Source organism: Cryptomeria japonica, chromosome 11 (genome assembly GCF_030272615.1).
Source record: "Cryptomeria japonica chromosome 11, Sugi_1.0, whole genome shotgun sequence".
Lineage (NCBI taxonomy): Eukaryota > Viridiplantae > Streptophyta > Pinopsida > Cupressales > Cupressaceae > Cryptomeria > Cryptomeria japonica.
The window spans coordinates 679,567,874-679,712,052 of record NC_081415.1 but is presented as its reverse complement, the minus strand read 5'-3'; the positions used below and the strand labels follow the sequence as shown (position 1 = coordinate 679,712,052).

The window sequence follows — 144,179 nt, the reverse complement described above, 5'->3', positions numbered from 1 at the left end:
ATCCATGGTGAAAAGTGTATCATAGATATTAGATATGCATTGTCTAGTAAGGTGGCAAATGCATGCAGGGCAAAATTTATTGTTTTCAACCCAATGTTACAACAAAGAACATATAAAATCGCATCGTGGGATGCTAGATTGGGAAGCATGGTGTTACCTAAAGTATTCCCTTGCCCTAATTTTCTCATGGTCTGTGCTGAAAATTATGATGAAGATAAAAAAGCAATTGTCCATAAAAATACAAAAGAGGAAATTCTATCCATAAACAAGGGAGAATTTGCTCATTTGTTGAACCTAGGATTTGAAGCCCAAAACTCAAACGTCCAAATTGACCTTGGAAAGCTGGCAGGGAATTATGAGAGTCTCGATCCAAGTCATAGAGATTGATTTATCAAAGCTCTAATAAAGAGTGGTACTGGTATTGTGTTGGATCATAATCATAAGCCTCCTTATGATTCTAACATTTTTGTTCCATGGGTTGGGGATACTGTTTCCTTGCTATTGTTTTGCCTGGGATTGGAAAATAATAGGGAAGTGGGTGCAAGCCTTCTTGAAATGATTTATAATATCCATTGTGTAGGTCAACCAGTAAGATATAATTTTATTGAACACATTGTTCAATCCATGCAAAAACAATTACTAATGATAAAAAAAGGTTCCTGTAAGACATTTAGGTTCTCATCCTACTTGTGCTATCTCCTTCTATCCAAGTATCATGCAATATTCGAGACCAACAAGATTCAAATTGTGAACTATAAGATTGATGAGAAGACTGGGAAGAGAACAGAGTGTCCAATATATGAATGGACACCAAAGATAAGGATGCATGGTAACAGAAAGAACTACAACCATTTTGTAGACTTCTTTTTGGCACCAATGTATGATGAAATTACAAGCACTCCAATGCCTAGGTTCCCCGTATCTTGTAGAGAATGCATTCAACTTGGAAGTCAAATAGAATTGGCTGATTGGTTCTTCATGGAAGAATTCATTGTGTTAAGGTTTTACGGATCAGCAGTAAAACCATACAGACTTCCAATACATGTGACAGAGAGGGTATTTGCATTGGAGTATGTATGACAATTGGAGAGCACAGATAGGCACTTCCATGGTCGGCAAAAGAAGAGCATATTTCCTTCCTTGCCTTTCTCATTTGGAGGGTTCACATTTGAGAGAAAATCATTCAATGTGGCACATGATTTTTTGACAGTTTTTAACTTTGGTGATGAGGGTCTCTAACAGTATGATCCAATCGGTGTAGTTCAAGCAAGGCTTAAGAAAAATGGGAACTCTTCAGCGTTATGTCAACATGAAAGTATACCATTGCTAGAAAATCTTAGAAACATGGACTCCTGGGATGAGGTTAAAAAAGAGATGGAGAAAATTGCAATTGACAATAGCATTTCAACAGAAGAAATTTCATCACAAATTATGGCATTGCACACACAAAGGACAACAGAGGAGGGCCAGGGCATCCAAAATAGGAGGTCCTACAATTTCTACCTAAAATCTGCTAATCCATCTAAGAAATCTATTCCCAAATCAATTCTGCAAGAATGTAAAGAGAGTTTTTGGACTCGAACCAAAATAAATGATATTTGGACTATGAGGAAGAATCTCGGCAAACCAAAGACCAATGCAAAATTTGAGACCATCGATGAGGATGGAGAGTTTAGCAAATTGTGGAATATTAAGCATCCCACAATAGCACATGACAAGAGAGAAGATGATGATGAGTATGAGGTTGAGCCCACTCCAACAACTACTATAGTCCCTAAAATATTAGGTGCAGTTAATGAGTCCATGAAAGAAAAATATAGCAAAGGGGCAAGCATTGTGGAAAAAATGGGTTTTGAAGGTGGTGGTCTAGGTGCCAGAGGAGAGGGCATTTGGTATCCACTTCAGGTACAACTTCCATCAGGGTCAAAATCAAAAGCTCCTGTTAAACCAGTCATTGGACTTGATTCTTCAAATTCATCATAGATAGGTACTACTCATTACCCTCAGGGTCCACCTACATTTGTTTCACGTTCAAATCCACAACCACCACCATATCATGGTATTCCCATTGGTGGTGAATCAAGTGCCACTGCCACAGGTGGGGAATCTGGGGATAGTATTCCCATTATTGTTCAGTCAAGTGACGCTGTGATTGGTGGGGTTGGCATGGGTACTACTAGTACTACTGATACTAGTTGTCTTGTTGTTGGACAAGGGCTAAAACAAAATATCTCTCGCAAGAGGCCACTAGTGGTAGATACTAATACTATTCAAAATCCTATATCAAGTGCCACTGACACTACAAAACAATCATTTGCAGCTTTAGATCACACACCTAAAAAGATTATGAAAACTACACATGAAAGTGTCAATGGGAGTGGGACAGGATCAGGAATTGTTGTTGGTAATCCTAGTCAAGCATTAGTTAAAACCATAGAAATAAGTGGAACTAGAGCCTTTGGTATTCCCATGTCACCTTTCAAACATTCAATTGCTTCAACAAGCCCAGATTTTCAATATCGTGATTACTATGAAAAATATGAACACACAACAAAATCAAATAAAGAAAAAAAGAAAGCATTTCATAGGGTTTCCCTGACTGAAGTTTTAAATGAAGAGCCTGCAAGGAACAAGGTATTTCCAACATATGACCCACAGTAAGATATGATGGAGTTCATGGTTGTTATGCCCCTGTCCCCAACTAAAGATAAAAATCCACCACACAGTCAGATAGATCCCTCTGAATTTCAAGTTAGCACCCTCCAAATGGATTTTTCCAAAGTACATAATGTGGACAAAATTAGTGTGTCAAAAAGGACTAATGAAGTGGTCTACACTTCACTGCTAAAGGTGGAGAGAGAAAAAATAAACTGGAGAAACAAATAGAAAAGTTACAGGCAGACCTGGCAAATGAAAAAATCAAGGAGGAAAGTAGCAGATAGCAAGTGCAATGATTTGCAGAAAAGGATAAAAAATTCGGGCTCTACAGTAGAAATTGCATAGCAGGAGAAGATGGATGCAGAATTGAAGGACCTAACATAAAAACTGGCTAAAAGCAGTAAAAAAAATGATGAGGAAAGAGCCAGTTTTCAAAAATTATACAAAAGTTATGAGTCTGCTATTGCCAAAATGAGAAAATTACAGAACATATTGGATCATGGGAAGGAAAAAGAAAAACATTTGCAAGAGGAAGTAGAGGAAGAAAGAAAAAATGTGCACAAATGAAAGAAGACCTGCACAATGCAAATGATAAAATAAAAACTTTGGAGGATAGATTGAAAGATAATATGAAAAATACAATGAAGTATATACAAGAAAAAAATTGATGGTAAATAATGTAGAGGACTGACAAGTTGTGTGAATGGTTTGAATTGAATGAAAGTCTGAGAGTAATTTCTATGAAAATCAAAGGGCACTTTGAGAAGAGCATAAATGTTTATTCAAAAGAGGATATGGAAAAAAAGATTCTGCAAGTAGTCTACAATTCCAGTGACAACTACTTGGCATCCAAGGGAATTAAGAGCCGCATTGATGCCACAGTTAAGACATCATCTATCATTCAAAAATACCAGAAACTAAGGGAAACATCAGAAGTTATGAAAAATTGTGGAAAAAAGATATTGAAGCTACAAGAAAAGAAAAATAATTTGATTAAGCTTGGTTTGCCTAAGAACGTTGACCCATCAAATAAATTCATTGGAAAAGAAGCTTACAAAAAAAAATGGAGATAAAAATGAAGTCTGATTTAGACTTGCTTCCTAAGGACACAACTCCCCAAAGCTTTCTGGAATTCATCCAACCATTTACAACTCTAAATTTGGTATTGGATGAAACAGTGATGTCAAGTCAATCTTCTAAATATGGAATGTTGACGAAGTTGCAGTTGACTTTCCGTAGTTTATAGAATATTGACCTTCCATCAAACGAAGAGTGGAGCACCCTACAAAAACTAACACAAAAATCTTAAGAATCATAGTATGTATTGCACAACTTTCTTCGTTTACTCTTAATTACAAGGTTTTATGTTTTTTCTTGTTTGGAATTTGGCATCGCTTGTGTAGTCACATAAATCTGTCCACTTAATTAAATGAATACTTAGTATTTATTTGATTATTTAACCATCAATCAATAATTAATTAAATTAATATTTAATTAATTCATCTTAACCCTCTTCTCCTATTAATTAAATAAATTATTCAATTTATTTGATTTAATTCACTTAACCAAATTTAGACCATTAATTAAATAAATAAATCATATTTATTTAATTAAATATTCTCTCACATTTAAATAAATTAATATTTATTTAAATCCCCCAAAATCCCACCTCTCACATTTAAATAAATTAACATTTATTTAAATCACCTTTATCCTCCACCCACTTGTATTTTCCTACAAAAGCAAGTTGCACAACTATTTTAAATAAATTATTTATTTAAAATCCTATTTATCCTCACCCACTTGAAACCTTTAATGGTTTCCCTTAAAGTAGTCAAACTTGATGGCTTTAAAGTCTTCAAACTTGATGGCTTCCTTCTATAGTCTTCTTAAAGACTTTAATGGTTTTCCTTAAAGTCTTCAAGCCTTTAATGGTTTCCCTCAAAGTCTTCAAGCATTTTAAATGCTTTATCTTCTTTTTCTCATTTAAATAAATTAATATTTATTTAAATATTTATCCAAATTCAACTTACACCATTTAATTGAAATAAATGATTTTATTTTAATTGAAAATACCAAAATTTCTCCCACTTGCATTTTCCTACAAAATCCACTTGTATGCCTAAACCCCTTCTAGATTCTTCTAAACCCTTCCTAATTAGCCTAATCCATCCCCTAAATATTGTCACATTCCTAAGCAAATTGGAGTCACTTCTCAAAGACTCCAAAGTCTTTGAAAATCAATTAATGCTTTGTGTGTTCAACAAATTAACCCTCAAAGTCTTGGATAACCTTTGAAAGCTTCCAACCTTCAACCACTTAATCCCCAAAGTCTCCAATAACCATTAATGGTTAATTCAACCCTCCCACATGGTTAAAACATTTGTTTTGACTCAACCTCTACCCAACCCAAAGGTCTCATCAGGCCATTAATGCTTTGACCATGATTATCTCTTAAACATTTGCACAAAGGTTTATCCTTGGATTAACTCTTAATCCAATGGGTAATCTTAATTTAGACTTGACCCTTGCCTTCTAGATAACCATGAGGTCTTCTCAGGCCTTTAATGCCTCCAACCTCTTCTCTCAACCCAATCCTATGTTGAAACTTGTCACCATTTTATTGGTGCCAATTGTGCACATGGATCCCCAACTTTCAATCCTAACCCTTGTTAAGATTGCTCAATCTTAACCCTTCATTTCCCTATTTCTTCTATAAATAGAACCCTTCTCCTCAAGCAAAAGGAGAAGCATTTAGAGTATTGTTGTTATACTGGCATTAGCATAGAGCTTTCTCATAGCATCACTATCTACTCTTGCATAGTATTTGCTTATCATATTCAACCATCTTGAATCTCCATATGGCATCCATGGCTAGTGCTAAAAGCTGAGAGCTACACTCATTTGGGACTTGGAGAGGAGAGGAACAAGGGAGGAGCAACTATGAGCATCTTGATTAGCTATTTCATTCTATGTTTATATGCTTTCTATTTCATGCTTAATATCTCTCTTGATATGCCTGTTTAGGATAATCTTTTGTTGCTAACACTAATGTTTGTTTCTTGTGCTCTTGTGTGTGTTGCCATCAAACAGATTTTCTAATCCTTTTTGCAGAGCATCAGCTTGAAATAACTTTGTTTTGTGAATATGAAAAAACCAACACTCGCACAACTATGATGCACAGTGCAAAACTTCAGCCAATAAATTTGTATTCTCAAATTCTCCCTTGCTTTAACATTCATGCATTTCTCTATTTCTGATTACTAGGTTTTAGGCATTGCTATTATCTATATTTAATTTGTCATGGTGTGAATTAATATTTAATTTTGAACTCTATTTTTTGAACAGGAGACATCAGACATGTAGCAGATGTTAAATTGCTAATATGGCCTATGATGGCCATATAAATCTTCGCCGAGTTTGTGATTTTGATGTTGAGTCTTCACATGTTGCAAACTTGCAATTCGACCCGAAGCTGTTGTTGCTCCCTTGTTTCTATAAAAGGGAATTCAGGGTCATTTGCAAAGGGTTTTGAAACTTTGTATTCAATTTTGCATGGACATTGGAGAATCACACAGGAGCCGTTGTTGCTCTCTTGTTTCTATAAAAGGGAATTCAGGGTCATTTGCAAAGGGTTCTGAAACTTTGTATTCACTTTTGCAATTTGCATGGAGAATCACACAGATTGGTGTATTCAATATTACTATTGAATAAATTGTATCATATGGTTATATTTTGAAAGAATTAATGAAAATCTAAGTTCTCGACATGTGTATTACTATTGAATGAATTGTATCATATGGTTTTAAAATGTATCACACACATTTGAGACTCAAACATGTCTAAATAAGCAATAAACATCTCTGTATCAATAAACACATTATGGTTTTTTTTATGCTATTTTAAATCTGGAAATAGATAGTTGAAAAATACAATTACAAATCAATATTAAATTCTAATTGCAAAAAGTATTATGCTTTTGTAATATGAATGATGAGATATAGTAATAAGATTAATAAATACCAATCTCTTATAGTTTCCATTCGTCCTCATCAAATTAAAAGCTTTCTTGATTCTTGTCTATGGTTTCTTCACTCTAAGTCTGCATACCTTCACTGAACTACATCTCATTGCTACCAATAGGTCCAATACATGAGTCAATAGTCCCACTAGCACTTTGGTTTGAAGTGTTTCCCACACCTCTTCTTTCACATTTGGACCTCCAGATTTGCAGTGCCCTATCGTAAGGAAAAGTGTGGACATCATACCTAGATGTATAGAGCCTCAAGCAATTTTCCAAATTTTTGTCTAGTTTGTTTCTTAGCTTTGATTTTAGGAACCCCAAAGCACTAAAAACTCTCTCATCTTCCACCGAACCCAATATCATGGTAAGACATAAATCAGCAAGCTTCACATATTCTGGCATTAAATCACGCAACGCTGAGTTCTTAGTTATAGTTTTCCAAAGCCTTGTTATTGATCCCTCTTCGCAGGGGTTCTCCATTTTACCATATTGTTCTCTCATAGTGTATGCAAAACACGATGATTTCACTTGAAGATGAGTTTCATCTAATATTCCATTTATAGTTACTCTAAATTCTCTGGATGTGCGAAATTGTTTTATCAAAATTAGTAGCTTACTTCAAAAATCAGATGCAATGTTCAGGCTCCAATAATGAGGAAACACAATAGACATGGCTTCGAGAAGGTTGTTAAGAGGGAATATACTTCTAATTTGTGAGGAAAGATCATTCACATTTTTCTTCACAGAAGTAGTTACAGTTTCAACAATCTTGTTGAAATCTTCCCTTGTAACTCTTGCTAGTTTCTTCCTGGGGTGCTTTCCTGGTTCCTCGGGGTCGACCGTGGCATAGAAGTGCATTGGTATCTCAACTCCCCATACATTGGCACATACCTCCTTGTCTGTACCAATTTGTAAAAAATTATAAGGATTGTTCAAATCTGTGAGTGTCCACCACTTAACAAATTTTTCATCAGATAGTGTTGGTTGATTTCGATAGAGATTGTCGAGGGTCATGCATGTCATCTTATGTAGTGTAGCATATTCTGTAATATACAGAGCTCTTTTTTGGGAAGCCTTCATAATATTCCTCATTTCCTCTAGCATGGGCAGAAGAGCTGCTAAAGTTAAGAGTGTCTCTAAATTACTTAACCTCTGAAGAAGGTAAAGAAATTTCGGTTGATTTGATTCGTCGCGACTTGTGTGAAATAGTCCAATCAAGGATGGATATTCTGAAAACACTCGATGCGCTGAACCATCGAAAGAGATCCATCGGGTATCATTATCATTGAGAAGCTTGTTCACATTAGTTATTCCATCAGCAAAGTGTTGAAATTTAAAAAATCGCTTGGGACTTCGACAAAAGTGTGAGTAGAGCTCTCTGATTAAAATTTCATTTTTTTAACTGAAGAAAACTTGCTCACAATTCCAAAAGCTAGATTCATTTTGTGAGCCATGTAGTGAATTGCAGTAATGTACGTTGCAAATGAAGTTTCAATCTTTGTACAAAGACCATTCCTGTGACCTTGCATTACTGAAGCTCCATCTGCTCCAACACAAACCAATTTTTTGGCTACCGTCATGTCATCCATACCTCCATATTCAATTAATCTTCTCTTTACTAGTTGAAATAAATTTTCCGTTGTCGCACTCTCCTTCATTTTAGCAACAAATAGTAGATGAGGTTGGCGGGTATGATTCTCTACAGTATAAACATGCATGCATACCTATGAAGTATTGTCTATTGTTGTAACTTCATCTAAAGAAAATGCAATAAAGTTTGACTCTCTTATTTTTTCCTTTACATCTTCTTTTTCAACCTCAGCAAGACAACTTGCCCATTCCCATCCACTGTTTACTGACCAGTGTCTATTAGGATAGTTAGGAACTTTCAAAAAGTGTAATAAAACACTAATTGATGGGAAATCTGTCATAGAACGCCCTCTGCTCAAAATATAAAAAACAACGCTTAACTAAACAACTTTTCCCAGTTGTTCTATTCGCATTGCTTTTCCAAAACTAGCTTCAATAGAACCTTTAACTTCAACAGGCTTCGTCTGTATTTTCTCATGAAAATAATACTCTTCGGCATTCCTCACATGCTTAAATTCCTCCTTTTTCCATCTTATCACTGATTTTTCAACCCCGTCTATCATTTGTTTTTCATAAACTTTACCCATATGCTTTTCTATGGTGTCAAATTTTAGCTGCAACCTAATTTCCTTGTTAGGTTTCCAAGTGTAAATCTTACACTTGCATTCTATTGGAGGCTCTCCTTCAATTGGATTCTCCACTGGTTCAATGAATGGGTACTTTGATACCCAATTAATTTGAAAATTCCTCACTGACATATCCCACTCTCGATCCTTTTTTGATTGTGGTTCACCCTTTTTTGATTTGGCTTTTCTTTTCCCCTTCTGTGCATTATCATCAATGGCATTATCACCCAAGTCAATTATATCATTCCGGCTAACTTGGGCATCTACTAGATAATCTTCTTCAAGATCATCCTGATATGAGATATCAGGTTTGCCGCTATCTTCAACATGCGGTGTAGGTGGCGAATTTTGAACTTGTATTTGTGATGATGTACCTTCCTGATTTTCACCACAATCTTTTCCAATGCCAAAGTATGAAGACAACGTTCTACTTTTTGTTGGCCTCTCATGGCCTTCCCCACATTCAGGTTTCCTACCCCTCTTCCTGTTCGACATCTCCAACGAAATAAAGGCTAGCAAAAAAATATCAATTTGTTGAAGAAGCAATAATAGACTATAATGTATAATATATGTTTCATTAGCCCTACGACCTACAATCTAGATGTCTGAGGTCTGAATGTCGCTCCTGAGTCCTAACTACTTGGCACTGATGGGTTGCCACTAAATAAAAATGAACTCAACAATGCAAACAGATATAGATAAATTTAGAATAATATTATAACACTTCAAAAGTATGATTGCTTACCTTTAGGTCACTAGCAGTCGCCAATGAAGTCAACAACAATGATTTTCCTTGGTCTGAAATTTCGCTATTGATCAAAATTCAGAGCATAGAACCCACCAGATTGTGTTGAGCTAGATCTGATCTTTGCATGTATTTATACCAATCCTTATATGGCGAATTTCGTGGGAATTTCATATGGTATACAAATATTTGGCGAATCTCGCGTAACTATAACACGACCTATGTAATTTTTGAGGCAATTATAGGTCGTCGAAATACGACTTATGTAATTTTCTAGGTGATTATAGGTCATCCAAATAATTGGCAAATACAATATAGTTGGTGAAAGTTGGGGTGAATGGAGACACACATCGACAAAATGTCAGGCGAATTGGGTCCTCTTGGCTAACAAATCTTCACATGCCTATAGGTGAATTATGGTCGTCTATTAAGGCAACCTCGGAGAGTGTAGGTGAAAAAATTAAATTTATCATGTGTCCACCGTATATTGTATTAGCGAAATCATTGCATAGAAACATTTAATTGCCTAAAACATATGGCGATTGGGTCGTGACTTTGACGGAAATTGATAATGTTCTGGCGACATGGCCACCCCCAGTCGGTATAAAATATTTGCCATTTCTCAGGTCACCGACGTGAAAAATTTGCCATTAGTGAATATTCACCACTAAAGTAATCTATGCTTCAATGTAAGGGCATAACTAGTTGTAGCGTCCTAAAATTGTGACACTTGCAATTTCGACTGCATTTGGGTCTTCACGATGGCGGCGCAACGTTGAACCTGAATGGAGACCCCGAAACCTGCTTGCGACATCAAAACTGCATCTTTCTGCACCTTGGCCTGATCCTCCTTGCACCCTGCTGTCCCGGGAGGTGGGACCATGGCGCCCAGTGCCCTGGTCCCCCAGGACCATGGCACCCAACGCCCTGGTCCCTGGCCCTATTTTGGGCCCGGTCTCTTGTTGGGCATCGGGTCTTTAAGTTTGCAAATTGGAAAATAATGTTCCTAGGTCGGCCTAAGGTCGGAAAAATCAGTCTCCTAACCCTAATTGACAAGTATATAAACTACTTTTCCTCTCCTAGAAAGAGAGGAGAAAAATAAGCAAGAGCAAGACGCGGAAGCGATATTCAAACATTCAAACATTCAAGCATTCAAGTATTCCTTCAAGCAATTGAGTATTCTAAGTCTCCATTCAAGGCTAGGTGTTGCATTCAAAGACAAGGATTCAACCATTGAAGAGGAGATCACCTACAACATACAAATATACAACATTATTACACCTTCGCATGTAAGAATACAAACATTCTTACAACAAGGTATTAGTACTTGATTACATTACAAACACTTACATTTACAGCATTCTCATTTCTTGGTTAATTCCAAAACCGGGGTTTGACCTAAAGGCAAACCCCTAATCCCTAACCCCCCAATCGTCCTCTCTTTTCTGTGTGTAGGTTGCAGGTACGCGACTGTAATTGAAGATCTGGAATCCTTGTGCAGAGACGAATAGATCCCCCTTCGTTTCGCGGATTTTTCGGAGGACCGTGTGCACTCCGGGCGCCATCGTCCCGTCGACTTTCGCTCAAATTTGCAGGATAGCATCGTCTCGACATTTTACTGCTAATTTCAGGTCCGCAGCTTCATCTCGTATCCCTATCTCGGTTTATAAGAGAATCTTTCCTACTTTACATGCATTCCTAGTTCAATCATTCTATCTACATTCTTTACAAAAGAGGGTATCCTTGATGTCTTAACCCTTGAAACTCATTTAGAATCCAGTCTTGCGTTGTGTGGGATTGGATCTTGTGGGTTTCAACCCCTCTTTTGAATGTAAAGTCTCTCCTAAGTGAAAACCGTCAACCCTAGCGACCTCCCTTCTCTCTCCTTGGAGTGGAGGTGGGAACCCTTAGGGTTCGATTTTTCCGCTTTACACTAGTATTTTCCCCAAGATACTCACCTTATGGCTCCCTCGAGATGAGAGAGAAATCCCCAACTTAGCATAATCTATGCGTAGATTTCTAGGGAGAGGGTGATTGGGTCATCCTTCTAGTCCTTGAGGCCCCTACCTCTCCTCTCTCACAAAGATGAGTGAATAAACCCCTTTAGGCATCCCTACACTTGCATCAATGAAGATTCCAAGTTGTGGGTTGAGATCATCGCAGTGAACCCTTGTCCACAGGAATAGGCATTGTCTAAAGTGTTTTCGAATGTGTAAAGACCAATTAAAATTTAGGGCTGAATTTGGCCCTTGAACATACACAATAACGATAGTTAGAATTAGGGAGTTCATCAGCCATACTATCTCTATTATTTTTTGACTCTTTGATCAACAAAACTTATCCAGATTTCCCTAAAACAAACCAAGAATTTTTAGATTCCCTAGAAGAACACAAATTTTTGAATTAGAGTCCAATCATTTTTGCATCTATACAAAACAAATTTTGCATTTGTCTTTAATCAATGTCGCATTTGTATTGTCTTTATTCTACAATTATCCAAAATCAGTCCCACAATCATCTAAAATCAGTCATGCAATCGTCCAAAATCAGTCCCGCATTCGCCCAAAATCTGTTTTGCATTCGTCAAGATACAACTTCACATTTAAATAATAGATTAGTGCTTCTTAGGGTCATTCAAAACTTAATGATTGATATCCAAATTGCTCTAAACCTTTGCAATTAGTAGTGTCTTCTAGTGTCCATAAATGCATATAGGCTGCTTGTCCATAAGAATTCCCTTAGCCTTTGCAATAAATCTTTCCTTAGATTCATTGACATCATCAACTTAGATGCATTAAGAAAAACCCAAACAATGTAGTCTTAAGATCAAGCCAAATAAACTATTGAGGAACTAAGACCTTTATCAATTATACAATCATCATGATCCAATTCCCTTGCTCATAAGTCTAGCATAGGGTACAAACCTTTTCTCAAAAAAAGTAATCATCCATTTTGAGGTCAAGGTAATCTTTGTTATCCTAGGCTGAGAATGTGAGTCTTTTTGTCCTTGGGTTTCTTAGGAATTAGTGTCATTAACCTACATAATCATCAATAATACTTGGAAATTCCTTTAGGATCATCACTTTGCATAGTCATCTAAAAATAAAAAAATAATAGGTATCATTTAGCTTTGTCACAAGAATCTTGCTTTTGCACTCTTAGTGCATCTTAGAAGTCCTTAATCCCCATTCCTCAATCGCAAAAGGGTAAGAGTCAAATGGATCCAAACAATGACCACAATTTCAAACCCACAAGCACTATGAACTTGTAAGCCTATTCGTAGAGACATACCCAAAGGGGTGCAACCTTGCCATCAGACTCCAATAACCCATTCTCAGTAGAAACCTTCCAACATAGTTTAACTCCTAAAGAACTTGAGGTTGCACAACAAGATCCTCATGTTGTCACACTTCTTAGCGACCTTTTGAATCATGATCTAAATAGATACCTTCTATTGCTAGCATAGAAATGCCACTGGATTTTTATATCATTACTACTATGCTGCCTAGGGTTTTACTTCCTTTGAACATAGGAAAAACATAAGGGTCATCCTCTTACCAACCTCACACTAGCAATATGTCCTTAAACACATAAAGTGCCCATTCAACGTCAACTCAAGACACTATGGATTCTAGCCAAAGTGCAAATCTTAGTACATCATTTGCAAACACTCAAACAAATGCTAATGTTCCATCTAAAATGAGTGCTAGAGTTTCATCTCAAACACCCTCTACTGCTTCACAAATTCCTACTCCAACTCTTGGGGGATCAATGACCACCACATCACAACCTTCTGCATCTGTCTCTATGGGGTCGACATATAGTTATCAAAACATTTCACAACCCACGCAAGGCCCACATAAGACATTTCTTGGCACTCAACCTAATATTAGCATGTATTTCACCTATTTCACTCCACCAGGTAGGTCTAATAGTTCTCAAGTTTTCAATCACTTAACCTTTCAAAAATTGCCTGTGCATACCAATGCCTATCCTTTCATCAATTATGTTGTCTAGATGCCTTCGGTTCAAATAAACATCCTTGCACAAAAAATTCAAAATTTACAATGATAGATGTCTAACCTTCAAACAGGGACCACAAAGAGTTATACCATGGAAGATCTATGTTCTTATCCTTTCGACCACACAATGTATATGCTACCCATTCCCCCAAATTTTGAAACTCCCAAATTCAAGAAGTATAAGGGGAAGGGTGAACCTAGAGATAAATCCAAGAATTATTCACCATATGTATAAAGGTTGCAGATAAAGATACCTTACGTGCCTCTTTCCCCAAAGCTTAAGCAATCAAGCTGTAGATTAGTTCTCTCACCTCCGACTAGGGATATGATCATGGGGAGAACTAGCGGAATAATTTATCGTACAATTTTCCCATAACATTGATAATTGAGTAACCTTAGTGGACCCATGTGACTAAATGGGAGGAAGGGGATTCTTTTGCTTCCTTCCTACAACATTGGCGATCACTTGATCGGAGAACTCCTTGTCACATACCTGAAAAAGAGCAAGTAGACATGTTTACTAAAAATCTAGTCCCACAAATGAAATATCCTCTTCAAATGCAATACCTCGATTTATTCCATTAGGTGGTGGAAAAGAGACTTAGATGCGAAAAGGGACTTATTGCACAAGGCATTTTGAAGACCTCCAAGGAGTGTGACTCAAAAAACACTACATCTAAAAAAACCTAAATTTTGGTCCAAAACAAAGAATGTTACTAATGACAGGGTGGTAGATTCTAGAGTTGTCAATAGGGCCCAACCTATCATCTCCATTCAAGGCCCTAGTAATGCAACCACACCTAATAAGAACCAATCTAATAATAACACCGTCTCAAAAAATGTGACTCGGTCTAATAAGTAATGTGTGTCAACGAACAACAATCCAAAGTGAAACTATACCCCCTATGAGAACCCATTGAATTTGCCCTTAAGAAATTAATTCAATCAAATGTAATAATACTCCTTGAAATAAAAGCATACGACCCTGACCCATTCAAACTAGCTTGGTGGAATGATAATGACTTTTGTGAATACCACCGAGTTAAAGGTCATAAGACATCAAACTATTATAAACATAAGAATCTCATTCAAGATCTCATTGATGAGATAGATATTAATATTGAAAATCCTAAAGAAACATCTGTAATGATGAAAATTAGGGTTTAACTATAAAATATAATAAAACAACTAATTTTACTCAATTAACCATTACTTTGAAAGAAGGATGGACCTAATAGATCTAAGCTCACTCCCTTTAGGGAAAAAGCTCTCAAATATTGATTAGGTTCCACTTGGGGTTTGTTAAATATCTGAGAAACTTAGAGCGGGGGGGGGGGGGGGTGTGTGAATCAGTTGACAATAAAATTTTTCTTCAATACTTTCATAGACCTAGAATAACCAACATAAATAATTATAATAGATATAACATGAAAGAACTTACACAAAATATATCACACAATGAACAACAAATATGACGTGGAAAACCCAAGAAGGGCAAATCCACGAAGAATGTTAGTTCTCAATATATAACACCAGTTAAGGTGACATTGGTTAAGCTGATTTTTAGAAAATGTGGCTCATTGCCAGGAATGTTCAATACAGTAGGGCTCACTGCCCCAAAAAAGGCTCACTGCCAAAGGAAGAAGAAAGATAAAAAGGAATCCACCACTATGACACAATCTGCAATATCAAACTGCTTCTAGTGCCTCTCAACAACAACACACTTCACATATCAACATCAATCTGATTTTACCTTTCCAATCTCGTACATCTTCCATATATTCATATATTCAGATCATTCTCTTATTTATACTATCTCCAAGAAACATAATCTTCTAAGTCAACCAAGACAAATATTTGAAATAGGTCAACACTAAACATTTTAGCGGTGGAAAGAAATGAGAAGTGGACCAAACCATGACACACTTCATCGAGAAAATCAACACATTACATCCATCACAAATATCGAACCCAAATCATGACTCATATACTACACAAGTGTCGTTACTCATTCTCCAATTCTAGATCAAACCAGACCCAAAAAGTATTACCCAAGAATGGAACCAAGATACTCATGAATATGATTGATCAATACCATATCTGATAAAAAGACAAATTTGGATCACCATCAACACAAACAAACAAAATATCAATTGTAACACATCTTTTGGAGCACAAAAACATTCTGGGAACACATCTTCCGGATCACTAACTTAAGAGCCAATCTTAAAACAATATGTTGATGTCAATGACAACCATTAACATCATACCTACAACAGGGTTAGGATTTTATTCCCTCTTTCTAAGTTGAATTGGGAAAATGATGAAATTAGGGTAAATGGGTGAATATTGAAGAGATCAAGCATAAAAAGTGAGCAACAATCATCGTATGGAGACACTGACCTAGATCTGGTAAAAAAATGAAGATTTGGATCTGCTCCCCAAATTCAACCTGATTTTCCATGACCATGGTGGTGGTCACCCTGGTCTTCCAAATTCAGAGCACCTCCAAAAGGGGAACTTATTCATTTTTGTGAATCTTGTCAATCCTCCCAAACACAACCCTGTACCTATTTTCTTGCACATAGAAAGAAGGGGGAAATTTTGGGGAATAGGGGTTTGCCTAAGTCAAACCCTAGTTTAGGAATTAACCTTGAATGAAATAATGCAAATACTGAAATAAATGCTAGATAGATATACCTCAAAACTGCAATTGTTGATGATGATGCTTTTTTCTTTGAATGTAATCACATATGTTGTATGAAATGGCATGAACGTGATAAAACCATAATCATATAAACATGCTTGCATATGAATGATGCAATTTGTATCCATAATGGTTGAATGATGAATATGCAACCTTGAAGATATTTGATAATTCTTGATAATGAATGCTTCATAGATGCAAGAGTGATTTTGGGAGATAATGGATGGAGACTTAGAATTGATAGATGAAATTAGGTTAATCAAATGTTCTTCTAAAGGGGTAATTAGGTAATCATCGATTAGACTGACCTCCAATGGTCATGCAGAGCCACATGGATCAATTCCCGTCGAGAAAATACAACACCTTCCCCAATTCAAAATTGGGCCCCATTGAGAGGGACCATGGCATTGGGCATCGAGGTCCTAACCAGGGCACTGGGTGCCATGGTCCTTCTACAAAAGGGACCAAGATAAGGCTCAAGGGAAAGGGGTATTTCACTAGGGAACCCACCAATGTGTTCATAGCCTCAAAGATGGAGAATATGCACAAAAAGAACCTAGAAAGGTGATGAGGATAGGACACACTAAAGTATGGGCACAAACATGAGGTGTAAATTGGCCTGGTGATAATTTACGACATTACATGTAGCCCCCACTTTAACATGAGTATGAGCCTATGCATATACTCGTGATAAAGTAGATGAAGAGATGAGGGAGAGGAGCAATTAGGAGCACAATCACAAGGAGTATAAGACATCACTAATTTTGAGGAACCAAGCCCCTAATATTAGGATCTTAACTCCCTCATTTGCATGCAAGGGCACACAAAACAAGAAAAAAACCAAAAAAGCAAACAATTTCAAACAATGACAAAAAGATAAAAGTCATACAACACGCAAAAGATAAAAACCCAAAACAAGACCTCAAGTCAATTTGTTGAAGAGACCTCGATATCAAAATATATCAACCACTAATATCACTCTTGAAAACACCATCTTAGGAACACAAGTGATCACATAAAAAGAACAATAGCATGCGTTATCCATGAACTACAAATAGAAAAGCTACGAGCTCATGAGAAGAAAGGAGGAAGCATGGATACACATTCTAGATGTGTTTTTCTAGGTGATCCACAAGAAGAAGAATGAGAGAAGAAATGAATACACATTCTAGTTGTGTTTTTTCTAGGTGATTAATGTTGGGGAGGAGAGTAGGAATAGTCTAGCTGTTTTTTGCTAGTTCCACTCATCTTGTTGTGTGCACAAGTGATGTTTGGTTTCAGTTGTTAAGCATCCCATATAAGAGTTTGTTTTCTCTATTTTCGAGAATGCAATAACTTGTGTAAGACATCAAATGAAAATGCAAATATGTGTCAGGTATTGGGAACATCTCATGTAAGAGTTTGTTTGCTCTACTTTCGAGAATGTGTAACATCGTGTATGATAACTACATGCTTGGTTTCAAGGACATCTCATATAAGATTTTGTTTGCTCTGGTTTCAAGAATGAGCACCCCATTTAAGATATATATTAATGTTGGGTTTGGTTTTAGGAATGAATCATCTCGTGTAAGAGTTTGTTTGCTTTGGTTTTGAGAATGAACATCTCGTTTAAGACATTCAAAAATATAATTCAAAGAGGGCAATATGTATGCCCCCCTTAATATTTAAACATAGGCCTATGTTGATGTCTTAAGGAAGCTATAAACAAGGATACCCACCTTCAACACCAAGGAGATATCCTTTAGGCAACAATGTCCATAAATCCAAGCTAAAGAGATAATACTCTTACAAGAAAGGATAAGATAGTTGAAAAAGAGATGTCTTGCAACAAGTGTAAAGAGTAGTTGAAAAAGAGATGTCTTGCAATAAGTGTAAAGAGGATCCTTGGAGAAGAAGAGATATTTTCTCAAAATACATCTACCTCCAAGAGGAGTTTTTTGAACAAAAATATCATCTTCTACCATAAGAAGAGGAAGGAGAATAAGAATGCCTACCTTTCTCCTCTTGCTAGGTGAAAGGGATTATTGATGAAGGATGACACACTTTTGACTCAAAGTGAAGGGTTTGTTTATAATAGATATACATTTCCAAGTGTAAAAGAGGTTGCAATCAAGGATACAAAACTCTGGCATATGAGAGAATCCCTGAGAAACAACTTCACACAAGGAATGACATCAAATCACAAGAAAACACTACTCAATAAAGGAAAATAAGATCCTTAGAAAGGATAAGAGAGATAAATGCCCCCAAGTATAGGAACAATGAGATGAATTACACAATCTCTAAGGAGAGATAAGAAATAAGCAAACACACAATGTACCTACATGAAGGAATATTTAATGCAAGAAAATACATTAAGATATATGAAAAATGCAACTCCAAAGAAGAGGTAATCTTCAAAGAGAGAATGAAAGAATTATACGAAGGATCACAAACTCCCCTAAGGAGAAAATAATCATAAGAGGTGTGCCATTCCATGTAAGAAAGGACATCAAAGTATCAAAAATGCAACTCCTAAAGGGAATAGTGAAACCTTAGATAAAGAGAAGAAATAGGATAATGTTCTTGCCCCCCCAAGTATAGAGGCAAGGATGAATTATGTTGCTGCCCCAAGATGTTTGTAATTGAAAAAGCATCACCACTTATGACAAAGAGCCCCCAGTTAAGTTAACTACTAGTGTCATATGGTGAGGAGCAATATGAAGGGTGAATGAAGTGCTAAGGCACTACCTCTTCACCAAGAAAGAGTGCAAGATAGATTGTAAGAGCTATTTGAGCTCTATCACATTGGTCTTGAACAAATGTTTTGAGTGCTTTACATTTTCCATTAGAAAGAGAATAATAACGGTGAAAAATACAATGTGCATCACCTTCCTTATGCTTATAATTGTAATTAAGTCTAATGAAAGGAAAAATAGTATTCTTATCATACTTCAATATCCAAAAGATTCTAGTAGCTAATTTCTCTTGGTCATCAATTGGATTAGGTCTTGTCTCTTGAGATGTAGGACAAGGATTGTTAGAAGAAGATATATTGTCACCTATGATTTTAATAGTTTCGTTATCAACTAGTTCTTGCATACTTTTTTGAAAATCAAAACAATCATTAGCATGATGCTCATGAGTTTGATGATATGAACAAAAAGGAGTGTTTGACAAAGAATCACCCATAGATAGATGATAAGTTCTATGTCTTGCAAGATACTCAAATTTTTAAATTCTAAGGAGATCATCCATAGGTGGATGGTGAGAATGTCCTAGACCTTCGATAATATTTTGTGTAGGAGATTTTATAGGAACTTTGATTCCTTCAAACTTTCAAAGTCCTTGTCCTCTAAAACCTTGTTTTGATATTATGTTATAGCCACTCCTATAAGAATTTTTTAATTGAGACGAAGGAGTATTATAATGAATTTCTTTAAAATTTGGAGTGTAAGTATATCTAGAAGGAACAAAGGGAGAAGTAGATGAAGAAGGGATATCCTTTGTAGGGAGATTTTCCTTTCTATCATCATGCATATAATCTTTGATAGGTTGGTAAGGAAGATCCTTATCATCTAAGGCCTCATATTTACTTAATGTTATGTGGGGAGATAGATCATGAATGAAATGCATAACATCATTTGCTCTACAATGTTTTGATGGCTAAGATAGGCTCTAGGAGAATAAGGGGCATCTAGAGATATTGAAACACCAATATTTTGACCTTGGCCCCCTTGCGCTAGGGTATGTGTGTGAGAAGAAGACGGTGCCATGTTTCTCTTCAATGCTTGCTCTCCATTATAGAGATAGTTGATACGAGCATTAGCTCTTTCTTCATTCACATGAAATACCCTAGGAGAGGTACAAGTATTAGGTTTTTAATTAACATCTCTAGGAGTATTATCTACAAAAGCTTGTATGTGATCCACACATGTAATGCATTTTCCTAAAAATATCACCATAAAACAACTTGGAAATTCTAAAAATGCAATATGCCAAAGTGCTATGAATGAAAAAAGCAAGGTAAAGTGAAACAAAACCATTATCCAACACATGATTATGATAGATATAAGTGAAAAGAATATAATCATATATCAAATGCCAAATAAATCATACCTATTAAGTACCATTATGAATGTCTAAGATCACACCTAAAAAATAAAAAGTACAAATTATGCAACCTACTAATCAAATTAACCAGAATAAATTAATGTTGTTATCAATGTAAACTTTAAATTTATGTAATTTGATTAAACATATAATCTACGAGTGCAAATTTGAAAATTAAAATGCTCACTGTAAACACCTAAAATTGTCATGTCTAATTAAATAAATATTTTTATTTATTTAATTATTTTAGCCTAATTCTTCTATTAATTAAATAAATCTTTATTTATTTAATTAATTCATTTATCCTCTTCTAGCCTTATTTCTCATTTGAATAAATACATTTATTTATTTAAATTACCCTTTTCTTAAATTAAATAAATATTTTATTTATTTAATTGATCCCACTCCCTCTATTAATTAAATAAATCTTTATTTATTTAATTAATTCATTAACCTTTTCTACCCATGACATGTGTCATTCATCTCTTAATTCATACACTACCTACCCCTCTCATTATTTTATTATTTCTTTTACCTACCCTCTAATCATAGCCGACCTCTTTTACACCTCTCAATCTTATCCGTCCATTTCATATAGTGTCTTCTATATAAGGAGATGCTTCCTTCATTATCAAACCCTGACTAACTCACTATGCATTCAGCCCCAACTACGCTTTCGAACTTGCATATGCAATCAAGCCTATTTGCAACCACATTTCCGTTCTTTGTTGAGCTCTTGTGTACATATAAAATTTGTGAGCAAATATATCAAGCAAGATCACTGGAGATAGGAAGAATGGAGATCCAAACCCTATTGGACATGTGATGGTATAATCTTTGTGATTTCATTTGATTTGCATTGTCTTGGGTAATCTTCATATGTTATGGTGGATCTTTGTTGTTGTTAGGCTAGGGTTTTGTGGTTGAATTCATTTAGTCTTTCAATATTGTTAATCCACTTTCACCATATACATTTTGGCACGCCCCATGGTACATGGATTTTTGTTAGATCTGTGTTTTTTGCAGATTTTTCTAACCCTATATTGTTGTTTTGTAAAACAATTTGGAGAATAACCTTGTGCAGCTAGGGTTTTGGACACAAAATCAAGATCTTGGAGAGATTTGATTACATCTCACAAACGGCTTGGAAATTTTGCACCAATTTTTTTTTTCAAGTTTAAAAAAGCATTAGAAGATCTCAATCCAAAATTCAAAATTTTTGGAGCAAATTTTCATTTTCTATGATTTTTTTATGATTTTTCATAAAAAATTAATTTTGAGAGCAAATGAGAGATTTTTTTGGATTTTCTTACATTTTTGGAATTCTCTCATAATTATACATAGGATCTGTTCTTTGTGATTTTAATTTTGATGCAAAATATTTCCATAAAAATTGGATCTTTAAAAATTAGGGTGTTTCCTTATTTTGATTAGATCTCACCAACGGCTTCAAATTTTGGTATCAAATTTTTTGTGAAGGTCAGGAAATGTATCAGAAGGATTGAGTAAACATTTCAGATTTTTTGGATCAAATTTTCATTTTATATGATTTTTTTATGATTTTTCATAAAAAAATAATTTTGAGAGAAAATTAGTGAAGTTTTTGGATTTTCTTACATTTTTGGAAATCTCTCAGAATTATACATAGGATCTATTCTTTGTAATTTTAAATTTTATGCAAAATAATTCCTCAAAAATTGGATCTTTGAAAATTAGGATTTTGCATTAGTTTACTCATATCTCACAAATTGCTTGGATTTGTTGCAGAAATTTTTTTATGCAGGTTTGGAAGACCATCAAGATTCTCCAGTAAAAATTTTATATTTTTTGGATTGATTTTTCATTTTATATGAAGTTTTTATGATTTTTCATAAAAAATTAATTTTTGGAGCAAATTAGCAATTTTTTTGGATTTTCTTACATTTCTGGAAATCTCTTGAAATTTTATAGGTGGTATTTTTTTATGATGAATTAGATCTTTGAATTGGTCAACAAAATGCATTATTGAAGGCCCCTATTTCATAAAGTCTTTTGGATCTAAAATTTACCTAACTTGTGTGCTTGCAGGAAGGGGTGATCATTTGAAACAATCCAAACTACTAATAGATCTTTGTTGCAGGAGCTTGGAAAGGGTTTTTGATATCTATTGTGTGCTTTGTTTTCATAGACTAGCAAATACTTCCATTGGTGCACTAAAATTGAACCATTGTCTTTTGTGTCTTGAGCAATAGGCTCTTTTTGTTTAATCTTTAGAGGGCCTGTCTCCCCGTGTGGTCATTAGGACTACTAGTGAGGAGAGAACGATCCAAGTGGTAGCAAAAGAAAAGCCATCTTCTTCCAAACCACTATAAATAACTGTATCCATGGCGAAAACTATGGATAACGTGTGCTGATTAGTTCATACCGACACTATGTCCCCCCATAAACCCGTTTGACCAAATTTATTTGATCAGTTGTAGGGTGTAACCCCTACCGGCTGGGAGCCTTCTATATTTACAAAGCTGAAAGTGCTGCATGTATGGCCACACGAGCGGATGCCCTTACTAGCACCTTTTTGTTTTAGAAGCCAAAATCCTTCTAGTTGTTGGGGTAGGAGGTAGGACCTCTGGTAGCGGCCCACACACATACGGTTCTTAGTAGAGATATAAAGTTCACCACAGGGAGTTTTCATGGGGACTGATGCTTGGCTGCCACGAGAAGTGAGTGCCGAGGGTGGAGCCAGTGGGGTCAAGCATCTAAGTATCCGCTCTGAATAGCGTAGCCTTGGGGGAAACTCCATGTGGGATCAACAACTATTGTCCTGGCCAACCATAAGAATTGTACTTGTCTTATTTTGAACTATCAAACATTCAAGACCAAACAACAAAACATTGTGTCTTTTGTGTCTTCAAGTGTATGCAAAACAATTTTACATCAAACAACACATTTTTCTTTGAGTCATTTTGAGTCTAGACACTTGCAAACATTGAGTCTTCATCAACATTGTGTCCTCTTGTCACGAAAAATAGTCAAAAATTTCAGATTGGGTCAAAACAAAACAACTTCACAAATTGGAAAAATTTATAGTCCAACAAACAAGAGCAATTAGTTTCAGAATTCTTGAGCTTCCTAAGCTATCTCTTCAGGTTTTCATCTAGCATTCAACCTATCTTTGGGTCTCACAAAGTCCATCATTGCTTTACACCTTACATTACATTCACATTTGTCTAAACCTGAGTCAAAAGGTCACTTGCTTGTCCTCATCATACTTTGTCAACACACTACATACAACAACATTTTGCTAAGTGGTCCCTCATCAAGGTCTATCACCTTTGGGTCTCATTTGGTCTTACTTAGAGTCAAGGTCAACTTACCTCATCAAGATAAACTATCCTCTCTTTGGAAGTCACACCTACTCTACTACATACATACTTGGTCTTACATTTTGGACATTGCAAGTAAACCTCAGATTCATTTACATTCCATCCAACTCTTGGTCTTCCATACTCTTTTCCATTTTCATCTAGTCTCACACATCTTGGTCAAGACCTAGTTCATGGTTGAAACTCGTTTCCAAAAATCTAGGAGAGAAGCTAAAGAGGCTCAAGAATCTGCAAACATGAGTTCCTATGAGTATGATAATGATATCTTTTTCAATTTTGATCATACTACATTACCTAACATGGATGCCTATAGAAACATTCCAAATGTTGAGAACATGGACACTACAAACAACAATGATACACACAATGACAATATGGACAACTTTTCCGTACATTCAATAGAAGTGGAAGACACCATTATGAATCCTCATTTCAATCGATTGGTTGAGGAAATAATGAGGAGAGGAGAGATAGACAATACTTTCTACAAGTGATGGCACAAAGTGGAACCAAGATCCCTCATGATTTTAACATGTCTCAAATAATGGAAAATCAACCATTGCAACAATCTCACTCCAACATGGATCAAAGGAGACCTAATAGTGGAGGCAATAGAGGACCACATCTTGTACCTGAATCACCATCATCTTTGTTTCAAAAACCAGAGGTCCCATACACACATGGTCAAGCATATGATACTCACCTTCACAGACCATTATGGAAGTCTTATGTAGAAAAATATACTCAATCACATACCAATGCTAAGGATCAACCACCAACGCAATTGGATATCCAAAGGCATGTTCAAAATTTGGACACAAGGAAACCCCACGTCAAATTTGGGGGCAACACACTAGAACAAACTCATGACATGCCCATAGAGTATGGTATACAGGGACAAAGCAGATATTTCTTTCCTCAACATGACTCTATACCAAGTGGTCCATATATGCAACATCATTATAGACCTCCTCCATATGAACATGTGTATGATCAATACCATCCATATATGCAACATGCTCCTCCTCCAATTGGTACCTCAAGCATGGGGTATGGTCCAAGAAGTTGATCTCCACCTAAGAGCAACTTGGAACAGCAAATCAATGATTTACAAAAGAAAATAGAGGACATAAATACACCGAAGCCAACTTACACAATGAGAGACATATGTCCTTATCCATTTGACAAGAGCATTCCAATGCCTCCTTTTCGTACACACTTTGTGACACCTAAGTTTGATAAGTACAGAGGAAAAGGGGATCCTAAGGCACATATAAGACAATTTTTCACAACTTGCATTGAGGTAGCAACATAAGAGACATATTTGATGAGATTATTCCCACAAAGCTTAGGAGATCAAGCTATGGAATGGTTCTCCCAACTTCCACCTGGAATTAAGTCATGGGGTGACTTAGCAGAGGCATTTATCCAACATTTTTCCTACAACATAGAGACAGACATATCAGTCACTACTTTGTGCAACACCAAGCAAAAAGAGGGAGAGTATTTTGCATCATTTTTACAAAGATGGAGGAATCTAGCCAATAGATGCTCTTGTGAAATTCCACAAAAACAAATGGTAGAGATGTTCACCCAAAATGTTAACAAAGACATTGGTTATGACCTAAGAAAAACTTGTTTGCCCACCTTCAAGGACGTCATTGAAAAAGGCTTAGCGATAGAGAAAGTCCTAATTGAGCAAGGCATTGTCAAAATATTAAAAGAAAACAAAGAGGAATATAAAGGAATAGACAAGCCAAGATTTTGGAATAAAAACAAGAACACAATCAATGATGGTGTTGTGGATGCCAATACAGTATGACCCAAAATCATTTTTCGGGATCAAGCTCTACAAACAATCAAGTGAATACTCAAACAACTTCTAGATCATGAAGGAAGTACACCCCATTGGGAGAACCACTTGAGTCCGTTTTCAAAAAGCTAGTGGCAAACAAGATAATAACAATTCGAGATTTGCCTCCATATGAACCAAAGGTTAAACCAAATTGGTGGAATGATGATGAGTATTGTGAATTTCATAAGAGCAAGGGTCATAAAATAGGAAATTGTCATCGACTGAAGAACATCATACAAGATCTCATTGATAGAGGTGACATTGAGATTGAAGGACACTCATCCAATCAAGAAGATGAGATGTTTAAGGAACCATTCCCAAAACATGACAAAGGAAAAGCTAAAGCCACAGATGACCAAACCAACTATACAAGAGCATCCTATAACTATGATTCAACTATCAATCACATTTCAATGGATAATTATGTCTCTACTATTATCATCAAGGACAAAACCCCTGAGAATTCTACCCAGAGACCCAAGATCGTTCTGAAAGGCATTGGATCTTCTTCCGAACCTACCTCTAAATGTCATGTTACAACCCGTCAAGGTAAATTCACTTTGCAAGGTGCTCCAACTAAAAATACCGCTTCCTCATCAACCAAGCTTGAGTATGACCTTGTAGAATAGTTAGGGAAGACACTCGTGCTCATCTCCATCCTTGAGCTCTTACACATATCCCCCACACATAAAGCCATTCTTGACAAAACTTTGAGAGACACTTCCGTCCCTATCGATCTGAACATGGACCAGTTTCAAGCCATGGTGGGATAACTTTCCATTCCACACTCCCTTACATTCACAGAAGCCGATGATGCCTCTGTAAGTCACCCACATAATGCACCACTACACATTGAAGCCTTCATACACAAACATCGAATAAAACGAGTCCTGATAGATGGAGGAGTAGGTATAAACATTTGTACATTGAGCACTATTAAACAATTGGGATATTCTAATAAAGCTGTGAATTCTACAAACAAAATTACCATCAAGGCATATGATGACGAAGAGAACTCATCTAAAGGCACAGTCACATTACCTCTCAAAGTTGGGCCAGTTACAAAGGATGTGGTTTGTCAAGTCCTAGACCTAGATCTCACATACAATATATTACTAGGACATCCTTGGATTCATGAAATGAGGGCAGTCTCATCTACATATCATCGGTGTATCAAGTTTCCACACAATGGAGTTGAAGTGACTGTCAAAGCTAACCCAAATCCATTCATATATTGCAACAATCTGTGACTTAGATCAGAAATAACAATCCCAGTCAATCGAGAAGCTATTCCTTCATCGACATATGTGGATCCAGAATCCTTGAAAGCTTCTACATCAAAACAAAAGAGCTAAAAGAAAAATTCAAGATTAAAGACATGGGATGTGGTGAGTATATCTTTCATGTTGATCAACTCCCATTAAGACATTCAGTCAACAGGAATAGTCTACAAAAAAATTGCAATACCAAGGAATTGGGTATGAACCACCTAGTGTTGTGTCTACTAAGTTTGAATGCAAATCTCCTCTAGTGGTGCAAGCATCTCTTGATATCAACAATCCTAAGAGTGGTTCCAACAAAGAATCTATTGAGTGTATCACCAGCCCTCTTGAAAAATCACATAGCCTTACCATATCATCCATTCATTCCATTTCCACTCCGCTCCTAGACTTGGATCAACAAGAATCAGAAAAGCCCTTACTAATTGGGGATCAAGAATCAAGCTTTGAAAAGAAAAATCTAAAAGTCAAAACTAAAGAAAAGTCCTTTAGTCCAAATCAAAATCAAAAGCTACTGGACTCCACAAAAATCAAAGTCAAGGATAAAAATCCTATGAAAGAAAAAGAACAAGAGTTTATCTCCCCTAATATGAAAATAATTGGGGGCAAAAGTTCTAAAATTTCAAGTCAAAAAGTACACTTGTTGATCCTAAGTCTCCATCATGCTATCCTACTTTCACTTCTTTTCACAATCATAAGCCTTCATAGCTCATCCACTTGTTCCACACATCCTTTCCCTTCTGGCGATACATCATGGACCTTTAATGGAGCTTCCTTGAAGGATTTTGTTATTAGGGATGCTCAAACTTCTTTAGGTGACACACATATGGGCTTGTGTAGTCCACACGCTAGCAATTCTATCTCAATTCCTTTATCAAGGAAGACAGTCACTCGAGCAACACATCATTCAGTCAAGGAACAATGCAACTACAATCACAAAGTCAAACCTCGCACATTTGAGGTAGGCGACTTAGTTCTCAGAGAAAATCTTAAAAATCAGCAAGATAGAGAGAAGAAGGGCAAGTTCAAACCAAATTGGCTTGGTCCTTACATCATTACAACAGTCTGTGGATATGATGCATATCAACTCTCAACCATAGAGGGTGAACCTTTTGAGGATCCTACCAATAGCATGCACCTCCACAGGTTTTACACATAGCTCTTCCGAGTATCCCAATTCAAAAATACAAAAAAAATCAAAAAATTATCAAAAATACAAAAAAAATAAAAATAAAAATAAAAAATCGTTACTTGGTGAAAACTTGGCAAACAGGCACCTTGTGACACAAAAAAATTGAAAAACAGAAAACCATTTCGTCCAATGGTGAAAACCACTTCGGTGGCGCCCTGGGCAAGTACCATGGTGAAAATTGGGTCACCAGCGCCATGTTTAGAGACATTGCTCCTCCCTCCTTCAGGATTCCATTTCATCCTTCACTTTGCACACACTCACAGCCTATCCATCTATAATAAACTTACCCATTCCCATCATGGCTTGTTATTGATCTACCTAAGATTGGCTAGCCATCCATAATAATACCTTCCTTTTCACCTCTTTCCATCCATAATAAATCAGCTCCTATCTATGGCTAAGGCAAATCCTACGTCTAGTAATGGGTGTGGAACTGAGAGCATCGCACATTCTGAGGAGTACAGTTTCTTCCAGTTTTCTTCAGTCTATCCACGCACAATCCGCAATAAAGAAACACTTGCATCGCCAATCCACAATAAATTTCCATCTTCTCCACAATAAAGTATCAGTTTCATAGATTCAATCAGTTTCAGATGAGACACAACAACAACAATGGGCTTCAACAAATCAAATCTTTCAATAGACTCAGACAACATTATGGTTCAGTGCTATCTATCCTTTTTGTGAAAGTAGACATTGTGACCACAATCAAATAAGACTTATACAAGTGACAATAGACACTAAACTTGAGGACTACAGTGGATGTTGGTGTCGAGTCTTGGTTTTCTTTTGATTTTATCTTTAGGTGACGTGTCTTTTAGCTTTTCCGGGATGTCTCTGACTAGAGATTCTATCTCCAGGATGCCTTTGACTAGAAAGGCGAGGATGGGGTATCGTCACCTATTTTTCTTTTGTTGTCTGTAGATTGTCTCTTAGTAATGCTATGACTTGTCCAAGGATATGAGGACACTGAGAGTCTAGTATGAACTGGGGCATTCCTTGTTTATGATTGTCTTATCTCCATGCAAATAGGTACAATGACTTTCTGGGTCGAACATATGCCTCGATTGTCATAACCTACTTGCCATAATAAAGCTCAATGATGATAACTCACAAGAAGCTCTTTTCACTTTCATATCTTCTATCTTCCATCCCCATTTCTTGATTGACTTCCATCGTCCTTCTTGAGTCTGTGTAGCCTGCTATCACACGACTGAGTATAATGACACACCAAAAACATTTGCATTTCATATAGTTTCACCTGCATTACCACATATTAAGCATTTCATACATACATATAGATATCACAATTGCATCACATCCTGCACACAACACATATTAGCATATTTTACATTCTCATCATGTAAATAGTTATTTGCATCGTCATATCCATCTGCATTTCATACATTCACATTCACATATGCATAACAAATAAAACATAAAAGAACAAAAATATATGCCATTTCATCATGTACATATTTGCATCTATATCATAACCATCACATAGAAACATACATCATGAAACATCTCATCACATAGATACACATGCATATAGCTGCCGCAAAGATGAATCATCTCATATATATATAATCATAAGTGTCATGATACAATGATGTCAAAATACATATGGCTACAACCAACCCTCGTGTCACCCCATCCAGACACAGGAACCCACTGATCACTCCTCCTACCACTGCTAGTAGTGCCAATCCAATCCATGTCATCGTGTCCCATGCCATGTGTCCAGCTGTCATCTCCAATCCTGGATCTTGGAACATTCATCTCAATGCATCCCTGTCTCCCTCTCAATCATAAGGAACTAACTCTCCATCGATTGGTATCCTCAAAATCCTGTACACATCCTCTAAGGTGACTGTCATCTCACCCATCAGCAAATGGAATATGCATGTCTCAGAATGCCATCTCTCAACAAGCGCAGTCAACAAACCCATGTTTGCCTGAATTCAAACACATACATAATGTATCGCAAGCCCATGGCCTCAACTATCACTCTATCCTCGAATGTCATCTCTGCTCGCAAACTCTGAGTCGAAGGGAACCTCTCCCATGACTCCAGCATAGGTAGATCCTCCTGCAGTCAAGCAAAGCAATCATGTCAATCAAAGTGACATTCACTGTTCATCACAAAGTGTTGCTTCTATCCTAGTGACACTCACTGTTCATCACAAAGTGTTGCTATCTATCCTAGTGGTACTCCCTGTTCATCACAAAGTAGTATGTGTTTTGCACTCCCTGTTCATCACAAAGTGCTGCTCATATTTGCACTCCCTGTTCATCACAAAGTGCTGCTCATTTGCACTCACTGTTCATCACAAAATGCTGCTCTTTTTTTTAGTACTCCCTGTTCATCACAAAGTACTTTGTCTTGGTACTCCTTGTTCATCACAAAGTGCCTTGATCTATCTTATCCTAAGGCCTCTGCTTGAGTGTATCCTCTTGAGTAGTTTCATAATTGGCAACGTATGTTCTATCACAAAATTGTCAATCCTAGCCCTATTTGCTATTTTAGTCTTCCCTAGAGGACCTGCTTGAGTGTATCCTCTCAACAACTTATCCTATCGACAATGTATGTTCATCACAGAACTGCCGATTCAACCTAGAAGACACAAACGTGCCTGAACAATGCAGACGCGCTCGCATTTGACATAGACACTTTTCCCAACATAGACACGCATGGCACCAATGCAGACGCGCCTACACGTTTTTGACATTTTTGACATTATCCTAAAGCGCATTAAATGCACTACCTAGCATGCATTAATGACAACATTTATTGCGACAAAGTACAAGGAGGTTTTGTGGTACTCACCAGCTCTCCTGCATCTGCTGGCCTCTCAAATCGGCGAACGCGATCAAATCTATGCACCAATGCCCTCGTTGCTGACTGATGCTGCTCTATTCTCTCTCTACACTCTGATCTCTTGGATGTGTGGATGACAATGAGGATGTATTCCCCTCATCCAGTCTATCTTATAGACTGCCCTAGCCCTAGTCCTAGCCCTCATCTCCCGAGTTACTCTTCTGTATCCCGTGACTCTGTCACTCTATTCTATTCGGTCAGTCCATTCTAGCCTTTCTTTCTTATCGAGAGATTTTCTGCGACCTTTCCAGACATTTTCATCCAATCTCTCGAGGGGGCATATCATTCCCATCTTGGGGCAACTTTGTATCAGTTCATATTATCTTCTTTGAAACAACACAACAAGCTGCATTGTCTCAAAGAGGGGCAAAATGTAGACACCTAAAATTGTCATGTCTAATTAAATAAATATTTTTATTTATTTAATTATTTTAGCTTAATTCTTCTATTAATTAAATAAATCTTTATTTATTTAATTAATTCATTTATCCCCTTCTAGCCTTATTTATCATTTGACACATGTCATTCATCTCTTAATTCATACACTACCTACCCCTCTCATTATTTTATTATTTCTTTTACCTACCCTCTAATCATAGCCGACCTCTTTTACACCTCTCAATCTTATCCCTCCATTTCATATAGTGTCTTCTATATAAGGAGATGCTTCCTTCATTATCAAACCCTGACTAACTCACTATGCATTTAGCCCTGACTACGCTTTCGAACTTGCATATGCAATCAAGCCTACTTGCAACCACATTTCTATTCTTTGTTGAGCTCTTGTGCACATATAAAATCTGAGAGCAAATATATCAAGCAAGATCAATGGAGATAGGAAGAATGGAGATCCAAACCCTATTGGACATGTGATGGTATAATCTTTGTGATTTCATTTGATTTGCATTGTCTTAGGTAATCTTCATATGTTATGGTGGATCTTTGTTGTTGTTAGGCTAGGGTTTTGCGGTTGAATTCATTTAGTCTTTCAATATTGTTAATCCACTTTCACCATACACACTCACAAATCAGATTTGAGAACACAAATCAGAAATAGTGGTGTAAGGAGTTGGGTTCACCAAAATGTAATGGTGAAAATTAGGGTTTTACCATAAAATGTAATAAAACCGCTAATTTTGCTTAATTAACCATTACATGGAAATAGGGATGGACCTATTATATTTAAGCTTACTCCCTCTAGGGAAAAATCTCTCAAATACTTATTAGGATTTTATTCCCTCTTTCTAAGTTGAATTGTGAAAAAACCAAAATTAGGATAAATGGGTGAATATTGAAGAGATCGAGTGTAAATAGTGAGCTACAATCGTCATACAAAGACACCAACTTGGATTTGGTTAGAAGATGAAGATTTGGATTTCCTCCCTAAAATTTGACTTGATTTTTTGGGACCGTGGTGGCAGTCGCCTTGCTCCTCCAAAATTCTCACCTCCAAAAGGGGAAACTATTTGTCTCTATGAAACCTGTCGATCCTCCCGAACACAACTCTATACCTATTTTCTTGCACACAAGAAGAAGGGGGAAATTGTTGGGAATAGAGGTTTGCCTAAGTCAAACCCTAGTTTAGGAATTAACCTTGAATGAAATAACACAAATCTTGAAATAAATGCTAGATAGATATACCTCATATCTACAATTGTTGATGATGATGCTTTGTTATTTGAATGCAATCACATATGTTGTATGAAATGGAATGAACATGGAAAAACCCCAATCACACACACATGCTTGCATAGGAATGATGTAATTTTTCTCCAAGATCTCTGAAAATAATTTGATAATGAATTCTTCACATATGCATGAATGCTTTTGGTAGATAATGAATGGAAACTTAGAATTGATAGATGAAATTAGGATTATCAAATGTCTTTAAATAAGGGTATCTAGGTAAATCACTGATTAGGCCGACCTCCAAGGGTCATGCGAAGCCACATGTATCAATTCTCATGGGGGAAATATAACACCCATCCCAATTAAAATTTGGGCCCCATTGAGAGGAACCATGGCACTGGGTTCCACAATCCTTCTACAAAAGAGACTAAGATAAGGCTCAGGGGGAATAGGTATTTCACCAGGGGATCCACCAATGGGTGTTCATAGCCTCAAAGCTGGAGAACAACCACAAAATGAACCTAGAAAGGTGATGAGAATAGGACACGCTAAAGTAGGGGCACAAGCATGAGGTGTAAATTGGTCTGGTGACAATTTACAATGCTACAACATCTAACACTGACCATACTATTTTTAATAATCCCTTATGTAATCATGATAAGGGAAAGGCCTCCAATTTTAGCTCACATCACAATAAGGATAATTACACCTACACTTCCTATGATAATAACATCAACCATATTAGCCAAGGCGATGAAACCATCTCTACCATTACAATAAAGACCAAAAATATCGATTGTGTTGTAGCTACCCATTGCTCCAAGGAGCATAATCAAATCCTCCTCTAGTAGGAACATATAACCTAGTCAATCAACTAAAGAAAACCCCTACTCAAATATCCATTTTCAAGCTCCTACGTATACCCCCTAGTCATAAAGCAATCTTAGACAAAGCCTTGCACGAATCTGCAGTATTTGGTGACATTGATGAGAATGCCTTTCAAGCTATGGTGGGAAACTTAGCTACCACCCCCATGTCACCTTTACACAATAAGACATCCCCACACATAAGCCTTCTCATAACGATCCCCTACACCTCAAAGTATTTGTTCATATGCATAAAATCAGAAGACTATTGATAGATGGTGGAGTTGGCCTCAATATTTGTACATTAAATCTAGTTAAGGACTTGGGATACTTTGAAGATAGTATTGATGCTTATAAGAAGATCAACATCAAGGATTATGATGATGAAGAATGCTCATCTATAGGAGTGATCATATTACTAGTAAGGGTTGGACCGGTGATAACAAATACAATATTCTAGGTCCTCGACATAGAGTTGGGCTATAATATGCTCCTAGGTCACCGTTGGATCTACGCAATGCAAGCAGTGCCATCTACTTACCATGAATACATCAAATTTCCATATAATGATGTTGAAATTACTATATAGGATGACCCAAATCCATTTCAACATTGCAAGAACCTAAGGGCAAGCACATACAACTAGATCTTGATAAATCAAGAAGCTCCAGTTATTCCGCAGCTTGAATCTTTATCAATATTAGATGCATCAATGCCTTCCACATAAAAACCTAATATCAAGATTCATATCAATGATAAGGGATGCAAGGAATAGTCCTACTCAGAGGCCTTCTATATCATACATCTACCCATATCACCAAAATCCTTTGGGAAACCACCATAAACTTATATGGATCAATGTAAAGGTAAAGCTATAGTCGAGTATACACCATCCTCATCCTTCATTAGATGGGGAGAATTGAACAAAGAATCACTTGAGGATGACATTTTATGCTTCAATGACATGGCTATAATGGTACTACTAGTTTGGGGGCACAACATCAATGAGTAATTAAACCCATCCTTCTAGTAAAGAATCCAAGAAATTGAGGCTTGGGATACAAGAAGACGGAGAAAGGTTCCACAAGCTGAACTAATGTACCATTGGTAATAAACATTCCTCCAACCACCTTAACTCCTCTTGAACAAGTCAACATAACTCCAAAGGAAGGATCTAGTGCAACAAGCCCAAGTAACATCACACCTCATGTTGAAGAAGCTAATATCACCCTTTCGAAAGAGAAAGGTTCCACAAGTCAAAGCGGTATACCACTAATATTGAGAACCACTAATACCCCATTGCCTCTTCTCGAAGAAGTTAGCACAACTATCAAAGAAGGATCTAACATCAAGAGTTACACTGAGACTAATTCTCATGACTACGAATGGGACTCCCTTCATAGTAGTAGTACTTATGTTGTTGATAGATCTTATGATCACGAAGAAGGCATTGATGATGATATTGTCTATGAAGACAAAGAGCTCAACCTTAATTCCTAGAAACACTACTTTAACACTTGTGCATGTACCCTAAAGTCCACCTCATATTCCAATTGCGATTATGACCTTTGCCTAGAAATCCTACACCTTATAGATTGGGCCCAATAGGACACCACATTTAGATTGGTTAAAAAATGATGAAACGATAGTCAAATTCCTTGGTGTTCGCAAAGGATATTGACAAACCAACTTATTCTGGGGAAGCTAGTTCGTCTTCTAGTCAAGAAAATCAAAATGAAAATAAAAACAAAAAACAAAAATAAAAGGTTCCAGAGTGAAAATTGAAAGGCGCTCTTCAACCGTGAAAAAGTAAAAACAAATGACATATCCAGTGGTGAAAACCTCTTTGAGGTACCAGTGGATGGAAAAATTGATAGCTTACCCATTGATCAAGAGAGACCCTCACTGTTAGTGGAATAGTTAGAATAAGTGAATATTGAAGACTGAAAATGTGAGAAAAATCCACCTTGCATAATCACTACGACTAGAAGAAAGAGAAAAATTCATAGAAAGGCAAATAAACTTTGCTTGGTCATATGCAGACATGCTTGGTATAGACCCATAATTAGTTCTAAATCACCTATCATTGCTTCCAAGGGCTAAACTATATAAGAAGAAACTGAGAAAAATCATCCTCAAATAGCTCTGCTAGTCAAGGTAGAGCTGCAAAAGTTACTTGATGCGAGTTTCATTAGACCCATAGACTATGCTAAGTGGATTTCAAATCTTGTACCAATGACTAAACTGAATGGAGGAATCTGCATCTGCACAAACTTCAGAGATTTTAACAAGGCATATCCCATAGATTACTTCCCCTCTCTAACATTGACATGATTGTAGACCTTACGATCGAGCATGAGATGCTCTTTTTAATGGATGGATTTTAAGGATATAATAAAATAAGGATATCCCTAGAGGATCAACACAAAACTACTTTTACTTGTCCTCGAGGGACTTAATTTTGGAATGTGATGCCATTTGGACTCAAGAACACAAGAGCTACTTATCAAAGAGCTATGAACATACTATTTCATGACATGATACATGATGACATGGAAGACCATGTGGATGATTTATTGGCTAATTATAAAACCAAAAAGAGTCACCTTGTATTTCTTGCTCGAATTTTTGATAGGCTCGAGCAGTATAAAGTTCGATTGAATTAAAAAAAGTGCGTATTTGGTGTAACAATAGCCAAGCTCCTTGGTTTTATAAAATCAAATAGGGGTATCGAAGTAGACCAGACTAAGGTAAAGGCTATTCTTGAGATGCCTCCTCTGTCTAATCTCAAACAATTAAGAAGTTTACAAGGCAAGTTGCAATCCATCAGAAGATTCATCACACAATTAGTAGATAAATGCCAACCTTTCCAACATCTTCTAAGAAAAGGGGTGACATTTAAATGGATCGATCAATGCCAGGAATCCTTCCAAGTGTTGAAATATTACTTTCTATCACTACTAGTATGAGTCCCACCAATGCCTGCCAAACCCTTATTATTGTATATTTTTGCCACCAACTCATCTCTCGAAGCACTTTTGGCACAACATGATGATCAAGGGTGAGAAAAGGCTATATTTATATCAACAAGACATTGGTATTTATAAGCTAAATTATACTCCAAATGAGTGTACATGCCTTGCTATAATGTTTGCATCACAAAAGTTATGACATCACATTTTAAGTCATAAAGTGAAGCTCACTGCAATTATAGATCCCCTTAAGTATCTCTTGAATAAAGTTGCATTAATAGGAAGGTTGACGAAATGGGTCATGATCCTCAATGAATTTGACATCATATATGTCGATAGGAAGGCTATTAAAGGACAAATCATAGAAAACCAACTGTCAGAAGCTCTAATTCAAGATAATCACTTGCTAGTGGCTGGCTTCTCTAATGAATTAGTGCTCATTCTAACTGCCTCGATAGAGTGGAAGCTGTATTTTGATGGATCTTACACAAATCATGGAGAGAGGATAGGAGTACTGTTTATAATGCTACAAGGGGACACAATCTCAAAATCCTATAGGATCAATTTCCCTTGCATAAATAACATGGTAGAGTATGAGGCTCTCATAATGGGGCTTCAAACAATTGTACAATGTAAAATCAAGGATCTTCATGTGTATGGAGATTCACAGTTAATAATGAATCAAGTTAGTGATGATTGTTCAACTAAAGATGACAAGTTGATGCTATACAAGCATATGATAGATGACTTCAAACAATATTTTGAATGAATTATCTTTGAACAAGTCCCACACATCCAAAACAAAACAACAAATGTTAATGTGACAATGGGATCTCTCTTGGATATGTTGAGCAATGTAACACATTTTGAGTTCTTAGTAGAACAACTAATGGTTCCTACTTTTTAAGTTCCCAAGTCTAAATATGTGCGTGTGATAGTTGGTCATGATTCCCCTTGGTACAAAGACATCTACACCTACCTACATGACCAACATGTATCCCCCTACATTTACCGTAATCGATGAAAAACCCTAATCTGACAACCATCTTGAGTCATCACCATTACAGATACCCTATATCAAAAAAGTCTCTATGGAACAATCCTTCGATGTCTTGACGTAGAAGAAGCACAACAATCTTTGAGGGAGGTAAATGAAGGTAGTTGTAGGGATCACTCTAGTGGTCTTGCTTTGGATAAGAAAATCATTTGTATTGGATATTACTGACCAACCATGGAAAATGACGCATACAAGTTTGTTTAGATTTATTAGTAGTGTTAGATTTATGGTAATCTCATTCATGTGCTTGCCAATGATATCTAACCTATAACATCACCATGGCCCTTTTCACAATGGGGACTCGACCTCATAGGGAAGATCAACCCTACCTCTTCCAATGAACATAAATTTATCATTATTGCTATAATGTACTTTACTAAGTGGGTGGAAGCAATTCCACTTACATAATAGGTAAAAAGATAGAAAAGTTTCTTCTCAATTATATTATATATCGTCATGGAATCACATAGACTATAATCACGAATAATGATTGCCCCTTCGGTAACCATAATGTTTGTGAAATTTGTGATCTATTCCACATCCAACATCGTTTTGCCACTCCTTATTACCCACAAAGCAATGATCAAATAGAGGCGAACAATAAATAAAATCCTTAAGAAAGTTGTTAATGATGCTTGCCATGATTGGCATTTATATTTGAATTAGACACTTTGGTCCTATCGAACCTGTGTCCACACCCCTACAGGAGCCACTCTTTACTCTCTTGTATATGGATTAGTATCAAGTTCGAGTTACCATCCCTTCAATTTTTACTACAACATGTGATTTTAGAAGAAGACTATAGGGTGACCAGATTCCAAAAATTGGAAATGCTTGATGAGAAAAGATAGAGGATAGAGTGCCCTTAATCACCTACAAGTATATTAGAACCGCTTGAGCAGAAGTTATAACAAGAGGGTGAGAGTTCGATTCTTTGAAGTAGAAGACTTGTTTCTAAGAGAAAATCAAAGGAACCTTGCAAAAAGAGAAAGGTTAGGTAGGTTTGAACCAACTTGGTTGGGACCTTATGTGATCATAGTAGCTTTCGACAACGATGCATACCAATTATAACAATTGAAGGCAAGCCATTATTTGAGCCACTCAATAATATGCATATAAAAAAAAGTAATATACTTCATGTTCAAGTATCCCATGTCTTAACTATTCAATAAAATTAAGAAAAAAATAGGCACCTTGATGAAAACCCGACAAACAAGTGTCTTGTGTGACCACCAAAAAAATTGAAAAATAAAAAAAAGCAAAGAAAAATAATTCGCCCTCTAGTGAAAACCTGGTAAACAAACACTTTGGGTAAGTAACATGGTGAAAACCTGACAAACAGACAACATGTGTAGAGGCTACAACTCCATTATCTATCAGTATTTTACCTAGCCACATATACCCACCATCCTCATCGAGCCCATTAAAAGATTTCTACCATGGCTTGGACTGCATTATCCTTGGTTGTCAAACCCATTGTAAAGTGTCAATTATCACCCTTTTTTGTTCCATCATGCTAGTATCCTCATAGTCTTGACTAGGGGCAAATCATATAAAGTCCTAAAAAAATACATAAAAATCATATAGTCTTGAAAAAATACATAAAAATCACAAAAGCCTTGAAAAAATCCATAAAAATCATATAAAGTCCTGAGAAAATACATAAAAATCATATAAAGTCCTGAAAAAATACATACAAATCATATAAAGTCTTGAAAAAATACATAAAAATCATATCAAGTCCTGAAAAATACATAAAAATCAAGAAAAGTCTCGAAAAAATCCAAACAAATCATATAAAGTTGTAAAAAATATATAAAAATCACAAAAAGTCCTAAAAATATCCATCAAATCATATAAAGTCTTGAATAAATACATAAAAATTATAGAGTCCTCAAGAAATCCATTAAAAAGTCATTAAATATCTTGAAAATAAAATAAAAATTTAAAAATTTAAAAAATCATAAAATGTGCTTAAAAAGCCCTAAAAATCTCAAATCTTGAAAATCCTTGAGAAACTATCCTAAATAGATTAAACACTCAAGAAGATACTTGGCAAGTACTCAACAAGTCAATAATAAACAAACTATTATCAAAATTTACAACCAAACCGATTAAATGTCTTGTCTATTCAAACCCTATCAATCAAACATCAAATTATCTTAACTAGGGAAGGGTACACTTGAAACCAAATAGGTTGGTCTTATAAAGGATTTTCACTCTCTGAAACTAGACATTCTTATCAATCATCACATCAAGTAATCAAAACAATGACACAAATCAGTATGGTTGTTGGCTTTTGTCCTAGTTAGTCTTATCTTTATCGATTTATGATGGATCATGTTCCTATATTACTTGAGGATGTCCACAAGTGACTAGAGGAGCTAGGATGTTTCATGACCCTTTTTCTTCGTTTGTTGTTTGTGGTGTGATTGCATGAAGTTCTATGGAACAAGTATTTTGGGTGTCTGTGTTGGTACGTTCATTCGATAATTATCCTAAGCAAAAATAAAATTTAAGGATAGTTATGCTTGTGACTATCGTACATACCTCGACCCTTAATACAACAACCCTAGGGTGGATGGATTCACTCCTTGTCTGCTATGCATTTGTTACTGGAATGGGATATTATTCACACCTTGGGATTCATACCCTAATGTGTAAAATTCCATTGATACATAATAAGGCTCAATTATGAAATTGTTGCACCACACACACACACACACACACACACACATAATGTGTCAAAATACAACACAATAATATAAATGGACCAAAGGCTCAACCAAGTATCTATCAAAATGTCATCCAATTCTCTCTCTATCCTTTGCATGAGCCCCTTAAGGCTACCCACTAGATCTTACTCCCGGATATCCTAGAGGTGGTGGAGGTGGACCCATGACACCACCACTACTAGTTGTGGCTCGACTTTGTGACCAACTATGCCATCAACCCTATGACCTAGATGCTCGATAGCTAGGCACCCTTTGATCTGTAGAAACAACTACCTCGTAATGCCTCCGCTAGTAAGTTGTCTCATAACTAGCCTCAAAAAAATGGTTTTCCATTTGGCGTCATCTATGCCTATCACAAAGTATCTCTGATGTGAATCCATGCATAAATGAGCTCTCCTCAAGGCATCATCTCTCTCCTGCTAGAATAGATCTCTCTCTGTTATGGAAAGGTCTTGCTTGATCCTCGATTGATCCTTCTCAATGGTAAGAGAATCTTTCTCTTGCATTTAAGCCTCCTCATCCCCTGTAAAGAAGGCTTTATCCTTGGCCCTATGCCGCTGTGATACAAACAAGGCTACTTGTAGATCTCCCACCTAATCTTGGAGTGCCTGTATCTTTACTTTAACTGCTTGAGGATCTATGATTTGCAACATATCCTCCCTAACTGATACGTCCTCTAAATCAAGCATTTGATCATCAGGAACACTTGCCTCACTTTATCTCTAACTACCTCTCCAACACCTCCACTTTTACCCTGAACTCCACCTACCATACCCTCATCTATTACCATCGTCATCGTCATCGTCTCAACCTCGTGCCACAATGCCTCGTCCCCTACCTCCATCCCTCCCTCTATCCATCCCTCCACCTTTGCCTCTCCCTCTACCCCTCCTCCCTCCCCTCCTACCACCTATAACTCCTCCATAATCACCTCCCATGTAACCTCCTCCATCACCCCCATCATCACCCTAAACACCTCGTTGTTGCCTCATCCTCCATCCAATCCCACCAACAATGGGTACTGCAAGATCTATCGATGGAGTGGGGTTGTGTGTCGCCCACCAGATGTCATATTGAGATCAACAACACCTGCACCTCGACCCCACTGTACCGAACATAAACTGTCGAACTCTATAGCTACAACTTGTGGATTGATACAAGGCCCCCAATCTGAGACCTTTTGTGCTAATCAAGCAAAATATGTTGTACCCTTCGGGACAATCTGTACCTCTCTAAACCATCTAAGAATATTGTCGGGTAACTAAACATCAATGATGGATTGAGAGTTGATAGTCTGACCTATCAAATATCTCTGCTACTGATAATAGGGTAAGTATTGTGCATCATCAACCCAACCTAGACACCCTAGATATGGCTGCCATGTGAAGTGCTGTAACACATCAATTGCACATCTCCAAAATCAATATAGCCCATGAACCTCTATTGTACTGGTCCTGCATACCCGTAGGCATATGGTTGCTCATCCTGTAGCTCAACATGCACCATTGGCCTGAAAACAACTATGTGCTCCCACACCAAAACCTATAGGAGCATGATACCACAATTGATAGACAATGCACCTAAATATGCGACTATATGCATCTAATAATAAAGCATAACAAGAACACATGGACCCCCAACATACACCTGACTATCTCCAAACATGCCAACCAATTCCCTACCCAAATCAACTAGAAATCCATGATTTTGACGATCCGAAAACAATGTGTCTTCAATCAAACTGCATAATACTAAACTGACATCATCATACTCCCTCATCATATGCTCCCATCCAATCTTATAAAGTACCTCAATCCTGAGCTCATCCATATCACAATCATAAAACTCACACGAGGTGGCTATCCCTGCTCATCGATCATATGTAACTCTCTCTCCATGAATGGGAATGTGCAGAATCCACCATAAATCCTCAAGAGTCATTGATGCCTCGCTAATCGGTAAATATAAAGAGCATGTCTCCAAGTGCCATCTCTCTACAAGTATTGTGATCAAGACCCTATTGGTCGTAACCTCAAGCATAAAAAGTATATGATACAAACCCACACGTCGAAAGAAGGCTCGCTCCTCATCATCTAGCCAATTGTGAAATGCTAGGCCCTTAGGCCTATTCTTGTGCGCACCAAGAACGGGAAGAACAACCTGCAGAAATAAGTCATTATGAGCCTAAATTTACTAAAAACCCTCAAAATATTAATGCACATGTCAAAATTCATGACTAATATGAAAAAATTATCGAAAAATAACAATTTTGAAATTCAACATTTACACATGCATAATTGATAGTCAAATGTGACACCATTACCACAAATGCAAAATGATTAAGACTGTTGTGTAACGTTTACAACAAATGAACATTTTCTACAGTTGCAACATTGTTATAGCAAATGCAAAAAAGTAGACATGCAATTGCGAAAATCCACAATCGTGCGTGATTGTTAACACTTGCAAATTACAAATAACAAATGCAAAACAAAAATAATGAATGCAAAAAAATCGAAAAACAATTGCAGAATTGTTAAAAATTTAACATTAGACAAAATAAATTTGAGTAAAAATTAGGGCAAAATTTGACAAGATGGGTCGATGTACTTACCCTTGCACTTTAGCCCTTTGGTCTGCCGAATGTATGAACGTGCTTAGACAAGTGTAACCTCCTCCCAATGCCCGCCATCACTCCTACAACGCTAAAAAATCGCTAAAAAATTCTCTAAATTTTAAAAAGCTTCAAGGTTGCAAATGAGCCAAATGAACCCTAAAATACATATGTATAGCAAAAATTGAGCCCTAATTAGGGTTTCCAACCTTATGGTCGCAGTTAAATCCACATTCAACAACCTTGTAGGTTAGTCAAACAAGCTTGAAACTTCGCCAAACTTCAAACATGTGATCCTAGTCATATTATCGTTAAATTGTTCTTTAAATTAAAAAAATCAACCAATTTTTTGAGGGGGAACAATTATACCCTACCATCGCTAGGGCATACTGGGGTAGAAATTTTCACTTTTTCTTTGAATCAACACCTAAAAATGTATTGTCTCAAAGAGGGGCAAATTGTAGACACTTAAAATTGTCTCATTACTAACATTGCTAATTATTCCTCTATATTAATTAAATAATATTAATTATTTAATTAATCTAATTTTATTCCTTCATATTAATATTCATCTTTTTCATCATAATCTAGTTATTCAATTTCTATCTTAATTGTTTAATTAATTGACCACTCCCTTTAAATTAATTAAATAATTTTGTTATTTAATTAATCACGATTATTTACTTTAATCAAACAATTTTTATTGTTTACTTATATTCAATTTCTATTTTCTCATAATTAAATATTTCTTTAAATTATTTAATTATCTAATTATGTCATCTAAATTAAATAAATTTATTTAATCTAATTTCTTTTCATTTCAAATAAATCAAATTTTTGCAAATTCAAATTTCATGTAATTTGTCATTAATTCTAATTTCATTTGACATTTTTGAAAATCTAAATTCAAATCAAATGACATTTCATTCTAATTTTTTACATCGCATGTTAAATTTTTAATTGCCACTGACTTTGAGTCTAACTCTCAATCACCTTTTTCTAACTAATTAATCAATCCAGTTAACTAACCAATCAAATCAGTCTTCTAATCAATCAATTCACATAACTATTCAATCAAATTTCCTGACTAATTAATCAATCATGTTTCACTCCCAATCAAGTCAGTTAACTCCTCAATCACTTCATTTGATCTCTTAGTCATATGAGCAATTCTCTCCCACCAACTTGTCACATTGAATCTCAACCGTCGATTAATTCTATTCCCAAATCAATCTTAGTCGTTCAATTAATCCTTCTAGAATCTATAAATTTGGCATCTATCTTTCTTTTTCAGCAACCACTATCTTTGAATTCTTGTGTCACCATCCTATAGGTTTTCTTAGTGCAACTATAAGAGCCAACATTATGTAAGAAACAAAAGAACAATGAAAGTGTCATACTTGAGTTCAACAAGGGGGGTTTTCTATGTTTTAATTCATTTGTTGATTGCTAGATTTTATTAAGTAGGCTTTCATTGATGTTACATTTAGATTTTAATTAATTAGATTGGGCTTGGTGGTTACCCGTTAATCTGATTTAAGAAAAAGACGAATTTCCCTATATACATCATTTTCATCCATCAACATCCTAATCACTTCCTAGATCAAGTGCTATGAGAAAATTTCTTCATCTAAGCATTACGGAGCAACAAGTTGCAACAATCTTCAAGCAAGTGGCTTTTCATGATTGAATCTTTTATGCCTTTTCATGTCATGTTATTGCATCAACATTTATGGGTCTTATTCTAAAAATATTGCATCAATCATCAAAAACAATATTAAGCTTGAGGCATAATATTGTGGATCCATCATTTTAGTTTAGAGCTTTATTTTATATCTATTTCATTAAATGGTTAATTCCAAACCCGGGGTTTGATCGAGGCAAACCCCTTTTATCGAGGCAAACCCCTTTTAACACAATACCATTTTTCCTTTCTTGTGTGTGCAAGTTACAAGTTCAAAAGAGAACGAATATAGGTCTAGAAAGTGCACACTAAGACAAATAGAACCATATTTTAAAATTGCAGAAAACCTTGCATAGTGGCAATTGTTGAACATTGTTTGATACTTTTCCAATGAAATTTTAGGAGAATATTTTGAGCAACAACTTGATCCTGAAACTATTTTCAATACTCACATTTGACACCTTCAGGACTAGGTCACCTAGCCCCACGGTCCAACACTTTTGGGCTCAAATTGTAAACACAAGTTCCTCTTTGACTCTCATTTCTAGATTTGTACTCAAAGTCTAGATATTTACTCTGAAGCTTACTATTTACATTGATTATTCTCAATTGTGCATCATTAACCCTAGTTCTCACATTCTATCATCAAATCCAAATCATGAATTCAAAAGAATAATCAATCATTAGTCCCCAACTCTTTCTCAATAGGTTTGAAGTTAGACCTATTGATTATCCTTGAATGTATTGTTGAGGTAAATGAGTTTGATTCCTAGTTTACATAATTAGACTAGTGGATCCTATTTGCCTGCCATTATAAAAGAAAACACATGTTTGAAATAGAAGGAATATAAGGATATGTGTCCTTCCTTAAAATAATCATAGAAAAAGAAGAGCACATGAATGATTTTAAGGAAAATGGGATGGGATACAGGAAGATCTACTTAGGTAGGGACCTAGTAGGAAATATGCACCCAAGAAAATAAACAATTTAAAGAGGTGTTTGCCTCCTAAGTATAGGCAAACACAAAAAGAACCTAATCACAAGCACAAAAGTAGAGGGTTCCCACAAGTTAGAGGTGGCAGACAAATACCTCAAGATTTCTTTCATTTGTTGCACAAAATGCATAAGTAAAGTACCTATTCTATTCACAAATATGGATTTAAGGGAAACTATTAGTTTTTACGATTGATGGTGATAAACATGAAGAACCTTATTTCTAAAGCTATCGGTGTGCATCAAAATTTTTCAAGAATGCCCCATTTATAACGTTACATTTGGTATAAATCAATTCTTGCAACACCAAAGGTATGCATGTCATATGTCAATAACATTTCTCATATTCCATTCATCCTTTTCGCAAGCAGCTAGTATGTGACATTGCACCAACTGACATTAATAACATAATCTAGATATCCCTACTATCATCATTGCCAAGGTATTTACATAGCCAATCCTTGAAGCATCATTGTATTAATGGGTAGTAAGAGATTGGATTTCTTAAGCAATTCTACAAGTCAAACATAACACACTATCTTTATTGTGGATTGCACAAGTTTTCTTCAACACAATCAAGATGCCTACATTTTAAGAAGGGATAGATGTTCTACTTGTTGGTACACAAGTGTGTGCACCACAAGACATTAGCACCATAATAGACAACTCTATAAGTAGCTCCTTGCACCTTGCACCATGTGTGCAACACTAAGAACCATGTCACACACCTTCATGGAGCTTTTTGCTTCATTTTCCACTTTCTTAATACTTGGAACCATGGCACATATTTCAAAATTCATCCTCTAGCTCATGCATAGGATCATGCTACACATCATTGCTAATAATTGTCTTCATTTTGCACCACACTTACATTCTCATATGATTTAGAACCTAGCACGTAATTTTGTACGACAACCTGGAGCATTATACAATAGTCTCACACATCTTGTGGAAACATTCCATGGCATACCACTAGTTAGCACAATTTTTAACCAAAATCTTAATCATTATAAGATGAAGTGTCATATAGATGGAAGACTAAATGGTTCATCTTCTGTAACAACTTTCTTCTACACTATCATGTAAAATATAAATGTGCATCTATTATATAGATGATAGAGCAAAACAAGATAGATAGACTATCTACACAATCATAAATCTTCATTAGATTTTGTTATGTATAGAATGTGCAATTTGACAAATATAATAAGTTTTAGTTATCATATTCTTCTCTATCTAATTCCTTTGTCTCCATATTGTTTTTGCATGCTTGCATTACATCTAGGCCCTTGCCTAGAGCATCATCCCCCAAACCATCTAGAAAGTAGGTCACTTGACTTTCAAATTCTTTGTCTACAACATTAAAAAATGTTTATTCCACTTTTTATCTCGGGTTCTCTTTCTTCCCAATTAGCCTCGTGGTTTCCATTCTCTTCTTCTCTATGGTCTTTAATGCCATAATTCATAGTTAAAGCCTACATTAGAGAATTAGTAGACGAGTGCTTTTAGGTCATTTGAGCTTATTGTCTAGCAATGTGCTCTTATTATTGAGTAATCCACTTTGGTGCTTCAATACAAAGGTTGAAACTCTTACATTCATGTAAGCCAATTTTCACACCTTCATTCCTATGATGTGTTTTATTCTCTAGATTTGATGAGACTAAACTTTCTCCACCGAAAGACCTTGTCTATATCATCCAACTACACTATTCACTTAAATGCCCATGAGTTTTAGCCTACTCTAACACTAAAATGAATACTGATTTGCTACAAAACTATGCTTTGTGAACTACAAATCACCAATAATTACTTGTTCTTTATCATATGATTATTGTAGATCCTTTGGAAACCATGTGATTAAGATGAATTCAACTTAAAAAAGCATTCATATAAACAAACACTACCTAGAAACCACATGTTTACCCTAGAAAACCCCTACTAGTAAAGGAAAATCTATCTTGGTAAGTGCCAATAGCATGTTTACAGTTTGTATTGATTCCAAAACAAATACAAAGAGGGGTGTTTACAACTAGTGAACTACTTCCTACTATCTCTCTAGGTCTCCATGAATTGCAACTATCTTACTCATGCTTTAGTGGTATCAAAAACACTTCTCCAAACTTCCAAGCGTCTCATATGGACTTTTAAGTCTCATTTTTAATCCATGGTGTGGTCTTTTGGTGCAGAAACCTACATGATCTTCAAAAATTGTAGCACAAAAATTCATTTCCATAACTCTTATTTATGCTATTGTAATTTTTCTTACTTTCGACAACAATTAATTTGCTTATACTTTGTTTAAAACACAGATCAAAGCACAAAATAAAGAAAACTTGTACACTTCCAATTAAAAGAAAAAAAAAAGGCATTCATTGTTTCATAAAAAAATTGCATACATCTTACAAATAGGGGTTGAGTATCATTAAATATGTTGGAACAAGGGAAATAATGCTTCTCAAGCAAAATCGGCAAAGATTTTGATTACACTCACGCGTTTTGTAATGGTAGCAACATCTATAGGAAGTCAACACAATTTGTGTAAGAAAAACAAAAGGGCTACTAATAAACAAAGCAAACCCATCACACAAAGCAAAAATTGAATTTGATTTAAAGCTAAGAATAAACAAAACATGCCAAGCATATAGAGAAAAAAAATAGATTTGATTTGTTTTTAATTGTCTTAATAATGATATCTATTAACATTTTACACATAAATGTTTCTAAATCCAGGTATGCTACTTGTATGTAGCAATCATATATAAAGAATTACAAAGGAAAGATGATCTACTACAATTTAGACTGCACCTAGGCTAGTGATAGACCACTGTATAATCTATTTAGTAAAAATTACCCACCAACGTTCTTATACCTCAATCGAAAGTAGTAAATCTTTCATAGAATAAAATTATTTAAAAAAAATTAAAATATCATAGACCATTATATAATCTATTTAGTAAAAATTGCCCACCAACCTCTTATACCTCAATCAGAAGTAGTAAATCTTTCATAGATTAAAACTATTTAAAAAAAAAATTAATATCATAGACCACTATATAATCTATTTAGTAAAAATTGCCCACCAATGTCTTATACCTCAATCAGAAGTAAATCTTTCATAAAATAAAACTATTTAAAAATAAATAAAATATCATAGACCACTATATCTATTTAGTAAAAATTGCCCGCCAATCTTATACCTCAATCAGAAGTAGTAAATCTTTCATAAAATAAAATTATTTAAAAAATAAATAAAATATCATAGACCATTATATAATTTATTTAGTAAAAATTATCCACCAATCTCTTATACCTCAATCAGAAGTAATAAATCTTTCATAGTTAAACAAAATTAAAATATCCTCAAGTTGCACATGCATCACGATAGCAATTAGCCGTTGAAATTAGAAGGATTCTAACAATGGAAGCCAAACAGTAGTTAGAGAAGACAAAAAGCTCATCTCACGAAACAACAAAGCAAATTAAACACCTTGAAGAATGTTGATTACCCAAGAAATCATGGTTTCAAGAAATTCAAGGAGTTTTGAAACATGATTTGGCCCAAATATGGACATTTCAGATTCCTGTCTATGGAATAGAGTCTTCAACAAGTAGAAGAATAAATTTGAACCAAATTGCTACTGAGAGACAATCGATGGAGTAACGATCATGGCAATAATTTAAACCAGGTAACATCAACCTCTTCATTCAGTTTTTATATGCGCAAGAGGATGAGATCATAGTTTCTATGGTTGGTGATTATTCTGGGATCATATCATCTCTGATATTTGTGTTTGAGTTAACTCAGCATCATTTAAGTGCCTATAATATGAAATCTGATTTTTTTTTATGTATATTTTTGTAAGCTTTTTCATATCATTTTTACATTTTAGAGGAGAATAAACAATAAGAAAAATTAAAATTTTTTAATTTAAGATTAAGGATAACATATTCAACAAGTAGAAGAATAAGAGTATTTGAAAAGATGGAGTCTAAATTTGAACCAAATTGCTATTGAGAGACAATCGATGGAGTAACAATCATGGCAATAACATAAACCAGGTAATATCAACCTTCCCATTAAGTTTTTATATGTGTAAGAGAATGGGATCATAGTTTCTATGACTGACAATTATTCTTAGAAATCATCCCTGTTATGTGTGTTTGAGTTTTTTTTTTGTATTGAAGGAGATGTGAACTCAACATCATTTAAAGTGCCTGAATTTTTTTATGTATATCTTTGTAAGCTTTTTCAGATTAGTTTAACATTTTGGAGGAGAATAAACAGTAGAAAATATTATAAATTTTTAATTTAAGATTAAGGTTAACATATTCAAGTTTAATTTTGAAAAGATTACTTTTAAATAGATTTTTCTCAACATTACGAAAAGTTTTGTGATGTCTTGTTTCATATAATTTTGTTGTTGTTTGGTCTTTTTGAATTTTTTGCTATATCTTTATCTTTGTTTGGTCTTTTTGAGTTTTTTGCTATATCTTTATCTCTAAGGGATCATAACCCTTCCAAAATTCCTGCTTATCTAATAAAAAATGTTACAGTAATTTTTTCTTTCAATCATAGCATAATGGGGGTTATGTGTAAAACATTGGTTTACCCTAAAATAATAAGTTGTGTCCAATGAAGATAACATATGCTTACTATCTTGAAGGCAGCTGCTTATTTTTTCACATGAATTCTTTTTGATAAAAAATAAATAATTATTTTTATGAAGCCTTTTTCCAATAATCAAATTTTTTTATGTGCCATCATTGTTTTTAATTTCTATACACTATATAATATGAAATGACAATAAAAAATTCTCTATCCATATAAACATACTATTCTATTTTTATATCGACACTATTTTACTAAAATGTCATCCTGAAAACAAATATTGGCTCTAAAGCTCCTCTAGTAATATCGAAAGCGGAATTCACTACAGTTTGATCTATGGGAATATATATAGCCTTTAATTACAAAAAACTTGTATGATCTTGATTTGATTTATTGATGCTATGGTAAAACTATTTTAGAACTAGTAAAAGCTTTTGGAATGCATCTAAATATATGATATAGGTAGAACAAGTTACATAGATCCATAGTATGTCTGTGAAGGCTGGGAAGCATCTATGAATATCATACATCTATTTTTTATTGAGGTAAACAATTTGGATTGGAGCTATAAACCAGAAATAGGCTTTGAAAGAACTCCAAAATCTTATATCAGAAAGGCAACACCAAAAAACATGGATCAACTACATCATGGGAAGGGGCCTAAAAAAGACCCAAAAAACAAACGACAGACCACAAAGTCAACAAAACAAAAGAAGAGAGATTTCAAACCATAAGAGCCTGAGTAAGATGCAGGTGAAAAGAAAAAACAAATTGACTTAGGATCAGTAGAATCCTTAGAAGAAAACATGGTGACTAATGCTGAGTTAGCCAAGAAGGTTGAAGACCAAGAAGAAGAAAATAGAGCACTCAGAGAGAGGTTGGAGTAGCTAGCAATGAAACTAGTTGAAGTAGAAGTCAAAACTGAAGAAGTCCATGATAAGGTTGGAGATAAGGGCAAAATGGTGGCAATAGAAGATGAGGTTCCCATACCTGACCCTGTTATTGAACAAGAACCATTCTTGAAGGCTTTGAGAGCTATGAGTGGTAAAACCTTAGAGGGAGTGGCTCTTTTCAGTGGAAAGATGGATCCAGATGCTCTTATAGAATGGATTGAAGGCCTAGAAAACCATTTTGAATGTGATGGAATAACTGGAGCACAAAAGGTTAAAGCAGCAAAATCAAGGTTGAGAGGGGCAGCCTTAACTTGGTGGAAGTTCATCCAAGAGGAAAGGGTGAAAGAAGGTAAGCAACCAATGGCCACCTGGAAAGCAATGGTATCCAAAATTAGAGAAACCTATCTTCCTGAAGACTATGAAATCCAACTACATAGGAAAAGACAAAACTTGAGAAAGATTTAGATGTCAGTGGCTACACTAAGGAGTTTCAAAAACTATGCATGAGATCCAAGGTAGTAGAGGATGAGAGTATAAAAGTAGCAAGGTATTTGAATGGATTGAGATGGAACATACAAGAAGAGATGAGTTTGTTATGTCCACAAACAATACACAAGTGTTATCAACTAGCACTTAAAGTGGAAGAGAAGATTAAGAAAAAGCAAGAACAAAGCAACAGAGGTAGAGGTAAGGGTAGAGATGGTAGAGGGCATAGAGGAAGTTTTGGTGGAAGAGGAGATCAAAGGTCCCAAGGAGAATCCAAACTTATTGAGCAAAGTTGAGATTCATATAGCAAGAGCAGCTATAGAGGAAGGGGATCTAGCAACCCGGGTAGAGGTAGATCTAGTGGACCAGGAAGAGGGTCCTACTTCTCCACCATGAAATGCTACAACTGTCAGAAGTTGGGACACCCTGCCTACAGATGTCGAGAGAAACCCACCTCATCACAAGGAGGTGAAAGAAAAGTGCATTATGTGCAAGAAAGTGCAGTAAGCAACAAAGCTTATGAAGTGAGCTTAACATCAGAAGATGGTGAGAGTTTGATGATGAGAAGAGTTTTGATAAAGGAGCCAATCAAGGAGGAACCTATTCAAAGAAGGTCATTGTTCAGAATTAAGTGCAAGAATATGGGAAAGGTATGCAAGGTGGTCATTGATTCAGGGTCCACAGATAACATAGTTTCAGAAGAAGCAATGAGTAAACTCAAACTAGAAAGAATCCCTCACACACATCCCTATAGAGTCACATGGTTGAATAGGGAGCAACATGTTCTTGTCAATGAACAAACATGGGTAGAGTTCACCATAGGAGGGTATCAAGATAAGATCTTATGTGATATTCTTCCAATGTATGCTTGCCATCTACTTCTTGGTAGACCTTGGCAATTTGACATGAAAGCCATACACAATGGTGAAAAGAACTCCTACTCATTTCAGAAGGATGGTATTACATACAAAATTCAGTCTATAAATGAAGAGAAAGAGGGCAGTAGTTCAAAGAATTAGAATATTTTAATAGTGAATGAGAAAGAGTTTATTAACACACTTGAAGAGGGTAAAGGAGTGGGATTTGCACTCATAGTGACACCCAAGGAAGAAAAGAAGGAAAAGAAGGTTGAAATATCACAAGAAGTGCAACAAATACTTCATAACTATAACGTTTGCCAAGCATTTGATAATTCTTTTCATAGTGAATATGTTGATTATACTTTGCAAAATGGTTTGTTGTTTCAAGGTGGGCAGCTATGTGTTCCTAAAATCTCAATGAGGGGGAATCAGATCCTAGAAAAACACAATGGGTGTTTGAGTGGACATTTTGGTCTCAACAAGACATTGGAGTTGGTGCAACATTTCTATTATTGGCCTAAAATGCAGCGAGATGTCAGAAGGTATGTGGAGCAATGTATGGTTTGTCAGAAAGCAAAAGGTAATGCTTCTAATGCTGGTCTTTATTAGCCTCTTCCAATTCCTACAAGGCCTTGAGAATGTGTTAGCATGGATTTTGTGGTAGACTTACCTGAGACTAAAACTGATTTTGATATCATCTTTGTGATTGTGGATAGATTTAGTAAAATGACACACTTTATTCCTTGTAAGACTACACATGATGATAGTCATATAGCTTATTTGTTTTTCAAGGAAGTGATTAGACTCCATGGTTTACCTTCTAGCATTGTTTCTGATAGAGATGTTAAGTTTCTTGGCCATTTTTGGAAGACATTGTGGAAAAGATTGGGTACTAATCTCTCTTTTGGTTCAGCTTATTACCCACAGACTAATGGGCAAACTGAGGTGGTCAATAGGACTCTTGGCAACCTCTTAAGGTGTTTGACAAAGGAATATGGCCAAAGTTGGGATCAACTCGTCCATCAGGCAGAATTTGCATACAATGATAGTGTTAACAGGTCAACTGGTAAGAGTCCCTTTGAGATTGTTTATGGGATGCACCCAAGGGGCGTCATATAGTTAAGGGATCTTGGTAACATGCAGCAAAAGAGTGGTACAGCAGATGAAATGGCTCAATCAATGAAGTTCATGAGCAAGTGAGAAAAACTCTTCAAGATACCTCACAAAAAGTGAAAGCTAGAGTGGATGTTTCGAAGAGGGATGTTCAATTTTCAGTTGGGGACTTTGTGATGGTGCATTTGAACAAGTCTAGATTGCAAAAGGGAGTTCCCAACAAGCTCCAACCAAGGCGGATAGGTCCTTGCAAGATATTGGTTAAGTATGGTTCTAATGCATATAAAATTGATTTGCCTACTGATCTTTCTTTGTCTCCTATTTTCAATGTTTCAGATTTGGTGGCATTCAAAGGTCAGCTTCCTAAGGAGGATGATAGAGTTTCAGATGTTCACAAGTCACTTTCAGACCTACCTTTGCCTCCTCCATCCATTCCTCAAGCTGAACAAGTGTTGGACTCAAGAATTTACAAGAAGACTCGCCATCAAGTGTACATGGAGCATCTTATCAAGTGGAAAGATAAACCACTTTCAGAAGCTACTTGGGTACACGAATCTGATTTCTCTAAGTCTGAAATTCCTTATTCTTTTCTGCCTCAAGGAGTCACATGACTTCTTTGTCTTTGGGGGAGTATGGTGCAAGAGCACCTAGTCATGCTTTACTCTCCATTTTTAGTATTTTCATGCTTAAGTGTTTGTAAGTCTTGTAATAGGTTTTGAATGTTGTCATAGGTTGTGTTTAGTCATTTCATGAGTGTTTGATCTCATTTTGTGCTTGAGAGATCAATTTTTGCTTCTTAGGGCTTGAATTGTCAATTTTGTGCTTCTAGGCCTAAAAGGGCTAAAAAGTGGAAAATTGCCTTATAGGCTTAGGCATGCTTTGGAAAGCATTGAAACATGTTTAGGAAGTGTTTTTAATCATTTCTAAGTGACTTTGGAAGGTTGGTTGTGTTAGGTTGCTCAAATTGCCATTTGGAGTAACAAAAGTTGTCATTTTGTTTGTACAAGTTGGCTTTTGTACTTTCTAACAAAAATCAATTGAAAGGGTAGCAATTTCGTGTTTTTCTCTCATATTTTGACTCCATTTGTATAGCAGTCCATATTGGGACTCCTCATTTATGTATAGTACCTTTTGGGCTATGATTTTATTATATATTCAATGCTCCTCATGTAATTAGATTGCAGGTTTTGTGTTTGGAAGTTGGTTGTACAAAAAGAGTTTCATTTTTGCTCTTTGGCTGCCCTGCCAAGGGTTTGGGCCACAAAAATGCATCAACTTGTCTAAATCCAGGTTTGGGCTCCCATGGATGGACTTAGACAAGTTGTATTGCACTTGTATAGTGTAAATATTTCACATTTTTGCCAAGGCTGTGAGAAAGAAGAGTTTTTGAGCATATGCTAGGCAAATTGGTGATGGATTTGGCTAGCAATGTGAGTAAGACCAAACTTGTTTGTGCTCAAGACCAATTTGAGTAAACAAACTTGAGGCAAAGGTTTGCACTAGCATTCAAGGGGTTTTGGATGCATTTGGAGTTCCAAACAATTTACTTTTTTATCTTGCAAGTGTGTGTTAACTCTAGTTGGTAGCAAGCATACACTTTCCAGATTTATGACAGTCAAAATTGGTCTCGGTGCAGAGATGATAACTTTTTATTGCACCGTTGGATCTTTAAGAATTTTTGATATGTTTCTCTAAATTAAGTTTTCTAAACCTCCACTGAAGCGAGACTATTCTTTTCTAGTTTGGAAGTTATTAATGTCTGAGTGTGTTGAAGTAGTGGTTGGCAGCAAGTACCCAGTTTTGGGAAGTTTAATGTATTTTTGAATCCAAAGTTGATTGATGACCATATCCATGCTTGGGGATCTTGTTAAAAGTGTTAAAAATGTTGCTTGGAGGTTTTTAGATGCTTTGGTGAAGTTTTTCATGAGTTATAACCCTTCAAAGTGCAGAAAAACAGTGAATTAGTAGCGACAGTGCATTTTAACAGTCATTTTATTGTTGTATGGCAAGTGTTTGTTATAATGTCATGCAGGGAAGTGTTGAATAAATGTTCTAAATGATGTGGCAGAAGATACAAGAGTTTAGAAGCTTGGTGTGGGATTTAGAAGAGACTTCCTTTGTTTCATATGCAAAACCCTCTTAAAACCCTCTTTTCTTGCCTAAAAATGTGGACAGCGATTAAACCACATTCTCAGGAGCCAAGACCATTAAAAACCTTGAGCTTGGACCTTGTTGACATCATCCAAGGCGGGTTTCATGATGGTGATGGTCATCGTTTCTATATGCAAGCAAAATTCACCCAATTAGGCCTCCACGGGCTAGTAGCCTTTTAGCCTTGTTTTCACTAAAAGTTGAACCCGATCTTCCCAAGGGTGTAAGAACCTTCCCAACTTGTGAAAAGCAGTTGAAAGACACACAATGGACATATTCCAGTCAATTTTGACAATTAAGACATAATTTTGGAGTTTGGACTTATGGTGGAGGATTTGAGTAACTTGAGGAAGCAAACTAGAACAATGTTGCATAACACACAATAGGGTGATTGTTTGAGGAGTAGTGTGGGTGTTAGGGTTTGATGTTGCCAAACACTAATTGAAAACATAAGAAAAGTATATCCTTGGGTCCACTTGTCAAAATTAAAAAACAAGCTTACCATTTACCTTCAAGCCCTCAACATCAATCTTCTGCCCTCCAAGAGTCCATTAAACCCATGCTCCAAACATCTTTCAAATCTGTCCTAGTTTTAACAGTTTTTCTACCCTATAATCTATTATTCACATCCTGCAAACCAAGCAACATTTTGGTAATCGCTCCGGTGGAATGATAGATAACTAGGCCTAATAAAACATATGTAAAACTTGTAAAGATCCAACGTTTAAAATTAAAAGATATGATCTCTGCACCGAGGCTTATTTTGACTGTCACAAAACAAATCAGAAATATGCATGCCCAGTCCGATTAGGGCATCATATTACTCACACAATACCAAACCATTCAATACCAAATCAAAACCATATTGAATTAAATTCAATCCATTGCTAAAATCCAGAATATTACAATTTTTGGATGGTTACATTGTGAGCTATCAACAAATCCTTGTGACTAACACTGTTAATGAGGGTTTCCAGACAGTTTTTAGTAAAATCCTCATATCTCATTCATTTCACAATGAAAATGTTCCAAACCAAAACCAAAGGAAGGCTTATTCATTTCCCTATCTAATTATACTATTGATACATTGTTTCCAGGATGTACAGGTCGCACAAGGCCTGAAAACAACTTAGAAATAGTTAAAACCAATCAAAATAACAAGAATTGAGTGCACCAAAATATACCAAAATGTTCTCCTTCCTCAAATCTCAATAATGCCATTTGATATTTTAAACATGGATAATAATGTCATTTGGAATCATCAAATTCATGTAATGAGTCACTTTGTAATAAGTTATCAAAATTGCCATGTCGAGCAAATAATGTCAAAATGAGCAATGTAATGGGGTTCAATGGGTAGAATAGGTTTTTAATGAGCATTTTAAGTTTCATAAGGTCTTGTGTGACCATATTAATGTAATAAAATTGATTAGAAAGTTTCAAGATGCAAAAAGGTTAAAAACTTGTCAATTGACAACTAAAAGTGTCAATTTGACAATAAATTAAAGTTGTAAACACCCAAAAGTGGTTGTATGGGTGGTAAAAGAGTTGGTTTTCAGTTTCCATTAAGGGAAGAGGTTTAAATATGTTTGTTATGATCCAAAATGAAGGAGGTAGAGGGTCAGATTTGCTTTGCATTGTAAGAGTTTGGGGTTTGACAATAAAAATACAAGGTTTTCCTTGCAATTTTGGTCTAAAATCTAAACTTTATTGGTCTGAAACTCTTCTTCTTTGCTTCATTTTTTATTGGAAATGTAGAGGAGTGTTTGTACTATCATTTGATACTTTTATTGAAGGTTTTACATTCAAATATGATATACTTCTATTGGTTGTTCTAAAATCTGCTATAAGTGATTGTTTTTGGGAAGTTTTGAGAGTCACAATGCAAATCCACTTTATGTGGTTGTTGTTTCTTATGGAATGGGTCAGGAATAATGTAATATATGTATCTCTAACTTTACATGTGCAGGGAATAACATGGAGATGAAGTGTTGATACCCTAGGGTAAGAGATTGAGTGAGGAAAAACATGAAAATGGAGGCATGAGTATCGCAACAGAAGATCTACCTTAAGGAGGTAGTGTTTTTATGTGAAACAGTGTTAGGGGATGGTAAATGCATGGTGAATACCAAGTTTCAAAATCTGGAAGTGAGTTTTGGGGTTTGAACAAGGAGGCCCTAGTTTTTTAGGCCTAAAAAGGGGGGTTTAGTATCTAGCCTATCAAATGATTGTGTATTGTCTTGAAACCTGGAAAATCTATGGTTTTGGAACATTTGTCAAGACTTTTTTTTGGTTTGGAGTTGTGGTCGTACTGTTTGTTGGTACTTGCTTTGAAAAAGAGGGCTAATTGAGCCTAGTTGGTGTGTAGCAGGGTGTTGGTCTGAGTATTTCGTCCAAAAGACCCACAGTTTATTTTCACATATGTTGTGTAACTTCCAAAAGGGTATCCATATATGTAATTTTATTTTCACGTGTTTTGGGATTATTTTGAGTAAAGGTTAGATTAGTTTGCTGCTATCTTTGGAAGCCCACTGGTTTAAGCCCTTCCTTGGGCACTCCACTTGCACCAACACTTTGGGAAGGTAGTAGACACACCCTCCAACACTCCTCTAAGCCCTTCTAGCCTTAACATGCTCTGCCATAACAAACAAAGCCTCCACCATTTGACTGTAACAGTCAATCTGCCCTTGTGACAACAACAGTCATAAAAACCTCTTGCATGCAGGTGCCAACTCCTTCATGGAACCCTGCACACACCTTGGACAGGTAATATACATCCTTTCCCTCATCCCTGCCCAAAATAAGGTTTGGTTAATCACTAAAACAAAAGATATCACATTTGCAAGGTCACGGGTTACCCTAAGCCAGGGTTCTGGCAGATTTCACTAAACCTATCAAGGTTACAGATTGATGATGGTTTTGGGTCATTGAGCACCCTAAGATTGGAACTCCATGGTTGATTTGGGGTTCTTGGTTGGTTTTTCATGATGCTTTGCATCAAATTGGTATTAGAGCCCAACAAAAGGTCTGGGTTTGGAAAGTTGTTTTGTGGATAGAATGTCAAGGGAGGCAATCCACATAGTTGTTTTGTGTTTGTGTTGTGTTTGGTTGCAGGTGCTTGTCCATCCAGTTGCAAGAGGAAGTTGGTGTTGTGTGTGGGAAGACAAGGAAGGTCTGTCAAGGGCCAAAGAGATGGTCCAAGGCCATGGGATGGTCCATTGGTTGCCAAGAGACTAGGGAGAGAGGCAAGGAGAGGACTCCTAGGTGAGGCAAGAGTGATTGTTTGTTGGTGAGGTGATGCAGCCTGGAGAGGTGGACTTATGGTTGGCGAAAGCACCCTATGGAGCAGCCATTGCAAACTCCATTAATAGGAGTAACTGAATGATTGCTTGAAGGCATAGATAGCAGAGGCATAAAGAGGCAAAGGTGAAATGAATACAAAGATGAAGGTTTCAGTCTTCTTTTTTTTTCTTGCAGGTTATTATCCCTATGTTTCCAAGGGACTTGGAAAGCTTTCAAGGTCGATAGTATGGTGCAGGAGCACCTAGCACAAAGGTACACCAGGAGGTTAAAGATCATGCCATGAGTCATTTCACTCATATTTGAGTTTATATGGCCATTTTAATGTATTTGAGTCCATTGAGTCAAAATGTAAAGGGCTATGAGCCATAATTGTAACAATTTGTAAAAGTTGCTCAAGTTGTCCTAATGGGTCCTAGTTGGGTCAAGAAGGTCAAAAATATGTAAAATACCCAAGGAAGGGTAAAATGGATGTAATATGTTATGTTTAGTCCATTTTTGAATATTTAGAGGGTCCATGTAAATTTTGGAGTCATTCTTGCAAAAAATGTTAAAGTTGCCTAAAAGTTGCACAAACAACATTGCAAAAATGCAACAAAAATGATGAAGAGTTAGTTCCCATTGGTCTTGGAGGTAGTTAGGAAGGTATGAACGGCCAAGAGGCTTTAAATACTATTGTATTATCAATCCAAGTCGAGATTTGAAAAAAATGAACATTTTGGTATATTTTGGTGCACTCAATTCTTGTTATTTTGATTGGTTTTAACTATTTCTGAGTTGTTTCCAGGCCTTGTACGACCTGTACAGCCTGGAAACAATGTATCAATAGTATTATTAGATAGGGGAATGAATAAGCCTTCATTTGGTTTTGGTTTGGAACATTTTCATTGTGAAATGAATGAGATATGAGGATTTTACTAAAAACTGCCAGGAAACCCTCATTAACAGTGTTAGTCACAAGGATTTGTTGATATCTCACAATGTAACCATCCAAAAATTGTAATATTCTGGATTTTAGCAGTGGATTGAATTTAATTCAATATGGTTTTGATTTGGTATTGAATGGTTTGGTATTGTGTGAGTAATTTGATGCCCTAGTCGGACTGGGCATGCACATTTCTGATTTTTTTTGTGACAGTCAAAATAGGCCTCGATGCAGAGATCATATCTTTTAGTTTCACCATTGGATCTTTACAAGTTTTACATATGTTTTATTAGGCCTAGTTATCTATCATTCCACCGGAGCGATTGCCAAAATGTTGCTTGGTTTGCAGGATGTGAATAACAGATTACAGGGTAGAAAAACTGTTAAAACTGGGACAAATTTGAAAGATGTTTGGAGCATGGGTTTAATGGACTCTTGGAGGGTAGAAGATTGATGTTGGGGGCTTGATGGTTTGAAACCAAATCTCACCCAAAAACTTTGAAAAGAAGCAAATTGGATAGTCCTACCAAACTTTGAAGGAGTACCATTCTCAACCAAATGGCTTTCAATAGATTTTCTTTTAAGAGACTTCGAACCATCAAGATGGTTTAAAACCAAATCTCACCCAAAAACTTTGAAAAGAAGCAAAATAGACAGTCCTACCAAACTTCGAAGGAGTACCAATCTCAACCAAATGACTTTCAACAAATTTTATTTTCTCCTTGCAAGGCGAACCACCCATGTTGGAGTGGACCCCACCACTACATCCAACACCTTCCCACAATTCGGAGACGAAGGGTACAATCTAGAAAGCACCTTTTTAAAAAAAATTTGCCTAAGGGTGTCCAAAACCTTACCTTCCTGCCTCATCATGGAGTGCCCATTAACCAACGAGAATGACTTGAAAAAATTTCTACTCTCATACACTTAGCTTGAAGCACAATTTGATACTACTTGGCAAAACCTTATCAATCTCAACACAACACAAAATCTCGGCAGAAAAGATGAAACCTTTTCTAGATTTCCTAGCACTATCAATGACAACAAATTGATCACTAGCTATACGTTGAATGATAGAATGCTCTCAGAATTCCAATGGGAGGTTAGGGAGCCTACCCCTTTAAGAAATGATATTAACCTTGGTAACTTCAAAACCAGCAACCCAACTTTTTAAATGCAGATGAACCTTGCTAAGTGTTGGTGTTGAAAATAAGCCACACCAGGACCGACGATGGACTGGTCCAAGAGGGGCCAGTAGCTCAGTGGTAGAGCACTCTAGCAGTATATGGAAGGTCCTAGGCTCGAGTCCTAGCTGGTCCATGTCTCAACATGGTATCAGAGCCAAGTCCAGGGAGCCCCAAGCACACGAGAGGTGTGGCTTAAGGGGGGGTGTTGGTGTTGGAAATAAGCCACACCTGAACCGACGATGGGCTGGTCCAAGAGGGGCCAATAGCTCAGTGGTAGAGCACTCCAGCAACATATGGAAGGTCCTAGGTTCGAGTCCTAGCCGGTCCATGTCTCAACATGGTATCAGAGTTAGGTCCAGGCTAGGAGCCCCAAGCACACGAGAGGTGTGGCTTAAGGGGGGGTGTTGGTGTTGGAAATAAGCCACACCCGGACCGACAATGGACTGGTCCAAGAGGGGCCAGTAGCTCAGTGGTAGAGCACTCCAACAACGTATGGAAGGTCCTAGGTTCGAGTCCTAGCTGGTCCATGGCTCAACACTAAGAAACCAGGGATTGGAAGGAGAATAAAAGGAAGCCTTTAACAACAAAGTTGACCTTCGACATTCCAACTTCTGGAAGCCCAACAACGAATCACATCAACGTTTGATCGAAAACCAAAGAATGTACCAACAAGCAAATATTGCAAACCAGCAAAAGCTCTATCTACCAAAACATTTGAAAGAGCTAAAATGGGAACTTGATGCGCTTCAACAGAGGAGACAACCCCATCGTCACTATCCTGCAACGCACCCAGAGGAGGAGAAGGTACACGCAACTCAGTCCTTCTTGGGCCCCTGTTGACACCATCCCTATTTACATGAGCAACCACCTAGGGAAGGAAACCCTTACTCAAGCCAAAGATAGAAATGGGAGAACCAACCACCACCGTAGAACACTGAGAGAAAGGCAGGCCAAGACAAGGAGGCGAAAGATTTGCGAGGCCAACAAACACCCTACTCGCCAAGGAGGAGAACACGAGACACACCTATCAGGGCTACCGCAAAGAAGGGACCCAACATAGATGGAAGGGAAGAAGCCACCAACTAGGGAAGAATCCCCTTTCTTAGCCCGCCAACACCATCCCTATTGACCTGAGCACACACTGAGGAAGGAACCCCTTACTCAAGCCAGAGACAAACGGGAGAACCAGCTACCATCGTGGAACGCTAATCGAAACTAATACCAAGATAAGGGGGCAAAAAATCCGAGACCAACCAACCCTCTACCTATCGAGGAGGAGAACGCGACACACCCCTACTAAGTTTTCCACAAGAAAGGAACCCAACCCTGACATCTGACAAAGCTACCGACATAGATGGAAGGGAAACAAAAATCACAACCTAGGGAAGAAACCCCTTCAGCAAGCCGAAATCAGAAGAGGAAGGAAACTCCACCAATAGCACACACCCAGAAGCCTTAGGGGAGGCAAGACAAATGTCCTATAGCCATGCCTCAAGCTTAATGTCTAGCAACAACTCATCATCATTATCAACACCACCCCAGGAGAAATTCATATCTTCATCCTCTGCATCCACTTCACCATTACCCTTGTCCCAGATTTGAACCTTGTACCTCCGCTTCCGATCATCTTCTATTTAAGAATTTTAGTGTTGAATGTAGGGGTTAACAAACACACATCTGTTGATTAATAAAAATTAAAATTATTTGATAGTTGTAAGATTTGAAGACTTACCCACTACTTATTAAAAATATTTATCTAATAGAAAGCTGCAACAGTAAAGAATGTAAACTGTTGAAGGCGTAAAATTTCCATATTACATAATAATTGTTTCAAATGTTTTTGGATTTGACTGCGTGAACAGTTAATTCCAGAAACATTTCAAGCCAATATAAAGTATTATAAAACATCTTTTTCATTAAAGAATGTTATTTTTCTTCGTCCCATGCTCAATAAAAAATAAGTTATCATTTTTCACATCATATCTAAAAAATGACAATAGCAAACATATGCATGATTTGACAGTTCCTGCAAATGAAGGTAGAACATTTAAAGGAACTATTCTCTTTTGGCGAAAAGCATTTTCTATTGCTTCAAAGGAACAAAGAAAATACATCAACTTTAACATTATGGATTAAGGAAAGATGTCTGCTTGGCAACTCGATGTAATTGTGCATTTGATATTGAACAAATTCACAATGACCAAAGTTCTCAATATGCATGATTTGACAGATACACGCTACATCTGCCCAACTTCTCCATACGAACATGACCAAAGTTCCTCTTGTTCTCCAGATACAAATAAAAAAATAAAAGATTGAAAATTGGACATGCACAGGGATCATAATTTTCGTTTACGAAATGGCCATATTTCATTTGTACATTCCAAACACAAGAAAGAGCATATTAATCAATGCTTCTCATGTTTACATCTAGGAATGTCTGATATCAAACGCAACAAATGATGTAAAAATAAACTATGCTATCGTAAATTACATCATGCTTGGTGAAAAAGCCAATGTTCAAGATATATCTACGATCACAAGAATCTTATGAAAAAAACTTTCAAGTAAATATTAAAACAGAAATAATCTCAGCATTTTTACAGATAAACAAAAAAAACAGAAATAATCTCAGCATTTTTACAGATAAACAAAAAAACCTTTCTTTGCATGTAGCTAGTGGCCAATACTTTTGTATAGTAATTACTTGAAATAGTGATAAAATGGATCCCTAGCCATCCACTGTGCAACTTTCATTTTCATCCCTTGAAACTGGGATAGAATCCCTTCACCATATTATTCCTAATCATCTGGACCCCAAGCTTCATCTCGCAACTTCTGTCTCATAAGTATCCTATTCCTTCTTTCCTCCTCCTGTTTTTTGATATCACTATAACTGGATTTGATGTGTGATTTTTGCACAAGTCCTTGGCTTTGCAGAGCTCCCATAATTATTCTTTGTGCAGTTCTTGCAGATGTCTTAGGTCTTGGAAAGGGAGGTTCCAAATCTACAAAGCAAGCAAAATTGTTAAGACTATCCACGTGGACTTGATCCATACAAAAAAGACACCAAAATTAGCAGCATGTAATATAATAATTGCAAAGTAGCAAACAGACATTAATAAATCCACGAGACATTTCTACAGGTAAGCTGCACAGACAATTATTTAGTCAAAGATGGTCATAATCCTACAGAATTAGTAACCTCAGACTATCATGACCCATTAAAAACTAGCTGACTAAACCTTCATTTGATCGACTTCCTGAAAAGGAAACAAATATGACTTCCATGTCTATTTGCGTCAAGCACAAAAAGAGATGAAGCCTAGGAAATGCAAGAGAGTACAATCATGACGACTCAAAATCTCAACACCAAACAAAGATGGTTACTAGATTTTGTAGACTGAGTATATTGCACTAACTATTGAAAACATATTTAGAACAAAACACGTGAAGAGAAATATACTTGTCAAACCATGCTGGAGAAGCAAAGCTAACAGAACCTTAAATACATGAGAAAGAAATAATGGCACTCACAGTATAACAAAGAATTTGTCCATGGAAACCCATTTATGAAGAAAACACAGAAAGAAAAATACTTGTTATATTACCTTAATTGATCTCCATACAATAAGCTATTTTAGACTTGTGAATAACTCTAATCTTTGTGCAAATATTTATAAGCGCATCTATATAAGAGACAGCTAAGTGGTATTACATTACAATGGATATAAAACCATGGGGTTAAAAACTGCCTAAGGGCCCAAAAAATATTGAGTGTAAATATGCAAAGTATACAACACATATCCAACAAATCTCCCACTTGTTGAATACTTTGGATTGGGGGGGCATGCTTACATAATCACCCACCGAGGCAACTATGCACATTGATTTCCTACACCAAGAAAAGTTGTCAGTACTCACAAACTAAATCAATCAGTGAGCAACCTTCTTCAAAAACACATTTTTGTCTTCAACATCAAAATGACATTTCACATCAATATGTTTTATCCTAGCATAGTAAGTAGATTTTTTTGCCAAACATATTGCACTTTGACCATCACAATCTATACTTGCAACTTTCAATAAAAGACCAAAATATGAACCCAACCTTTGTAACCATACAAATTTCTTGCATGCATAGGTGGCTACCATGTACTCCACTTTTGCAGTTGAAAGTGCAAAAATTGTCTACCTCTTGCTTATCCAACTGACTATTCCACCAAACAAATTAAACACGTCAACTTGTAGATATTTGGCAATGAGTATCTCTAGCCTTGTCAGCATTAAAAAAGCCGTGTGTACAATGTTTGAACCAGTTCTTCCTTGGTAGCAAATTAAATAATCTGAAGCTGCGGAAATACCTGAAGACCCACTTTACAGTAGTTCAATATTTCTTGCCTGTGTATGACATCTATTTGTCTAGTATAAACAGTGGCATATTTTAGACTTCCAATGACACTTGCATGAGGAATATGTTCCTCAACATCCTCTTGCGTCTATACACATAACTTCAAACCAATACGAGTTATACTAGCAGATTTAAATTCCTGCATTCCAAATCTCTACATTATAGTCTCAACCTATTTCCTGTAATTGAACTAGAGCTTTTTGTTTACATGATCCCTTCTAATTTCCATGACCAAAACAAAGTTTGCAGCACCAAGATCCTTCATATCAAATTAAGATTTAACATCCTTAATCATTTCTTTCTTGTTTCCCATTTTATTTATATTGAAGTAGAAAGAACAAAAATTCAAACTTAGGAAGAAAAATTACAACCGTCGTATTTGTTAAATTTTTAGACTATGGTGAGTCAATTCTGCACTCAAAAATTAACCCTAACAATAATTTAGAACTTCAATCCAAACAACCAACGTATGTATGATAACTTCAAACACGCACTACTGAAAATATGAAGAACAAACGCCCAAATATCTATCTTCTATTAAATGAAAGAAATTATATTGCACTCAGAACTGCTCTCACTCCGTTCTCTCTCCTCTACACCCACTTATGCCCTTAGTTATCTTTTATGGAAGAAGGGAAGCTTCTAGGCTTTGCAAACACCCATCTTATGGAGCGTCAAGTTTAAAAAAAAAAACTGTCCTAAAAAATCTAAAGCATAAAGCAAATAAAGTAGAAGACAGAGAGTGCTTTGTTCTAGAAAGAAGAAGAACTGATCTTTAGAATCCATCTAAATATAAGAAAAGCATCATCATGCTAAGAGAAGACCTACACTGTCTTCGGATGTAATGTCCCCAGTTTGGGCTTCACAATAACTCAGTCCTGAGACAACAATTTCAACTTAAATGAGAATTGTAATACATTTGTAAATATAATTTTAACAATCCTGAAGATATTTATTATAATATTTTATTCAAAAGAACAATTCGGGGGATAGACTTATCTTGATAGGTTCCTCTTATTTTAGCTGATATATTCATAACTTAGAAGGCTACCTCCAAATTGATAAGATTGTGCACCTGATATGGTGCCAATGACATTGCTCAATATGGGCGATAATCTGATTGCTGTGCAGCTGAGACCAGATTCCGTTCTATATTATTTCCTTTTTAATTTCCAAGTATAATCCTTTTTGGATTGAATGCTATTCAATCTTTTATTTGATGAGGGCTGTAGATGTTTTTAATCCTATATATATTCCTCAACATCCCCTTCCCCCTTGGGGTGGATGCGATGGTCTTAATATATAATGGGAAACAATGTTTAAATAGACATGTATTCTTAATTGATCCTAAATCGCACCTTTTCACATATTAGCGAATTGGTTATGTGCTTCATTAATATTTATTATACCCACATCTTTTCTGACTTTTAATGATTAGAAGTTAATCGAATAATAATAATTATTTACTATTTTTAAGATAGAGTTTGATGCTCATCTTGAGTGCAACGTGGAAGGGAACTATCTCCGTGAAGATCCCATAAGAAGGATCATCTCGTTTCTGCAAGGCGATACCCCTTAGTCTTAATTCAGACATCCCCAACACGCAACCATCCTCCACGATGCCTATGAAAAATACGAAATTTGATAGCGGCATTCTCAAATATTCTTGGCAGGTCTAATGAATCTCTCAAATAGATATTAATCTTTTATATTCGACTTTATGGGACTGTCATAGCTTGTTTTTCGCATTTGCAGATTAAAATCTTATCGTTGTCGAGGTCAATGTAATTCATAATCGTTTTGTCTTAATTGATGCCTTAGTCGATCTGCAAATTGGTCCGATCAAAGTAATTGATTCATTATGTCGATATTCATGCTCATCCAATGCTTAATGATTGATCCAGACAATCAGATGCCTGTCGGATACTGATGGAACCTGAATTTTGTATTGACCAACCTTTCCGACGGTGAAAGATAATCGATATGTTTATGTCGATTACCAATATCAAGCTCCTTAATATATATTGCTGATTACGATCATTTCTTCGCAGCGTAATTGATACTTACAATGTTATTTGGTCTTTCTTTTAAAGACTTGTGATCATTGTTCCTTAAAAGACTTAAATCCGACGGTTACATGATATGTGCGGCAGCCTAAACGTATTTGTATTCCTATGAATCAAACCAGAAGGGAACCACGATTTTCCATTGGCCATTCTTCATATATCATCTCCAGCCACCTTCATCCGATGACCACCACTAAGTATAATATTCATCGTAGTCAATACAGAGCTTGTCGGCTTTCCAGCAGGTCGCTATGGTAATATTCTTAGTCGCTTGTAATCACTATTTCATATAGATGGTTCTTGGATGCTTGCAAGTCTTTATGATTTTGGTCTTATTGATCAGGACCATATATACACTATCCTTTCTTCACATTATTTATAAAGATAATACAAGGAGCTTTCTTAATATTAATAATATTTGATGGGGTTCAGTTTGGGGACATCACATCGGACGTGTAGTGTCATGGTTTAAACACTTTGTTGGTAAAGCGGCCACCAAGTTTCAAACCCCTGCTGGGTCATTGTGCTCGCAGGCCTTGTGTCTTCGCCGGGCTGTTTGAACAAGTGAAGTGTGAGGATGAGGTCCCCTGTTTGTGGCCTCACCGGTTCATAGCTCTGGGTCAAAAGCGTTTCACGTGGAGCCAAAGGGCGTGTCAAGCCAGCATTGCCGGTCACATTAAAAAGTTTACCAGGCATTAATCAAAAAAAAAAAAGACAAGATCTACACTAAACTAAGAATGGCAGCCAAGTAACATGTTCAGAAACTAACACTCTCTCTTTGCCTGGAAGGTGTTCTCCATAAAATTCAATCTCTTCCTTAGCACCATTATGTTTTATAGTTATACTGCTTAATTTAAGATAGAATTCTAGAATCTCAAATTAGTTTTCCAGCCGCATTGAAATGGTTCAAAGTTTGAACATGTTCCTGAAAACCTGTAAGGTTCAGAAGTATGCATGCAGATTTTTAAGTGAAACCTTACGGTTTCCAAGTGACAATTTTATAGCCATTGGTTTTGGAATTCAATAGAGGATCCGTTAGTTTCAGAATCTCAAAGGATGCTCATGTACAAGTTACTATGTTTAGGAACACCTACACCTTGCAGTGGTTATTTTCAATGTTCTATTTCAGGTGAGGATGAGTGCCTATTAAGGTCCTCTTAATTAGTTCTTATTTTCTTAGTTGTTTTAAGATTAGATTGCTTTAAAGTTCCTTTCTTTCCACTTTTTCCATAGGTTTTGGGAGGTTGCTTGAAAACTTCATTTTTTTGGATAACTAATTATTATTTTCAAATCCATAAAAGCATATTAATTGTAACCTACAAAAAAGTGCCTTGGGCACAAGACATTCTTAATGGTAGTTGAAATGAAGCTTATGCTGCATAAATTATCATTTGCATATTATATTTGAGTTTTATGTGATCTTGTGTAAGGTTTATTCAGTGAATTATAATGAAGAATGATGTTGAGCTTTATTTCAACACTATCTTTCACCTTAGCAAGTAATTTCGTGTGCTTCTATGGGTTCATATTTCTGAAATCTTGCACTATTATTTGGAGTTAGGAAGTATTTTTTATTTGATCCTCTCTTGTGTATGTGGACCTATTGGTCTTTGTTTTCAGCCAATTAGGAAGCATTCATGATTTAGTTAAGTTTGCTTTACTTTTCAACTTTTATTTATTAAAAACCCTGTTAGTGAGACTTTTAGGTCTTGTGTTCAACCTCCTAGAACCAAAAAGATAGGTCAAACTTTATTTTCAATTATTTCCTTTATTCAAAACCAAATTGATGATAAAGTGTTTAGCTTTCAGGGAGCTTCTCCTACTAATTTGAAGAGAGTTTTGTCCTCATGTGTTGTCTCCAAAGAGACAAACCCTTCAAATATTAGAGCACATGTTTTGAAATAGTCTAGCGTTAAACTGCCTATACATAAAAGGATCTGTCAAATTTGATTATGATTCTATGGTCAACTTTAGACTTAAAACCATTGGAGTACAAGAGGCTTATAATGTATCTTTTGAAATTTCCTTAGAATCTCTACAATGTACTTCTCAACACAGAAAGACTTATCTTCTACCTTACCACACCTCAAGACCTAGAAAATAGTGCATGAGGCCTGTTTACTCTCCTATCTGATAAAATGAATACTTCTAGTTGACAGAATTAATAATGCATACCAGATAGAAGAGTAAAAATATATATTTATTCTGTAATGTCCCTTTGTCTGATTACTATGGAGTAGGTACAATTATCTAATAAGACTTGATCTGAGAATATGACTTTCCTTTGCAATTGATATGGATTATCAAAGATAAGTAATGAGCATTAATAACGTTATTCAAAGAACAATGTAGGGACTGGTTAGAGGGGTGCAGTACTCCTTGGAAATACACAAAATGGTATTGTTTCAACCGACTGATTTTATATACTGAACTGTGTGCTCCTTCTGATACAAATCTGATCTCCTTATGCAGAAGTTATCTTGACTCCGGTAAAAGCTTTTAGAGACAGTTCAACTGGATCCACAAAACAATAGCTAAATTCCACGATGCCCCTCTTGAAAGATTATGACTGCTTTTTTATACTTTGCGTTGGGTATGGAAAATCACAAGGATGAGGCACATCTCGTGTCTCTTGTTGATCGTCTCCTTTCATAATTATTAATTGCATGCATTAGTAGGTTCTTGTACTCTTGCTTAAGATAATCACACCTTTTAACTATATTATGCTGATCGCATCTCAGATCAAATAACCAATCAAGGATCAGTTAGCATTATTTTATAGTCTTCCCTTGGAGGCGATAAAAATATTATGTTTCATTTGTTTGTTCGATAATTACTCATGGATGATTCTCCCGTGTTCCTTTTGGTTTGACTAATTATTGATTAGTCGGTTCTTTCCTTCATTGACCATGGTTAGTGTGTATCATGTCCATTGATCTTAATCATCACAAGTGCTGTCATGTCGATAAGGATTCTGAATTCTTCATGATACGAATTCTTCCTTAACTGCTATCGTAGAAGACTTAGTATTACGTGTTGCCCTCTCATACTTCTTATTCCTAGTCTCAGCCACGTTCCTTAGACAATTCATCATGTATGCGATCAATGATGTATTACGGGAATTGTTTGCTCTTCACTAGATAGTTCCGTCCTTCCTTGAGGTAGAGCATCGATCATATGGGATGAAATAATTATATATTGCTTCTCATGGCTGTGAGACTTCAGCCTCTTCCTTATACATTCTTTAGTCAATGATTCCTTCTAATTCACATATCTGTTTCTAGTTGACAATTTCTTGGGGACATCACATATTCACACATGAAATAATAATATAGAACTAGACCAGAGATGGTCAGCCAAGGATCAGAATTAATTTGACAAGATCGTACTCTCCTTGACAATACAAAATCTATTTAAAGGACCCGACAATTGCCAAGAGGAACATAATCATCAACTAACTCTTATAACCACCCAAAGCTGACATAATTAATACATCGTCAAATTAACCAAATTATCTTAACACAATAATAGGCATTGAACACTACTTACAAGGCTGATGTCCTTCATTTCAAATTTGAAGGTCAACTCACACCTATACTATGTTACGAGCTTCTCGGGTCATCTCCATTTAGAACTAAAATTAAACAATTAGATTTATCAAACATGTGATGCAAATTAGGATATGCAATAGTTTTTTTGAAGCTCAACTTCAACAAGTGTCAGCAATCCACGAGTACCAAGCATCTAGTGCTTGCTTCAGCCCATACAAGGCATTCTTCAACTTGCATACATTGGTCTCTTGCCCATGCCCCTGAATCCAACTATGCTGATTGATATGTTTTTCTTACTCTATTTTGCCATTTAGAAAATGTCCTTACATCCATCTTGAAATAAAAACCAACCAAAACAAGATGCAAGAGACATTGTTACCTTCACAACAGAGTATCTTGCAGCTGGAGCAAAGGTTTCATCATAGTGAACTTGCTCTCTCTAAGACAAATCTTGAGCAATGATTCTAGCCTTTTACTTATCTATTATCCCATCTACTAAATGATTCACCTTGTACAACCATTTGGAATCAATCACTGATCTCCCATCTAGTCATGGCACAATCTTGCAAACATTGCTATGTCTAGTGGAGTTGTATTCTGTTGTGACATTTTCACACATTGCTCCATTGCAAATGAGGACCCCCACTTTTTTTAGCTTAGTGTTTTGGGTTTAGTCGTCTTTAGCTTGGTCCTAATTGTTGACCTTTGCTTATGGGAATAGGTTGTTGTTGTTGGTCTGAGGTTGAGGGGTATGTCATGTCAAGATCAAAGTTGCAAAGTTGCAAATGTTGTCATTGAACAAGAAATGTTGTCGAAGTCGCAAAACGCAGAAGTTGTCAAGTTGCTAATATTGTTAGAGGATGTCAAAGTTGTCAATGTTGCTAGGGTTGCTAAAATTGTTAATGTTGTCAAGGGAGTAGAGTTTGTAGGCAGTGGAAATTGTGCTTGTAGTTCCGTCAGGAACTGCAAGCACAACACTTAAAGGGTCATGAACTACAAGTTGCCCAACACAAGGTCCCAGATGGGCAAAGGATGAAATTTGGCCAAGCAAAACTTAAAACCCCCTTTGTATGCGCCCAAGGCCACTTAAACCCTAGATGCTCTCAAATTTGAGTGGATAGGCCCTACGAGATGATTGAGATGTATGGTTTGATTAGATGACCCAAAATTTGAAGTGATGAAGGGAAAATTGACTAAGTATATGAACTTGCAACTTTATGCAAGTTACCTTGCACAATGCGCCCCAACCTAGTATTAGTGCACACACACTTGCATTATGCGCTCTAGGAAAAAATAGTGCATAAGTACCCTTCGTTTGCACCCATCCTAGAAGAAGAGTGGTGATTGATCTGATCATGAGATTTGATTAGGCAAATCTATTCCTTAGGTCTAGCTTCACCATGCAAACACAAGTTAAAACAACATTAAGGTTTAGCATGCTCAAGTATAGGATGCACTCAAGCTGCAACATTCCAAGGCACCCTCAAGCAATTCAAATTCTATCCCCAAGTCCACTCAAGCAACAATTTAAGTATGCATATGAGCGCATAGTGCAGGCACATGTGCACTATACGCCCATACTTGTGCAGGCCTATGCGCATGATGCGCCCTCCTCTTGTGCATACCCAACTGCAATAGGTGTCCAAGCTTCCTTGTCTTCAAGTGTGACCAAAGTGATCCCAAGCTTAAATTGAACAAGTCTAAGACAACAAACCTGATAAACAAGCCCTGAAAATTCTGGATAAAAGTGTAAACATTTTCCTAAGCATGTGCTTGAGCGCATAGTGCAGATACACTTGCACTATGCACCCCATATAGTGCATATCCTTGTGTATTATGCACCCATAGAGAAGGGGCTACTTGGTCAAGCTCAATCAACTTGTGAACAAAGCATCTGCTCAACTCAATCAACCCACACACTTAAGGCAGTGAAATGATACAAGGAGTGTCAAATTTGGCAGCAATTTTTCAAAATTTATCCTAGTTTGGGTCATGAGCGCATAGTGCAAGCACATGTGCACTATGCGCCCATGCTAGTGCACCTTTATAGACATAATGTGCCCAAGTGATAAGGTTTACCAGTACAGTCAGCTTGTTAACAACCGAACACCATGCAATGGCTTAGGCAAAAGAAGGCTTTCCCATCTCCTAGCACACCCCGAGGAAACAAGTTGATCAAAGTTGTGAAGATTGCAAGCTAGGTTCTGAATTTGTCTAAGTGTAAACCCTGGCGCACAATGCATGTGTACATCCACTATGCACCCTTGCTAGTGTAGATATGTGTGCAAAGCAGTGTTCCATGGGCATTGGGGACGGGGGGACGCGTTTCCGGGACGGGGGGACCAAGGGCCTAAATTTGGGGACGGCGGCGGGGGGGGGGGGGGGGCGGCGGCGGGGTGGTGGTGCTCATATACTTGTACATATACATATAGTACTTGAAAAACTAGTTTTGAAAAGATGTATGACAGTATTACAGTGTAAGAATTACATTTCAAATGAGACTATAGGAAATTTGAAATACTAAATCTAAATACCAAGATTTCTAAGTTGTGTTGTTATATGGAGCCTAATCAAACTCGGAGGTTAGATTTTCCCTACTTCTATCGGCGCGGTCTCCCCCTATATTTTTCAACGGAGGTTTGGGGGCAGCGCCCCCAAGTTGGGGTCAAGGGGCAACGCCCCGCGAGGCCAAAAATACTTTTATTATTTTCTAAAGGCGTCGGGTGTTATTTTTCTATTGGCCCACGTCCAATTAGAGTTACCCCTTAACCCTCAAAAAACTTAAAAACTCACTTTTTTTAAAAATTTTAATTTTAAACATTGCATATAAGTGGGGGCGACAGGAGACGTCTGGGCATCTCCCCGTCCTTGGAGAGATGTCTGCACGTCTCTTGAAGGACGGGGAGACGCCCACGTCCAATTAGAGTTACCCCTTAACCCTCAAAAAACTTAAAAACTCACTTTTTAAAAAAAAATTAATTTTAAACATTGCATATAAGTGGGGGCGACAGGAGACGTCTGGGCGTCTCCCCATCCTTGGAGAGATGTCCGCACGTCTCTTGAAGGACGGGGAGACACGGGGACGCCTCTGCGTCCCGACGGCGCTTGGGTGGCGGTGGCGGGACGGCGGGGGACGTCGCGTCCCCGTCCCCACGTCCCCGAGATGTTTCTGACGGGGGGACGCGCCCAAAAAGGGGGGGAAGCGTCCCCGTGGAACACTGGTGCAAAGTGCGCCCAGCAGAAAAGGTAGGTGAAAAGGCTGATTTACTCCAGACTTTAACAAGCCATAAAACCTTGACTAGACATTTATGAAACTAAAGAAGATAAGTATGAAATCTGATCAAGTCTTGCACTGAGCGCATTGTGCAAGTCACCTTACACTATGCACTTCATTCATTCAGCTCCCATGCAGTATGCATCCATCTATGTTGTGCAAACGAACCCTCTTAACCCACCTTTATCTTTGCGCACATGGAACCCTGATTTGCGCCCATATATTCGTGCACATGACTATGTCAAATGCACCCATCAGACCTGCAACACATAAAAAATCAGAGATCATATCAAATTAAGAGGGTGTGTAAAAGTTATATATCATGTGTGTTTGATGTTTTGCAGATGTGAGAGGATGATGATGCAAATTGCAAAGCAACACCTAGAAAGAATAAGATAAGGAGGATTGCAAGACCCACATCACCATGCAACTTCAAGAGGAAAACTTCATCAGCAAGCACAAGGATACCAAGGAGGCCAGCATCAAGTACTTCAACATGATGGAAGACTTGCACACCAAAGACCAGCACATTCAAAGTTCTTAACACATCACGAGAGATGCAGGTATCATAAGATTCAGAGGCAAAGCAACAAAGGACATTCAAGGCTAGCATTGCAACTTGAGAGGATCGATACAAAGCTTTTACCACATCATGACGACATGAGGAAGTCAAGACTTTAAGGCATAAAGGAGAGATAACATACAAGATGAGAAGATGTTTTACAATCTTGAATTTCCTCCAGAAATCCAAGAAACATTGCCAGTGTAATATCCCCTATTAGGAGGCTATCAATTCCCAAAGAGCAACATATATTACTACCTAGTATATTACATTAATTCAGAGTAGATAATTAATGTTGTCCATAATTCAACTCAATATTGTCATTACTCCAGTCCTAATTCCTAATCCCTTCTCATTCTTAATCCTAGAAGAGGGCATTGACTTGTCTAGGGCGCTATGACACCACCTCCCTAATTCAGCCCAGATGTCGGGAACATTAGTCCTTTCATCCTTGGGGCTCTTTCATCTTGGAGTGGATTTACTCTGCCTCTCCCTAACAGCACCCATCTCCCTTGGGGAATAGATGAATTGGAATTGTTTGACTTAGGACAAAGTTATGACCATATCACTTTGTATTATGGCCATTATAAGTAGTTTGTCATTCTGAAGTATATTATTGATTATCTTCCTATTTAGTATTTCCCAGATTACATACTAGTTTACGAATTACTTAAACATGTTTAATTTATATAACTGATTATTATTCTGTTTTATATATATATATATATTATGATAAAGAATTGTGAGCACTGTGGCAGCAAACGTACGAGTTATAGTGATCGGACCAGAATAACCTGCAGTTTCCTTTTCAATGCCCTCTCTTGTGCTAGCGTTCTTCCTTATATAGATTTCAAGGGGGGTGAATAGACTGACACCTCCGTTACCTTTCCCCAATGAAGTGTCTCCTCTAAGTTAATCACTGCCTCTTCTAAACTAATCACGTGCCTCTTCATTCAATGTGGCCCTTGGAATCACTTTGTTTAATGATTGGTTAGGACTACAAGTTTGCCAATTAAGAGAATGAATAATAAATAATTTGATACCTCTTTAAAGCATATTTGCCGCCTTAGTATAATGATAACATTCTTGCCTTAATTGTTTGTTCTGTATCAGTGATGGCATCCAAATTATTATCTGTGCTCTCCTCATAATGATGACTTCAATTTAACGTGGATTCCCAATTGTTTAGTGATCAGGATGGTAACTTCAAACACCTTTCAGAAGTCAGTTGATGAAGACTTAGATGCTAAGTTGCACTTGGTATACTCACTCAGTAATAGCAGCCTCAAGTCTGCTCTATATCCAGGTTTCAGATTCTGGGAAACCTATGCTAGGAAAGGAAACAATACACGGACTGGAAATTTCTCACTGATCGAATATGGTACTTGTAGGCTCCAGATCAGAAAATTGAGAAGTCTTATCAATAAGACAATTTTCTGAGCAATGGCAACACTCAACCTTGGCATGGAAAAGATATGAAATTGAATATATATGGATTTGTTTTTATTTTGTTTTATTCTTGCTTAAGAATGATTGAAAGACTATTCCATATCGGGGGCACGACAGCCAGTATAACAAGCAAGTAATCCAAGACAAAGGCTTCAAGATGAGAAGATTTGGGATCAATAAAAGTATGAAGGTGAAATGCAGTACACAAGGAAGGAATTCCCAAGTTAAAAGGTGAAGTTGTGTAAGGGGATCAAGGAGATAGTTCCAAAAGAGTTTATCAAAGTTAGAAGGCTTGATCCCCAAGGATGTTACAATTTGGGAATATGATCATCATTACACCATGCCACGCTTGGAAATGTTGAGTATCAAAAGATATTGCCCAAGGCATCAACACTTACTTGTGATGAGGTATCAAGTCTATGGATCAGGGTTGAGGTGGCAGCCCAGTCATCATTCCACCAATTAGAGGATTCCAAGTCAGGATGTCCAGATGCAATGTACCTGATTGACCCTATGGAGGTGCAAAGTTAGAGATACCTAACCTCAATTCTTATTGGTGCACATTCAAAGATGGACATGTGTCCAGTCATATTATAATTATCTCATTGGCCAGAATAGAGTTTGGTGTAACAAACCCTAATCAATGGTTTTTATCATGTAATCTCGGCCATTGATTGGAGAATCAATCTGAGTCATTCGAATGTAATGAGACCTCTATATAAGGCTCAAATATCTCATTGTCAAGGTAAATAGTTAGCAGCCAAACAATTAGGAGTAGAGTGGAGTAGGAGGAAAGAAGGAATTGTTGCCAAGACTTGTTGATTTTAATACATGATCTTCATTGAAGCATGGTGGATTTCTATGTGTAATGTCTACATGTTGCATGGTTTCTTGTTACTTCTCAAGTTTTAGTTGAAGTTCATTGATTGCGATGGAGAAGTGTGTGGATGTTGATAATTCCTTGGTTCATAATTTTGGTGGTTTGCTGATGGTAAGCAGTGCAAAGTTAGCCTGAACCTTGTTATTGTGCTAAGTTCAATTGTGGATATATGTTCAAGTTGCGCCATATTTGGGTATTTGAATGGATGTTCATGATATGAAAACCTTTGCCATCCTTAGAAGATTGCACTAGTTTTGTGAAGTTGTTCCTAGCATGGCAAAGCAAAGCTTAGTTTAAGGAATGTGTCCATCCAAACATCACCCATTGTTATCATTGATCTTAGAATTAGATGAGTTTCTCAACCCTTAATTCCTTTTGCTATTTGTTTTCCAAGTTAAGTAAGTCTTCATGTTCCAGCAACATTCATGTTCAACGTAAGTCCCCCTTGTGATTCCAACAATATCACATCAAACCATTGAGCTTACCCACACATCAAGAACTGACATTTGGAACCTTGGAGTCATCTCAAGTGATCACTTGGTTCAACATTTGAGGAGTTTGTTCAAGAGAGGATAAGATACCTTGGTATTTTATTCTATGTTTGAAGTGCATAAAAAGCACATCAACATACTTTACCATGGCAACTCGCCATACCTACTCTAAAAGTTGCCCCTTTAAAACTAGAATGTTTTATATCAATGATGGAAGACAACAAAGAGATATAACTCAAAAACTTCTTAGGGGGGTGACTCACTCTAAAATAAGTCTTTGGTGCTCCTGCTTGTTCCTATGCCTCTTGCAATGTCCAAGTAAGCAATCTAGGTTGTGTGGTTGTACTATGAATTTATGAGGTATCTATTGCTACACTAGAAGTCAGTTGAATTGTAATTGTTAATATTGTATTTTGTTAATCAGCAATTGGGACAGAAATCTGTTCACCCTCATCAATCTCCATAAGAGACTCTTGAGATTTAGAGTCCAAGCATCCTCATCAAACTTCACATCTCAGCTCACTACTATCTTTCATTGCGATAAAACATATACCCTGTAAGCCCTAGAGAACTCACTATATCCATACACACCCTTCAAGTTGGATGGTTCAAGCTTCATCCACTATTCCTATAGCACATTAATGTAGATAGAACTCCCAAAGACCCCAAAATGAGAGACGTCAAGTTTCTCTCCTGTGAAAGCTTCCTCTAGAGTCTTGTCCTGCAACACCCTCTGAGAACACCTATTTAAAATGTCAACAGCACAAGTGCATGAAAACATGGGAAAATCTAGGCCATAAATCATGGCCCTTGTTGTCTATTTGATGGACCTATTCTTACTCTCTATAATGCCATTTTGTTGAGAGTTATTAAGGCACAATCAAACCTCAAAACCTTAATCTTCCTTCCCGTCTAATTCTGCACAACAGCTTTGAACACTTGGAACTTCCCACAGACCTCATTGCTAGTCTTTCTTCATGAAGTAAATTTATGTTTTCCTTGGAAAATCGTCAATAAATGGAACATAGTAAATGTTTACTCCCTCAAGGGACTGCTGCTCAAAAAGATGAAGTTGAATATGACTGCTACAAAGAAAAAGCATAATGTATAATGAAAGAAAATAAGCCACACCCCAAACCACAAAGAGATAGTAGATATGATTGGAGAACACCCCAGCATTCAAAGCATAGTCATGGGAAAGTCCTAGGTTTCAGTCGTAGCTAGTACATGGAAATTTACATGGTATCAAAGGTAGACTAAGACCCCAAGCCCAAAAGCATAGCATGAGAAGTGTGTTGGAAGAAAACAACACAACTACAAACCTCAATGGGGTCGGTAGCTCAAGTGGCAACGCACTCCACCATAGCAAACGCAAGTAGGGAAAGATTGTCTTGATATATATTAAATTCTTCTAGCTTCTAGTATCCACAATGAATTGTAGGGTATTCACATTCAACCACATGTGTGAATGGAATAGGTATTCCTCATCCTCTAATGGCAAAACCTTTGCAATGAGGCATGTGGATATGCATCAATTATATGATGCCATTCTCTCTACTTGAGTGGAACTGCAAGTGATGATACAAAATATGTTGCCAATTCTTGTAAACATACCAAAAGAGTCTTTCTAGCATGACTGTTCTTCTAGTTATGTCGTAGGCTCCTGTTAGCCTTGCACGACATGCACATCTTTGATTTTCTATCAATTTTCTTCAGTATCTACTTTTGCATCCTTTCTTTGTTGCTTACCTATGAGCCTAGTGTTATCTCCCTTTAGCTTGACACTTACAAAAGAGCTTTTCTTACCTTTGGACCTGAATTTGTCTTTAATGTTCACTGCATGACAGTAGGCAAATGGAAAGGTCTTGATATTCATAAATGCTATCTCTATCTAAATAAAGTGGTAATGGCTATCACAGCACTTGAGGACCTGGTGCTTCTCAAAGTCGTCAACATCAAGTTCTGCAGATAGCACAGTAAAGCATTGATGTAGACCTGCACCAAGTGGTCCTACAAATGCTGCTGTCATCTTTGAATGCCCTTTTTTCATATGTATCTTCCAGCAAAACTCTTCCCTAATAGCCTCCATGGAATGTCCCTAGTTGTGATTCATCATGTCATTATTAAAGTTCAGCTCCCTTGGTTCTTTCTTAGCTAGCATGCTAGCCTACCACCATTGTTAAACATGGGTTCAGCTTTGATAAAGGCGAACATGATTCTCTCTAATTTGAGAAGTATTTTTTGAATTTTCAGTTTAGAAACCCAATTGTCAGTGGCATCTACATCAATGTTTCCTTCAAAGGTGGAGATGTCAAAATAAATTTACACTTTGAAGGGATTGGGACAGCCAAATGGTTTATCTATCATGGCATGTGACATGCTTGGGGCATTATGAAGCATCTATACAAACTAGCTCATCATCTTTGTTCGTTGTCTTTCTAGAGCTTCCTTGATAAAAATGCCTTGAAGGGATCCAAGGAGTCAGTACCCTGTTCTTTAGTACCCATCTGCAATCACTTGCATCCATCAGGAAGGTAATCCTATTTGTCTATCATCTTTAATCCTTGAAATCTGACCATGTTTGATCGGATACAAGAGTAAATACACTATAATACCATTGATTTAAATTAAATTAGTAATTCAAGGGACAGTACACTAGTTGAGTAACTTAATTTATTGTAAGTAGTAATTGAACAAAGCCTGAGCAGAACAGATTAAAATTATAAAATAATTGAACAAAAAAACTTTTATTTCAACTAAGTGTATAGAAAATAGTCAAAATTTATAAGAGAGATGTATACCTTTCCTGCTTCCTTCATTCTTTGAATTCAATTATTATATAGTTTTATAGTGCAAAAAAGAAAACTTATTGTAGAGTCAAAAATATCACCCTCATCACCTTTAGTGGCAATTGCGACATGTGGCACCTCCCCCACGCTGCTTGGAGGACAGGTTCGCCAATTTGTCCTTTTGTCCACCGAAGAAGTCCATGCCAGCTTCCCCAGAGGCATTACCAACTCGGCCGATTTGACAGATTCGCAGGACGCAGACGCGGCGCGGAGACGTCCGTGCGACGCACTACCGTCCCGCCAACTTGCCAACTAGCAGGTGGTCGTTGGGACATTACGACCCGCGCCAGGAAGGAATCGTAATGCCTCCTTGTGTGGCCACCGACATTCAAGCTCGTCCCTTAGCCTATATCCTTGGTTTTGGGACATTTCCAAAGGATCTTTTGGCAGATTGGAGACTTGCTCTTGGAGACACCACCACCATTGTTGCAACATCGTCAAGCTACCAAGTTTATCAAGCATTCCAACACTTGCCAAGCACTAGGGGAGTAATCTAACTCTATCCTGCACTTTCAATATCTTGTTTATTTTCCAATTATCAAATAGCATAGCATTGTCTTTTTATTGGACTTTACATTCTTCTTTATCAGCTTCTTCATCATCTTCCTTTCCCATGGCTTTTTGGGTTGTCCATGGAGGTGGAAACACCAAAACGAGGGTCTGACTTAGGCAGGCTCCAAAACACAACCCCCAACATTTTCTCTCTTGCATGTGTGTAGGCACAGCTTCGTGAAGAAAAGATTATCTTGTGGGAGGCTTCACAGCGTGGACCGGTTGTGAGATTTCTTTGTCCTCTAATATCTTCCTTATTCTGTTTCGTAATCTGTGTTTTTCATAATTGTCAATATTGTTTAGCTGTTTTATAAGTTCTGTCAGCACGTCCAAGACTTTCTGCTCGGACTCTGCGCCCTATCCGTACAGGACGACAACGTGTTGTGCTGGTGTCCCAGCTCCGCGCGGTCATCCCGAGGACAGAGACTCTGCAAAGCCGTCCAAAGACGCTTCTCAGGCGGCTGACGCTCCTTGTATAAATCTGTTATCCCCTGGCTCATCTTAGCGCCAATTCGCAGAGGTAATCGGAAGGACAATTTGTCCTTGAGATGACAAATTCCCTCCATTACACTTATTAAAAATTAAAATAGATAAAAAGGGTTCCCAATTGGAACTGAAGTGTCATCACATTTGATAACTACCCATATCCTTCTTCAAATTCAAAATGGCCAATCATATAGGACACACTTATCAGAAAACGGTAATTATTTATTGTGAGTTATATATTTTTGCTACTCCTAGCTTATGGAGGTCATAACTCCTATCCTATAATCCAAAATTCAAAGTTTGAATGTGCATTGAAAAGCTTAGGTAACAAACTAATTCAAGTGACTTGAAGGGATGCTAAAGCAACCTATCAAGGTACTTGGGCAAAGTCTCAAGACCAAATTCCACTCCGTAAGGCCTCAAAGTGCAAAATATGAGAACATAAGAAGTGCCCCTCTATATACCTAATGGTGTTTCTTGATTTCAACACCAATACAAAGCTACATTAGCTCCACTACAAGTATGGGTTTCTTCTTAACTTCAAAAAAAAGTTTGGGCTTGAAATATATTAGTACCTGTTGTGACGTATTCACACATCGCCCCATTGCAAATGGGGACCCCTACTTTTTTACTTTTTGGGGTTTGCTTTCTAGGTTTTTAGGGTTTGTCTGTTAGCCTTTGCATGTTGAGTGTTGCCAGAGGGATCACTAGAATGGCAGGCTCTACTTGAGCTAGGGTGAGTCCACGGGGCCCCTGAATTAGGGTTTCTTTGAGAGTCTTCCTTAGGGTCTGGTTTTGCTCTTGTTGCTAATTGTGTCTTGCTTGGTGAGTGAGTATCATCCTTGAAGGTCTGAGCTAGGTCAAGTTGATGAGTGATGAAGTCTGGAATGTCATCCTAATCTTCAAATGCCCTGAAATTTGGCTAAGTCTGGAATGTCATCCTGATCTTCAAATGCTCTGAAATTTGGCTAAGTCTGGAATGTCTTCCTGATATTGAAATTTGATTGTCTGGAAAACTAAAGAATCCTCCAAAAACTAGATTTTGCATTATAACTCCTAGACTTATACTTAAATGTTATATTCCATACATGAATCCTGACGAAGAGACCAAAATGTCAAATTTCGCTCCTGACCCTTCCAAAGGGTCCAGAGCGAAATTCTCCATAAGACATTCAACATTGCCCAAAGTAATGAACTAGCTCATTCCCAGGCATTTGCAAAGGCAAAACACTTATTTGGAGTGAAGAAATTTGAAAATGCAGTCAGGATTTGAGCCCAAGGATGATTTTCGATCCTGACCCTTCCAAAGGGTCCAGAGCGAAATTCCAAAAAGACACCTTTTTTTTGGTTTCCTGAAGAAGTCTGGTGGTGAAGGTTTTTGATATGTTCTTGCTTACGAGGTGGTCGAAAGCATTAAAGGATGAAGATTTTGACCTAAGGCATGGATTTCACTCCTGACCCTTCCAAAGGGTCCAGAGCGAAATCTACCTTTTCTCCACTTTGCTCTTGATGTGATCAAGTTTTTTGACTTTTGAGGCGAAGTTGAGAGGGTTTTGATGTATATTTGCCTTGGAGAGGAGGTTTTAGACCTTGGGATGATGAAAATCAACCTGGGAGAACAATTTCGCTCCTGACCCCTCCAAAGGGTCCAGAGCGAAATCCTCCATTTTGCCTTCTTTTGGCCTTAAAAACCTAGTTTGACCTTGCCTAGAGCCAATTGGATGGTGGATTGTTTTGATTGGGATGAAAGGAAGTTGAATTGATCAAGTTTGGAGAAGAATGAGATGAAAGAAAGTGAGAAACTAGCCAAGAGTGAGGATTTCGCTCCTGACCCTTCCAAAGGGTCCAGAGCGAAAATCCTTATACACCTCAATTTCTTCTTTGTCCAAAACAATTTCCTAGTTTCTAAGGCATGTATGGAATTGTTTGACATGTTTTTTCCTTAAGGAAATGATGAAAAGTGGAGGAGATGAAGGATTTTAGTCTAAAAGGTGAATCTCGCTCCTGACCCTTCCAAAGGGTCCAGAGCGAAATTCTTGAAAACACTCATTTTCCCTTTAGCCAAAGTCAGGACCAAGATGGAGATGCAAGGAGAGTAGTCTATGTTTGGCCCCCAGAGAAGATTAAAGAAGGAAAGATCAAGAATCAAGCTCAAAACATGATTTTCGCTCCTAACCCTTCCAAAGGGTCCAGAGCGAAAATCCTTGTAACTCTTATTTTCTTCCTTGTTTTGGCTAGGCGTTGGCATGTTGGAGGGTGAATTGGTATGATCTTGCCTTGAGAGGGAGTTGGACACTTTGAAAGATGAAGATTTTGCCCAAAGTATGAATTTCGCTCCTGACCCTTCCAAAGGGTCCAGAGCGAAATTCATTATAAACCTCATTTGCTCCCTTGTTTGGGCCTCAAACCTTGTTCCTTAGGTGGAGAATGATCTTTGTTTGCCTCCCAGAGAAGATTGAAGTTGGAAAAATGAACAATCAAGCCTAGAACATGATTTTCGCTCCTGACACTTCCAAAGGGTCCAGAGCGAAAATCTACCTAGAACTCATTTCCTTCTTTGTTTGACCAAATTTTGATATCCAAGGCATGTTGAAAAGAAGAATGGACATGTTGTTGCCTATGGGAATGTTGAAAGCGATGAAAGCTAGAGATTTTGTCCTAGAAATGGAAATTCGCTCCTGACCCTTCTAAAGGGTCCAGGGGAAAATTTCACTAAAACCACCTTTTTTCCCAATTTTATGCAAAGGCAATTGCAGACTAAAGTGAATTGAGATGGGAGGGGTCCTTAGGCATGACTTCAAGTTGCTAGTGATCCATGAATTTGAAGGAATTGAGCAAAACCAAGATTTTCGCTCCTGACCCTTCCAAAGGGTCCAGAGTGAAAATTCTACAATCACCTATTTTCCTTGCAAAATCAAGTCAAACTTGGGTTTTTATAGCTTGGATGAGTGAGGAGTGTTTTCTTGCCTTTTGAGGTTGATTCAAGTTGAAAAGATGGAGGAAGAAGCCTAAAACAAGATTTTCGCTCTTGACCCTTCCAAAGGGTCTAGAGTGAAAACCCTAAAAACCATCTTTTTCTCCAAAATTTGAGTGAAGTTAGGCCTAGACCTAGGTGAGAAAAGCTCTTTGGATTGCCTTGGAAAGATTTTGACTATCAAAAAAATGTGAATTTTGAGCTAAAACTTGAATTTCACCCCTGACCCTTCCAAAGGGTCCAGAGCGAAATTCTGGATAGGTCCTGTCCCTGGCTAGGTTTTTTGAGCGAATTTTCCTTTTTAGGCCTTGTGAGGATCAAGCAAATGTTGTCAAGTTGAGAAGTGGATTCAAAATGAGAGAGTCTAGATGAGTTGAAGTGAAGAAAATGAAATTGAGTGTGGATAAGCAAGCAAAACATGATTTTCGGTCCTAACCCTTCCAAAGGGTCCAGAGCGAAATTCTTCAAACCCACTATTTCCTCCTTGTGTCAAGTCAGGATTTTGATTCCTAGAGTGTAGTTGAGATTGGAGTGAGGTTATTTAAGCCTTGCAAGATGAGTTGAAGTGAAGGAGATGGAAAATTAAGCCTAAAAGGTGAATTTCGCTCCTGACCCTTCCAAAGGGTCCAGAGCGAAATTCACAAATTGTCATGTTTTCTTCAAGATAATGTTGAGCCAAGTCAGTGATCAAGGTGAATGGACCTTAGAGATTGCCTTGGAAGAGATTGTCAATGAAACAAAGGTGAGTTTTGACCTAAAGAAGGAAATTCGCTCCTGACCCTCCCAAAGAGTCCAGGGCGAAATCCTCAATTTCACCTAATTTGCTCATGATGAAGGTCATGTTGTGGATTCCTAGGCTTTAGAGGAGAGAAGACTAGTGTATGCTTGCCTTGGAAGGCATTTTGGAGTAGAGACATGATAGATTTTGTTCTAAAATGCAAATTTCGCTCCTGACCCTTCCAAAGGGTCCAGAGCGAAATTCTTAAAACCTCTATTTTGCCCCAAATTTACATCAAGCTTGGTGTTGGTTGAGAATGAGGGCATCCTTGGACATGTATCTAAGCAAGTATGGTCACAAAGTGAGAAGAATTTGAGCCAGGAATGCAAAATTCGCCCCTGACCCTTCCAAAGGTTCCAGGGCGAAATTCTTATAGCGCCTGTCCCTGGGAAGGATTTTGAGTGAACTTTATTTGAAGTCTTCTTGTTGATGATTTAAGGTGGAAAATGCTTTGTTGAAATGAACATGTCATATGTACTTAATCACCTTTTGGTTTATTTTGCAGATGGAGAAAACCAGGCCAGGGCAAGGATGACCTCTTCCAGTCCATCATCATCAAGGACGACCACTTCCAGTCCAGCATCATCAAGGACGACCAATTCCAGTCCATCATCGTCAAGGACATTCCACAGGCAAAAGGGAAGACTCAAGGTGTTCAAGGAATTGCCAGCTCCCTCCAGAACCTTCACTTTGCCACACTAAGGAACCACAAGATGACAATGAAAGGCGTTTCCAGCATTTCAAGGAAAGGTACACCACCCATCCATCACGTCAAAGACAAAGGAGAATCGAAAAAGGTCAGTGCAAGGGTCCGTTGAAGAAGCAGATAGTCTCAGAAGATTTAATCAAAGTTAGTTTCTCAGCATCATCAAATTCAACATCAACCAAGTTACAAGTGTCAGACAAGGTGGCATCCCAGTCATCATTCCTCCAGTTGGATTGGTCCACCTCAGCGTGTCCAGATTCAATGCACCTGACTCATAGGGGACGACACAAACTTCGAGGCACCTACCCCTGCTTCCTATTGGTCCTCACCCTTGGAATATAATTTTCTAATTGGCTAAGGAAGTTTGTTGTAACAAACCCTAATTAGGGTTTCTATCTTGTAATCCTAGCCATTGATTCTAAATCAGTCAGAGCCGTCTATTTGTAAAGGGTTTCTCTATATAAGCCCTGGCTCCTCATTTGTAAAGGTTAATAGTGGGTTGATAGAGAATAGCTAGTTAATAGTTAATAGTGGGTTGATAGAGAATATCTAGTTAATAGTTAATAGTTGGTTGATAGAGAATAGATAATAGTGAATAGTTAGAGAATAGGAAATACTTAGAGTAGAATAGAAAGAGAAGGCAAAGATTGTTGCCAAGATGTTGTTGTAAAGGACTTGTAAACTTCATTGAAGAAATGGTGAATTCTATGGGTCGATTCAACAATTTGCATGGTCTCTATACTTCTCAAATTTGATTTCATGTTATTAGATGAGTGGAAGAAATGTGTATGATCGATGGTGAAATTTGTATATGCATACTACTAGCAGTTTGTTGATTGCAGACTTGCCTTGTGTAGTCAACTGGAATCATTCAGCTTAAGATTAACTTCAATTGCCGCTTCTTCATTGATATGCATTAGCCTGATGGTGTCCATGCCTGTAGCGGTGATCTGAACATCATAAAGCTTTCCTCAGAAGATCGCACTAACCTTGTGGAGATGGTCTTGGGATGCCAAAGCAAGACTTAGTTTGAATTTCATGAAAGGTCATTCATTGCTCTTACATTCTTAGTATTAGAAATAGATCCCGTTTCAACCTTTCTCCTTTTTCCTTTTTTTTCAAAATCAACAGCCAATAAAATCTCACGTTCCAGCAATATCCAAAGCAAATCAGACGTTCAGGCAGTCAAACGTAAGTCCCCTTGTGATTCCAACAAAATCACATCATACCACGAGAAGCTTATCCACATGTAGAGAACCTACATAACAAAACCTTGAAGTTTCTCCAATTGATCCTTCTGCGATATCTTCAGCATTCGGGAACTTTATTCAAGAGACGATAAGATACCTCTGGGTATTTTATTCTGTGTTTGGTCGTGTACAAAAGACACATCAACAGAATTGGCGCTAGAAGGAGGGCTGAGCATTTGAACGTCGGATCTTGTCAAGTCACATCGCATTTGAAGAAATCATCTTAAGGCTTTTTACCCTCCTCCCGCGCTCAACAAAATTGGCGCTAGAAGGAGGGCATGATCGCGATAAAAACTGATAGAATTAGGAGTGCCTGACAGCGAATGCAAAATCTTGAATCGAAGGAAGATCAGTGGAGAGCCTTCTTCAACGCTCGATGGAAGTGATGTAGAGAAGGAAGGTGATCGCTGGGTCGTCAGTTGGACTTGCGAAAACAAGGAAGCAAGTTGGAACCAGTTGAACGTTCAAGTTGAATCTGAGATATTCAAGATCTCTCTTATTCCAGAAAATCCAAAAAAAAAGTCAAAAATAGAAAATCCAAAAAAAAGTGAAAAAAAAAAAAATCAAAATCAAAAAATCAAAAAGAAAAGATTTCTCAATGGAGCGGCAACAGTTTCACGAGGAGCAACAAGTTGATTTTCCTCAACTTTGGTGGAGATTAGATACACAGCTTTATCCACGTAGATTGTCCGAGTTTGCAAGACCAGGGCAGTGTCGAGTCCATGAGACAGAGGAACATGATGAAATGCATTGCTTGAAGTACTTATCAAGGATGGAATCAACAGCGCAAGGAAACATCTTCTTTTGGGATGTCCCCAGGCCAGAAACAGAAGAAGGCAACTTCAGTGTCCCAGAGAGCAAGGATCCTCTTCTAAGCTTCTTGTGGATGATTGAGAGTCAGCTCATTTTGAATGGTGAAATGTGTTTAGAGAACACATTACTACCATTGTGGTGTAGAATTCACAACTCACCTCACCCTGAATTTACTTGCTCAGTATGTGAAATGGCTATCGATCAAGTCAGAAACCAGTTTCGAATGCCAATTTTGTCCGAGGAAGAGTGTATTGTGAACAGATCTTGGGGTGCACATCTCGAAGCCGAATTCAAGAGAACCTATGAACAAGACATTGCTCCAGCATTTGATTGTGAGAAGGATCAGTTGTACGTTGACGATATAAATGCACTTGATGAACAATGTATTACAGTGGATAGATCGCCATGCCTTGCACCTGAAAAAGAATACCATGAGACAAAAGTTGAAGAAGCAGTTGAGAATACTCAAGCAGTGATAAAGGAAGATCCAAGAGTTGAACAAGCAATCAAAGAAGAAGATGACTCATTCCTTGAGGAATTCTCACTTATGCTACAAAGGGAGATCCTTGAGAGTGAATTGCAAGAGGTCTCAAATGGCATTCTTAAAGAAGACAATCAAGTTGACATATTGAACAAAGGGCTACAAATTATCATAAGTGAGCTCAGATATGAAGAACAATTTGAGGAGGCGCTCAAGGACATCCTCACTCTCATTATATTTGAAGGGTGTTGAAAGATCTTGTAGAGGAAACACAAGTGGGATCACTGCCCAAATTTTTTCAAGATAGGCAAGTTACTGTGAGTGATATGATCCATCATCGGCTCCGACCTCCTGAGACTATGCTTGAAGATGAAATGCCACCAGAGATTATATTTGATCAACTAGAGGAGATCTTTGAAAATCAATCCCTCAAGGAGACTCTCATTTTTGAGGATATGCTAACAAAATTTCATGAAGATGCCTGGTTTAAGCAAGATGTCTCAATGAAAACAAAGAATGTCGAGCTATTCAAAGGGGCGCTGAGCTTGTTTCAAGAGGAGCTTCCTAATCAAGATCAACACATTGTGAATGCTTGTGGAATAGTTCATCATCAATGGCGACCTCCTGAAGCAGCTGATGACCTCGCTTCCGACAATACAGTTCTGTCTGAGCTTGAAATGTGCCAGGTTGTCTCTTTCCTTAATCCCAGCCTTGAGAGTTATTATGATTTTGATTATGGGGATTTTGGGAAAACAACTTGCATCTAGATTGATCATGGCCCTAATGAACTACCCCAGTTGATCATTTTAAGTGAAAATTTGCCTGAGTATGAGAGATGCATGGTGAGAGTTTGCTTTTCTGTATTTAAGGATGAATTTGCTAGGTTGAGAACCATCACTTTTGCCGTGCTCCTGTTGCACAACCTGAGAAATCATGTGAAGTCATGTATATATTTTGCTTCTTTGAGTCGTGTTGAGTCTAGGAGTCTTGTATATAGTTTTTAGAGTAGGTTTTCCTTCGTGTTTTTTAAGCTTAGAGGTTTTTGAGCCTTGTTCTTAATTTGCCTTGGGTCATTTGACTCATGATTCTTGAGTGGCTCAAGATTAGTCGTTTGCTTTTGGTTTGTCTTAGCTTTGTTTGCTTTTGGGTTCGGTCTGTCAGTCGTCTGTTTAGTTTAGGTGTCTTGGGTAGGAGCCTCTGTTTGTAAGAAAGGTGTCTGTGTTGTTTCTCACACACTGGCAATATCCTGGATCTTATGTTAGACTCATTTCTTAGATATCTATTCATGAAGCGCTCAGAATCCGAGGTTGTTCCTCTCTAGCTTTATCATCTGATCAGGACCTGTATTTGACTTGGAAGGGAATCATTTTCTGTATCCTGATGCCGACATCTATTGATTACTATATCTTTACACATTAATAGACTCCGAGACATTATGGTTTTCAGGCAAAGCTGTGATTAGTGAAAAATCTAAAATCTTGCTTCTGCGCCACCACAATTCTCAAACCCTAGTAAGCTTCACGCTTACAGGCCAAAGGAATTGACAGAGTGAAAAAACAATATCAAAAAAAAGAAAAAATGAGAAAATGAAAAATCAAGAAAAAATGAAATTAAATGAAATATCAAAACTGGCTAAAGGGAATATGCAAGTAACTCCATCGGGGCTATGGATGCCAGGTTGGCAATGGAGCAATGTTAATGAGATTGCGGCGATAACCTCATCGGGGCTATAGACGTCTGACTGGTAGCGAGGCTTTATCTAGGATGCTTATGAAGTGTAGATATACTATGTAGCCGGTCATAGGAGAACCTGAAGGTCATAATTGTCTTGTCGAGAGAAATGAATACACTTGCACACACCTGGGTAATCAAAGACTAAGTGTCTAGATCTGGTTAAGGATTTTCCCTCCACATTGAGTACATTTTTTAATCTCTTGATAAGTTGGGTTGAATTTTTTGGGGGTTCTAAGTGTCAATTGAGTCTATCTCTGAAATGTTCAGGAACATTTATTCAAGGTGGCACTAGATGTTGTGACATATTCACACATCGCCCCATTGCAAATGGGGACTCCTACTTTTTTTCTTTTTGGGGTTTGCTTTCTAGGTTTTTAGGGTTTGTCTGTTAGCCTTTGCATGCTGAGTGTTGCCACAGGGATCACTAGGATGGCAGGCTTTGCTTGAGCTAGGGTGAGTCCATGGGGCCCCAGAATTAGGGTTTCTTTGAGAGTCTTCCTTAGGGCCTGGTTTTGCTCTTGTTGCTAATTGTGTCTTGCTTGGTGAGTATCATCCTTGAAGGTCTGAGCTAGGTCAAGTTGGTGAGTGATGAAGTCTGGAATGTCATCCTGATCTTCAAATGCCCTGAAATTTGGCTAAGTCTGGAATGTCTTCCTAATCCTGAAATTTGACTAAGTCTGGAAAACTGAAGAATCCTCCAAAAACTAGATTTTGCATTATAACTCCTGGAGGTCCGAAACCACTCTCAAACATCCTGACAGTATATATGGAATATAACTTAAAGTATAAGTGACATACATGAATCCTGACGAAGAAACCAAAATGTCAAATTTCGCTCCTGACCCTTCCAAAGGGTCCAAAGCAAATTCGCTCCTAACCCTTCCAAAGGGTCTAGAGCGAAATTCTCCATAAGACATTCTACATTGCCCAAAGTCATGAACTAGCTCATTCCCAGGCATTTGTGAAGGCAAAACACTTATTTGGAGTGAAGAAATGTGAAAATGAAGTCAGGATTTGAGCCCAAGGATGATTTTCGCTCCTCCAGAGCGAAATTCCAAGAAGACACCTTTTTTTTTGGTTTGCTCGAGAAGTCTGGTGGTGAAGGTTTATGATATGTTCTTGCTTAGGAGGTGGTTGAAAGCATTAAAGGATGAAGATTTTGACCTAAGGCATGGATTTCGCTCCTGACCCTTCCAAAGGGTCTAGAGCGAAATCTACCTTTTCTCCACTTTGCTCTTGATATGATCAAGTTTTTTGACTTTTGAGGCGAAGTTGAGAAGGTTTTGATGTATATTTGCCTTGGAGAGTGTTGACATGTATTTTGTACACAGCCAAACACAGAATAAAATACCCAAATGGTACCTTATCCTCTCTTGATTAAAGCCTCTGAATGCTGAAGATATCGCGAAAAGGATCAATCAGGGTGACTTAAAGGTTCTTCGTTGTAGGATCTCTACGTGTGGATAAGCACCAGTGGTCGTTGTAAATGCTGTTTCTTCAATGGGTCTTACGCACTTTCTAAGAAAGCTTGTCCGTGTCACTCTCTTTTGATTTTAGGAATAGGATTTTCCTAATACTAACAGATTCTCAAAAAGATCAAAAGATAAGGGTTTTAGGAGATGAATTCTAATCTAATCCTAAGAATGACTCAATGTAGGCTAGACTTGGTAAGATTCTACCAATTTCAGTATTGCCAAGAAATTACAACTCTACTGGAATTGATGCGATCTTCTAAGGTGATTCAGTGATTTTCAAATCATCAAGGATATAGATACTATCATAAAGATACATATCAATATTTCAACAATGATTGAATGTTTAAGCAATCTCAATAACTCCAGTTGACCACACAAGGCGTCCTTACAATCAGTAAGAAGCTAGTGATTTGGAACATGAATCTCACCAAAGATCAGGCACAACACTTAGTCCTTCAAACTTAAACTTAAATACTACTTCGACTGAGAATGATTCAAGAAGATAAACAACCATGAAGATAGCCACAAGTATTGCAATAAAACACCTTAACTTAAATATTTTATTGATCTCAAAGCCAAATAGACAACAATTGTTCAAAATTCTTTCTTCACTACTCAATCTTGCTACACAATAACTTTCTTCTCTAAGCTCTCTCTCTTCTCTAACTTCTAACTCTTATCAACATGAAAATGAGTGAGGGTATATATAGCATCCTCAAATACAATGAATGGCCCAGATCGAAAGAAGATCAATGGCTGAGACTTTGACACCTAAACCCTAATTAGGGTTTGTTACAAAAAAGGTCCCCATTTAGATAAACATTATTAAATGCATAGCCAAATATTTAATTGGCACAAAAATCGAGGAAACATAGACCAATAGGAATTAAGCTGCCACATCATCCTATAACAACTTTTCATCTAGAATTTTGTTCCCTTTCCTATGCTCTTTTTTAGCATATCCAACGAATCTAGACACAATTCCCTCAATCTCAGCAATGGGAATCTCAGGAAGATTCTTCATTCGTTCTTCCAAGTGAAGGACTTGATCAAAAGCAGTGAGAAGAGTTGTCTCCCATGTAGGTTCAAGTTCTTTGATTTTCTCAATCAGGAACATGGTAGTGAACATCAGATCTCATTGCTCATCTGTGATGATGTTATCCTCTTTGTAGAAGATGACCTTGACTCTCTCCTCCAACTCTTGGATGTCCACATCTATCTCAATCTCGATCCGTCTGCCAAGAATGGTACACAATACTTCAAACACCCTATCTTGAATTGGATGGATGACACCTTCAACTTGACTGCATTTGGTGTTGATGTCTTCAAAAAGGACCTCTTTCATCTGGAGCAGAGCTGACCACTGTAGGAGGTTATGAGTTCCTCCATCCATTATCTTTTCTTGTGCCAGGATCCGTCTTGGTGTTTGCCTTATCACTTGTAGAACAGGAATGATAACATCTCTAGTGTGAGTGAAAGCGGCTACAGTTATCATTAGATTATGGATAACCTCAAGGACCTGGATAGCTCGATGAATTGTCTTTATCATTCTTGTTGCAAATTCAACGGCTACCGTGTGGGATTTATCAATCCAAGAGCTCATAAGCTGAACCAAGCTCTTGACCCTTTCTGCTTCGCCAATTGATTCAAGAGGAAGTGCCTGTAAAGGAGATACTGCTGGATCCTGACGTCTCAAGGGCTGATTGAGATGACTAAAATAGCCTCTCCAAGCACCGACCTCTCTCTCAAGCCTCTTATTCTTCTCCATTTCTTCTTTAAGTTTGTCTTTAAGTGCTTCAAATGAATCGATTGCCTCTTCCATTGCTTGTTCGGTGGTAAGTGGACCAAGCTCAAATGTTTCTAAGTCATACTCATCTGCAAGAATCTCATCCTCATACTTGTCCACTACTGGTGTAGCTATTTGCAATTTCCTGGATCTTGCCTCATCCCTTATTACCTTGGACATCTTTGTGGCCTTCTTCTTTTACATTACCTCTTGAGAATTTCCTATAAGGCTCTCTAAATCAAATACATCTTCCTCTTCTTCGACCACAACTACCCTTGTCAATCTCTCCTTTAACCAATCTGGAATGGCGGATCTTGTTTCTCTGACTTGTATTTCTTTAAGTGGTGGTCCATCCTCTCGGAAAGGAGATGTCACTTCATCATCATTCTTCTCTTCATGTAGCTCACTAGCATCATCTTGGGGAGATTGACTTGATGAATGTTGAGGCGTCTGTCCCTTCTCTGGCTTATCATTTTGCACCATGGATTCCATAGATTCATCAACTTCAGGTACCATCTTCTCCTGACCTTCCCCTTGGCTTGCCCTCTTTTCATGTTGAGAAGATGTGCTTGATGGGTGACCATGATTGGCTTCTTGCTTCTTCTTGGAAGGTTCTCTTTTCTCAGGTCTTTCTTTCCTCTTTGCACCTCTAGGATGAGAAGTGTTCTCACTTACGCTTGCTTCTCCTTCTTCTGTTCTTGCCTCCAAAGTAAAAGTCATTGATACATTTTGCTCCTTCAACTTCTGATGTTGTACATCTACCCATCTGTGAGTACATGATAAAACAGGGGCCATCAAAGCTCTCAAGTCTAAAACCTCGGGCTCATTCCAATCTATCTTCACTCCTTTGTCTTCTTTCTCATAGGATGACTGGAGGTGTCTACCATTATCCTGGGCTTGATCAGCTACTCTATAAACTTTGCATTTCCTGATGAAATCTAAGGGTAGCCTAGAATGCATCTTTCTTTTAACCTCTAAATCACTTGGGAGATTCATCCAAAAGTCCTCCACTTGAAACTCATGTTTGTACTTCTTGTCGACTGTCTCCTCCATATAACCATGGGGATCAAAATTCTCCCGCGAGGCAAAGAATGAGAATGAGTACAAAGATAATTCCTTCTCTGCATCCTCCGAGGCTTGAGTGTTAGGACACACCTCAACTGAATTCTCCAATATGATGGGCACGAGAATTCCATTTCCATGCTTGTGTCTGGATGCCTTCGCATAAGCTGCCAACTGTCTAGTCACCTCAAGTAGCACTATCTTGTCTGTCGAATACCACGGCAACATGTAGGGACATGAAGGACACCCTTGAACTCTGATGTATGTAAACTTTTGGAACTGGATGAACCATGCACCATACTTCTTCACAAGTTCTTGTGCATCCAGAGATAGTCGATATGAATCCCACCTTGCAATATCCTAGTAATGTTCATCGTGAAGGTATCATTGACTAACTTGTAGTCACTTCTAGGCAGATGATGCAGATGAACATAAGAGTCACAAACTCTCATTTCTCCGGGTCCTCTTCCGATCACTCCTCTGTGACGTAGCCCTGCATACTCAAAACTCCTGATTAAGGCATACATAAGATATGAGCTCATGTAGAATGATTTGGTGGGTCTTAGCCTTCTCAACTGCACATCCAGACAATTGCTAATAATTCTGGCCCAATGAAGCATTCCCTTCCCTTGGACTATCACTTGAATGAAGAAGAACATCCACTTTTCGAAGTAGAAGGCTTGAGGGGCCCCTGTAACTTGATTGAGCAAAGTTATCAAATCTCTATACTCCTCTTGGAAGTCGATCCTATGCGGAGTATTGGGAATCTTGTTTAGGCGAGGCCGACTTTTAAGCAACCAATTCTTATTGATGAGATTCAGACAAGTGTCGGGATCATCTTCATACATTGACCTGGCTCCTTCTAGGCTTTTGTAAATCATATCCTTATGCTCTGGAAGATGAAGAGCTTCACTTATAGCTTCCTCTGAAAGGTAAGCTAAGGTGTTCCCTTCTTTGGATACGATCGTCCTTGATTGTGAGTCATAGTGGCGGGCACACTCGATCATCAGCTCATGACACTTGACTGCTGGAGGGAAACCTGCCACCTTGATGATGCCACTTTCAATTATCTTCTTCGCAACAGGTGATGGCTTGCCAATGTAGGGGATCTCTCGAAACTTCTTCACATTAAAGTTTCCTAAGTTGGTGTCTCCGATATTACTCCATTTGGACACGATCCTGGTCTCCAATTCGTCATTCTTCTGATCTTCTTTGATGAGGGCCGGGCGACTAGTAGATACTCCCGCCTTTGGAGTCGCCATCTTGATACCTACACAACATTTCAAAATTAGTCTTTGAGGATTAAAGGGTAGAAAATAAGACTCAAAAAGGAAGATTTAAGATATTAATTAGGAAACTTCATGATAAATCTAGAGTTATCATTTCCTAATTAACTAATCAACACTTATGAATTTTTTTAAAAAGTGCCCCAAAATCAAGTCTTAAACAAGGATATTAGCATAATTTCGCCATACCTCCCCTTGAGTACTAAACTCTAAGACCTTTGAAAATGATGCAAGAAAAATGGATTTTGCTAGGCAAGGTTTAAATCATAGCCCTCTCTTGGATGAATTGCGCCTCCTCTAGCTTCAAAAAGAATAAATTCCACCCTCCTTAGTATCCACACTTAGAAGAAATTCACTCCAAACAAGCTATATTTCGCTCCTCCAATTTGCTCTTCAATTTCACACTTAGGAAGGGATGAATGAATGATTAAACTTGGACAAAGCATCCCCATTATATAGAGCGCTCACCCTACTCTCTTCAAGGCTGACTTGGCAAAAAAGAGGGTAAAAAATAAATAAAATCTCCAAAAAAAGGGTGGCCGACTTGCAAAATAAAGGCAAAATAATGCCTTGAGCGCTCATTTAATTAAAAATTAATCCTCCAAGGTAAAATTTCGATTATTTCAAGGCTTAAAATTAATTCATTAAATGCAAAATGCTTTTAAATTAATGCGAATTTAACTTTAATTTTCCACATGCCTCAAATTTAGCAATTTTGGTGATCTAGTGCAAACTGGAGAATATCAATTTTTTGATCAAGGTCTTAATGAAGTTTTGCTAATGATTTCGCCCTAGACCCTCTCCAAGGGTCAGGAGCGATTTTCCAAATTTTGCCTTGAATATTTCGTACCTTGACTCTAAAATCTCTTGGAGGGTAAATTCATATCCAGTTAAGGTCTTGTATTTCAAATTTTGGTATTCTTCATGAGGAATTTAGGTGGAAATGTGGATTTCGCCCTGGACCCTCTCCAAGGGTCAGGAGCGATTTTCTCATTTTTAGGCTTATAATCCACCTAAATTTGATCGTTGAACTCCCTATGCAATTTCTAAGATCTATTTCCTTGCACCACTGAGTTACTTCATCAAAAATCTTGAAGGAAACAATGCTTTTAGAGGAATTTCGCCCTGGACCCTCAGCAAGGGTCAGGAGCGATTTTCCAAATTTGGCTCAAAATTGACATTTTTCAAAGCTCAAATTTCTTCAAGGCATCTCAAATAGGTTTTCTCACTAAATTCCAATCTTAGCCCTATCCAACTTAGGAGAAAAAGTGTGATTTTGGTGTTTTTCGCCCTGGACCCTCTCTAAGGGTCAGGAGCGATTTTTGCAACTTTGACGAGAAATCCTCACTTCCTCATCTAAAAACTTCTTCACCAAGCAAGATCATGTTTATGCCTCCAAATTAAGCAAGAAAATCCTCTTTCCAAGTTTTTTGCCCTGGACCCTCAGCAAGGGTCAGGAGCGATTTTGCAAATCTAGCCTCAATTCATCATCATTTTTCGTTGAAACTTTATTCATCACTAGGTAATGTCTTTCCTTATCCACTCCATCCAAATTTGTCTTGCTTCTGCAAGGTAGAATAAGAGGTTTTCAAATTTTCGCCCTGGACCCTCTCCAAGGGTCAGGAGCAATTTTTCTTTCCTAGCCCGGGATCATCAAGCTTTGGAAGCAAACCTTTATTCATCATGTCTTTGAAGGCCTTTTCTACCTTAGTATAACCTTGCCTTAGCACAATCTTGAAGGGAACATGTTGGTTTTATGATTTTCGCCCTGGACCCTCAGCAAGGGTCAGGAGCGACTTTTTGGTTTTAGACATATTCCTTCATTCTTTAGACTTCAAATCACCTCTAAGGCATAACACATCGCATCCTTCTCCTATCCAAGCAAGATATAGCAAGATTTTGTCTTAATTCTACAAAAAAAGGAGAGAACCTTGGAAATTCGCTCTGGACCCTCTCCAAGGGTCAGGAGCGATTTTGATAATTGCCTTCAAAACTTTCATTCTTAACAATCCTTCTTCACTTCAAGGCAATTCAAACATCATTTCAAACTCATGCCTAGGCTTAGCTTCGTTCAAACTCAGAGGAAAAGGTCCAATGTTAGGTTTTTTGCCCTAGGCCCTCAGCAAGGGTCAGGAGTGATTTTCCCTATTTAGCTTGATTGCTTCTTTGTTGGCCCTCCAAATTATCTTCAATGGGTAAAACATGCCTTTTCACATCCATTCCAATCATAAAAATCATTTTGACTTAGCAAAAAAAATGTGTTTTTGAGAATTTCGCCCTGGGCCCTCAGCAAGGGTCAAGAGCGAAATTTAGGTTCTCAAAAAAGTCATTCATCTTTTCAAGTTAAAACTTTCTCAGGCAGGTAGAGGGAGTTGTTCACTTTCCACTTATGTTCAAAACTTGGTCCTTTTCACTGCAAAATAAGGAAAACTCGAAATTTCGCTCTAGGCCCTCAGCAAGGGTCAGGAGCAAATTTGTCTTTGTTGCCCAAAATTCATCATTTTTCATGCTTTCAAACCTTTAATTGCCTCAAGTGACGTCCAATCTTCCTTCTGGGAGACCCTGCACAAAACAAGTTAGCCAAAATTAGTGCCAAATAAGCTTAAACAACATTTTCGCCCTGGACCCTCAGCAAGGGTCAGGAGCGAAATCCTCTTTTTAGGCCAAACTACTCAAAATTAAAGTTCAAAACAACTTCACAAGGCAAAGTCAAGTCATTTTTAAGGCCAGGAACCAGTTAGCAAATCCATCCCAAAACAAGAAATTGTGTTTAGAATGAAGTTCGCCCTGGACCCTCAGCAAGGGTCAGGAGCAAATTTTCTACTTCAGGCACCATCTTGCTCTCAAAAAATCGATCAAAACCTCTCCAGGCAAGAACACACAAATTCATCTTAAAACATGTCAACACTTAGTCAAAATTGTGAAGGAAATCCAATTTACAAGGAATTTCGCACTGGACCCTCAGCAAGGGTCAGGAGCGAATTTTACACTTTCAGGCTCTTGATCCATTTCATTCCCTATTTAACTTAGCTGACTAGACTCACTTTCCTCACTAACAAAATTTAACTGACTCAGACTTGGAAACAAACAGGACTTTACCCCAAAAAACCCTTATTCAATCTAGACCTGACCTGAGACCTATACCTTATTCTGACAATCTCAATTACTCAGGGAGACATTTAACAATTTTCCAAAATTTGACTGGACCTAGCTTGAATAATACCAAAAAAGGAACCCTTAAGGATTAGCCCTAGCCCAGACAGACAACCACTCACTCAAAATTCCAAAAGTAGAGAGAAGAACAAACAGAGAGAAAGCAAAACAAAAGCAAAAAGCGGGGGTCCCCATTCTAATGGGGCGATGTGTGAAATGGTCACAACAGAGAGGACGTTTTAGACCTTGGGATGATGAAAATCAACCTGGGAGGAGAATTTCGCTCCTGACCCTTCCAAAGGGTCCAGAGCGAAATCCTCCATTTTGCCTTCTTTTGGCCTTAAAAACCTAGTTTGACCTTGCCTAGAGCCAGTTGGATGGTGGATTGTTTTGATTGGGATGAAAGGAAGTTGAATTGATCAAGTTTGGAGGAGAATGAGATGAAAGAAAGTGAGAAACTAGCCAAGAGTGAGGATTTCGCTCCTGACCCTTCCAAAGGGTCCAGAGTGAAAATCCTTATACACCTCAATTTCTTCTTTGTCCAAAACAATTTCCTAGTTTCTAAGGCATGTATGGAATTGTTTGACATGTTTTTGTCTTAAGGAAATGATGAAAAGTGGAGGAGATGAAGGATTTTAGTCTAAAAGGTAAATTTCGCTACTGACCCTTCCAAAGGGTCCAGAGCAAAATTCTTGAAAACACTCATTTTCCCTTTAGCCAAAGTCAGGACCAAGATGGAGATGCAAGGAGAGTAGTCTACATTTGCCCTCAAGAGAAGATTGAAGAAGGAAAGATCAAGAATCAAGCTCAAAACATGATTTTCGCTCCTAACCCTTCCAAAGGGTCCAGAGCGACAATCCTTGTAACTCTTATTTTCTTCCTTGTTTTGGCTAGGCGTTGGCATGTTGGAGGGTGAATTGGTATGATCTTGCCTTGAGAGGGAGTTGGACACTTTGAAAGATGAAGATTTTGCCCAAAGTATGAATTCATTATAAACCTCATTTGCTCCCTTGTTTGGGCCTCAAACCTTGTTCCTTAGGTGGAGAATGATCTTTGTTTGCCTCCCAGAGAAGATTGAAGTTGGAAAAATGAACAATCAAGCCTAGAACATGATTTTCGCTCCTGACACTTCCAAAGGGTCCAGAGGGAAAATCTACCTAGAACTCATTTCCTTCTTTGTTTGACCAAATTTTGATATCCAAGGCATGTTGAAAGGAAGAATGGACATGTTGTTGCCTATGGGAATGTTTGAAAGAGATGAAAGGTAGAGATTTTTTCCTAGAAATGGAAATTCGCTCCTGACCCTTCCAAAGGGTCTAGGGCGAAATTTCACTAAAACCACCTTTTTCCCAATTTTATGCCAAGGCAATTGCAGACTAAAGTGAATTGAGATGGGAGGGGTCCTTAGGAGTGACTTCAAGTTGCTAGTGATCCATGAATTTGAAGGAATTAAGCAAAACCAAGATTTTCGCTCCTAAACCTTCCAAAGGGTCCAAAGCGAAAATTCTACAATCACCTATTTTCCTTCCAAAATCAAGTCAAACTTGGGTTTTTATAGCTTGGATGAGTGAGGAGTGTTGTTTTCTTGCCTTTTGAGGTTGATTCAAGTTGAAAAGATGGAGGAAGAAGCCTAAAACAAGATTCTCGCTCCTGACCCTTCCAAAGGGTCCAAAGCAAAAACCCTAAAAACCATCTTTTTCTCCAAAATTTGAGTGAAGTCAGGCCTAGACCTAGGTGAGAAAAGCTCTTTGGATTGCCTTGGAAAGATTTTGACTATCAAAAAAATGTGAATTTTGAGCTAAAACTTGAATTTCACTCCTGACCCTTCCAAAGGGTCCAGAGCGAAATTCTGGATAGGTCCTGTCCCTGGCTAGGTTTTTTGAGCGAATTTTCCTTTTTAGGCCTTGTGAGGATCAAGCAAATGTTGTCAAGTTGAGAAGTGGATTCAAAATGAGGGAGTCTAGATGAGTTGAAGTGAAGAAAATGAAATTGAGTGTGGATAAGCAAGCAAAACATGATTTTCGGTCCTGACCCTTCCAAAGGGTCCAGAGCGAAATTCTTCAAACCCACTATTTCCTCCTTGTGTCAAGTCAGGATTTTGATTCCTAGAGTGTAGTTGAGATTGGAGTGAGGTTATTTAAGCCTTGCAAGATGAGTTGAAGTGAAGGAGATGGAAAATTAAGCCTAAAAGGTGAATTTCACTCCTGACCCTTACAAAGGGTCCAGAGCGAAATTCACAAAATGTCATGTTTTCTTCAAGATAATGTTGAGCCAAGTCAATGATCAAGGTGAATGGACCTTAGAGATTGCCTTAGAAGAGATTGTCAATGAAACAAAGGTGAGTTTTGACCTAAAGAAGGAAATTCGCTCCTGACCCTTCCAAAGAGTCCAGGGTGAAATCCTCAATTTCACCTAATTTGCTCATGATGATGGTCATGTTGTGGATTCCTAGGCTTTAGAGGAGAGAAGACTAGTGTATGCTTGCCTTGGAAGGCATTTTGGAGTAGAGACATGATAGATTTTGTTCTAAAATGCAAATTTCGCTCCTGACCCTTCCAAAGGGTCCAGAGCGAAATTCTTAAAACCTCTATTTTGCCCCAAATTTACATCAAGCTTGGTGTTGGTTGAGAATGAGGGCATCCTTGGACATGTATCTAAGCAAGTATGGTCACAAAGTGAGAAGAATTTGAGCCAGTAATGCAAAATTCGCCCCTGACCCTTCCAAAGGTTCCAGGGCGAAATTCTTATAGCGCCTGTCCCTGGGAAGGATTTTGAGTGAACTTTATTTGAAGTCTTCTTGTTGATGATTTAAGGTGGAAAATGCTTTGTTGAAATGAACATGTCATATGTACTTAATCACCTTTTGGTTTATTTTGCAGATGGAGAAAACCAGGCCAGGGCAAGGATGACCTCTTCCAGTCCATCATCATCAAGGACGACCACTTCCAGTCCAGCATCATCAAGGACGACCAATTCCAGTCCATCATCGTCAAGGACATTCCACAGGCAAAAGGGAAGACTCAAGGTGTTCAAGGAATTGCCAGCTCCCTCCAGAACCTTCACTTTGCCACACTAAGGAACCACAAGATGACAATGAAAGGCGTTTCCAGCATTTCAAGGAAAGGTACACCACCCATCCATCACGTCAAAGACAAAGGAGAATCGAAAAAGGTCAGTGCAAGGGTCCGTTGAAGAAGTAGATAGTCTCAGAAGATTTAATCAAAGTTAGTTTCTCAGCATCATCAAATTCAACATCAACCAAGTTACAAGTGTCAGACAAGGTGGCATCCCAGTCATCATTCCTCCAGTTGGATTGGTCCACCTCAGCGTGTCCAGATTCAATGCACCTGACTCATAGGGGACGACACAAACTTCGAGGCACCTACCCCTGCTTCCTATTGGTCCTCACCCTTGGAATATAATTTTCTAATTGGCTAAGGAAGTTTGTTGTAACAAACCCTAATTAGGGTTTCTATCTTGTAATCCTAGCCATTGATTCTAAATCAATCAGAGCCGTCTATTTGTAAAGGGTTTCTCTATATAAGCCTTGGCTCCTCATTTGTAAAGGTTAATAGTGGGTTAATAGAAAATAGCTAGTTAATAGTTAATAGTGGGTTGATAGAGAATAGCTAGTTAATAGTTAATAGTTGGTTGATAGAGAATAGATAATAGTGAATAGTCAGAGAATAGGAAATACTTAGAGTAGAATAGAAAGAGAAGGCAAAGATTGTTGCCAAGATGTTGTTGTAAGGACTTGTAAACTTCATTGAAGAAATGGTGAATTCTATGGGTCAATTCAACAATTTGCATGGTCTCTATACTTCTCAAATTTGATTTCATGTTATTAGATAAGTGGAAGAAATGTGTATGATCGATGGTGAAATTTGTATATCCATACTACTAGCAATTTGTTGATTGCAGACTTGCCTTGTGTAGTCAACTGGAATCATTCAGCTTAAGGTTAACTTCAATTGTCACTTCTTCATTGATATGCATTAGCCTAATGGTGTCCATGCCTGTAGTGGTGATCTGAACATCATAAAGCTTTCCTCAGAAGATCACACTAACCTTGTGGAGATGGTCTTGGGATGTCAAAGCAAGACTTAGTTAGAATTTTATCAAAGGTCATTCATTGCTCTTACATTCTTAGTATTAGAAATAGATCCCATTTCAACCTTTCTCCTTTTTCCTTTTTTTTCAAATTCAACGGCTAGTAAAATCTCACGTTCTAGCAATATCCAAAGCAAATCAGACGTTCAGGCAATCAAACGTAAGTCCCCTTGTGATTCCAGCAAAATCACATCATACCACGAGAAGCTTATCCACACGTAGAGAACCTACATAACAGAACCTTGAAGTTTCTCCGATTGATCCTTCTGCGATATCTTCAGCATTCGGGAATTTTATTCAAGAGAGGATAAGATACCTCTGGGTATTTTATTCTGTGTTTGGTTGTGTACAAAAGACACATCAACAGTACCTCATATGAATAATTTGTTCCCCTTGTCCCCTAGCTATCTTAAAGTAGCATTGACGAAGGGAATTCCCAAATTGTCAAGCAACTACTTTTAGCATGTCACCTTCAGGTTTCAGTCCTCACTCCACAGGTCATTGTAGCAGTTATCATTGTCTACATGCAATCAAATATAGCTCTCAAACTTAACCAGGACAAAACTTCGGAACTGATTACATTTTTAAGAAACCTGAAAAAATGTTCAAAAACTGACTCTAAGCCTCCCTCAAGGGACTGCTGCTAAAATATATTTAGGCTGAATATAACTAATACAAAGAAAAAGCATAATGCAAAATGGAAGAAAGTAGGCCACACCCCAAACCACAAAGAGCTCGTAGATAAATTTGTAGAACACTCCAGCATTCCAAGCATAGTCATGGGAAGGTCCAAGGTTTCAGTCGTAGTTAGTACATGGAAATTTGCATGGTATCAAAGGCAGACAAAGACCCCAAGCCCAAACGTGTAGCATGAGAGGTGTATTGGAGGGAAATAACACAACTACAAATTTCAATGGGGTCAGTAGCTCAAGTGGCAATGCACACCACCATACCAAGCACAACTAGAGAAAGATCCTAGGTCCATGTTCAAGTTCAAGTTGCCCAACAGAAAAGTACAATCCACACATACATGATGGTTGGTTTCAAAAATCATTTAAGTCATGTGCCTTTCCAAGTTGAGAACAACAGTTACTAACCTAAACATTCATTTTATTGGAAAAGCTGTAAAACACCATATTAATTTGTATTATTCTGATAAGCAGGAAAGTAAAGCCATATTTATCAGATTTTAGAAGCCAAATAACTTTGTATAGCTCAACCATCCTTCAGTCAAAAATAAAATGTTATTAACATCTAGTTTTCTAAATAGAAAACAATCCAAACTCAAGAATGGGAATAACACGTTCAAGAATAAACATACAATAATATTATGTCAAGCCAAAATGTCAAAAACAACATGCAAGGATAAAACAGAAACAGCTTCTTAGCTTGATAACTAGCTTATTACCTTTAGCAGAAAGTGAGCTTAGAAGACTGTCATCATCATCCAATGCACGGATATTATATTGACTATGAATACTTTTAAGTGCTTCACGAGCTGCAAAACGAAACAAGATTTAACACAGAGCATCACTTCTATAAACCATCATGAAGAAATACATCGTTTTTCAGTCATTCCTATTGAAGAAAAATATTTCTTTCAAAATCACAAATCATCTCTTAGAATTTATCTTTCAAATTACTATTCATCTTGATTTGATAAATTCCATGCCGATCTTAGGAATCAACATTAAGAGATTGTGATAGAAAGACCAAAAAGCAACGAAAGAGTAAAAGATTATTTTGTTGATCCAAGCACATGAGCCAAAGCAGAACCACATAAGTAAACTGCAACTAAAAAATTTAATAATGCTACTTACCATTCAAACATGATGATCAAACTATGAGCAAATGTAAAACAGTTCAAGGAGCCTCTTCAGTGACAGTTTACACTTTCTTGAAAACTCACAATATATACAAAGATGCACTAGTCTTCGCAACTGCGTCATGACACAGTTGTTTAATAGGGATTAAAAAACCCATTCACCTAGTTTTTAAATTCAAATAAGCTAAGGAAAAGTTGGCTAGACATCCACAGAAAAATGAGATTCCTAAACCACCGGTAAAAAATTCCTGCAATGGATAGCACTAAAAACACAAGGTAGCCACCAATAGAAAAGAATAGGCAATGCACTTTTCAAGATGTCTCAAAAGTCAAAACAGTGTTTGAGAATAAATTAACATAAACTACATAAGATCCAACATCCCATTATTTCATATTAAGAGGTATAAAGACTTCTGCCTCCTCTTTCGTGCAGTGTAATCTAAGTTCAAATGCAATACTTCTTTCTTTCATCATGTCCTAAGGTGCAAACAAAACAATATTTCAGAAAATTTTAAAAATCATAGACATACAACATTTATGCTATGATCTATCAAGCAACATGCACTTTGAGAATGAGTGGAGAAGGGAGATAATACCGGAAGCGGGATTCCTAAAAACTGCTAGTGCAACTGTATCATTTACTCGGCGAATCACAACTCCATGATTTGTATATGCTTCAAACAAATGCTCCAACTCCCTTGTTGGAATCTTTGGAGAAAACCCACAAACCACAACAACGTGACTTGTACCATATTTCACTGAAACAAGATAATAAAAAGGATAATAAATAGCTTTTCGCAAGCAGATAACTGAAACTACTACTAATGAGTATCAAGATAATGAAGGAAAATGACAAATGGTCAAGGACAAAACAAGATAAAAAGGAAGCATGGAGCTATCTCCTTTAGCTTTACATAAAAATAATTAACAAATTTTATAGGATTACAATAATAATAGCCACGTGGAATATGCAAATTCCTAGCATACACGAGTTTATTGCTGGATGAATAGTTGATAATGCATAATTAAGCAGCCTTTCTACATTATAATTCAAAGGAGCTATCATGAAATAAGAGCGTGTATCTTGTACTTGTATAACATCATAGGAGAACTAAAATTGAACTTACAATCTACTCTTGTATGAAGTTGGTTGGCATCTCCATCCAAAGGCTGATCCATCATACTTTCTTTCTTTGTGATTTCATTTGTTTCATCACTATAAAGAGAACGCTGTCCATAAGTGAATGCTCCCCTTCCATGCTGTTTTGGAGCCAGAGATTGATTCTCTAAAGAGAGTTTTGATACCTCCACAGTGACTTGTGAAGAACTCGATTGCATCAGAGATTGATCAGCTATGGCCTCCCAATCTGTTCACAACAAAAAGCTTTGTTTACTCAAAAATTGGAATAACATAATACAGAATAAAGTTGACTTATGAGAGTGATGTACTATGAGCAGTTCAAAGAATTGAAAATGCCCCTTACCTTCTCCAACTAATGAAATTGTTTTACTCTGTATTTTGACATTAGAATAAAATCAAATATAGAATGACGATAGTCCAATATGTAAAGTGGCCAAGACACTTGCATCGAAAAAAATAGAAAACTCAAATTCACAGAAGTGCATCAATGTATCTTTCATTATAGAGTACAGAAATGACATATACAGCTGCAGAGGTTGGCCAGGTAACCCTGGAGAGAGTGATCATTCATATACACATTGACAAGGAGATGAATTTCTCACTAGCATGACAAGAAGATCCAGTGTAATTCTTTACTTAATACACTTGCTTCAACCCATCTCTATAACTTACAACTTTAAGAGAAAATGCAGAAAATACCCTTTTAGAATCTACAATGCATGACTCATGAGTTTAACCTGAGGAGAAATGACCATCTATATACAGCCAATAAAACTTATCCTATACAATTATCTGGCAAGGAGGGCTTGAAACCAGAGTTGCAAGGAAATGGATACAGTATTAGGTATGGATACAGTATCAAATACAGATGAAGCGAACTTTCAAGATCCCCTAACACATATATCCAATCATTTATACGTCAAAGATTCTTAAGGTATTGAATATAACAAAATATTTATTTATATATATTTTGATTTTTCTATTTTTAGTTTCTAATCTTGTTTTTGTTATATTATAATTGTGCCTTTAGTGAATTATATGTGTGCATAAAAATTACTTTTAATGTTGTATGTCTTTTACAATTTTTGAGTTCTTTTTGAATAACCCTAAGCCCAATATGGCACTGGACAGTGGTATCATATCCATGCATACTGGATACAGCCCAATACGAGCTCATATATGATACATCTTGATACAGTATCTGTGCAATAACCAGTATCCGATATGCAGTTACAAATATCTAGTAAGGGGAGAGGAAGTATCCGGCAACTTCAGAACTCAAAACATGTGTATGCCCTTACCTTACAGTATACATCCACAAATGTTAGTTTCAATTTTCAATATCATGACTGTATTCTGTAGAGCGCCCTAAGATCAGAGGGGTCCAAAGCCTCTGGATCTATGGCCTCATAAGTTTAACAAACATCCATGTGCTCTTTTAGTATAAGGAAAACAAAGAAGTATTGAACTGTAGTAGACATGGATATTATGCTGCTTGTTTAGTCCTAAGTTGTCTAGAACACCTAATGTGAACCACTTTTAGAAATTTAAGGAACAGTAAATAAGGACCTTTCTAAATTGAACAGTATAACACAACATCGTACATTATGTTAGTTTATCCTATGTAAACCAGACTTCATTTAGTGAAAAATGTTTACATTTCTTGAATGAAGGGGCCTCAAGAACGCCGATCTTCCTTTGAAAGAACAGGCAACACAGAAGTGGCCTTTTTGCTTCTTTTTTGTCTTTATCATTTAGATTAAACTAAACCCTTCCAAAAAACGAATAGAACATTTTAAAAGCATGCAACTAACCTTGTTTTACGATATAAAAAATTCTAAACGTTCTTTGTTTCCCATCTATTTTACCCAGCATAGTTAAAAATTCCTTCCAATAAGAAATGAAAAACTAATGTATGAAATTTGTCTAATTCTGACAAAAAAAATGACAATTTTGATAAATTAATTTTACCAATTGTTGGTACCCCTATAAAACTCAGTTTTTATATTCCTACGGGAAAATTATAAATATTTAAATTTTAAATTATGGAGATACTTTTAATTAGGCAGACTTTTGGTGAAGGATCGCCTCCCTCGGAAGAGGTATATATCGAAGATAAGAAGGAAAACAAAGGGAAGAGCTGGGGAATCAGGTCTGATTAAATTTAAGCAGAAATAGTAGACCAACAAATGAAATAAGAAAATAAGAGATTCTGAGATCTGATTTGGACAGAGAATAATAGTCTGATCTGAAAGATAAGATAGTTCTGATCTGCAAGAAGTAATCATTAAAAGCATCTGCAGCGATCAGTAAAAAGGAAGACAAATACAGATCAGAGGAAAGACCCTCGTTGAGCAGCAAGTGCAAACTGGATCAGGCCTATAAAAAATCAGATCCAGAATTATCAAACAGATAATAGCAATAATAATTATCTTTGTGGTATGCCTAAGTTGTATAATACTATAACCTATGTACTATAAGGTAGAAATTATTATATCATTGCTTAAATATATTGATGTGAAATAAATGTGCTTGAACATAAATCTGTTTGTAACCTCACAAGCAATCATATAAGAAAGAGAAGGAGGTGTAAGGAAGAGGAGCAGTTATAGAATCGCCATCTAGGTGGACCACCCTGAGTGGATGTCCAATGTGCCTGCCACTGGTACCAAGAGGGTGAATGTCCACTCATGGGCTTAGATAGGTGGATTACGGAGCACCCTACTGTGATCTTCTCTCCCATCTCTATGATGACTGACTATTGACTTAAAGGGATGAGGCATGAATAGGGAAAGTAGATACAAGAAGCCCACTAGGTAGACCACCCCAAGTGGATGTCCAATGTGCCTGCCACTGGGGCCAAGAGGGTGAGTGTCCGCTCTTGAGCTTAATGCGGGGATGGCTTCGGGTGGACCTATCATGCTTCCTCCTCCAAATCCTATTGTGATTGAATACTAGGTAGTAATATAGATATGAATTGAGATAATTACATGTTCTCATCTAACCATAATAAGTGAAAATTATATATGTATATATCATTTGTTGTGGTTGCAGGATTTAAATCAGATTTTATCTTGTTAAAAGGGCAGTTTACTTTTGTAAAGATATATCTCTAACCATACCCCATATCTTGCTTTTATTGAAATTGTGATTCTAGGGCAAAATCTAGGGTAAATCCAAAAGGGGACATTACATGAGTCAAGATTTGTAACAGTTGGATTATCAGAATCAATGGTATCAGATTGCATTACATCAAATAGACTTAAACTAATCACATTACACTTCCTGACTTCTCAAAAACATCATATTTACAAGTTCCTTGAATCTAACAAAATATAAATTATTTTCAAATTTCCAGACTGTAAAATGTACTGAAAGAACAGAATGCAAAAACTGTAAGACAAATCCTTGACATTTTCTCACAATCTTCTGAAAGTATTTAGAATAGAGGTCCTTAATTAAACTATACACCCATTAAAATTGTATGATACTGTACAACTACTTCAGCCTAAGCAAATTAAATTACCGATAGTTTCTCAACATCATGATGATTATTAGTTCAATCCACTAGGAGCCACAAAATGAAACTTAACAACATAAACCAGTTTATAAGCATTGCACCATTTCAGCTTAAGCAAATTAAATTACTGATAATTTCTCAATGTCATGACGATTATTAATTCAATCCACTAGGAGCCACAAAATGAACCTTAACAACATAAACCAGTTTATAAGCATTGCACCATTTTCCCCTGCACAATGATCTTGGATCTGCGTATGCAAAATGGAAATCGAGCTTTAAACTGAAAGCATGCTCAGAAAAAAACATAGTAAATAAGACAAAATTATGATTTTTAAGAAAGAGAAAAAAAAATCAAAACTGAGAAGAAATTTTTTTAGTACCTTCCTCTAAAGAGGTTGAACTTGATGCTTCGCTTATTGTAATTCCTTTGGAATTTTCAATTTCTTCATTAGCTGGTGTTCTGGAGGTCACACTAATCTCATTCCTAACAAACCCCACGACCCCATAAAAAATCATGTCTAGAGTTCAAAAACAAACAGAGATAATGGGAACATAAATCGACATCCACAAACCTGAAATTAACAGACTGTTGTTGTTGCGCTTCCTGTTTAATGAGAAATGCTTTGGTGAAGAAGGAATCAGCCTTGTCCGAAAAGCCACCTTTGGTATATAATCTTCCAATGTCATTGCATGCAGCAGAAAGGGTGAGGTTAGTGTGAGCATCATCAAGGATTTCAAGTTTTGCAATAACATCATTGAGAAGGTTAATGGCTTCTTCTGTTTTATCTTCATCAACCAATTCCTCTACTTTTGAACTCCATGTTAACAGTAAATCTTCTCCTCCATTGCTCATATCTGTTGGCAAAGTAGCATAAAGACATAATTTACTCCCAGGACGAAGAAGAATCGAATGTTCTCTTTAAAAATAAAGCCCATATTTTAGTAGACCCCTAAAAGGTTTGTAAGAATATTTTGATTATTAATGAGAAGCATTGCAACGCTCAAATTTTTTTGCAGACAATCAGAAGCATCCAAACAAAGCTATCAAGTAAAGTAACACCAAGAAATGTTCATGAAGAAAAGTAAAACATTTCTGTTGAAGAATATTATATAGGAAGGCAGGGAAGAAAACAAATTAGAATATAAGTAATTAGAGCAGGTAAAAGTGGTAATCCTTTTCAAATATTAAAAGATGAACCCAAGCCAGCAACAAAAATGCACTCTCACTCTATCCGTCAAACTCTCAACTGCACCAACAGTATCAGCCAATGCTCATGGAGTCTATGTCAATAAGGGTAAGAAGCCTAAAATCAAAGAGAAGCCTCTGCCAGAGGCAAGACTCGAATTATTTTATTAGGGCTCAAAATAGAAATTGAAGGATACTCTCAAATGGTTACTGAGGCAATTTCAAGAGCAGAATCTCCAACTAAACATTAAATTGTCTCATTTGAGCATTTTGCAGAACCCTTCTCTTATATATCCTTTCAATATTAAAAAAGGGAAGCAAATAGCATGGATGGTTATTTATACAGTGGTGGGATTGAGTTAGACACTATGACGTGGTATTTGAATTATGACCTTAAACGAAATTCCCCACGAATAACACAAAATCGTCCACCTTAATCTTCTCTGATCATAATCACTGTTGGAGGGCAAGGAGGAAAGAGAGCAGGGAAGGGAATCACTATAAGAAAAGCATTTTAAACATAACAATCATAATGGAAAATTTCCCACTTTATTTACTCTTTTTTTTTTAATCGAGAGGATACAGACTATGAAATCAGGGTGCAGATGCACTTAGGACTGTCTTCTGTCATGGAAAAATTGATGAACAGCCAAAGCAGTTCAAGTCATGACGATTTAGGCTGCTGTTATTAAGCATTTTCTTTCACTCTAGCTAGAGAGGAAAATTTTCTTCTTTTGTACTTTAGTAAGCTTTGAGAAGGAATATCAACATGGAAAAATTGAGATAGCACTAGCCATGATTAGAATTCGAACTGTAGTCCTGCTTCTAAGATATCAGCAAGGAGCTTAAGAAGATCTAGTCAAGTTTAAATTTAAAAAATTAGTTTCTCTCTTTTTCAATATATTTTTTTTAATTTTTTTAAATCCGATTGTTTCCCCTTTTTTTCCTGTTTAAATCCCCATTTTTTCAAAAAAACTTATGCTTTTAATTTGCCGATTTTTTCCCCAAAAGATTTTTGCTGCTATGGTCTCAACGATTTTGATTAGTAGCTATTTCTTGTTAGACTAGATTGATTGATTAGTTAGACTCGTTGAGTGTTCAATAAACTGAATGTCATTCCAGTGAGTTGTAAGCTTAACTTGGATGTTTACTTGACTCCTCATCTAGTTTTTCTTGGTTAGATTCATAGTTCAGTTGTCTATTTAAAGGGCACATATTCTAATTTTAATCATGATACATATAGAATCCCTTTTCTAAAATTCCATTCCAATGCAGTGTATTTATTTTTAGATCTATTAGAAGACGGTGCAGGCTTGAGAGTTGACTACTGTGTATTCACTGTTCCACATTTTCAACAGTACCTCTTTTGGTCTGAAAATTAACATTGGATGGCTTCTTACCTATCTATTCCTTCACATGCTCAGAATAAATAGTGTTCAGCAGTCTTATTAGATATTCTTGTAGAGCTATGGTCCCAGGCTCTCAGATTATTGTCTGGTCAAGATGTTTCTGTATGGTCTTCATATTGATATACTATACATTTTCCTCATTTCAGGTTGGGTTTACCTTAGATAGAGACGACTTGATTTAGCAAAAAATGACAACATCAAGTTGTGAAATAAGGATACCTAAGAGATTAATAGAGAAACAGAAAAGTTAAAGAAATGAAGGATTGAAAATTGAGATAAAAGTACACAAATGTACACCTCACAAGCAAGACATTGCAGTATCAAAGCAAAAGGTGAGGAGAACTAAGAATTGGGTGTACAGGGATCGCAGTGCTAAATTTATCCATAATTTGTATAGAAAATAAATGAATAAACTGGGATATCCATCCCTTCGTACTACTACTTCTAGCATAGCATTAAAACCTCACTGAATAAAATAAACTTATAGCTTAGCTTTTAAACATTGTTAAACAAGAAATCTTGGGCATGGTTATACGCTACTATACAGTAAGAGACTATGCAGCCAAAAAAATTCTTTAACTGCTAATCATTGCCACAAAAATATATCATATTCATACTACAAGTACAAAGTGATAAATTTTGCATCAGGACATAGTCCCACAAATTTCAAATTTATCAGCACTGATTGTGCATATATGTTAATGTAAATGATTTGTCCTTGTAACTAAAAAGAAAGTATAAATTCTTACTACCCTAATCGATTTGTGTTGGTGTAAAAATATTCCTCATAATTACACCTTACTTTAGTTGACTTAGGATAATGCATCTCATAGTAGTTTGGATATGAGACACTTAGGGAAGTGTGCACACAGGGATGATGCTTGTAGGAGAAATTCCACCTTTTGTGGTCTTATCTTCTTGTTACATTCCACCTTCGGTGGGTGATCCACCTCTTGTGGAATATTTTATTATTTCTCCTACCTACCCCTACCTACCCTTGTTTCTCATTGAGCCACATGTCATGATTGTGTGCTCACATATCCATATAGCCTTGCCTATATAAGTAGGCTCATCTACATTGTATGTAACTTTCAATGATCCAATTGATCAATATTTTGCATCTTGATTTGAATACAGTTTATTCTTATCAATTATTTTCTCTCTTGTGCTATCAATTGGACTCTAGATCTTGGCAAATTCTCACATGGTATCAGAGCCATTGGAGTGCCATTGGTTTGCCAATTGAGAGAAATTTGATGTATTTGGGGTTTTGCATTTGAAACTTTCTATTGTAGGTTATTATTGGAGCTTGTTGGGTCAATTTTGAGGTCACCATTGAATTGAGAAGGTTTGAGAAAGTAAGAATCGCCTTTTGTTTCATTCAAATCCGACATCTGAGGCCAAATCTAGAGCCGTTTGAAGGTGGACGATGGTGACTTGTCTCGACAACGATCTGCAATTTTGGAACATTTTTGGCCAAATCCGTCATCGCCATCACGCTCAGAAGGCCCAAAAACCCCAAGATCACATGTCAGTTTGCTCCTTTACATCTCTTGGCGACATTCCCAATCGGAAGCATCTTCATCTGTAGTATTCTACAGGGCATCTTTTTGGTGGCATCATCTTCATGTTTCCAGAAATGCAATATATCATGTTGTATGTTGTACTCGCACTATCATAAAGTGCCACACCTCTTTGTATCTTGTCATTGATGACATATTTGATGTAATCCTCTTGTACACGTAGATTAGGAAAATTCATGTGAGACATTTATTCTCTTGTTGAGAAAGTATTTGGATAGAGTACATCTTCCATTGGTGCTCATCCGCCTGTCTCCTTGTGAGACTTGGTGCATGGCTCCCGTTGAGACTTAGATTATACACATTTGTGCATGGCTCCCGTGAGACTTTGATTGTATTAGTATTTTTGCCATTTGAGTATCCAGGTGATGCTCAAAGCAGGTTGTCTCCATGCCTGATTTTCATTTTGTTGCAGCGAGTGATTCATCATCATCAACATCGGTAACTAGTTTTGTCACACTTTGACATTATTGGTGTGGCATTGGCTCTCTTTCTTCCTAATGGGGAGGTATTTTGGTCAACATCTTGGACCATCCTTGCAAGAGATTCTACATTGAGGGGGGGGGGGCTTCATGGTCTCTTCTCTTTTATGGGGGGGACTTTTTCCTCACGAGGTTTTGTTCTTCTCATTCTTCATTGAGAGCATTGTGTACTTTTGTCATCTCTCTTTTGGGGGGGGAGTTTTTTCCCATTATGTTTTTCTCTCTTCTCTGGTTGTGAGAGATTGCATTGGTTTGCATGCATTTGCATTTGTACATGGGTACCTAACATGGCCTAGTAGCCGGGACCCATCTTGCATTGTTGACTTGAGTCTACATTCCCCTAAGTTGCACTTAAGAGGGGGTGTTGGTGTAAATTATTCCTCATAATTACACCTTACTTAAGTTGACTTAGGATAATGCATCTCATAGTAGTTTGGATATGAGACACGTAGGGAAGTGTGCACATAGGGATGATGCTTGTAGGAGAAATTCCACCTTTTGTGGTCTTATCTTGTTGTTACATTCCACCTTCAGTGGGTGATCCACCTCTTGTGGAATATTTTATTATTTCTCCTACCTACCCCTACCTACCCTTTTTTCTCATTGAGTCACATGTCATGATTGTGCGCTCACATATCCATATAGCCTTGCCTATATAAGCAGGCTCATCTGCATTGTATGTAACTTTTAATGATCCAGTTGATCAATATTCTGCATCTTGATTTGAAGACACTTTATTCTTATCAAATATTTTGTCTCTCTCTTGTGCTATCAATTGGACTTTAGATCTTGGCAAATTCTCACAATTTGAACTCATTTTCCCAGCAACTAAATCAGAAAGGTATGCTACCACAAAAAGGGAAGCCAATGCTCCTAGATGACACGTTGCATGCTCTGTTCTAACATTCTATGGCATCTACACAAAAGACATGCCCTTTCTGACTTGTGACTGATAAAAGTGATAAAAGTGATAAAAAAATGATAGCTCTAGAAATGAAATTCAATACAGATGCAATCAGGCAGGAGATGGAATTGTAAACTGTGTTTACCCTCTCGGGTGAATAACTTAAAGTACACAGATAAAGCACGTAATGCAGAATAATAATGCCATAGATATCAGATGCAATATATCAGATGTTATTCCATTCATAAGTGTTTTACACAAGTTACATTCGGAAGTATATAAAGATGCCGAGGGGGTGCGAGCGCCAACCGTCGCACCACAACGACCACCCCTCGGTTGCCAACTAACCAAAACAATTACACATAATTAACTAGTCTTATGTTTGTGTACAATAATGCCGCTAACAAACTGAAATGGACCATTTCACAATCAAGGTTTACATTTCAAATGCTTTTGGTTGATAGCTGTCCTCTCCAAGACTATGATAGTCCAACCGAGATGGACAGCAACACTTGAGGGTGTCTTAGATTCAAATCTTTAAAAGATGTTAACGAGGCTTAGCAAGTTTGACAAAGATTCATGATATCCATAAGAAGATTCCATTCAATTTATTTTGGCCCCACTTAAATAACAGATGAAAGGGATGAGACCAGATGCAAGCCCTATATGACTTTGGCAAAACAGATACAACTCAGACCCAATATCTAAGCTGAAGGTGTAGTGAAATTACTTTATCACAAACCAAAGTAGCAGAATAAATGTGCAAACAATAGCCAATAAGAGCAGATCCACACAATATGAGTGACATTAAAGAAAAACACTTGATTATTAGACTAAGGAACTTCAGGGGGGCAACCTTCAAAAGACTTACAACAAGAACAAAATTTGCAATATAATGATTAACAACTAGTCACTACCTCCTAGATATAACATCATTGGCTATAGAGATTCCCTTATTCCTATGTTGTTGGGTTCACTCAAGTAGCCCCTTGTACCTGGACCAAATGGGTCCAAGGCCAGTTCTGGGCTTAAGTATCCAAAAGGTTCCCACAAGGCACATCCCAAGCACCACAAGTACAGCCCCAATACACCATACATGTACCTAGAGCATACCTGGGCAAATCCACAGAGTAGGCAGCCAAAAATTGCTTTAAAAACAATTTTGTAAAGCACATTTTGAATGGAAAAAAATGCTAAGACACTAATGTAAACTAAAAAGCAACCTAAAAACATATAAGTGACAAAACACAATCACAAAAATCATTCCAGCTTACTTATCAGATATCACTCCAAACTTCCAAAACTTTTTGTTTGTCATTGCTCGGGGCTGCTGGTGTTGTTGAGTGGTACGGGATTGCAAAGACATCTATATTAAGTGCTATAGGTATTTAAGCTTGCATCAAGGACATTCATCATTTCACACGAGTTTTTTTTTCATTTTTTCCAAGTTTTTTAAATTTTATTTCCAAGCTTCCAAATTGTTAGTCAATTTGTATTGCTTCATAAGGCAATATGTTGTTTTTTAATTGTCATTTTTTTATTAATTCTATGTTTGCATAGCATAGGGTTATAACTTATATTTTTTTCAATTTCCCTGATATTAGTTTATTTATAACATATAGATACACATTCATATATTTTACAATGGCTGCTAGTTCTAGTTTAGTGGGCCCACAAACAAAAAGAACTTTCAAATTTGACAAGGATCACCTCTTTGGCAGGATATCACAATGATTGAACAGATTTTTGGAGGTGGAGGTCAACTTTATCATTACAATCAATGCCATAACAAGTGTGAGCTTGTATAGTTGAGTGAAAGGCCACTTGAATGTAAATTTCTCCAACCCATTTCTTCTACTAGTGTCTATATTTCATTTCATGTGTTCCTTGGAAGGAGTCATACCTGGTGTTGCAGCAAACCTGGCTGTGCCTCAAGTCAAAGAACCCACCATATTGTTCAAAAGTTAAAAATAGGATTATAAGAAATCAACACTAAAATATAAACTTTCGCTTGCAAGAATAAATAAAAATACCAAAAGGTGCCTCGATGTTGAATGTTTTTGTCTTGATTCTTTGCCAAAAAAAAATCCACTCAAAATCAAGACTTGTAGAACAATTTGCTACGTCCCTTAATACTATTACAATTCCTTATGATGATCTCTTTCCAAGAAAATCAAGTTTGCGTAAATGAGATACTTATTCAAGGAGAAAGACCTTCTCAAACTAGGCTGTTTTTAAAAAATAGATCAATGAAAACTCCCAATCCATCAAAAAAACTTCTCCCACTTTGCCTAAATCAATGCTTTGAAACCACTTGTAATGAAATTACTTTATCACAAATAAAAAATGTGCACACAAACATAGAATAGAATAGATATATACCTGCATTATCGAGGACACGTCCCTAGGCTTAAAAACCCCATCCCCACCCTAGGGACATCCCAAGGACACAAGGACGGCCAAGGGACGTCCATAGCGCATCCCTAATCTGGCATTTTGGCAAGAGACATACCAGAAACCCGGGGACAGAGCCCTTGCCATCCCCAGGACAGTTGGATGTCTCCAACATCAAGGGGCAATTTAAAACAAAAAAAATCGAGTTTTTTTTACAAAAAAAAACATTTTCTTTATTCCTTTGTGGACCCCTACCTCCTAGCTTGCCCTAAAGATGAATAGGTAAAACATTTTGACTCATTTTATCATTTGTGTGAGAGGAAAAAAGTGGAGCAGCAAGAAGGTTTGAAGCAAGCCATTGAAAGAGGAGCAGCAAGGGATAGAAGAAAAAGAGGTTCAATCTAGGGCAAATATCCTACTTGAAGCTTGAAAGAGGTAAACTTCATCCTTTCATTTATTTTTTTCCATTTTTTTCAAAGCTTGAAGCATGAAATGTCTGATTTTTTTTTTTTAATTTTTTTTGCATTTTTTGCATTCAATCTTGAAAAAATGAGCAGAAATGAGGGTGATAGTAGTGATGAGAATGAAGGGGAAGTGGGTGGTGGAAACACAAGTGGAACTGTTGAGGGTAGTAGTGGACAGCAACCAAACCTATTTAAGTACTCTTCAAAAATCATGGAAAAATATACAAAGGGCCGTTTCAACAAGAAAAAGCCTCTTATCCAATATGTTACACCTAAGGATCAAAAAATAAATAAATAAATTCAAGGGGTAGTAGGGTATAGAATTGTGATGTTTACTTGACTGATTTTAGAGGCAGGTACACAAGGTAAGGTCTCATTTTTTGGGTGTTACATGATGTTGTCATTTTATGACACCCTTGGTCCATCAGTGAGAACCCATCAGAGATATGTTCCATGGACCAGCGTTGCCTTAGTTGATCAAGGACAAAACCGATGGAATAATGAAATGTTAAGTGGGAGGCGGTTTCGGGCAACCTCCTTTCCTCCCTTTCCTCCTTTCCTTCCAAACCACGGAATCCCAGAACCCCCAAGTTCCAAGCCTCCTTTCCTCCCTTTCCTCCTTTCTTTTCCAGACCCCAGAATCCTGGAACCCCTAAGTTTCCAAACTTCCTTTCCTCCCTTTCCTCCTTTCCTTCCAAACCACGGAATCCCGAAACCCCCAGGTTTCCAAACCTCCTTTCCTCCTTTCCTTTCAAATCCGAAAATCCTGGAACCCCCAAGTTTTCAAGCCTCCTTTCCTCCCTTTGTTCCTCTCCTTCCTGAACCTAGAAATCTCGAAACTCCATGATTCCCGACGCCTCTCCCCTTGCAGTGTTTTCTTGAGGGCCCAACATCCAACTTCCAATGACTTGCAACACTTCCAGATGATGTGATCAACACTCAAGGCTCTTAACACTCCACCAACCCCTGCGACTTGTCTACTTTCATTCATGGAGCTACAGGGACGCTTTTAATGTTTTTTTGCAAGATTGCCATCAAGTGGAGTCCATGGCCATGCTTAATTATGGTTACTTGATGGCCTTCATGTTAGGTTTGCATGCTCTAACTTTGGAATGTCAGGCAATCCACCTTCTAGAAGTACTTCTCGTCTTGGGATTGCCTTGTCAAGGTATGGCCAAATTGCTTGCATGCACAACCATATCAGATATGTGCACTTCCCTGCCTTCCTGGACTGACATCCTCCTGTGCACACCAGGGTCAAGGCTTCCCCTCCTTGACCATTGGTCTCTTCTCTATGACCAGTTTGCTATATATAGGCTACTAAGCCTCATTGTAAAGGGTTCTCTCCTTGTTAGCTTGAGCTACTCTTTTCTCTTTCACTTCACTTGAAGATTTGTATATTTTCTTGCATTTCCACAACTGTAAGTTTGGCCATTGGACTGAAAATGAATTGAAATTATCATTCTTGCCTTCCTTCAACTTATGCATGTTGTGTATGTTCTCTTACCTTCATTGTAAGTGTATGTTTTGTGGCTTTCTCTCATGTATATGTTGTGTTAACTTGTTTCTGAGTGTGACTTGTGGGAAACCTTCTCCCCTTTTGAGATTTAGCAAATTCTAACCTCCATGCATGTGTTTGGGGTCATTCATGCAACTAAAGTTTGTGAATCTTTAGGGTATTTCGATTGATTCTTTTTGTCATTTTGGGGTGGGGAGAGGAATGTCTCTTATCTTGGTGCATCGCCTCCTTGCATTTTCTTTCTTCTCTTTTCCCCTGCAAGTTGTTAGGATAGGTTTAGAAGTAGAATTTTGAATGTTGAGTTGGTTCAACACCTGCACTTAGATTGAGAAGGAAGTTGGCATTCTCCAGAGATTCAACCCCATTGTGCAAGGTCCCACACTTCGGGGTTGTTTCCATGTTTCATGGGGCTGAGTTGATAGCTTAGCAAGGGTGCAAACTTTCGTGACAACACATGCCATGGAATTTAAGTTTGTCCAACACGAAAAGAAGAGGAGAAGATAGAGTGTCGTATATTGCAGATGGAGATGGAAATGGTGAAACAAGGTGTGGCAATGTCGGCAACTTCTTTTGCGAGTGCACAACCATCTTTACTTATGTCATCCACTATTGGTAGTAGTCAGGTTGGCACAAGAGGAAAGAGGAAGATGAGTGGTGGTGGCAAGGGAGGGTCAGTTGAAGCTATATTAAATGTGCAAGCAAGAGAAGCGACAAAGTCTTCCATTTGCCAAATTCGTTTTTGCTCATGCCATCCCATTTCATGTGGCAAGTTCCTCTTACTTCAAACATATTATCAAAGATGTAGCCGCTATTGATCCCTCATTCATACCCCCTAGAGATCATAAGCTACGAACTACTCTCCTAAACAAAGAACATTCCAAGGTTAATGTGCTAATGGAGGATATGAGGCAAACTTGGATGAGGACAAGTTGCTCTATTGTGATGGATGGGTGGATTGATGTTAGACATCGGCCACTCATCAATATCATTGTCACATCCCTTGCTAGTTCTTATTTTCTCATAACCGTGGTTTGTTTAGGGAAGTGTATTCCAATTACATTGAGCCTTAAAATTTTGAAACTTCAAACATTTGTATTCCAATTACTTTGAGCCTTATATTGCTTTTAATGAATATAGGTATACCACTTCTTTATCTTGTTGGAGAGGATGTTTGAGGTGCATGAGCCTCTACAATTGATGATGGTGAATACAATGTGGACCAAATGACCTAATTCAAGCCTTACTCAAGGAAAATCTGTCAAAAAAAAGATTTTTGATGACAATTGGTGGTCCGCTATGAGGTAAGACATTTATGATTTTATTAAAAATTAAACATTAAATTGTTTATTTTAAAATTAAATTTCTGATTTTAATATTAAAATTTTATTGTATGTTCCAACTTTCGAAATTTCTAAAATGTCAATTAATTCTTTTGAACTTTTTGTTTGTATTTTGCAGATATGTTTGCTCTTTCATCTCACCTATTGTAGATGTCATTAAATATGCCAATACAGACTCTCCTAGTCTTAGACAGATATATGAGACATTTGACAATATGCTTGGGAAGATGAAACAAACAATTTTTGCTAAGGATCCTACTTTGGGGTTATAGAGAAACATATTAGGCCCATTGTAACACAAAGGTGGAACACAATGAATACCCCACTTCATATGGCAATCTATGCTCTAAATCCCAAATGGTATGCACCAAGGGATGGAAGGGTGCTTCCATGTGACAACTAAGAGGTTTTAGATGGGTTCACACAAGCCATTGCTAAGATGTATCCAGAGGAGCAAGCTTCAATACTTCGCACATAATTACTTGAATTTGCAAATCTTCAAGGTCCAACATTGAGCAAATCTTCGAGGTCCAACATTGAGTAAACCACAGGTGAGGTTGGATAGAGCTATATTAGCTCAAAATGACCCATTGGACGGTGGACATGGCACGGGAGAGATACACCATAATTGGAGTTGCTTGCCACTCGCCTCCTTGCACAAGTTGCCAATGCCTCTGTTAAAGAGAGGAATTGATCCCAATATGGATTTATCCACTCCATCAAGAGGAATAGACTTACCTCTAGACGAGCAGAGAAGTTAGTGGTCATGCATAGTGCTCTTTGACTTCAAGATTGTCAAACTCCAGAGTATCAGCAAACTCCAACTTTACAGTGGGATTTTGATCTCGAAGATGTGGCCTAGGTTGATGAGGAGACTGTTGATGTGTTTTTATGCACTTCATACACAAAATAAAATACCAAGTATTTAATCCTCTCTTGAGCAAAATCCTCTCAAATGCTAAGCTATGTGATCATACAAGGTGACTCTAAGGTTTCTACTGTCAAATCTTGACGCGTGGATAACTCAATGGTTTGATGTGATATTGCTCGAATCACAAGGTGGACTTACGTTGTACATGAATGCTTGAATGCTGCTGGAACGTGGAAATTACTTGATTTGAAAAAAAAAGGGATTAAAGGTTTAGAGAAATATAATCTACACCTAAGATCAATGATAGCACTAGATCATGCTTGGATGGACACATTCCTTAAATCGAGAGCTTTGCTTGGCCATGTTGCCAACAACTACACAAAACCAATGCAATCTTCCAAGGGAAATGAAAGGTTTTCATATCATGAACATTCATCCAAATACCCAATACACTAGCGCAACTTGAAAAATGTATCCACAATAGAACTTAGCAAATTTTAATGTTCAAGCTAACTATGCACCGTAATTGAAAATCATCCAACCACAAATAGTATGAGCCAAGGAATTATCAACATCCACACATTACTCCATCACGATCAATGAACTTCATCTAACATGAGGATCCAACAAGAAACCATACAATACGCAAAAGAAACACCACCATTCACCATAAATTCAATGAAAATGATGTTTATTTACATGCTTGGTAACAATTTCTGCCTTCTCCTACTCTACCTCTAGCTACTTGCTATCTAATGTCTTCTACTACTAACTATTAACCTTTACAAATGAGGAGAGAAAGCCTTTTATAAAGAGCCCTTTACAAATGAATGGCCAGGATCAAATCCAAATCAATGGCCCAAATTACTTTAGAAAACCCTAATTAGGGTTAGTTACAACTAACTTTGCATTACATTTAATTCTTGACCAATGTTAAAATTACATTTTAGGACACATGTCCTACTTTGAATGGCGACCAATGAGTGATGACGTTAGGTAAGATAAACAATATTTGATGAAGTGATATGTGTCACTTGCTCCATCTTTGAATGAGCTAGGTTCACTGAACTTAGGCATGTTGACTATGATTGATGAATGGAGATGAATCAGCGCCACCTCAGCTTGCATATCCTTGATTAAGTCAGCCTTCTCTAATTTGGGAATTTAATTGATAGAATCATTTTGTTCATCCATTCTCATTACACCCTTCAAGTTTTTCATGCCTTGTCCTTTCAATCTGCACTTGTCATTACGAATGCCTTGATGTGCTTGAGCAATCCTTCACTTCATTGCTCTATCTTGATGTTGTAAGTCCTTCATTGCATCATTGTGAAGTCTTCATGCTATCCTTGAGGGTCTTTGCCTTAGTCGAGTTCTTTTTGCATTTGATTCCTTGTCTTGCACATGCTGAATTCCTTGATGTCTCTCTCTTGCATTGTTCATTAATCCTCCTTGCCTTGTTGAAGTGTTTATGAATCCTTCATGTTCTTGTTGCTTTTGCTCCATCTTTCATGTTGATAATTTTGATGCTAGCCTCCGTGATACCTATGATGGATCCTTCCTTTGTTCATGATGATTGATCTTTCTTGCCTGTAGGGCTATCTCCGTGTAGAAGTTGCAATGCCTTGAATCTTTCATTTTGAGGTTGATCGCCTCCCTCTTGATCCTTGATGTTGATCCTTGGTAACTTGAAGTCCCAATAACAGGGATGATATGATGGAGCCTTGAATGTGATGAACTCTTCACAATGCTGACTTGCTTCCCCATGCATCAAACCTGAAAGGAACAAATTTGAGGATCAATAGTAATGAAATATAATTCATCTTATACATGAGACACTACTAATATTACAATTATCGTGCATCCAAAACTTGAATATGGTGATGTCACAGCTCTGATCCACCACTCTAGATCTGATTCCTCTTTAATTAGCCCTGATTTTCATCACATCTGCCTTGAATTCTTACCAAACCAGCTAAAAAGAGTCTGATTCAAAAGATGCAAATGTTGGTTAAGTCTACTCAATATCTAATAAAATTCGCTTTTTAAAAGTTGCAACGTAATTGTCTCAAGTTCACAAATTACGATCGGTCCTGCTTTAGGATTTGTGCCTGTGAATTAGATCTGTATTTTAGATCTGAGTTTAGGCGAATGAGGTCTTCTCTTGTGAATTAGGGCTTTTTAGGTGCGAATTTCCTTATCCTTTCCAGCAGACCAATCACATTAATGCTTTAATTTCTCATGACAATTTCGTGGATTTTTCAAGTTCGTGGATTTTAGGAGGTCATTGATTCTTGCAACTCATGAACAAAGTCACTCACCTACCCTCTTAGGTCATGGATTTTAGCAACTCAAGGACAATCTTACTCACTGTTGTCATTTTATGACGCCCTTGGTTCATCAGTGAGAACCGATCAGAGATATATTCTATGGACCAGCGCTGCCTCAGTTGATCAAAGAGAAAACAATGGAATCATAAAGTATGAAGTGTTGTCTTGTCGGAAGTTCCTTTCCCAAGCCTTCTCTTCCTCTCTCTTTCCCGGAACTTTGGAACCCCGAGGTTCCGAAGTTCCCTTCCTTGGTCTCTTGTTCTCTTGCCCCGGAACTCCGGATCCCCGAAGTTCCCAAGTTGCTAAGTCTTGCCAACTTCGATGACCCAGGTCTCCGAAGTTCCCCCAACTTTGGTGACCCAAGTCTCTGAAGTTCCTAAGTCTTCTCTTCCTCAACCCCGGAACTCCGGAACCCCTAGGTTCCCAAGTTCCTAATTCTTCAACTCCGGAACCCCCAAGTTCCCAAGTTCCTTGTTCTTCAACTCCGGAACCCCCAGGTTCCCAAGTTCCTAGTTCTTCAACCCCAGAACCCCCAGCTTCCCAAGTTCCTTGTTCTTCTACTCTGGAACCCCCAGGTTCCCAAGTTCCTTGTTCTTCAACCTCGGAACCCCTAGGTTCCCAAGTTCCTAGTTCTTCAACCCCGGAACTCCGGAACCCCCAGGTTCCCAAGTTCCTTGTTCTTCAACCCCAGAACTCCGGAACCTCGAAGTTCCCCAACTACGATGACCCAAGTCCCCGAAGTTTCTCCAACTACGGTGACCCAGGTCCCCGAAGTTCCCCAACTACGCTGACCTAGGTCTCCGAAGTTTTCCAAACTACTTCCGACTTGCAACACTTCCGGATGGCGTGATTGACACTCAAAGCTTTAAATGCTCTGACAGCTTTGGTAACTTATGCACCTTCTTTTGTGGAGCCACAAGGGTGCATTTAATGTTTTTGGCAAGATTTCCATCAAGGGAGGTACGGGGCCATGCTTGGTGACTTGTGTCATGACTACATACTCTGACTTTGGAAGGTCAATTAATCCACCCTTCTCAGAATTGCCATTTGTGGGTATGGCTAGGTTGCTTGCATGTACAAGTCAAGTGCATGCACTTCCCTGCACTCCCAAAATGACATACAAGGGTCATGATCACTCTTGTAACCATTTTTCTATATAAAGGTTGTTAAGCCTCATTGTAAAGGATTCTCTCCCTGCTGGCTTGAGCTTTCTTATGCTCTTCTCTTCTCTTGAAGACTTGTAATAATTTTTTGCATTTCTGCAACTGTAAGTTTGGCCTTTGGCCTTTAAATAAAATTGAAGCTGCCATTCTTGCCTTACTTTAACTTATGCATGTTGTGTATGAGTTCTTACCTCCATTATAAGTGTATGTTTGTGGTTTTCTTTCATATGTATGCTGTGTTAGCTTGTTTTTTGGGTGTGACTTGTGGGAATCCTTCTCCCCTCTTGATACTTAGCAAATTCTAACCTCCACACATGTATTGGGATCATTCAAACAATTGAAGTTTGTGCATCTCTTGGGCAGTTCAATTGATTCCTTGTGTCATTTTGGGTGGGGAGAGGAACAATCTCTTCTTGGTGCATCACCTCCTTCTATTTCCAGCATTCTCTCTTCCCTTTACCTCTGCAAGTGTTTAGGTGGGCTTAGGAATTAGTTTTAGAGTGTTCAGTTGGTTCAACACCTGCACCTATTTGAAGAAGGAAGTCGGCCTTCTCCAGAGATTCAACCCCTTGCGCAAGGTCCAACACTTCGGGGTTGTTTCTGTGTTTCACAAGGTTGTTGTGTTGATGGCTTAGCAAGGGTGCAAGCTTTTGTGATAATAGTTTTTGGCACGCCCGGTGGGACTTGATTCGATTTACATGCTAGGGATTCAGTGTTGTTCTTGGCATCTCAGCCTTTAGAGGCAGTCATCTCACAAGCACTTGGTGACTTTGCTGAACAAGTCCAGTTCTTGTTCATACGAAGTTCCTAACTCTGGGACCCTAGAACCCCCAGGTTCCCAAGTTCCCAAGTCCGGAACCCCCAGGTTCCCAAGTCATGCAGTCCTAAGCCCAAGCCAACTGAAGATTCGGTCTGTTCTTCAGTTCATCAAGCCTTTGGAGGCAACATCTTTCAAGCACCTGGCAACTTTGCAATCATTTGGTGGATCTGTGGTATGCTATCAGTCTATGGTTGAGAGGGTCCGTCTACTCTTTTAAGCATTTTGTTAAAAAAGCTCCATCTCTTTCAAATGCTTTAAAATGAGTTCATATCATGGGTGTAAGTTCTATTCACCCCCATTCTATGAGAATGCCAACCATTTTCCCCCTCCTTACCAACAGGACCGAACTAGGACTGCTCCTAGTTTCAACCCAAACAACTTCACTTCAGTAGCAGGTGGGTACTTTCCTAATGCTTGCCACCCACCCACCCCTGCTCAACCTTCTTGGCAGCCCAACCAGCCCCAAGATGACGAAAAAAAAGCAAATTGCAGAAATCAAAAGTGTGTTGCTTGATTTCACCAAGCAGCTGGAGGAGTTGAAGAGGTAACAGGAGTGGGATTTGCAACAAGATCGGCTTGCTTATCAAGCTCAGCTTCAGCAACAACAGATGGGAGCCCAAAGGCAACATGAGGAGTTCCTTGCAAGCAACTTGCCTCTGCTAGGAAGGAAGAAATTAAGCAACTAGCAGCCATAGAGATGCGGCTCATACAGGAGGAGGTTTCTGCTCCTAGGGTTCCTAAGTTTGAAATCCCAAGCTTCATGTGGGGGAGACCTCCCAAGCCTTCAACTAACTCCCCTAGTGTTAAAATTCCAAGTTTCAAAGGAGCTCTAGCTGTTGTTATACAAGAGCCTTCCTCTCAGTGCCTTTTGCAAAACAACCCACCACCTAGGCCCTTTCTTGATGCTATCTCCCTTTTTAAGGGCGGGCCTGTTGTATGGAGGATGGATGGTTCCCATCCTGATCTTGACGAAGGGGTTCAATCAGCCATTGGGGAGTCTTCATATGTTCTGAAGGAAGAGGAATCGGCAATGCTAGAGGAGGATATTGAGAACAATCAGTTGCAGCAGCAGGTCATTGAACATGATGAGTGTGAAGGTAAAGAGGACACTGTCCTCTCATTTGACAATCTTCCTTTCTTTATTGATCATGAGGAGAAGGATATGTCTACACCTCCCCCGGTGGTAGCTCTGGAGCGACATGCTAGTCTTGAGGAGGGCACAAGGGGTAATGTTTTTACTACAGATTGCATGGCGGATGGATCATGCCATGAACCTAATGTTGTTGCATTCTGTTGCCAGGAGGAGGAAACAAAAACAAAGAGACAATCTAAGGATTTTAGTTCTTCTTTTGAGGTGTCTCATAAACTTGAGATTCGTGTTGATGAGTTGGATATCAGCACATGTGAATATGATGCAGGTTGGTTCTCCCCTGTCCCTGAAAGTGATGATGTTGAATATAAAGTTTTCATTCAAGGTGAAGATGTTTCTTTTAGAATTAGGGATTTTGTGCCTAAGCTTGAATGTTTCACTTGGGACCAACATATCAAATATGATGGCGTTGAGCAACAACATGTTGGCCTTGCCAACAGTCTTTTGGTTGCTCAACTTAACAGTATACCCGAGCTTCAAAGTTTCCAATTTGATGTGCCTGAAGAGCCCCCTTGTGCAGGCCATGACAAAGATATGTATACTTTTCATCACCATGTGAGTTTGAGGCCTTTTCCTTTGGTTTCAACTCACGTCAAGAGGAGGTCGGCTATTGTGAAAAAAATGATGCCCCTTGTATAAAAGAGATGTCTTTTGCATGGAGTAGTTCTTTTGATGCTAGCCGACTCCTAAAAAACTCCCCCCGTGCTACTATGTGTATGCTTCATGCATCCCCGGATGTCTCAGGTGGCTATTTTCTATGGCTTCCCTATTGTGGCAAGGTAAATGGTGAAGTGTTCTTTCACCACATGAGAAGTATGTGTGATCTAATGCATGCATGCATACAAGAGATTTCAACCATTGCAGCTAGATGGTGAATGTAACAATGGTATGAGGGGGATCAGCTCCTTCAAAAGGTTCCTCTTTGACAGAGGCAAAAGCAATCAGTTGCCTCTTATTGTAACAATGTAAATATTAGTTAGGTTTCTTGTTTTCCAAGAAGTGCAGGAGCACAGGTTGTTCCCCTTCAGAATGGCTGATCTTGATCCTTTGCAGGTTACAAAGGAGAGAATTTTATTTTTTCTTGTAGTTGTGACTCTGCGCCCAATGGATTACACAGGCTACTGATCTATATGCTTAGCAGGCAAGCATCCTGCAGAAGTCGCCAAAAATGTTGTCATTTTATGACGCCCTTGGTTCATCAGTGAGAACCGATCAGAGATATATTCTATGGACCAGCGCTGCCTCAGTTGATCAAAGAGAAAACAATGGAATCATAAAGTATGAAGTGTTGTCTTGTCAGAAGTTCCTTTCCCAAGCCTTCTCTTCCTCTCTCTTTCCCGGAACTCCGGAACCCCGAGGTTCCGAAGTTCCCTTCCTTGGTCTCTTGTTCTCTAGCCCCGGAACTCCGAAACCCTGAAGTTCCCAAGTTGCTAAGTCTTGCCAACTTCGGTGACCCAGGTCTCCGAAGTTCCTAAGTCTTCTCTTCCTCAACCCTGGAACTCCGGAACCCCCAGGTTCCCAAGTTCCTAATTCTTCAACCCCGAAACTCCGGAACCCCCAGGTTCCCAAGTTCCTTGTTCTTCAACTCCAGAACCCCCAGGTTCCCAAGTTCCTAGTTCTTCAACCCCGGAACTCCGAAACCCCCAAGTTCCCAAGTTCCTTGTTTTTCAACCCCGGAACTCCAGAACCCCCAAGTTCCCAAGTTCCTTATTCTTCAACTCCGAAACTCCGGAACCCCTAGGTTCCCAAGTTCCTTGTTCTTCAACCCCGGAACTCCGGAACACCGAAGTTCCCCAACTACGGTGACCCAGGTTCCCGAAGTTTCCCCAACTACGGTGACCAAGGTCCCCGAAGTTCCCCAACTACGGTGACCCAGGTCTCCGAAGTTCCCCAACTACGGTGACCCAGGTCTCCGAAGTTTTCCAAACTACTTCCAACTTGCAACACTTCCGGATGGCGTGATCGACACTCAAAGCTTTAAATGCTCCAACAGCTTTGGTGACTTATGCACCTTCTTTTGTGGAGCCACAGGGGTGCATTTAATGTTTTTGGCAGGATTTCCATCAAGGGAGGTACGGGGCCATGCTTGGTGACTTGTGTCATGACTACATACTCTGACTTTGGAAGGTTAGTCAATCCACCCTTCTCAGAATTGCCTTTTGTGGGTATGGCTAGGTTGCTTGCATGTACAAGTCAAGTGCACGCACTTCCCTGCACTTCCCTGTAAAGGGTTCTCTCCCTGCTAGCTTGAGCTTTCTTATGCTCTTCTCTTCTCTTGAAGACTTGTAATATTTTTTTGCATTTCTGCAACTGTAAGTTTGGCCTTTGGCATTTGAATAAAATTGAAGCTACCATTCTTGCCTTACTTTAACTTATGCATGCTGTGTATGAGTTCTTACCTCCATTATAAGTTCATGTTTGTGGTTTTCTTTCACATGTATGTTGTGTTAGCTTGTTTTCTGGGTGTGACTTGTGGGAATCCTTCTCCCCTCTTGATACTTAGCAAATTCTAACCTCCACACACGTATTGGGATCATTCTGTAATTGAAGTTTGTGCATCTCTTGGGCAGTTCAATTGATTCCTTGTGTCATTTCGGGTGGGGAGAGGAACAATGTCTTCTTGGTGCATCACCTCCTTCTATTTCCAGCATTCTCTCTTCCCTTTACCTCTGCAAGTTGTTTAGGTGGGCTTAGGAATTAGTTTTAAAGTGTTGAGTTGGTTCAACACCTGCACCTATTTGAAGAAGGAAGCCGGCCTTCTTCGGAGATTCAACCCCTTGCGCAAGGTCCCACACTTCAGAATTGTTTCCATGTTTCACAAGGTTGCTGAGTTGATGGCTTAGCAAGGGTGCAAGCTTTTGTGATAACACTCACTTACCCCCTTAGGTCATGGATTTCTCCAAGTCAAGGATAAATATGATCTTTTCACCTCTCATCATCTTGAGTATTAAGGACACTAGATCATGGATTTTAGCAAGTGATGGACGAATTTCTTCAGTGCACCTCAAAAACGTGGATTCATGAGGTCGTGGATTTTGGAGGGTCGTGGATTTTGGAGACACAAGGATAATTCACTTGCTTCATCAAGTCATGGTTGCTTTGATTGCTTCACTCTCCATCATACTTAGTCGCCTACTAGATCAAACATCATCATGTTGTACTTACCTTGATCAAGTCATGGATTTAGCCAACTAAAGGATAATCTTGCTCACATACCCCCTTAGGTAGTGGATTTTATCAGCTCATGGACAATCTTGTTCACATCCACCTCCAAGTCATGGATTTCTCTAGTTCGTGGATTTTTGCAATTGGAGGATAGTCATCATCACTATTCAATCTCGCCAACTCCAACACTTAGTCTATCTATTCACCCTCAGTATGATGTTGATCTTTATTCTCCAAGCAAGGATTGAGTTAGTTCATCATTTCTTCTTTACTTCAGGGATCAATCTTGCAATTTTCATGCTTGAGGCATGGATTCTAGTAAGCCATGGATGAAAGTTATCACCACACCCTTAGGTCGTGGATTTAAGCAACTCAAGGATAATCATTGCAAGTGTGACCTCCACATTGACTTCATCCGATTCACTTCAAGGCATATTCATTATCACTTATCAAGTCCTTGGGATATCATTGTCAAGGATAAAAGTCTCCTAGGTCGTGGATTTGAACAACTCAAGGATAAAAGTCTTTGATGTCGTGGATTTGAGCAACTCAAGGATTCAAGTCTCCTTGGTCGTGGATTTGAGCAACTTAAGGATAAAAGTCATCTAGGTCGTGGATTTGAGCAACTCAAGGATAAAAGTCATCTAGGTCGTGGATTTGAGCAACCCAAGGATAAAAGTCATCCAGGTCGTAGATTTGAGCAACTCAAGGATAAAAGTCATATAGGTCGTGGATTTGAGCAACCCAAGGAAAAAGTCGATGACTTGCACTTCAAGTTGATCGCTTCATTGCTTGTCTAAGTTGATCATTTCAATGCCCTTTGCTTGCAAACTTGGAGGATTCAAGGGGTAAACTCGTTCATTGCCACTTTCATTTAACATGATCACCAATGTTTGCCCTCTCGGGTAAACGCTTAAATGCAGAAAGTAAATGCACAGAACATAATGGAAATATATTAAATAACCAGCCTATATATTAATTCCACAGTCCATGTACAATAAGTGCTTATAACATTACATCTGACACTACTAACATGATCCCACTTCGAAGAAAAGGTACACAATATATAATACCCGAAGGGGTGCGACACAACCGTCGCGACTCCAACTACCTACCCGTCGGCCAACTAACTGACCGCCGTAACTCATTATTACCGACGACAACATAAACATAATATAACAACATAACATAATGATTATTCCCGTCAACATCATCCCCCCCAAGAAAAGAAGTAGACTCCGACAACTTAATACAAAATAGAGATGAACGGCAGGAACTACTGACGCCAGTCGGGCCCGGATCTTATACACTCGCTGCGTCCTCGCCTGAAAACCCTTTTCGGCTACCATCCGATGCTCAAGTGCGGAATTCACCAATATTGCTTCCTTTGCCATCACAGTCCTCCTATGCCTAACCCAAACTTGGCTGCAAAACACGTTTTTCAGTCTCAGCTTCCACCAACTGCTACTCAAATGATCCTATCTCCCTAGCCAATTTGTCCTCGATAGCCACCCGTGCTGCTCTCCCGGCATCCAACTCCTGGGTACGCTGAACTAAGTCTCACGCGACTATTGCCTCCAACCTGGTGGTCAGCTCCTCTCGAGCCCTCTGTGCATCCACCAAGGCAACCTCACGTCCAACCGAGACATACTCCGAGTTCCTCAAAGCGTACCAGTCATGCTTGGAGGTGGCCACAATCCCCTGGCACAAATGCTAGGAGACACCTCAAATCCTCCATCACACTCCCCAAAGGCTAAAAACTGAACTGAATAACTCCCTCATACAACTACGCAGACCTGCAATGCCTTCCCTCAAACTCTGTTTGTTCCCAACCTCCAAATTCGTCTCCCTCTACGGCTTATGGCTTCCTCGCCAATGCTTAGCTGCAGGCTTCTTTCTCACAATACGGAAAACACGGGAATAATCATTATGTTATGTTGTTATATTATGTTTATGTTGTCGTCGGTAATAATGAGTTACGGCGGTCAGTTAGTTGGCCGACGGGTAGGTAGTTGGAGTCGCGACGGTTGTGTCGCACCCCTTCGGGTATTATATATTGTGTACCTTTTCTTCGAAGTGGGATCATGTTAGTAGTGTCAGATGTAATGTTATAAGCACTTATTGTACATGGACTGTGGAATTAATATATAGGCTGGTTATTTAATATATTTCCATTATGTTCTGTGCATTTACTTTCTGCATTTAACCGTTTACCCGAGAGGGCAAACATTTGGCGCCGTTGCCTAGACGAACTCGGGAACGGAAGACACGGATGGCGCACAGACACAATGGGCCCACCCGTTGGTGAAGTAAACCCGGAGGCCGACGGCGCGCGGACAGAACTTTACATAGGAGAAGACACGGCAACGCGAGAATTTTCAATTTTGCTCCAGGTAGCCATTCAAACATACGTTCGACGAGGAGCGGCGGAGGTAGAAATCCCACCAAGTGCCGTGTGGACAGCGCTGGAGGTTAGCCCGGCAGTAAACCGGTTGATGAACCACCTCCCCCGGTTGCTTGCACAGGCATTGCTGGCACAACAGGCCCGCCTGGAGGAGATTGCCCAGGAAGAGCGACGACAACAAATCCTGCAACGCTATGAAGAGAACAGCCGACGGGAAACAGAACGAGATGGCGCCAGGCCAGGAGGAAATTGAACCTTTGACTTATGCCCAATAGACTAAATAAGGACAAAAATAAAAAGATACAGAGTGACGAATGGGAAGTGGCACAAACCGCATTGAATCTCAGACAGCAGATAGAACGAAGGCATAGGCTAAAGCAGCTTGCCGAGGGATGACCAGCCGAGGGGTTGCCCGAAGGGAACCCAGGAGGTGTCACGGAGGTTGCGGAGGCAGAGATAGACGGAGAGAACTACACTGTCTACACTGTTGTAGGGCTGCCAGAAGGAGTCACGGAGGGTGCCGAAGGAGAACTCTATAGTTCGCCAGAATACCACTGTAGGGTAAGAAGCCGCGAAGAGTTGGTGGAACAAACAAGGCGAAGTTTAAACCTGATCGACGCTACCAGAGACTTGCTAAAGAATTTGTCCATTTCAGAGGACAACCGGAGGGAGACAACCAACCGGAGGGAGACACCGGAAGGTGACGGTACGACCGAAGGTGCCGAGGGAGCACAAGGGTACCGTACGGGAGGCAATTTGGTTGGTTCAGTGTCAGCAACTTTTTCCGGAGGACCCACGAGTGGAGGTTCAGTTGCAGGAGGCGGAGGATCGCCAGGTACAAGCACACAAGGAATTAGAGGAGCGAGACCCAGTGGTGGGATGGCGAGTAAACAAAAATTGCCAAAGTTCACAGGGGAGGGCAAGGAAGACCCCTTACGACACTGCCGTACATGTGAAACCATTTGGTCTGCCAACGGAGTAACAGACCAGGATGACTGGGTACAGCAGTTCCCAGCCACGTTACGAGGAGTTGCCATAGATTGGTACTCCGATGTGGACAAGCAAAAAGTGGCCACGTGGGCCAATCTACAGAAGGAATTCACGGGGGAGTTTCGGTTGCTCCGTGATGACAATGAAATTGTAACGGAGATATACAGTACCAAACAAGGTACCAGGGAGACAGTACGGGCATACAGTCGGAGGCTGAAAGAACTCTTGGATAAAATGGAAAGCCAACCCGCAGATGGATTGAAGAAACGATGGTTCATTGAAGGGTTGAAATCCTCCCTACGGAGGAAGATGAAAATTGTACCCCCGACGTCATATGACGACGCTTATAATAGGGCGATGGACTTGGAGAGCGAACACAAAACTTCAAAGAAGAAGAAAAGTAATAAATCCTCATCCGAGGACAATGACTCTTCACAGGAAAGAAGCAGCGATGACGAGGCTGGCAAACGGGTGCAAGCGCTCCAGAAAGACATGGAGCGAATGAGAAAGGAATTCAAAATAATGAGAAGCATTGGTCGGAACGAAGGGGACATATGGTGCACTGAGTGCAAAGAGGAAGGGCACACAAAGGGTACTTGCCAAAAGAAGGCATTCTGTGAGATTTGCCAAGTGATGGGACACTCCACCAAGGAGTGCCCATACAACATGAAAACCAGAGGTACGCAAATGAACCAGGTGCTGTTCACGGAGCAGGCCACAACATCCGCACCAGCGGGTACCGGCCAACATACCAACACAACGGCATCATCTGGAGGATACCGGGACAACAGACGCGGCGGCGGCGGAAGGAGTAGCAACAATACCAATAACGGAAGCTGTATCCAATATGACGCCAAGGGCTGGCCAATTATCCAATGTAGGGCCTGTAATCAGTGGGGGCACTTCGGCCGTGATTGCACGAAGGAAGCCACCCCTCAGCACCTCTGTCGTTGGTGTGGGCCAGGCGACCATGAGGACGCAAATTGCCCGCAGGCAGGGGTTAATCTCCTCAACATTGAGAAGGCTGAGAAGACTGGTGAGAAAGAAGTACTGGTGATCACCCGCGCCCAGACGAAAAAAGCCACTTATCCCGACCCCCGTACGGAGAAGGAGAGATTACGGGAGGCAAAGGCCAATATTGAACGTGAGATGACGACCGAACGACGGGACAACGAGGTGGCGAGTACATCATTCCGTACGGAAGCGGAAAATAACATCATTGGGCAAATATTGCAGATGGAGGTGCCAATAAAGGTAAAAGACCTTCTAGACTCTATGCCACAATTGAGGACTGCCATCCTCACCAATGTGCAAAGCACCGCATTATCGAGTACACCACAGGTAGGGTTCCCGCCACCGCATCGTCAAGTGCACCATAGGTAGGGGTTCCTGCCACCGCTTCGAAGAGTACACCACAAGTGGAAGTTTCCGCCAGCCCTTCGACTGACGCGATGTTACTAGCCGTGAGCAGTGGTAGACACCCAGCTGTGGTAGAAATGGGTATCCGTGGGACCATTCTGAAGGACACCATTGTGGACGGTGGATCTGGGGTGAATGTACTACCAGAAGAAACATGGAAGCGGCTGGGGAAGCCCACCTTGTGGCCACACATTCAACCTGGTGGGAGCGGACCAACACGGCATTAAGCCACTCGGCCTGTTGATGGCCCAGCAAGTGACGATTGGTACACAACCATTCTCGTGGTTATTCCCTCGAAGAAGAAAGGCTATGACGCCATCCTGGGGAGAGCGTGGTTGATCAACGCGAGGGTAAACCACAACTGGAAGAAAAATACCCTTTCCATGGAGAAGGGAGGGCGGAAATATACCATTGACCTACACACCCAAGATGTCAGCGAAGAGCTCGCCTCTTCAGACTCGGACTCAGAGGATTCTAATAAAGGGGAAGGGGGTCCCGATGAAAGCAAGGGCAAGAACGCGATGGAGCCGAACAGTGAAGGGGTGCTCGAATTGGAGGGATGTTCTGAAGATGAGGTATGCTCACTTAACGGGCTCTTCCACTGGCAAATGGAGGATTACGAAATGTTCCAAAGCTACAGGCTCGAAGTAGAGGAACCAGAGCAACCAACAGAGGTGTACCTGTCGGAATACAGAGACTATTGGAAGGGAGACGCCCCAAACCCTGGCGACGTAAATAATCCGAAGAGTGTCGGCAACGATTGGAACCCTGTGTGGAAGGCCGCAGCCTTCAAAATCTTTATTATCCTTCTTCTTATGTACGGGAAGGAGGTCGTGGTCCCTATAGAATTTGTGGTTCCAGGTCTTCCGATGGCCATTGAAAATAGATTGGCCACCAACGGGTACAAATTGAAACCTTACCACACGAAGCGCGCAGGGGACCCGAGAGGCCAGACAGACACTCGAGAGCCCGGAGGGGGACCCGAGAGGATGGAAGGGGACCTAAGAGGCCGAGCAAGCAACTCGAGAGGCACGGGACAAAAGCAGGAGACTTTTGGGCGAGAAAAACCGAGAAGGATGAAGGGCGATCCCAGAGACAAGGGACCCGAGCCGAAGACTCTCTAGACAACTTCAAAAAAAAATCGTACGGTCGTACGATAGCGACCGTACGGTCAAAAAAAAAAAAGAAGGGGAAAATGGCCAGCATACAGTGGGACCAAGGTGACAACCAAGACCTTCAAGGTCGTGGATTTTGGTGAGTCATGAATAACTCACTTCGACCTCATCACTTATTGATTTCACCAAGTGTAGAGTGACTTGTTCATAGGGTTGACTTGGTGTTTTCTTTCCTTCCATCATCACTTAGACCTTGAATTATCTTCATTAAGCACTTCATCTTAGTTGATTGATCATCAATTCTTAATTGATCCTCGCTTCTACATTCTAACCCTAAGGGCACCCACCTACTCGCTTGACTATTCACCACACCAAAGACTCATCTGACCTGACCTAGAGGTTGCACTGTGAAGCATCATTCAATGACTACCTTGACCTCTATCCAACACTTAAGCTTTGAGAGCTATAATGACCTCAACCTAACCCAAAGAGAGACTCGACTACTGCTAGATTGCCCAACTTGATCACATCCTAAGAACAAGGCATTGCATCTCCTCACAAGCAAGAGGTTAAAGATACCAAAATTATTGCCAAGCTAGACGACTAAGCTAAAACAACTACGCTACGAGCAAAAAAAGTGGGGGTCCCCATTTGCAATGGGGTGATGTGTGAAAACTTCACAACAGAGACACTAGGGCGATTGGTTGGGATTTTGTTGGATGAGGTGGACCATGAAAACCGTAGTGACTCAATTGGGGACTCTTATTTTGATGCAGTGCTGGGAGATGCAAATTAGGGGCAGTAGTATACTTTTTTTTTTGTATTTTCATATCATAATTGAAAATGAAACCATGTGACAGCAGTGAAGCCTTTGGGCATTTTGTATGTTATTTTTTTAAGTTCACATGCATATTGACAATGAATTCTGAATTATGAATGCATATTGAGTATTGTCAATGAATTTTGAACACAAATGTTATATGTTAAGGTTCTATAATGTATATATGCTTCCTTTATCCATGTTTTCATATGAATATACTATATATATGCATGCTTTATCCATGTTTTCATATGAACATTTAAAATTTCCCTATATATTTTAAATTTTCCCTAGATTTTATATAGCAATCCCCTTTAATGTCCCCTAGCCGTCCCCAAAATTGGCAAAAAAAAATTGTCATCCTAGAAACGCGTCCCCTTGTCCTGGAAACTCGAGCTAACATAGATATATGCAGTATGAGCAAAATAAAAGCAGAAAACTTGATAATTAGACTAAGCCACTTTTAAGGGGCAACCTCCAAAAGTATTATGACTAAAATTAAATTTTGCAATATGATAATTAACAGTTATTCACTACATCCTACATATGGCATCATTGGGCTATTGTGATACCCTAAGTCTAATGAAACCAACTATCATTAGAATCATCACATATTGCAACTAACAAATGATTAGGTCAAGTCCTCCATCACATATCCTAAAGCATTCAACAAGTTATGAGCATCAGAAAGGATCTCTATCCTATGAAGTGCAACCTCTAAAAGTACGTTTCTTTTAGGCATCCACCATATGTGAATCAAATGAGATTAGATGAGTTTTAAAGTCCTCTAGGCCGAAGTGGTCTGTGGATGCTATAAAAGATTATTGAATTGTTTACAAGGTTGTTTAAATGAGCATCAAATTTTAAAATAAATTCTCACAGCCTTTTTTTTCTTGATTTAGGATTTTATGTCTTGGGTTATAATTGCAGATTTAAAATTTAACGTACTAATTTATGACTACAAATATCCATGTAATAGTGCCTACTATCACTGTATGGAAAAAAAATTGCGTTCCATTATCTACATCAATTAATTAGGTGAAATTGGTTTTGCAATCATAATTTTTTTTGGAAAGCCAATTACCTTGTGCTGTTGGGATGCTCTAGTATACTGATCTGAAAATCAAGTCTTGGTTACAATCGAGAGATCAGTTTTCTCCATTTCGGTCAAGGGAATTCATTCAAAGTGTTCTTTAATGTGGGAGAGCCAGTTTTTAATTTGGTATATTGAGGACACGTATGCAGGGTTGTTGAAGACTCAAGGTGATTCTATGCATCCAGTCTTCTGTTTAGTTCCAAAAAATGACAAGTTTTGCTACTTTTGATGAGATCATCACTTCTATAGCTGTTGAACATCATGTTTGCCCTGGTGAATGCATTCTATATAAGTTTGGCATGGAATAGGAATAATTTTAGCTATTAGTTTCCATTTCTAGGCATTGGGATTCATGCTTCCAACCGTGTTTAAGGAGGTTTTCAAGGCTTAATGGGGGTTGGCACTCTAGTTTACCTACAATACAAGTGATTTTATGAATTACATGCCATTGTTGGAGCAGAGTATGTAGCAGGACAGCATGAGACAGATGTTGTAACTCTTGTAAATTGTTGAGAATTTGTAAGGGTGATCTTGAGGCCAAGGCATACATCCATCTTTCATGATTGTAATTGACTGTTGATTGTTGAGTTGGAGAGTGATTTGCCAATCCAAACTGGAGTGTTTTTCCCTTCTAAGATTTCTCTAGATCAAATCTTTTCAGTCATTCTCCAGTGTATGTTGCTTCATTTTCATGCTTTACATTGTTTTAATATAATGTTTTGCTTCATTTTCATGCTTTATATTGCTTTAATATAATGTTTGCTTGCTTGTATATGACTATCCCATATTTATAAGGGTTGTAACGCTTGTTTTCATTAAAGTGGGGGTTGTTTTTGAGCTGTCAGCAGAGTGAAATCCATAGTTGGTGAGTTGTCTGAGAGTATCTGAGGCAATTTATGGATCATATACAATTAATGATATTCATACGATACAAAGAAATTTTTCTTGTATTTAATTTCATCTAGATAATTGTGCCCAATGTCATTATATAGCAGCCACATCAAAACCAAATGCATTTGCCTCTAATTCATTTAAGTATGCAACACAAATTATTTTGTTCCTAATATACCTTCTAGTGGTGGCTTTTAGTTTTTGCAATCATGATTTTCTTCTTGAGGTTGGTTACCATATCCAAGTACGTGGTCTACAATAGTTTAAGTTTGATATATTCCATGTGTAACTAGGTCAACAAGGTTCAACTTACTCCCAAGCTTAGTTAGAGGTTTGAAATCCAAGGTACAAGATTTTTTTTTAAAACTTGATGGCTTCAACCTTTATCTAAAATATATTAGTAGCAGGGTTTTTCTGTGGGGTTTCTGTTTCATACATCAAATTGATGTTTCGCTTGGCTGTGACCTAGAAAACAACCTTTATCTAAAACAAATTAATAGCAGAGTTTTTCTCACCTTCCCTTTTATCGTTGTTGCAAATGCTATCCAGGACTTTAGAGTAGATATTTGTTTTCAAGTTCTCTGAATCATTTAAATGCCATATATCCATAGATGTCCCAATGCTTCAACCATTTACCCAAGTCTTCCTTTCAAACTTTCTTTAGTCATAGATGAGTTGAAATTAATTGTTGGGGAGTAATGGAAAATCCACCATGTTTAAGCTTGGTTAGATTATGCTTGTATAATGTATCAATATTTCAACTATTTACCCACGTCATTCTACTAAAAAAAATTCACCAGAAATGAGTTAACATAATTGTGGCCTACTGACAAGAAGTCACTCCCATTGTTGCTTAACTTGATGATGTTTTGTAGTTTCACTTTAAACGTGCTTATCGCATTTAGTTTTGAAGTTATTGATAATTAACTATATTTGGATTTGCTCAATTCAGATGTAATCTCCCACTCCACACTTTGGATTACAGAGGATTTAACTATTTTTAGATTTGCTCAATTCTGAGATGTTCTTCCACCATTATCAAGAACCCAGAGACCAAACAAAACTTAAGATATAGAAACAATTTTTTCAACCCTTATATTTTGAAGAAGATGGAGAAACTGTGTAGCTTGGTTGCGGGATAAGGAATACTGATCGGGGGATAAAGAATCCTGGTCAAAAACATTTCGTCTACGATGAGCCACAGAAGCACATTTGGCTAGAGAAAATCTGCAACAGCATTCCATTCTTGAGGAATATAAGCAAGGAAAATAGTTGAATCTGAGCCCAAAAACACCACTTGCCAAGAAGAGTCAACAAATCTCTCTTTGCTCAAAAGAGAATGAAATCTATGATCTCCAAAGTAAAAGGCCTTCTAATCTTTTATAAACCTACAAATTTAGATATACTAATACAAAGATGTCAGACGAGTAGTACAATTTAGATATAGTAATAGTATACTAATCCAGTTGCTAAGATCGACTCTGCGAATCCAAAAACTGTGTCTCATGAGAGTTGTTAAAAGCTTCAGTCAAAGCTTCTGAGCGAAAACATCTATAGGACAACAATAATGCAGACGTGTTAGGTTGATTATGCCATGGATTCTAACATCTACTTGGCCCTAATAAAAAGGCATCACTGTCCAAAGTTTAAAACAACCAACCAACAAATACAACAGTTTATTTTTTATCTGCATTTTCATACATATATGAAATGTAAAATCCATAAAGCAAGAAGCTAAAGAACAAATCTTACTTGTAGTCATGGAAACTATGCAGAGAATTGAGTTATTTTTCGCACAAAATCTCGCTCCAGAAAATAAAGTAGTTGGCTCAAAACTGTAATTAAAAATTGTCTATTCAAGCCCGCCGAGACTGCAGAGAGAAAAAATGGAACTCTACAGATCAAAAAAAATATGGGTACAGTGCTCAACAGAATATTCAGATTTATCCCGGCAAAGCAAACGAAGGCCTCTATGTCTGACCCACAACTCTCCCACTGTAGTGAATAGGAGGAGAAAATAGAGATACACAGTGAGAATGCATCAAGATATAGAAAATCAAGTTCATTAAATTCTCTTTCTGGAAAGATTAAACATCAAAATCTCGAGTGTAATTGGTTTTAAAAGGATCCTGCGGTTCGAACCGCCGCCATACAAAAACAAGTTGTTGCCAAGGAGATTTTACGCAAGAGTCCAGTAAAGTGTTCAATAAAAAATTGTTTTAATAATATATTGGTGAAATAGAAATATATTCTCCACGAGGATTCAAGTACACCCTTCAATTTGAAGATAGAAAAGAACTTTGTTTTTTATGATGTATTGCAAGTTTTTTTATCCAGATTACTATTTTGTTGTAATGGTGAAATTTGTACTTTTATTTTATTTTTCATTTTTTTTAAAAATGTTTTCATTAATGTATACATGATAAATAGAATGATTTTGGGTGAAGTTGGGTTCTTTTTCTTCTATTTATCTACATATATTCAAATATATGTGATTCTACTCTATCCTATATACTCACTTCTATATATTTGGCATTATTTGCTCATTTATCATATTCACCTATGTAGCTACTTCTATTTATTTATTACCCAACTAGATCATTTGCCCATACTAGTCCAAATTTCTATGGTCGTGGGGATGATCCTACTATTATGGACTCATCCCCTTCCTTTCAAAATTGAAAATTCAAATTTGGCTTGGTGGCCCCATTTACCCTCCTACCATGAGTTAACTAAACACCTATTTGATGCAATTCCATGTTGTGTTGTAGTATTTAAAGATATTCATTCTATTCATCTCAAAACTGTTGAAGAATCATTCATCCTAGAGATTTGGAGGTAATTAATAGCAACATATTCCAATATGAAGTGCAAAAAGCATAACAACTATGCATACGAGGGCTCTTGCATCTTATTTTATTCACTTTCTAGGGTTTGATGTGGGATAGCTTCTTCTTGCAACAATAAATACTATTGGTACCCATATCTTTAAAAATAACAAAGTAGACACTCATTCATAAAGTGAATGGAGGAGTAGAATGTCACTATATATAGGGACAAGTGTGAGCTCAAAGGATTAACTTGTGATTGCAACTTTATCCTTGGCCTTCAAACAAGTCTTTTGACAAAGCATAGATCCAACATAAACATTGAAGCACATAACTAACAAAGATGTATTGTTTCCATATTAGACATTAAGAAAATTCTAGAATATTGAGCAAAGGTAATCACTCTTTAATCATTAAGCTACACATCCAAATTATTGCATTCATTTTATTAATTTAGAAAGTACAACTTATCATATTTTCAATATCACAACCATATTCAGTTTATATAGGCTAATTTTACTTAATCAATTGCATTTAATTGATTGTCTATGTTTTCATTTTGATAACTTATGTCCCTACAACCTAGCCTAGCTTAAGCCTCTCCTAGGGCAAGACTAATCCTTTTGAGGATGATAGTAGTAGCTTATAAGCCACCATCATCGGGTAAGCCTAGGAGAAGAGAATCAACCTTGGGACTTATATGGGAAGAACCCAAAGCCCTTAGCCGTCTAAGGAAACTTTATTTTCCTTTACATTTTGGTGTACCTTATGTTAAAGTTTCTAAACCAACATTTTTTTTTTAAAATCTACAATTTTATGAGTTTATAATCTATTTTCAAATTTGAACTTCATTTTACAGTCTTGTACTTCATTGTTATATTTGTTCTCTTAGTATTTGTATGCTTCATTGTGATATATGTTTACCCACCCTTGGCTATTTAATTTTTATTTTATTTTGTAATCTAAAAGTGGGTGTTAAGATTTATGTGCATATCTGTTATTTACACCACCTAGAAAGAGTGCTTGTATAAATCTTAACATGGACCAAATCAATGAGAATGAAGTTTATTCTAATTCCTGTAATGAGAAATAATAAAGAGTGTGATCATGATGCTCATGAGGACAAACATATTTTTACAATTATGTTTTTTAGTTTAGCTTCTACCATAGATCCATCCTCTACCATTTCTCCCACTACCATGACCTATATTCATGGTACCATCACTACTAGTATCCTATAATTTATTAGTAATCCATTTTCCACTTACCATCCATCATTTGATCAACCACCTAGATACGGTCATCCAGTGATAACCACTACCCATATGATGTACCATACTTTGACACTCGTCTCATTCATTACTATTAAATTTATTATACTCCACTTAGTCAAGCCACTTTCATGCCCCATACCACATCCTACATCTTGCATACCCTTAGACATGACCTCACCTCTTTCATGCCCTTATTCTAGGCTATTACTTCATCTGCCCCTCTTACTTCCCATATATATATCGAGACCCCTCTTAATGTTTCCCAATCATCATTAGTCACCATTTCTTTATGTACCTTAGATGCACAATTTCACAAAATGGATCAAGCAAAAAAGAGAATAAATACAAAACACATGAATGAGATAATAATGAATTTAAGGATGCTAGACAAACATTGCTTTCTTTATATCAGATCCATTGCATATGGGTTTCATGGAACCTAAGTTCTTTATTTATGAAAAGGAAAGTGACCCTAATACACATCTTTTATTTATAAAACTTCATGTGTATTATTCCATTGAATGGTTATTTTCACTTTCTTAAGGGTCTATTCATTTATATCGCATGATATCACTAAAGTGTTCCTACAAAAAATTAAAGTTAACATAAGCCTCGAAGAAAAAGTTGCCTATTTGTTTGAATGTACCCAATGATGTAATTAAAAAAAATAGTAATTTTTTAATTTATTTTTAGCCTTTCTATTCAAAGTTTGTTACCACTTACAAAATTGTGAATTACAAAATAACTTTGTTAATGGAATAATTAAATTGATTCAAGATATAAGAGTT

The 144,179-nt window shown here is 37.9% G+C and overlaps 1 protein-coding gene across 2 annotated transcripts; it reads right to left on the bottom strand.

Moving 5' to 3' along the window:
- Nucleotides 1-63,569: 63,569 nt before the first annotated feature.
- LOC131038145 (uncharacterized) lies at nt 63,570-141,472 on the bottom strand. Of its 2 annotated transcripts, XM_057970479.2 has the most exons (8): nt 141,042-141,472; nt 140,724-140,840; nt 110,350-110,632; nt 110,158-110,261; nt 106,241-106,480; nt 105,710-105,871; nt 104,697-104,786; nt 63,570-64,117 (listed from the first exon to the last, which is right to left on the bottom strand). In XM_057970479.2, the coding sequence occupies exons 2-8, from the start codon at nt 140,794-140,796 to the stop codon at nt 63,912-63,914; spliced, it is 1,158 nt and encodes a 385-aa protein (XP_057826462.1). In that variant the 5' UTR covers nt 140,797-140,840; nt 141,042-141,472; the 3' UTR covers nt 63,570-63,911. The 2 variants fall into 2 exon arrangements, with proteins under 2 accessions (XP_057826462.1, XP_057826463.1); XM_057970480.2 differs by lacking the exon at nt 140,724-140,840 and having other exon boundaries at nt 141,042-141,469.
- Between the last annotated feature and the right edge of the window lie 2,707 nt (nt 141,473-144,179).

Coding starts and splice junctions, on each gene's coding strand:
- LOC131038145 (XM_057970479.2), bottom strand. CDS start 140,796: ATGAGACACAGTTTTTGGATTCGCAGAGTCGATCTTAGCAACTGGATT. Junction 110,633..140,723: donor ACTATTACTATATCTAAATT/GTACTACTCGTC, acceptor CTTTGCCAACAG/ATATGAGCAATGGAGGAGAA. Junction 64,118..104,696: donor AAGCTCACTTTCTGCTAAAG/GTAATAAGCTAG, acceptor CTTGCTTTGTAG/ATTTGGAACCTCCCTTTCCA.